The 121,574-nt window shown below is 38.2% G+C and overlaps 1 protein-coding gene across 4 annotated transcripts; it reads left to right on the top strand.

Annotated features, from left to right (window-relative positions):
- Positions 1-17,446: 17,446 nt before the first annotated feature.
- On the top strand, positions 17,447-70,167 carry TRAPPC8 (trafficking protein particle complex subunit 8). Of its 4 annotated transcripts, XM_018909729.3 has the most exons (31): positions 17,447-17,809; positions 23,131-23,325; positions 25,892-25,975; positions 28,694-28,783; positions 30,125-30,299; positions 30,697-30,850; positions 31,983-32,064; positions 33,426-33,673; positions 35,208-35,323; positions 36,613-36,763; positions 38,072-38,172; positions 39,638-39,743; positions 41,274-41,405; positions 43,399-43,623; positions 44,651-44,759; positions 45,477-45,671; positions 45,860-45,990; positions 47,099-47,173; positions 47,868-47,994; positions 49,030-49,187; positions 49,977-50,419; positions 52,772-52,919; positions 54,182-54,278; positions 54,740-54,808; positions 54,925-54,965; positions 56,529-56,714; positions 57,211-57,312; positions 63,956-64,003; positions 65,354-65,499; positions 67,065-67,154; positions 69,118-70,167. In XM_018909729.3, the coding sequence occupies exons 1-31, from the start codon at positions 17,653-17,655 to the stop codon at positions 69,350-69,352; spliced, it is 4,416 nt and encodes a 1,471-aa protein (XP_018765274.2). In that variant the 5' UTR covers positions 17,447-17,652; the 3' UTR covers positions 69,353-70,167. The 4 variants fall into 4 exon arrangements, with proteins under 4 accessions (XP_018765274.2, XP_030084880.1, XP_030084871.1 ...); XM_030229020.2 differs by lacking the exon at positions 25,892-25,975; XM_030229011.2 differs by lacking the exon at positions 63,956-64,003.
- The last annotated feature ends 51,407 nt before the right edge of the window (positions 70,168-121,574 follow it).

Raw genomic sequence — 121,574 nt, 5'->3', positions numbered from 1 at the left:
ACCTGGCTGTAAGTAACTGTGTGTTGTAACCATAAGACTTACTACACATTTTCAGTGGTCCAACGAGCACTCACAATGGTAGGAGTGCTAAAATTTTAAATATTATGTGCATACCTGCTTGTCTAAGGGGGGGGGTTGGATATAGGTACATTTGTCCTCTGCTGTCAAAATCAATTAAACAATTAATACACTTTCTCTATTATTTCCTATCAGCAACGGTTGATAGAATTAATCCGTTTAATATGCAAATTCAGTAAAATAATATACTTATGTACATTACTGACGCTGTCCCTTCTGATCTGTGGCGCATGAGACATGGCTCCTTAGCTCACCCTCATTGACTTTGCATGGGCATTAAGGAAAAGAGGATCTGGGAATAAGAAGTACTATGTTTTTAGTGGATACTGAGTAACTGATACATTTTTGTTACTACAAACTATAAAAGAAGTATAGAAATTTCCTTGGCCAGACATCATAAGGATCCTTCTTTTGCCATGCCAGACTGCAGCATGAGTGTGTAACAGGCACCTGATGTATGTTATGCTGGCAAGAGGTCAGCCTTGCTAATGGATGCTGCACAGTTCTCTGTGCCAGCATGTCAGGATATCGATCCAGAAAAGCACTCAACTTATGTTATGGTTATCCATGACCTTAGAGAAGAACAGATGAAAATACTGATCACTACCACTACAGGCGTTTTCTAAAAGCATAATTTAATTGCTGTGATATTCTTGGAGCAAGCGTGACCAAACTATCAATTCTCAGGAGTGCTCATTGAGTATTGACACCTCTTAGCAGAGGACTCCTACTCATTTTTCAGTACAGAGCATGGTCCTTTTGCATGGTGGAGATGATTTTTCAGGTCAGTGCAATTTTCAAATGTACGTGGACAAATACCAAGTTTTTCTGAACATCAGAATAGTAACTGAAAAGGAGGTAAGTCTGTCTTCAGCAACCTAAATAGCATGTAGTTTAGGAATTTACACAGCAAAGATTATAGGTACTTTAAATTAATAAATAAAAACATTTCAATAATTATACCAAAATTGCTTCTTATCATTAACGAACAAAACTAAAGGCCGTTGAATTTCAAGACCTGAGTAATTTTAGAATGGCTACACACTTGATCAAATTCTCTAACATGTCCTTCTCTGAAAGAGAATTAAAGGAACATAGAATTTGAACTTTTGACATACAACATGCATATATTTTTAATATATATATATTCTTTCTATATACTATGTATTAATAGGAAGAGCTGCCAATCTTCATAATTCAAAACTATTTCTGAAGAACAAAATCTTAGGAGACGGTCAATTACATTCAGATTATGATCAGTCTTAATCAACATTTTCAAGGAGTTTTATTTGAAAGTAAACACAATTCTCCCCCAAGAAAAACAGCAAAAACTGCTGACTTTTCAAAGTATGGCTGTTTCTAGAGAGCAGGTCATGTGGAGCTAAAGTCTACCAAACTACTAAATGCCAGTAAAATGTATTCTTTTGTAGTAGTACACAAAAAATAGCATCCATCTTAAGTACTATTCCAGTATTATAATTGAAAAATATTAGTAAAGGATTAATGTTGAACAACATGAAACAGAAAAAAGTCCAATTAAAACTAAAAAAAACAGAACAAAATCAACAAAGAGTTCTTCTATGAAATTGAATTCAATATGTTGAGATAACAAATTTAAAAGTGCTTTTAAAAAGTCTTCAACACTGAGGTCTACCTTATTACAAGTCCAAACTTCTGTATAGGTCTGTATTTTCCTACATATTTTTTCCTAAGTTCTTAAATGAGGTTTTATTTTACTCATAACATACCCAAGCAGTGAGAAGCAGCAGCTTGTTCTGTTTTATACCATGACCCATTCATGCTAAATCATTACTTAATATATTATAGTTCAAACCTTATTACAACATTGTGGCTATAGCTGGGGAAGACTCTCCTTTGACTACAGGCTCAGTTCCTTGAGCATTTTATTACTGGGTCAGTATTGCACTAATATGTTATATAATAATAACAAGATTCAGCTTATAAAAGTAAAATTCATTTAAGTGAAATAGTTATTAGTTTGTGATGAATTTATTTGTCCATTATATTGGCTCTTAATATTTTTGAATTAAATCTGGAAGTCAAAAGGGAAAATAATTTAGTTTGGGGAGGGGGTACCCTCCCAGATCACATCTGGATTGTTTTTGTGATGAAAATCTAGACCAACTGTACTAAAAGCAAAAAATATTCCAATGTGAGGGCCTGATTCTGACCTCTGTAGACTGTCGTCTTCAGCCAAACTTTCTTGCAGATTCATTAAGGATAATCAGGGTTTGATATTGCTGCTGCTACTGACTGTCTGATTTCCATGAACTCAGAACCTCCATATAACAGTGAAGTCTATACTTCTGATGAAGCACAATCATGAGGTATTTTTTGTGCCCTTTATCTGGTCAAAGTCAATGTAGTGGCTCAAGAAGATTCAGCTCCTGTAGGTTTAGGTCTGAGATTAAGATTTACAATGGCACTGGCAGAATGTTTTAGAGCTCTTTTAGATATCAGCTTGATGAATTCCAAAAACTTATTCTTCCATCATTATGCTGGTGGAATTTCTGTTTATACCTGTCATTAAAAAGGGATCTTAATAGTGTTAGTTCTCATGCATGGATACATCTCTGGAATTATTTAGCAGTTAGTGTTCAAGGCTGCAAACCCATATTTTGCATTCTGTTCAGTTTCAGTGTGTACTTTCTGTCTTGGCCATATCAGCGGCTGGAATTCCTGCAGAAGGAAGATAAGTGCAACAGTAAGGACACATCCATGTCGTGTTATTTAAACCTGCAGAAATACAGAAATTACAGAATCTATACATAGAAAGAAACAAAACCAAATGCTTTAAAATAGCTTTCAATAAGGCAGTGTACAAAAAAGAATAAACATTTTGCACCACATAGCATCCCTGGTGTAACATGCAGGATATTTTCTCTTCTTAGAATATGTTGTTAAGATTGTGTAATTGGTCCTGCAGCCCTGCTTGCATTAAGCAGAGAGCTGAAAAGACAAGCTGAGCCTCCTGGTAGCACCAAAATGCACAATGAGTGTGAGGATTCACTGAGAGCAGAAGTGAGGAGCTCATTCCCCATGGACCAAGCAAAGCCTACAGTCAGTGACTTGAAAACCTGACATTACAGGAAAGAGTATTTCATTTTAGTAGTATTGCTGCTGGACAATGTCACAAATATGCACATTAACAGCTTACTTAAAGTCTTCCTGAGCCCAGAAGCAGCAGAATACTTCATGTTGCTCCTATAAGAGACAACCATTTTGGGGCTGTCCTGTGCAGAGCCAGGAGCTGGACTCCATTATCCTGTGGGTCCCTTTAAACTCAGGATGTTCTATGATATAAGCTATAAACTATCCAGGCTGTAGAGACAAGGCAATTTCTCCAGCACATGATGAAGTCAGGAGATGGAGAGTTACATCCGGGGTTTTAGGCAGCAGTTGAAGGGGAAGCTTCGGGCTGTTGTGTGGCAAGTGGTTCCTTGATTTAACCATCTCGGAGTCTGGCTTGGGGAAAGGCATACCTACCTTTGGCACTATTTTAGCCACGTCTCTGGTTTTAGGAATAACAACAGATTGAATTAGTGGTCACTGCAGCTGCTTTTGAAAGCTTTTTTCAGCTTTTGTCAAATTTGTCAAATATGACGGATGAGCTTTCGTGAATTTTCTTGCAGAGATGTAGAAAAAAACATTGCTGTTATGTGCACTATTGAAAACTCCTGGTGCTAATGGGAGAGGAAAAGGCCTTCCTTTACACTTGTTTACTGCTTTCTATCATGTCGAGATAGGGATCTGAAGCTCAAAATAACAGCCTGGGGCTGCGTGGAAGGACAAAAGAAAGGATGCACATTGACTGACTCACTGACAGCCCCTCCGGCTTTGGAGGAGCTAGAAGAAGCTGTTGTACCAGACTGCACCCTTCAGTCTATCACAGACTTTTCCTCAGAGTTGCTAAGGCAAGAGTCCACCTTGCTCCCACCCGCTCTGCTATGTAGAAGGCAGCTTCGGCAGGGAGTGGGGTTGGATACTGAGGCAAAACCTCAAACCACTGGAAAACAACCTGCCAAGCTTGCCAGAGCACTCTGCAACAGCATTTCTAACATACTTAACATAAGCCTGTGATCGATCTACAGGAGGATTTCAGATGTAATCTCTTCTTTGGAAGCCACCATCATCTATAGCTCCACGGAGCCTTATAAAATACAATCAAAGCCTAAGTCAGACAAAAGGCGGTATTTCGCAGTTATTTCACAGAAGTATAAATGATTACACAAGGTGCAAGTAGGGTACAGGAGAGACCCGACATGCTCCCTGTCCAAGGATAAACTCTGAATTGTTACACACTGTTTGCCCGCAGGCAGGTTTTAACTTAGATCATTCCTGTACTTTAGACAGGGTTGAAAAGGTTTCTTTGTTTCCCCGAGGAACAGATGAATCTTCTATAAATAACCCTGTACAAGGTTCACAAATGCTGTCTGAGAGCTTTCCCCTTTTAATGTAACAGAATATAAAATCAGATTACCCTTTGCCAGTTTGTTCACCCTCCCTCTAAAACTGCCAGTAGCAGAAAAAAAAAGCTGATATAAAGGATATAAGGATTGGTGAAGAACAACTGCACTCATGCATTATATGCAAATGGTCTTATGCTGTTAGCCGGTTATTTTTTCACTTGACTATAAAAACAATTTGAAAAAAATTCAGGTTCAGCCGCAAAAACCCCTCCACCCTTAACCCAATTTATCACTTTGTTTGCTCAGACTGCACCTAAACACATAAAAAAAAACAAACAAGCAAACAAAACTTAACACAGTGCAGATAGATTAAATAAAACCTAGGTATCTCAAGATATTGACTCTGAACACTGCTAAAGCCCTACAAATTTTCCCTTCCTGCCTAGCCTCCAAACAATTGCCTTGAGTCTCCTGCCAGAGGCTGCCTAACACCTCCCAAATCCCACAAAAGCTCATACATTAATTCATCTAGGAGATATTGAGGCTGCTCTAAACAGTTGCACTTTTACACATGCATGCATATAGTGGTGTGTCTCAGCTCAGGAGCACCTAATTTTCCATAATCTGTGACCTGGCATAAATAGTGAAAACAAGCCCTGCCGGATGAATAGAGGAAAAGGCTCAACTGCTTAGCCGGATCACTGTTCGGAAAGAACACTGCAAAGCTGACTTAGCTTCTGAGGCCAACGAGTGATCCTGGAAACAAGGGAGCTCAGAAACATGCAAGGAAACTTTTCATCTTTTTTTCTCATTTTTCTCCCCCTGGAATAACTCCTGAACACTCACTTAAGTGACACTTCTGCCTGCCATGAGCTGCAGAAGGAGGCCTGTGCCAAGTGCCAGGCTGGGAAAGGGAGCAACTGTTGAGCACAGATGTAACTGACAAGGCATTTAAATAGTGGTAGGCAGAGGTAGGTTATCTCAAAGCTGATGATTCATTCATCGATTACTTTTAAAAACACATTTCCATTACCACTGGAGAAGGCGTTTCCTGGAGTGTGGGCAGCTGTGGCCCACATTCCTTGTGCCAGCATGATGGACCATCAACTACCTCTGTCAAAGAAAATAGGGAAAGGCTTAATGGCTAAATGTTAAAATCAATGACCACAGATATTTCAGAGAAATTTATTTTGCTCTATTTATAAAGGTTATGAAGGATTCTAATTTTTATCTGTTTTCAGCCTGTTCTTTCTTTACCCAGTACTCTTATGATAGCTATGATGGGGATGTCTGTGGCAAATGACAAGAGAGGGTAACAAAAGATATGAGACATGTCCTTGTGCTGGTGAACAGACACAAATGTAGGTTAATTTTAGCAGGAAGTTAAGGTGCTCAAGGAGTGCTGGGCTGTGGAAACAAAGCTGTGATTTTTCTTGCCATATTCTCTCACATCATTCATTCCTGTGCATGAAACTTCTCTGCCAACAGTGGAAATGAGTGCTGAAGCCAAGTGAAAATTATAGAAGGACTTGAACAAGACAAACATCACACAGTGACCTTAATGCAGTTGTCAAACCAATCTACCAAAGCAACTGTTGGGTTGGTTTTGCCTGTAATAAAGAAAAAAAAAAGGCATATTCCTTCTAGGTGTTCTCAGGCATGTGAACACTCAAAGAACAAAGTGGTGTGCTACTTATTTCTGCAGGTACTGGGAAATATATGATACATTCAGTAATGCATATAAGTATTTTGGGATCTGTCTAGGTTCTCCTCATTCGGCTAAAAGTTGCATCTTTTAATTGGGCAGTTGCATCTGCCCAAAATATATTACAACCTTTTCCAACTGTATTAAATACAGTTGGAAAAGGTTGTAATATATTTTGGGCAGTGTCTTTTTGGTGATGACAGAATATTATTTTTTCTTTATTACTGAGAAAATTTGAATATAGAATCATAAAAAACTAATATCTGGCAATTAATGAATATATTTTCCAGTATCCAATATATTTTCCACAGCTTGATATTTTTACAGAAGCAAAGTCAAGTATGACCCACTTTTGAGTAGAAAATAAAATGGGAAATGCAGTAGGCTTGGCACCTCCAAGATGAAAGCATCAACACATTCAGTTATCTTTCAGTTTGCATCTGGCCTGCATTAAAGCTAGTAATCTCCTGTCAAAGTGATTTTCTTGGAAATTTCCATCACAGATTTTGTTTTGGAGAAGTTATCAGCATTTTCTGGGCCCAAACTCTGCAGTGATTATTATCTCATATAAACAACATTTACAGTCATGTTATTAACTTGCTAAATCAAACATGTAATGACAGCAGAAGGACAGGAAATCCTGTCCTTGCTATTTACTCCTATGCTATCCCCTGATGAATAATAAAAGCAGATCTAAGAATTGTGTGTCATCTTAGGTAAAACCCACAAAAACCAGGATAGCAGCATTCATCGTTATAGAAACTGCAACAAAGTATGTTCCAGCACATGTGCAATCTTGTCAGTCAGAATCAAGTCAATGAATTTCCTCTGACAGCTACTGGTTTCTTTTAGCATCCAATAAATCAGGAGGAAAACAGTAATACCATGCCACTGGCTAGACTCTAATTTTGTCTATTAGTGCATTACATTTGGTGTCACTTGGTTAAGATTTAGATCTGAATTAGACCCAAATTCAATTTCTTTGCATATGACGGCATTAATAATCTAATGTAATAAAAGGTCATTAGCCACTCTAAGATAATTAAGTGCTAGGATTATTAAAAAAATCAATCAGGGACTAAATCTGTAGGGTGTTTCTTCTGGTAAATCACAAATGCATTTAAAATCTGACTTAATGTAAGAATGAATAATATATGGAAAGCATTAAATCAGGAAGGTTAAAAGAAAAGAGCTTTTTTTAAAAAAATAGGAGACCAACAAACCAACATTAAAATACCCAGCAAATAAGCCCTTAAGTGCCTGTCAAAAATATTTGAAAACAGAAATGGCATTGTCATTGTTGACGTGAAGAATGGAAGTCTCATGAAGACAGTGGTAAAACTGCGTTAGAGATTTCAGGGATTGCTGATGATATTTTTCCAGTACTCAATTTTAGCACACATGGAAACCTGATTGTGGTGGGAAGGGCTGGAATAAGCACCAGGCTGGAAGGTTGTGGTGGCCTGAAGAGAGACACAATGCTCACAACCAATTACATCAAATGAGGTCACAAGGAGAACAGGCACAGCCAAGCTCTGTTACATGTGCACGTGTTTAGGGCTGAGTAGGCATTTACAGAATGTTTGCATTTAATGTGGATACACATATACAAATAAACTCTACATATGCCTGGTTTTATGTTTCCTAGAAAAAATTAGTTTAGAAATAAGGAAAACAGAGAATGTATTAGATGAGAAAATTAACAGTATCGATGAAAATTACGATGTGTATCAGAAGACTTCATTATATGGTGTTAAGTAGTATTTGAAATATTAAAATGAGCAATTTTATTTAAAACCTTTTCTGGAAAAGGAAAGAAGACAATAGTTAGAAGTAGATAGCAAACATAAATATGTCAATAAAAATTACCACAAAAATCCAAAGAAAATTCAAGCCTAGTAAAATGAGGGACAACAGAAGGAAATCTATTGTAGAAACAAGAGAAGGTAAAGCTGCAGGTAAGATTTGGTGCTAGATTAATAGGAGAGTGCTCATGTTAGCTACAGTATTTGGTAAGGAGCAAAAGGATGTATTTACATCTGATCAGGATTGTGGATAATTTGCTAGGCCAAAATGCAAATGTAAGTTTTAAACTGCATTAATAAAAATTATTTTTAAAAATAAATATTTTAAAAGGAAGGAAGAGAAAACTTCCATACAATAACCCCATATGAACTGGCTGAAGAATTTTCTATCTTGCTGTTAATAATTGTTAATAATCCTGAGCATGCAGTGGAAGTCCTCCAATGCTGGACTCAACATGTTTGACCCCATCAGTTATAAAATGCAAAATATGAAGCACCATCAATAGAAATATACTGATGCTTACTAATTTGTTTTAGAAACAGGACTTGGCAACCTCAGTTCAGACTGTACTCTGATGAACTTCAATTATAATTGGGTTTTGTAACTGTGCTGATGTAATACACTTCTATAGGGTATTTAACTTAGTCTTTCATGGCCTTCAAACTAATATAAAATAACATTATATAATATAAATGAGATACTTGGGAAACAATAAATGCTGTATGGCAGATCTTACAAAGTAGCATGAGAAACACACATACTTGACCTTACCATAGGTAGTATTTTTATGGGCATTGTGGAAACAAATACACAATCACCAAGTGACTGTATTTGCAGATGCTGGAGGCAGAGATGAAGAGATAAATCATGATGGCAATGTAGATTGCACAGCACAATCTGCATTTCAGGATAAATTGGACCCATTCAGAGAAAGCAGATCCTAAAATGTCAAGAGCAATCTCATATATCCAGGGGAAAAAAAAAAGTGTGCTATATTTCTGGAAGATTAACTGGTGGCTGAACACAATCTGGCAGCAGGTTGGAGAAGCAGCTTGCACTTCCCTGGTAGCTCTGCTATCAAAGAAGCCAAATGACTCTTGATGAGAAAAACAACAGTATAAACTGAAAAACAGGATATTTATTGCATTGGATTCGCTGTTCTTAAATGCAGAGCAAGTGAAAGAAACTCTGCTAGTGCAACTTGACTATTTTTTTTTTCTTATACAAGGCATAGCATACATCAGATAACCTGTGCCCACAAATAATCTGCACAATGACAAGGGGATAATGGAAGGGAATGAGAAACAGGGCAATGTTTCCCAAGCACAGGATCAGGGGTACATTCTTCTGGTGTAACCTGAGCATGCATATAATGAACAATGTTAAACCACAGGGCATTTTCCCACCCACACAGAAGCTGTGGTTTTACAGTTGAGGATACATGTTGAAGCACAACAAGGGATGTTGACCCTTGTTGAAAAGAGCACACCAAGTCGCCTTTCCTCTTTGTTCCCTTGTCCTAGTTGAAAATGCTAAGATTGTAGAGGATTTCCTCATATGAGTTTCCTGTCATTTATGCAAGTCAGAAAGAGGCAAGGATTTCCTACTCCCAAAAAGGAGACATTACACCATGCTCGTATGTCAGGCAGCAGTACTGTTGGCTTGAAATGTGAATTTTAATTTCAGTGAGCTTATTTACATCATGACCCTTCATCTATTTACCTGATTTTAATGACACTATTATATGAGAAAGTAATCTAAGACATTTAAGTTATTTGGTGTAACTTTCTAAAACCTTAATGTCTTAACCTTTGTTAGAGTGAGTCACACAATTAAGTAATTGCGTAAGGTTAATTGAAGTAGACACATGGTGCCTGGTGAAAGCATGTGTTGACATGAAGCTGGTTTTATAAAATCATGGTGTAATTTCTAGCTTCTGCTTGTACCTTGAGAAACTATAGTTCCCCCAGGGAATACCCTTGTGAATAACAATAGATGGCTGAAAAGATAAGCCACGTATGTACTGATATCTTTAATGGCTAGGATTTTCAGAGGTTTTAAATCCTTTTGTTAATTTATGAAATCACTTCTTTCATGGCAAAGTGGCAATACAGTGCCCAAAATATACTTTTTGGTATCAACATTTAGGAAAACTTTCGAAACCTCCTTTGCTATTTTGATTTCCCCATTCTTCATATTTGCCTCAAGCTCTGATCCTATCTGTTGTCTGGGGCTTCCACACAGATGCATTGATCACTCCACTTCAGACCTGCCTGTCTATCACTTACCCCCAGAGTATTGCCCTGTCATCCTCATCTAACTGAGATTTGAGTCCAATGCCTTTACCTTGCAGTAGTGTCCTTCCCAGTCCAGCTTTCTTTCCTGACATCCATGTGATTTTTTCTCCCACCTGTGTTTCTATACAAGTCAGTAACCCATGTCTGATGGCTTACCTTTCTAGATTTGTCTATTGTTTTGCCCTGCAGTACTTATTGCCTGACCAGTGAGTGAAAGCACTCACTGCTTTCCTGATCAATTTGAAATAGAAATTATTTGCAATGAGTAAATTATTTTCCTCCATGCGAGAATGCATGCTTGTCTGAATGTTCAATTTTTCTGTGTATCTTCCCTGCAATTTCCTCTGAAGAAACTTTTCCTGGGAAGGAACCAGCAGGCCTGAGGTGGTGCCTAGCTGAGGAATACAGACAGTTTGATTGATCCACCAGGCTGGACTTTTGTGAGTGGAAAGAGGCCCTGGGGAATCATGAATAGGAGGAAAAGGGGAAGCAAGCTATCATAAAAACTTCAAATTACCTTAGAAGGGCATAGCCGCAGTGACCACACTCAGATTAGTGACATTACACCTCTTTGCCAGGCTCAGCTCAGGAGCATAAGATGATTTGATGAAGTATAGTAGGTGTAGAACTAACAGTTAATTCCCATTCCTCAAGAAATGACCTAATTAAATTTTTTTCCCTTAAACTAGAACAAAAATTGAAATTTTGAAATCTCCTACCAGCTGGCATTCTGGGGGTAGAAAAAGTCAGGAATGTGAAATACCTTTCTGATTGCAAATGCAAAAATTTAGGCAGGCTGTTTAGAAGTGGTTGGAAAGTTTGCATTTCATCTTGCAATGTCTAGTACAGGACACAAGACATGGAAGAAAAAGTGATTATGTCCCCTGGTCAGGGCTTTCTAATTTGGGAACCAGTATTGTCATGCTGAATCTATTGCACTCCTTTCCTTCCTTTATTTCCCTTCCTTCCCAAACAGAAAAAAAAAAAAATTATGCATTCAATTCTAGTTCTCAGGAGGGAGGATGGTTCTCTCATGTGTTTGCATTATGCTGTCTGGAAGCTGCTGGAGTGGACTGCTCTGATTTTTTATCCAATTCGACCCCCATCTTTTCCCAAGCTGAGGCCTATAGCCTTACAAAAATATAGGAGCAATCATGTCTTGCACAATAGATCCAGTGGCTTCTGATATAATTCAGAACAGAATTCATTCCTTTGTGCTTCAAATTATAATGCAGCAATTAAGATGTTGAATAATATCATAGATTAAAATATGCATGATGGCTCCTAAGATAAATAGTATTTATTTTTAATGCTGATCTTATTCAACAAGCACTATGGTTGACAGATATATTAAAAGGAGAAAACCTTATAGATTTTAGAGGCTATTTGGACAGTTTGATATTTTCCTAAGCTTTCCAGGCACAGAGAATAAAAGGAATATGTAACTTTAACATTTCCCAAGAGCATTTTTGATAATGCCATTAGTAAAAAAATAATAAATCTCTTAAGTAGAATTTCTCATTTGCTTTTCTCTTCCTCTTCAATGACTTTTTTTTGGTCAAAAATAATAATTTACAGTGGAGAGTCTAAACAAGGCACTTTCTAGGAATACAGCGGATTCTATTAACTAGAACTCAAATAATAATTTGTTTGGAAACACTACTTCTCACACCTTAAAGGATACAATAAAGAGAGTTTTTAAAAATTCTGTCTATTTGATCCCCCTGTGATGGGATAGATGAATTGCATCTACTTGACTGGTGCAACTGGTAAACTCTGTCAAGCTCAAAATGGTAAACTCTGTCAAGCTCTAGACCTATCTATTGTTTCCAATGCACTGAAATACATTTTGCAGTGAAAATCTGAACTACTGATTCAAAGATGAAATTTCTTTAAATGATAAGCAAAAGTTTGTTTAGACTTTTTCATTTGTTGATCTCTTAAACACAGTAAAAGAAGTATGTTTGTGTAAGGACAGAGAGGTGATTCTAATAATAGCAAAGACAGGAAATCTCAAATTGATTGTATCCCCTGGAGTAATATCTGGTGAACAATGGAAAACTGATATTATCATCTCACAGCATTTTATTATTATTTTATGACTTTGCACTACTTAGTACTGTATTTATGTATCAAAAAACCTCAGAAAAAAAAATCTTTGTGAACCAGGAAAATACTGATTTCTAGCTGAGAATCTACTATTTGGTTCATTTTCATCTTCTGTCTCCAAGAATAATTACTTAAATATGTTGAACATAGAAGAGAAAATCCAGTTGGATACAACAATAATGTGCCATGACTCTCTTTTAAGGAAAAAAGATGAGAAAAAAACGTAGTATTAATATGCCTTGGTAAATTCCTCTGTGTAAAGCACATTGCCATTTGACTTAAAAAAAAAAAAAAAAAGGATTCACCTCAGGTGAACAGATGTAGTTTCTTCATGAAATCACATATCCACTTGCATTTCCACATTCCCAGCTGTCATTTCTCTAATTATTGCTCTGGTGATGGTTTTTTGCCCTTATCTTTATATTGCTTAAATTTAACATCACTCTGATAGCTAAGCTCAGTGAAAGCAGAGTGGAATCTGAGGAACCAGATTTAATTAATCAGTTTTAATTCATACTTTCAGTTATTTGTTTACATTTATGTAAACATTTATGTATGCACACTGTAACCAGTGCTTGCCTCCCATCCACTAAAATACACCTGCTTGCTTTGGATCACCTAAAATCAAAGCTTCACACTATACACACACACTAAGTCATAAATACTGCAGTAGACACCTTTTACAGGGACACACTACATGTAGGGCTTTTGCATGTGACTAGGACTGCAAAGATGGAGCAGCTTTGGAGAAATCAGTACAAATGTTGCCTACAAATGAAGAACCAGTTTGTTAGTCCTTTGTTAGTTTAGTGACTCAGTTTCAGGAAGTGGCGGGCAACAACCCCAGGAATTTCCCTGACAAAGGGACCCCCAGAAGAGCATCTGACTACAGATCTGACTAGTATAAAAGAAATGAGCAGCAAGGATGACAGACTTTAGGTAGAAATATCTGGATAATTAGGAAAAAGGAAGTATGAGAGTGTGTGAGAGAGTGCACGCGAGAACTTCATGTTTTCTTACAAGGAGAGCGGTAATATTTATAAATGTCCAAAGTCTTGTGGTGAATGGATCCAAAGACTGTGTTGCTGAGTTTTGATTCAGTTGTTTTACTTAATTTCTTCTTCTTTTCTACTTGTCTCTCTCTTTTGTTACCAGCAAAGACTAGAAGATTACTGCTAATCCTGGGCTGATTCAGGGGGGTGGTACATGGCTGGTTCTGGGGAACAAAAGAGAGGTTATGGAGAACGACTACTTTGGAATTCCCAGCCAGAGCAGGATCACCAGGAGCTACTCCTAGCTCTCTCTGAGTACCTGGAGCTGTTCACTGTATTATCAAGAGCTGTATTATCATGCCTGGAGGGAGAACTGCGTGATCACCCATTCCCATCCTGTGCCCATCAAGGGCACTGGGATCCCAAATAGTCAGGGAGAGTGTACCATTGATTTAGGAGAACAGGGGATTGATCCCTGCCACCACCTTGAAGCATGTCTGGGCAAACTCTTCCCATTAATCCTTGTGGCTTCAGATCTGACCTTCTGCTTCAGCCAGCAGACTCTGTCCAGAGAATCACCTGGACCATGTCCCCGGCACCCTGCCCTTGATACACACTTGAGGCCCCTGGAGCAGATCTTACTGCCTTGATGTCCAAAATCTTCCTTCAGAACTGGGTTTTTTCCTTGTCTTTTGGAAAGGACAAGCTGTGTTGATTCAGCTTTGAAGGAGTTCCTCTTTCTTCTGTACATGTGTTGTTTTTCCTTTGTCTTGCAAGCTGCAGAAGGGCATTTCATGAGCTTTTCCTGATTTGTGGAAGGCAGTGAAACTCAGAGGGCTGCTGATGCATGGCAGACTGCAGGAATCACAGCTTCGCTCTGGCAGCAATTCATCTTCCATACCAGTGTCTGCTGACACAGATGACCTCATTGCTCAGGTTTGTGAAGGTCATAACCAAATCCAAAAGCTGAAAAATCAGGGTCCCAGATTAACCTTGAGGAGTTACCACACAACAGCTAACTGGTTGTAAATCTACATTGGTACTGAATCTGAAATTATTTGAATTGCTAGTTTATTGAAAAAAACCTCAACCAACCAACTCCACCCCTCCAATAGATAGCTTCTTGTGTGATTTCAGCTAAATCTTAAAATTTTCATTTCAAGTTATGTTGCAGAGGATTGCTGTGAAAAACATTAATTCTGTAACTCAGAAATTTGAACTGATCATAAACTCAAATGTGCAGTTGGAGTTTGCAAGGCTGGGAATCTATGTTGTAAACTTTCAAGGACATAGTTTAACCTGTAACTACCACAGGGAAACAGCTACATCCCATATTTAAATGACTACAAATGAAAGTATTGGATTCAACCTGAGATTGCAGCCCTTGCAATTTTATATTCTTTTTCCTCTGTTTTAAACCTAAACAGTAATACAAATATTTTATTAACAGATGCAAAAACCCCTCCAAATGAACTTCCTCAGCAGTAGCTGAGTTCAGCAGAAAGATCTAACTTGGTTATCTGCATATAAGAATTGCAAAACTTACAAGTTCAGTAAGCTTCCAGCCCAAAGGAGTACAAAAGCACAACTGGCAGCAGGAAAGAAACAGCAAAGAGTAGAGGCTAAGCAGTTTCAGCTCCAAGTTTTACAGTCATGTTCTGGTTATTCTTACAATTGAAGCAGTGGATGTATTTTTGTGTCACAGTGATGTTTATGCTCTGATCTATTAATGACACTTTCTTACTAGTTGTTCTCTTTTTCTACTCCCTGATTAGGCCTCCCCTGTCACTTTCCATCCTATACTCTCTTGACTTCTGTTCAGATACCATTCCCTTTGATCCACTGCTTTCTCTGTAATAGCCAGTATTTTCAGTTAAATAATTCAGATGGTTAAAACATGGATTTGTGATATTGTATTATCCCTTTGTATTTCTGTCCACTGTCTGTCCTATATATTTGTAGATTGTCAGAATCTGAAAGCAAAATGTTGTGCACACATTGCCAGACTTAGGGTGCTCAAAGTCATTTATCATATTCCTTCTAATGAATCTTCTGCCTTGTAAATTAAGGTATTTGAATCCTAATTGACTGCCCCATTTTTTAGTAACAGATCTGGGATATAACACCCTGAGCTGCTGTGTTCATTGAAGAAGGGGTTGTTCATCCCTCCTCAGTGCTCCAGGCAAGTCCAAGGCTGCATGGAAAGGTTCCCAGTCACCTTAGAAATGACTGGACATGGCACTTGGTGCTGTCTGTCAAAGACTGAACTTGATGATCTCAGAGGTCTTTTCCAACCTAATTGATTCTGTGATTCTGTTACCTTGTCTTAGGAGAGCAGTCCATGAGATGGCAGAACAGTATTAAACTAGCGTGACAAAACTGGTCCTGTAGACAGTGTCCTACTGGGAGAGATCATCCAAAGACAGAGACATTCTAAGCACAAAATTTTTAATAGTGGGTAAAAAGAAAATTTGTACAACATGTTTGCAATCACAGAGAATAAATTCTGAGTGCACAAACATAAGTTTAAAGATATAATAAAAGAATATAATAAAAGAACCCCTGCTATAATAAAAGAACCCCTCTGACACAATTACAATTAAAATGAATGATTTGTCATTCTGTAGTGGCTACTGAAGACTGATAAAAGCCACATGAAATTTGAATCTCTGCCAGAAATTTAAATGAAAAATTGAATTTCTGCCAGAAGGACGTGATGATGGTCAGAATTTTAAGATAATTTTTAACCTCAAGTCATGTGTGTACAGGATTGGGAGTTCTGATCCACTTCACTCTACTGGATATAACTCATGTAGTGTTCAGAAGTAATGGATCAAGAAGGATGGGAAACAAGCACCATTTTTCCAAATTGTCTGTGTGGAGGTCCTAGTTTAATGTATCTGTGAAAACATGATTTTGTAATAGCTCTTGGGAATTTCCAAATGTGGATAAGCCATAAATATTGTGGAAGTAGGCTTTCCTCTTGTTCTAATAATCTATCAAAGCAAAACCCCCTTTTTTCTGCAATAACTAGTAGCTTTTAGATAACATTCCCAGGAACCAGTCCTGAACATCAGCAACTTGTATGGCCTATTATTTTTTTTTCTTACTGTCTACATTAAAAACTATTTTTTCATTCATAGAGGAGGGGCTTTTTTGTGATGCTTACGAGCTCTGTCCCAAGGACTGTCCCTGGCAGTCTATTAAAAATCAGCCCTACTACAGTACTCCTTTTCTGTAAATAACATGTTCAAATCACTTATTTCACCATGGATAATCACTGTTGTCTTCCGAATGACTTCCTTACATAGGTGACAAATGCAAAAGGACTTTGGGTGATAATCCTGCTTTAACATGCAAATCTCAAAAAAAAAAAAAAAAAAAGAAAAGGAGCTATTTCATCCCATAAGAATTTCATGCAAACAACTGAGCAGTGACAGGTCTGCCAGAGAACACCCAAAAACTCCTTAATGTTTAACAGGGTCACAGAGTAGCTCAGGTTGGAAGGGACCACAGTGGCCGTCTGGTCCAACACCACTGCTCAAGCAGGGTCAACCCGGAGCAAATGGCATGGGATTGCATGCACACAGTTCTTCAGTATCTCCAGTGAAGGAGACTGCCAACCTCTCTAGAAAATCACACCAGATTCACCCACACTGTAAAGAAGTTCTTCCTCATGTTCAAGTGGAGCTTCCTGTGCATGAGTTAACTGTTCTGGGGCGTTTTGTGTGGTTTTATCCGGGATATTTTTTTCTGCTTTTATTATTGTTGTTTTGTTGGCGTGGTTGTTATTTTTGTGGGGTTTTGTTTCTTTCCTTTTCCTTTTTTTAATTTTTTTTTTAAATAAACTGACAGAACTGCTTTCCTTAGGGGGAGGTTTTTGGGGCCACCGGCCCGGACCGCACCAACTGCCCTCTCCGGGGGGGGACGGCTGTGCTCCTTCTCCCCCCTCCGGCCGGCCACCGTCGCCTCCCCCTCCCGGCCCGGCACCGCCCCTTTGGCCAATCACATGAGCGGGCGCGGGGGCCGCCGGGAGCGGGCGCTCCCCGAGGGGCTCGGCTGAGGCGCAATATGGCGGCGCTCGGCGGGCGCTGAGCGGGGCCCGGGTGGGACCTGTGGACAGGCAGCGTCTAGGGAAGGAAGGAAGGAAGGAAGGAAGGAAGGAGGGAGGGAATAATCCAGGGAGTTGCAGAGGAAGGTGGCGGGGCCGTCTCGGGCGGCCCCGAGCGGCGGCCATGGCCCAGTGCGTACAGTCGGTGCAGGAGTTCATCCAGGACTCGTTCGTGCCCTTGGTGGCCGCGCTGTGCAGCGAGGAGGCGGAGCGGCTCACCCGCAGGAACAACCTCAGCTTCGCCGAGCTCGTCAGGCCCTTCTGCCGCCTCACCTCGGAAGGTCGGTGCCGGGAGCGGAGCGCGTTGTTTACACGGGGCGGGGGAGGCGGCGCCGCCGCTCCCTTCCGCCCGCGGCCTCCGGGGGTCCCGCACGGCTGTGCCTGCCGGGGCTGCGCCCGCGGGACGGGCCCGACGCCCCTTCCCGGCGCCGTGGCGGCGGCCGCCCGGGTGGGTGTCCCGGGTGTCGTGACAGGCTTGGCGGAGACACGCGTTTGCCGGGGTTGTCGCAGGTGACAGCTGTTAAGTCAGCTTAGTTTTATTCGGTCTGCGGAACCGGGGAAGTTTGGATTCTCCTGTAGACATCCCACGGCTGAAGAGGATGGTGTCTGTAAATTCATCTCTTCCAGACGGACTTTTGTCTTCCATTAAAACCACTTTGCTGTTACCTCCCTAGTACTCGTACCTGACTCTTGCTGGAGACTCTGCTGGATTTGACACTTGCCGTAGCCAGGCGTTGAAAGTACGGCCAGTCTTCTTTCAGAAACATTAATCGTGATTTGAGTTGCCAGGCTTTTCTTTCTCTTGCCTTTAGCTTTTTGGTTGACGCTTCTGTGAGTAAGACCTGTGCAAAGAAGGAATGGGAATCGAGCTGCTTATGTGGCAAAATGACCACGTGAAGCAGCAGGAAAACTGGAGATTGACCACTTAAGAGAAACAACAGAGTTTTTTAGCTGTGATGCTTTAACCTACTATCTGGAGTTTGTTTGTTTTTAATTTAGGTAAGCTATGCATTTCAGGCTGATGCTCATTACAGTAGTGTGCACGACAACAGTTTGCAGAGAACTGCTTGCCAGAATAGTGATGCAATGACATTTGTCAGATTTGGTTTCTGACAGACATGTAGCTCAGACTGCAGCCTCTGCATGTCATGTGCTGAGAAAAGAGTGCAAGAAAATGAAGCTTGTACTGTCATTCTTGTTAGATTTTTGCATTTCTCTCTTAAAAATGGCAGCAGCTTAAAAGCTACTTAGTGTTAAAAATCTGCCTTAATTTTCAGGTGAGTTTTAGTAACTTATCAACTGTAACTTGTCCATAAATGTTTTTCATTTTGTTTAACAATGCTTATGAACTATATGAGAATACAGCAGAGATGAAAATAATACGTGCAGATGCTCACATCTTTAGAGTTCTGAAGTGAATTATCGTTTTCTTTTAGTGAAAGGCTCTCAAAATGCATCTAGTAAACAAAACCAGGCAGACTACTGGAAATGAAGCATTCACTTGAAAGGTTAATTAATTCACTTAGTTGCATCTGTTTTGGTCTAGTTATTGTGACAGTTAAGGAACTTACAAACCTGAATTATCTTCAGTGTTCCCTGGGTGAAAGTTGGCTCAGTGAGTTTTGTTGCTGCACTACTTTGTGTATTCTGATCCAGCAGGCCACAAGCTTGATTCCAGTTCCTCACTCCAGGAGTGAATCCTCTTCCTACTGCCTGGAAAAAATGTTAACTGCATGCTGACTGTAAGTTCTTGTGTTAGAAGCAGCATGTGTGAGGGTAAGGACAGAGAGGAAGAAAAGCATGATTAAATGATCTGATTGTGATACAGCAGAACGCATGTACATGACATACTCTCTGTTTTACTGCTTCTGGTTGTATTATTACTATTATTCTCATATTATGTCTGGTTATGATATTGTGGTGATAACTGTTCTGGGATTCTGTGAGGAACAGTGGCTGTAAGCCAAAATACAGGAAGTTCTGCTTCAACATGAGGCAAAAGTTCTTTCCATTGTGGGTGGCAGAGCACTGGAACAGGATGCCTAGGGAGGTTGTGGAGTTTCCCTCTCTGGAGACATTCCAAACACACCCAGGCAGTTCCTGTTACCTGCTCGAGGTGATCCTGGCTTAGCAGGGAGGTTGGATTAGATGATCTCCAGTGGTCCTTTCCAACTATAACAGTGATTCTGTGCTTCTTTAATTCTGTTTTGATGTCTTCCTTTCTAAGCACAATTTTTCTTAGGGGGTGTGAAATGCTGTCAATTTTAAATCAATCCGTCTCTCTTTCCTTAGTGGCTATTCCATTGAGTTTGTAACAGAAAATTGGATTGATTAGTATTTCATCCCTTTAGAAATAAGCTGTCCCTTGTTTATGCAGAAGTTTAAAGTACATGAGTAGCTTTCTTGAATTCTTCTATAACTTGAAAAGCTCAGTCATGGATTTGCTACTGCATTTTTAGAGGCCTGTTACAATACATATTTTTGTCTGAAATGAGGAGTTATGTAGTTTATGAACCAGCTGGAGGCTGTGTGTTCGTCAGCCTTCTTGCTTAGAGAAGCAGTGCAGGTAGGAAATTAATTACTGATATATGTGCGAAACAATTCTGGTAAACAGTAACTAAGCTGAGCTCTGTACTGTGCTTGTATCAATCATCCTTCATGTGCTAACAGAGATGTGAAGGACCAGCATAATCCTTAAGGTAGTGTAAAACCACACACTGTTGAGGTTGCTCAATTTAAGGAGGCCAGATTCTATCTAATTTCAAGTAGAACCCCACAAAGATATGTAATGTGGATGCAGTGGGAGCACCCTTTGCGCAAATCAGTATTTAATCTACTCATCAACTTTGGCCTATCAGTGACTTGCTAATATTGGTGTAGCCAAAAATACCCTTGCAGTACTCAGCACACTGTGATGGTAGAGTGTCCCAAGCACAAATTCAGGGTACTTTCTCCTGTAATTTTTAGCCTGTTGGCTTCTGTAAGTAAGTCACCTCCTGTTAGTGAAGGAGAAATGTTTAAAAAAGTGAAAGGACAGCTTCCCCAAATTTTCAAGTTCCTTTAATAAAGGAGACAAAAAGTATGCTGAGGATTTTTTACCTTCATATTTATTCTCAAAGTGGCGTCTTTTTTAACTGTTTTGTTTGTTAGTAACAACTGATGCCTGATTTAACAAGTGTATGCATTGTATAGATTGGTAGGCATATATTGTGTATATAGGTAGGTTTTCTTTAAAATAGGATCCTGTTTTTAAGACTCTTTAAAAATATTCTATGAACTCATACTGTCTTTGTGGGAGGGAGGATTACAGTACACATGTCAATTAGCAAGTATCACTTTAAGATAGCATTGGTTACTCTTCAATCAAAGTGTTTGACCTTTACAAAAAAAAAAAAATAAAGCTTCTGATAACTTTATCTGATTCTAAGCCTTAAATATGCACAAGATGTAAGGAAGTACAATGGGAACACTGTGCTTATTTGAGCTTAGTGTGATGTTAGGTATTCCTTTTTCATGCGTATCTTAGCATCTTCAACTTCTAATTAGAAAGATACTGTTCTAATACATTATACTGCTGCCAGTTTTGGCAAAGTGCTTTTTGAAATGATCTTATAAATATTTGAAGAAAATGTATAACACTAGACATGACTTTTTTTTTGTATTAAAACTTTTGGGGGTTCCAAGTATGTCTGTTATTTCAGTCCTTATCATTAAACATATGCCAGAGATGTCATCTTTGTTTTGTATGGAAATGTGGTTGCTCTTCATTATTATGTTTGTTGATATTTAGGACATACAGCAAGGATGAGTTGTGTTGTTACAGCTGTGCTGGTGAAGGCAAACTGGTTTCCTAGTTGTTCCTGCCACTTCCTTTGCTAATTTGATAATTTCAAAATAGGGTTGATAATTGACCTATGTGATAAGGTGAAAAAAGCCCCATGCAAAACAACTGCTTCAGCTTTCTGCTAGACATGCTGAACTGAAATAAGTAAAGTTTAGCCAGCACAACTGCCTTTTCTGGTGTTAGTAAAGCCTTACGATGTACGCGTTCAACCTGAAACTTACAGCTGAAAAAACCCACACAATTTCAGGTTGTTTTTGTCAGGATGCGTTTTCTAACCTGCTTTACTATGTTTTCCCATGAGCTTGAGTGTTGGTGAAGCTTGGGAGTGAATATGTGATTGAGGGAGGTAGAACTACACCAGTCAAGATTTGAACGACATTAGAAATCTGTTTTAACATTTAGGATGGATTGTGAACACATCTAGTGTGATCTGACTTTAGCTATGTACTTGTTACTTCTGAAGAGGCTTGTGGAGAAGGTGTGGAGTACTTTCCAGGTTGGAGCAGATTGAATACTCAGTTTCAGACCTTTATGATGTGAATCCTGTGGTTGAAAGATGAAGAAAACACTAAGAATTTTCCTTTGTGCTGCCTTTTACGTGCTATACATGAATTTGTGAAAATAACATGCAGAGGAGTCAGGCTGTGCTGTGTGGCACATGGTAGCACCAGGTGGCTTAGGCAGCCGTAGTCAGTGTGTCCTGCCTGCACTCACAGTCTGGCTTGCTTGATGGTGGTTGTAGCAAATTTGAAATAGGGTGAAATTACATGAAAAATCACAGCAGGCCCAGAATTGGAAGGAGTGTTGAAAATGTTGTGAACAGTTTTTTAAAAACAGATGGCTTTAGGGAGCAATTTTCACCAAGATTCTACAAAGGAAGCTATAGTGTTAAAAATTATGAGTGGTTTAGGTTTAAAGGGACCTTTAAGATTATCTAGTTCTAAGTTTACCCTGCTGTGAGTTACTTTCCATTAGACCAGGTTGCTCACGTCCCTATCTAGCCAGGCCTTGAACTGTTCGAGTGTTAGGGCATCACAGCTTTTTTGGGCAACCTGTTCCAATGTCTCACCATCCTCACGGTAAAGAATTTCTTCCCAATATCTGATCTAAATCTGCCTTCTTGCAGTTTTTAACCATTCCCTCTTGTCTTGTCACTGCATGCCCTTGAACCTCTCCAGCTCTCTTGAAAGCTCCCTGCAGGTACTGGAAGGCTGCTCTAAGGTCTTCCCCCTTCTTCAGGATGAGCAACCCCAACTCTCTCAGCTTGTCCTTTAGGATATGTTAATTTTGTTTGAATGAATACTATGTTATCCCTGTCAAGTTTCTTAAATGCTATTTATTTGTGTGTGAGGGATTTCTTGGAAACTGATGATTGAAACATGATCTGTTGTGTGAAATCCATACATGGTTCCTGTGGTTTTTCCATGAAAGTTGATATGTTCTACAAGGGAGTGGTATCAGTGTAGGAAGTGCACATACTATGTTAGATGGAGTGGATATTCTTACCAGCTAAGATCCTATGTTCTTTAATCAGTCTGCCTAGATGAGCCTAATGTTGAACATGAAGTAATTTTTTGTTACCACCTTCCCCCCCTCCATTTTTGGTAGTCAAGCATTATGGACTGTGATCTATAATTGATGATGGAGAAGTTTAGTGGAGCAATTTTTAAAGAGAAAATGTGTTGGAAAAGACTTTATGATAACTCTTTTAACTGTCTGTTATGCTTCTCAACAAATCCTCTTCTTTTTCCTTTTTAGTTCACATGAGAGATCCTAATAATCAGCTTCACATCATTAAAAACTTGAAGATTGCTGTCAACAACATCATTACTCACCCACCTCAGCCCGGTGCTATTCGGAAACTTTTGCATGATGTTGTGTCTGTCAGTCAGCCTGCGGAAGGACTGGTAGCTAATGTGATCACAGCTGGAGATTATGATCTCAACATCAGTGGTATGTAATGGTATTGTATTTTTCATAATGTAAACTGGAATTGGCTGAGAGGTTTCCAGCCTTTATTTCAGCTTCATGGCATGTACTGAAATTACTCAGAGTTTCAGTTTTGAGACATTGCTTTTACTGAAGCCCTGGATTTATTGAATAATTTTGGCTTTATATAATGCTGAAAGAGTGGTTGATCTGAATTAATGATTTTAATTTTCCTGGTGTTATAGTTCTTCTCAACTTCTGTTGGTTGTGTAGTTTTCTTGTTACAAAACTGATACAATGACTTGTTGCACTTGGCTGAATAAATGTCAGAACTTATAGTGTTGGCAGTAGTGTACAGCTTTATCTTGAAGTTAGTTATCCTAGCTTCTTTTATTTTTTATGATAAAGTCATAAAAAGTTTAAAGAAAAATGGCTGTGAGGAAAGGTGTTTGACTGTGTCTCCTTTGATTCATTTTTTTTTTCTTCTGTGGAACTTGTGCTTCATATTTCACTGTCAAAATGACTAGAGTATTCTAAAAATGTTTTTTCTCAAATCTCCAAGGGGTGAGGTGTTGTGAATAATGCTAAATGAGACCTGATCTTAGGAGCTGAGGAGATTGAACTCCTCCCAATTAAGACCCTAATCCATTAAAGCCTCTGAGCATGTACTTAGTTCAAAGCATGTATGCACTGCCCTAATTGATTACGTGTGTAATTGATTGTATTTAAAGTTCAGCCTGCAGTGAAGAGTTTGGCTCTTCTATAGCAATAGACTGATAAAACTTCATGAGGATTAGTGACTGATGCTGCTGTAGTAATTTTTTTTAAATGTTGATAATGGAAAAATGGCATAATGCTTAAGTCTTGGCTACCTAATTTACAAGGTACATCTTCAACTTGATGTCCTGTGTTGGTTATAAAGCAAAAGACCCAAGCCTGGAAACCTCTTGATTTGGAGGTTTGTTTAAAATCCCATGTTTTTACATTTCTGTGCCTTTGTTTGTAGATCACACTGGTGAATTGCCATTTTGCTATGAATTTTTTTTTAATGGAAAGTTTATTTCAGTTCTAGAGATGGAAAGACCCTAAGAAAGCAGAATGATTTCAGTGAGGAGACTTTTCCATGAGGTTTTTAATGACCTTAGTTTAGAAGTGAGGTGTTGAAAGGAGGGAAGAAAAATAGTGGGTATATTAAGCAATGCTTTTTAGTTACAGAAGCAAATATCTCTCCTTTTGTTTTCCATATTTGCTGCTGGAGCTTCAGATGTACAAATTACCATGTTTGACTATCTTTTATCTCTCAGTGATTAGGTTCTTATTTCCATTCACACTGGCTATATGCTTATTTGACAGGAGGAGATGTGTATAAGGTGTTTAAGATCATAAAGAAGGACAAATTAATGTAGTAGCTTTGTCATTCAGTGGAACCCTGTTTCACAAAACACTGAGTGCTGTTGATAGAGGAGTTTCTATCCCATTACAGTGTAAGAGAATATGAAGAAGTACCAAGTAGGGTTTCTTTATGCTTAGATTAATATGAGTATTTACTAAGACATTTAGGGTATTTTTTTCAACTTTCTTAGAGCATTTAATTCAAACCAAGGGATGCATTCATTTCTGACAGCAGAACATAATCATTTGGCATTGCAAATGGGAAACACTCTCATCAGTTCTTAAGTTGTTCTTTTTTGGGAGTGAATTAGTTTTCTAGGATAATGATATTAAAAGATACTTCCTTAATTTTAATGGTAATCAAGTGCAGTCTCTTTTGAAGAAAGATGAACACTGTTTAGAAAGCTGAGTTATGATGTTTCTGGCACTGGGGTCATAATCCTCCTCTTTTTCTGATAAAAGTTTTGGAACTGCTGTGTTGTATTGATTTAATTATTTGTAATCCTTCTTCCTTACAGTTTTGTTTAATATTCTTATAGTTCCATAAGCTAGTTCTGGGAGACTCATTTGGTTGCTGAAAAGTTGCTCGTGTTCAGCCATGCCTGCTTCTCCCATGTACTGGTGCATGTAGGAAGTGAAGAAAAATGATCCCATTAAAGAACTAAATTATTTGAGAGAAGGATAGACTTTTTTCTACTAGATCAGTTCCCTGGCTATGTTTGTTCAGGGCTGCATGATATAAAAGCTGCCATGAGGCACTGGAGGAATATGTTTGACATGAAAGAGAATTTTGGGTCAACCACTTTAAGCAGCTAATGTATTCAGATACTTTTAGCTAGTACTATAGGCTTGGAAATCTCACAAGTTAGTGCCTTAGAGTATCTTCCATCTAGTAAAATAGAAATAAAGAGTAGATACAACTTAAATCTTTGCTACTTGATAGAATTTCCATTTTTGTTCAAGCCTAGAATGGGGCTGAACTAGAAATTAATATTGATTTCCATTAAAGTACACTGTCAAATGTTGAGAAGCTTGAAATATTAATGATTAGGGTTAGCTGGAGTCAAATATTCTCAATGCCCCTCATGGGCCTGCATGGTGTAGATTTTTTCTACTTCACGCTACCAGAGTGTAAAAGCCGAGAGTGTGTTTGCATCTGACCCTTTTTAGTGTAATAATACCATGTTTTTTCTATCAGATCGCTCAGTTAAAGCTAGTGTTCCTTGGTACAGTAATTGGAAAGAGACACTGATGGAACTGAACAATTCCACGTTTTATTCAGGTATTTTTTTGTGGTTGGTGCTGATTTGCCAAATTGCCCTTTACTCCTTTTCCATGTGCCCCATCCACCTTTCCTTACCATCTGCTACAACTGTTCAGCACTTTTCCAGACGTAGATGTGTGTTCCTCCATTTTTTCCCCCTAACTGAAAAATCGTTGGTGGTGGTTGTTTTAATTTTTCTTTTAATCACATTTCTACTCTTGTTAATCAAAATCATTTGGTCTTTCCATATAATCAATAAGGGTGGCGGTGGTAAATTACCTGATGCTGTTAAAAACACTGGATTGTTGGATCCTCTGGAACTGTAAACTGTCACTGTGCTGTATTTCAAATGTACTTTCTGCTTTTCTGGGGAATGTCTTTCTCAGGGGATAGTGACACTTTTTAAGTTGAAGCTCAACTGCTGACTGTATTAGAGCACATATGTCTCTGTTATATTGACATTCTTTCTGGAATATGATCCTTAAAATAGAAAAAGCTTTGTAATACATTTTTATGTAGTTAATGAGACTTATTGCTACCAAACCACATTGGTTATTGACCTCTCAAGGCTCTGCATTGTGATCTGTAAGAGCCAGGTTTTGATGTTTTTCATTTTTGTATCTTAATATAGTTTATGCCTTTGGTTAATAATAGCTATCCTTTCAGTAGTATCTGTTCAGATCCTGCTAAATGCCTAAAGGGTACAAAACTTCACTAAGTAGACTTTCCATTCTTAAGCTGTTATGTAGAAATACTATTTTTTTTTTCTTAGTAAGTTCTGAACATGTTAACAAGTTTGCCAAAACTTCAGTTCTTTCCAGCATACTGGAAAAATGCAGGGTGTATGGATCTGGGTACCTGAATGGCAGTGCTGGTCTACACTGCTGTAACGTGTTATGAGGTGTTAGAGCTGGGAAATTTTTTTCAAATACTGCTTTTGTTTTAAGTATGGTGCGTGTTTATCAAGTATCTAGGATAAGTGATTACAGCCCTGTGAAATGCTCAACTGAATCCGGTTGATGTTGCTGTGTAGAGGGAATTCAGTTCCTTTGAGGCTGCTTCCAAGGTTTTTAAATAGGCCTAATGGAAAAAGAGGGCAGGGGAAGCAATCTACAAAACAAAGTAGTACTTTCCTGTTTGTAACTGTCAGATTTTAAAAAACACGTGATTTTTTTATTTTGGTGTGATTCAGCTGTAAAGCAGAAGTGAAATTTTTTTTGCCTTAGGTTGTTTAACAGTGTTTACTTTGAATCAGAGTTACTGCATGGCTTGTGAAAAATGCGTCTGAGTCACTTTCTTAAGGCTTACTTTTAATAATAACAAGCTGTGTTTTCCTTAATTTAAATAGTTGGCATGTTTGCATGTAGGACTCAGTAAAGCCAAGAGCTTTTTATATCCTAGATGAGTACTCAGAGAGCAGTTTCTGAAAAGGCTGTAACCAAAAGTTGGAAGTTTGTCTCCTATTAGGCTTTTTTTTTAATTGACATGTGCTGATTGCTAGACTGAATTCAAGTGTGGCTGTATCTGACTTCTATGAGACTGAAGCCAATCTAAGATGGCTTGACAGTGTAGGATTAAACAAAATACATTAAATGAGTGCCATACAAGATTATTCCAACATAAAAGTGAACCTGTTTCCAAAATTAGCTTAAGAAAGCTGTCGTTTGGCTTGGTTTTTATGAGGGGGTGCATGAGAGCTTTACAAAGCATTAGAAATTTTTATTTACCTTTATTTTATTTTTATTTACTAAAGTCTAGCAATGTGGGTTTTTAAGGGTCATATAAAGAAAATACCATCAGATTTTCTTGACAATTTTTTTCTCTACTAGTTACTGTTTTCTAGTTTGCAGGTGAGATAACACTGGATTCCAGTTACTTCATTGTGAAATCAGGGTATTGAACGTGGATTGATTTTGCTCTGGAGTCTGTTTCCCACTCAAGGGAAAGGAGTTGGAGAATAAAGATATAATAGAACAGGCTTAAAAGAAGAAATAATAGTTCATTGTTTGACCTGTAGCTGGAGTGGAAATAAATGGACAATATTTGGTTCACATTTTTTTTGATGTTCCAGACATCCTTGGTTTCCTTTGACTTGTTACTCTTAGGAAAATGAAATTCCTATTGTAAAAAGGCATTGAACATGGCAGGTTAAAATTATCAAGCATTAATGGCACAACTTGGATCTGAGGTTTTATCTTCTTGGATCTTTGCCAGCTGAACTGTTTGTTTTAGCAAGGCATGGGACTGCTGTCAATCCAAGTCAGCATTTGTAGAAAACAGGCAGCATAGGGTTTTGGTAATCCTTAGCTCCTCTACATACTCAAAAATGGATTTTGTTTCTTGGTCAATTCTTACATCCATAACCCAGAAATTCAGTGACTGTTAGAAGAATTTATTTCTTTCTTTGCCAAGTGTTTGGATGTTTAAAGGGATGGCAAAGAGCTGTCCTTTTAACAAGGACTCAATACATGTGAGCCTGCAGTGGTGAGGAATGTGGTGCTTAAGGTGCTATTCAGTTTCACAGGATTTGATTCAAGTGTTACTGTTTCTCCTACTTGTGTTGCATCTAAAATACTTTCTCCTTGGACTGTTCCCCCTTCTTTCCCCTGCCATGCAAACCTTGTCAGAGTTTGCAGGCTTCACTTTCAGGTGTAGTCTTTCATACTTCCTTTTCATTAATGGGTAAACAAATTTCACTGAATAGTCTAATTAGTCCTGTTTTATTGTGTATTTCAGCTACTACTCCTTGGTTTGAGTCTTACAGAGAATGCTTTCTTCAGTCCATGCCTGCATCTGATCATGAATTCTTAAACCACTATGTTGCATGTATCCTTTGAATATTATAGACTGCTCCAGGGAAGACTGTTACAGAATGTAATGCAGGAGACACTGAACACTTTGCAGTAACTCTTTCACAATTATGATTTGAAGCCTATATATTTTTCCACTATGTTTGACTACACAGACTGATTTCATAAGGGCGTCAGGGTTTTCTTTGTGACTGTTTGGCCTGGGTTTTTTTGTAGTGTTCTTATTGGGTTTTTTACGCCTTCTCCACACACTCTTTTTGTGTCAAAGTGAGCTCAAAGACAACACCTGTAAATGAAACTCCATCATCCTCAGACACTTTCTGCTGTAGCTCTTTAAGTATCTCTTGGATGTCCCTTATCTACAACAGAGGAATGTGTTTGGGATGCATCTGCTGCTTTTTAATAGCTTTTTGTAAGCAGATGGAATGGTGGAGGTTGGGGAGATAATGTTTTGGAAATTTGGTGAACTTTGAGCTATGCTGGATAAAAAGAAGTCTGGAAAGACTGGAATGATACCCGAATGCTTTCACTTTTTTTTTTTTTTTTTTTTTTTTAACCAAAACTTGGGCCCAATTTGCTTGTCTACAGGGAAATTGAGAATAATCACTTTTTCATGATGTAGCTGGTGTTAAGCTTTACAGTAATTATGATACTGCAGGTTTTATGACACTCTGTTCCTAATTCTATACTGAACATTATAATTTCAGTATAGTGGAAAGGTATTATAATGGCCACACCTGTGCAGGATTAACTTTGCAAAATACTGATTCTGGCTTCTGAATTTCAATAACATTTAAATTAGAACTTTGCTTTCTGGCTTCTATGAAGTAATGTCTTTTTATTTGGTGAGTAGATGTAGCAGAGCAGGATATTCCTTATAAATGATTGTGTAGTTGCATTGAGGTAAAAATCTGAACATTTCTGCTTTATACCCAGGTGGTGTTGCTGTGTTTATAAATGCCGGTCATCACTGTTGTTCAGGTGATAACTTAAAGGCCCAACTCTCCTTGGAAGTTGAAAGCTAAAATACAGTGGGGATGAATTTCAGCTACATGTCTGCTCTGTGAACATCTGGTCTCTATCTAAAATCTTAAATTGGCTATCGTGTAGTAGCTTAAACTTAGATTCACCGTCAGAATTGGAGCAAACTCCTGTTGCATCTCATTTTACAGATATTACTTAACTGATTGTTATTTATTGAGAGTAAGGTCGAATTTTGATTGCACATACTTTTGTGGCAGCATGTTTTACATGCCTAAGTATTGTACTCATATGTTCTATTTTATACACTTCCTGTTTTATTCTATGATCAGTGGTGTCCTTGTGTTCTTTGGGTATATGTCCTTAATGAATTCAGGTATGCTGGTAGTTTCTTCTAGTGAACCTGACCCTGTGGAGCAGTTCCTGAAGCTGTCCCAAGAGCAACATCGGATTCAGCACAGTAGTGAATACTCATATCCCAAGTGGTTTATACCAAATACGCTCAAATATTATGTGCTACTGCATGATGTAAGCACAGGAGAAGAACAAAGGTGGGTCATCTGCCTTCAGTGAGCTTACAGATGAGCTCTTTGACTAAAATGTTTGTGTTGATAAATTCTGTTGAGACTAGACATGCAACAGGATCCATTAGTCAGCATGCTATTATCAAGACAGATATTTGAAAGTATTATTTTTAGATCTTCTTGTGTTCATGTAAAATGAAATTAATCAGTCCCAGCTTTTGAGGTAGGTGCATTCTTTGGTAGCTTTCTTAACTAATTCTCAAAGATTTTCAGTTTTACTGTTGCATTACTTTAAAATTGTTTTAAAAATAGGAGAGTGTTCCTTTTAAGCACTATGGATAATAGTCTAAAATAGTTTGTTGCTGTACATGCTCTAAAGTTAGTTTGATATCAAGACAGGATAAATGTTGTTTTACTGTTTCAGAGCTGACTCCATTTATGAAGAGATGAAGCAGAGATATGGAACTCAGGGTTGTTATTTGCTGAAAATAAATTCTCGGGTGTCTAACAGAGGAGCAGATGAACAGATACCAGATCCTTGGAGTCAGTACCTTCAGAAAAACACTATCCAGAACCAGGTATTACAGTATTCTAAAAACAGATTTTACTGTGCTTATGAAAGACCATTTTAGTTGCATTAAGTTTCACCTTAGTGTTATGTATGTGTTTCTACAGAATGAGTAGCAGTCCAGACACTTCTGACACAGCTGTGGCTTTTTGTGGGGGCATAAGATGACAGCTCCTCAGTAGGAGCTGTCCTCTATGCTACTTAAGTTGACAGTAAGGATCACTGAAATTCTGGACCGTCTGAGATAAACTGTCAGGAGCACAGAAATCGTAGACAATAAATAAGAAATAATAAGAGCTCTAAGAGGAAGTAATCTCAGAAGTGTCCTGTTCATAGTAACTTTCTACCTTCATTTTTATTTGTCTTCCTTAGTCTTAAATTTTTTTTCTTTTTGCTGGGTTTTCTGTACTTCACTAAGTAGTCTGGGTGTGTTGTTACATGGGAGTATGTGTGGTTTTTGTGATAACTTCTTGTGGGTCTAGTCTGGTCTGTCATCTGCTAAGATTGCAAGGGATAGTGTGTTTTGAGTTTGTCAGAAATATCTGTACTTTTGGCTTTAGAACCAAAAATACTCTTTTTTGAGTTTGCTTTTGACTGACTTGCAGTTAGAAGTCTTACGATTAAAAGGTTTCTGGAATCATATTTCTTTACCAAATGTAGCTGTCTGTTATAGGTAGCTGTTCTTGGCATCAGCTGCTACTGCAAAGTCAAAACATTCTATAAGCTAAGAGGACCAGTGAGTCCACCATAAACTAATCAGATATTTTTCTTTTTTTCTGTCCCATGTCAACTGTGCAATATAGATCTTTGTGTGTGTGAGCTTATTCAAGAACTGCTTTAGAGAATATATTTTTGCTGCTGTAGGCATTGCTGTGCAAGTGTTGGAGTTACTTTTGTTGACAGGGAAGCCAGTTAAGCAAGTTAGAAGGTGCTTGCTTCATTTGGTGAATATAACTTTCATCTTTAAAATAAGACAGTTTCTTAAAGCCTCAGAAACTACTTAGAGAAGTTAATACATATGAACAAAGATGCTGCTGTAATAATTCAGTCAACTTATTGGCGTTGACTACTACTGTTTAATGACTTCTGTATGTGGTAGGGTAGTCTTAAAGTTCTGACTTTTTCTTCCTTTTTTCCGGCAGGATTCCTATGAAGATTATACTGTTGTTTCAAACAAGAATACTGATCACTTGATATCAGATGGCATAGACAGCGAAATTAAAGGTATTTTTGTAACTTTATGAAAATCTTGATCTTATAGCATTTAGACAACTGTCTTTTGTCTTGGACAGTATTTAATTAGATGGTTTGTTAGGCAGCTCAGAGTAATGTTTTTTAAATGCTCCAAGTGTCCTCAAAGAAAAATGCTGTGGTACTGACTTACTGGACTGGTGACTTCTCTTTTAATGAGATGGTTAATGATTTATTGGGCTCATATTTTGTAAGTCTAAGCATATTGTCTGCAAACTCTGGTCATTAGTGAAAACAGCATAGAATTAAATTGTCAATTTTCATAATAATGAAAGTTTTGGTTTGTGTGCTTTGCTCTAACTTAGAAGCTGAGGGTTTGGAGTTTTTTTGTCCTTGGTTTTGATATTAAATCTGTAAATGTTAGGGAAGTGCTTAGTTTGTAAGTTGTGTGGAAGCCCTTGCTTTGGAAGTCAGTTTGTGGATGGGAGAGGATAGTAAATGAAACTGAGTACAAATTATTGCACCCTTAAAAACAATTAAGATAACTTTGTAGGATTCAGGTGAGAGGCATCACCAAATAGGGAAAAAGTGAGGTACCCTTCATTGCCTGGCCTGCCTCAGCCCAGATCCTTCATATCTCACCTGAAAGGCTTGTAGCAGACCCTACAGTTGCCATCTCTGAAGGCCTTGCACCCCAGATGTAGTCTGCGAACTACCAATTGAACTTTACAAACTCAGGATTAGATTTAATGAGTAATATCCATTGAGGATTTGCTTTCACAGCTCAGCTTTTCTTGGTGCCAGATAGAGCAAGCTGATTTTCTTATAAATAAGAGAACTGCTTAAGTCTTAGAGCAAAGCAGTGTCTCAGTCTTTGGAGGAAATTGTTTTAGATCGTGATTGCTTGGAACAACATGGAAAATTAGGTTTGTTTTGTTGGTTTTTTTTTTTTTTAACCTTAAAACATAAGCAGAAAAAAAGAGAATGAACCCAATGAAGCCATTGTAGTAATTGCTGCAATCCCAACTTTGATGAATGCTTTATTTTGATTTTAATGTTTCCATAGTTTTCCTTCAAAGTTGTTAATACTACTCAGCATACGGGAAGATTTTTTTGCACTGTAGTTGAGAACCAAAACCATACATATTTAGTCATGTTGAAATTCTTGAGATTGCCTGAACTTTCTGAGAATTGCAGGAATGATGCAATACTCAGTGCTCAGCTGCTGCCTGCTTAGCATTGATCTGTAGTGCAGAACAGCTGGTGAATTGCTTTGCTTTCCAGAGTTCTGAGTAAGGGAAGCTTGGAATTAGGTTAGTAAAAATGACCTTTAAAACCCAAAATATTTAAGTAGCTTTATACTTACTGGAGCTTTTATTTCAATCTTTCAACAGACAGCTTGTCAAATAACTTTAAGACTCACCCCCTTCAACTGGATCATCCCAGTGGCAGTTTGGATAGCACTGATTACATGAAGGCTTCTACATCACTTCAAGACTCAAAGAAGTCAAATTCTGGGACACCTCATGGTGCTTGTTTAACTCTCACAGATCACGATCGAATTAGGCAGTTCATACAGGAATTCACATTTCGGGGACTTTTGCCACACATAGAGAAAACAATTCGACAGCTCAATGATCAGGTCAGTCTACCCTTAAAAACACTTTGTGCTATTATAAGGAAAAATGGTTAGGGTATAAGTCCAGTTACCCAGAAATCTGTTTTGACAGTATTACTTCCTTCTTCATCTAAGGATTCAACAGTCTTCCTGAAAACTGGTAGTAGATTTAAGCGAAATAACTGAAGTTTTCTCATTATTACTTAATTTGTCTTTTAAAAAAACAAGAACTAATTTGTATCAACAGCTCCAGTGTGAGGTGATTTCTTGGTGAAAACCTGCGTGACTTGTTTCCAGGGAAATCTGTTGTATCTTAATATTCTATGCTTTTGGATGAATCTGGCATGGGGAACAAAATAGACTTGGTGTTTCAACATCAGAATACACAACTAAATTTAAGAAATTTATTTAAACAATAGTCATCTGCAAAAAAAGCTGTCCCCCTCAGTTGCTGCTTGACACGGAGGAAATGCAGGGACACCGTGAATTGTGTAATTCTGTTGATTTCAGCAGTTTTTGCAGCTGAATATGCTTCTCTCAAACTAGCAGTTTTGGAAGTGGGATTAATATCATGTCCATGGTCAGTCAAGGTCATGCATTGAAGTAATTTGCATGATGGTGAAGTCCTTTATTTTACAAGCGTTTCACTCTTACATGGGCTTAAGCAGCTGAAGAGATGTATTGACTTACGTTAGTACAATCAAATTACTGTATTTACATTAAATTTTGGACCCAAATATCAGTCTGTTGTCTGAGCTCTGATTTTATTTTGATTGGATTGTCTAGTTTTAAGTATGAAGGGTCATGTCCTGTTAGGAATGCTCACTCCCTGAATTGACTTTTGGGAGTTGGTACATGCTGACCATGTTTACATTTAGTAAGTTTTATGGAGAAGCATTAAAAAGAAGTGGTTACATAATGCGTAGCAAACAGGAATGCAGTGATATATTCCTAGTCCTCATAAGAGAAGAGAGATGTTCTGCTTTTTAAAATTTAAAGAGTGATTATCGATTGCCTTATAGGACAGGAGTGGTAATTCCCTGCAGAAGTTTCCTTCTGAGTGGAAATTATCTAAGAATGAAGTTGTGTAGTGTTGCTTGCCTCATACTTTTGACACGTGAGATTGATGTTCGTGGTGTGATAATGCTTTATGTGGATGAGAGAGAAGGTTCTTTCTTGTAGTATGCACTTAGTCTAGATTTTAGGTTGGACTACTACCCAAAATTAGATATTCTAATTATTTAGAATTTAGTTTTCAAGCAGATGTAGCAAATGTTCAAGTTCTTAAGATGTCAGTTTTACAGAAAGAATGAAAAAACCTCAACTGTCTGAGATAAACATATGAACTATGAATATATAAAAATAAATATAAGGACTTCTGTCTCAATGTCAGATTAATTCTAAGAAAGAGTGTTCTTAGTCATTTTTACTTCTTTTATTTATTTCTGTTTAATGGAAGAAAAATCAATTTACAAAGCCATAATGAAGCTTGGCTTTTTATATTAGTTTAACTTACCTCTCTTGCAATATAGTGCTCTAATTCAATGTCTTCCCCCAGTTAATATCCAGGAAAGGCTTGAGCCGATCACTGTTCTCTGCTACTAAAAAATGGTTTAGTGGCAGCAAGGTTCCAGAGAAAAGTATAAATGAGCTCAAGAATACTTCTGGTTTGCTGTAAGTAATCTCAATCTTTATTTTTAGTTCTAAACTGCCTTTAGTTCTAAACTCCCTCCCACCCCTAAAATGTAGCCTTTTTAGGGGTGGGAGGGAAAGCATGTGTTGGTTTGATGGTGTTCTGCAAAGTGAACTAAACCAGCAATGTTGTGAATTAATTCAGTTAGAAAATCATGAAAAGTATTCTGCCTAAATATGTACAATAAAGGAGCAGCAGAACTTAAAGAAGAAGGGGATAAAATAGACTGTTTGCAGAGTCATCTGCCTGCTCTATTTACAAGGAAGCTTTCTAAGTTAATAGGAACACATGATTTTAAGAGTAATAGTCATAAAAAGAAGCTGTGGTTTGTCATGAGGGATTTTTTTAAGCATTTGTACAAGCTTTTCCACCTGTCATTACAGCCAAACCCCATGTATAGGTGTTTTTGCTTATGCAAAACTATGCAGTTTGTTCCAACCGAGTATTGAATGTATTGCTTTTACAATGTGTTCAAGAGCTAAACTAAAGGGAATTTCCTACTTAGTGCACCTTTGTCTTAGTATACACTAAAACCAGGTTATAAGTGTTACCAAGATACTAATTCTGTATTATTTGGTAAATCCCTCTGTGAATTAGGATGTATAATCTTGAAAAACACTCTCCAACTGTCTTTACCACAGAAATCTAAATAATTTTTGTCATTGTCTAGTCAAGGTTAATGTCCTACGCACATACAGCTTCAAATGTCTGTGTTGCGTGTCTTTGGATTCGTAATCAAAATGTTGCTAATTCCAGCCTTCTGTTTTGAACTTTTAAGTGTAGTTCACTTCTACAGCATTTGACATGCAAGTGTTTGTGAAAATGTGTTTGATTATCACTGAAGTAAATCATATATATTGGATTAACCAAAAATTAGATTGATGCTTGCAGAGGGCAGGAACTTGCAGTGTTTTGGCATAAAGCATAGTTTTTAGTGGACTTACTTCAAGAGGAATGTGGAGAAATAACAACTTGAAGCCAAGTGAACAGTCAAAGTCTTATTTTTTTTTCCTTCTCATACAGTTCTTATTAGCTCTAATGGTTAATCTGACTGAGCAGTTTCAGTGGTATTTATGAGCTCCATTCAATATTTCTTGGCTAAGAGGAGTGTGTGCTTTCAATGTTACTGGAACAGTGAATCTTGCTAGTCAGAAAGTAGGATGTGAAACCAAGTTATGTGTGGCATCAAGGAAGCAGATTCACTTTTTTTGGCTGTTTTGGGGCAAGGCTGAGAGAGGATGACTTTGAATTTAAATATTTGTGTTTATAGGTATCCACCAGAAGCGCCAGAGCTTCAAATCCGAAAGATGGCAGACTTGTGCTTTTTGGTGCAACACTATGAACTTGCATATAGCTGTTATCATACAGCAAAGAAGGACTTCTTAAATGATCAGGCAATGCTTTATGCAGCTGGAGCACTGGTTGGTACTTCACATAACATGAACATTCTGTGAACTTTTTCTAATAATCTCTAATATTTGTCTGAAGGTAAAAAAATGCAGTCTCTCTCCTCCACCTCCAGATTTGTAAGGGTCTCCCCAAATCTGCTGCCTATCTTTAGGAAACCCTAAGGTGTTGTAAAATCTGTTTTCTGCTATTATATGAAGGGAATAAAGGTTTGAATAAAAACTGGAGAGTTAATTCTTAAAATGTGGGAAGGAGAAAACCTAGAATGCAACCTCCAGAAAAATTGATCCTTAAACTGATACCTCAAAGCCAGATGTAAAATAGCTTTATAGTATCTCTTTTAGACTTAGGCAAAATAGTTATTTGCCAGAAATTCAAGACTCTGTCACTATAAATATGGTATTGTACGTGTTTTCGGGGGGCTTAAAACTTGAAGGCTGTACTTTGAGTATGTCACTACTGAATTTCACTCTAAACACATACTCATTCATAATTTCCTCCTAAGAATGAAGGTGTTTATGATGAAAGTAATTTTCAACAAGATAAATGGGAGTACTGGGGGAAAATGAGTAATTTTATAAATTTTTAGAAGATACACATTGTAAACTTTAGTCTGGTTAACTTGCTAAAATTTGAAACTTTGCTTCATAGAGGTATGGAAGCATTGTTGTATACCTTTGCATCTTGATTAAAACTTTTACTTAAATGTCAATTTTTACAGTTCAGAAAGTTGCTCTGCATTTAGATAATCTGAATAAGCAGAATAATATTAGGAAATCTTAATTTCCAAATGGATGGAAGAAGTCTTAATGACAAATTTGTTGCAATTTATTAGTCTTAATGTTTACTTTCTGCAGAAAATCTTTGCTACAATATTTTCAATACATGAGAAAATAAGTAAAATTTCAGACTCCATGTTTACTAGAGTTTCCTTGGAAGCTGATAATGTAATTTAATTTAAGCAAAACTCAAAAGACAGGCCTCATCTTAAAATACATGGTAGTGCTACTTTGCAGGAATAATCTTCCTGATAATAGGAAGTTCTTTTGGATTTTTAAAACTGCACTGAATCAATGCTTCTGCACAATGTTGGGGGTACTGTCAACTGCAAACACTTATCTGTGTAATTCTCTGGCTAATTATAAGCAGAGCCATAAATAGACTGTTGTGTTACAGTTACAGTGTATTGGATACTTTTATATGCCAGTAACTGATTAGATGAACATCTTGAATGCAATAGCTATTGAAGCATGTTCCTCAGTATTTTGAGGTTTATGATTTGTTGAAAAACCTACATTGACTCTACGGAATTTCTCTTGTAGGAAATGGCAGCAGTATCAGCTTTTCTTCAGCCTGGAGCTCCTAGGCCATATCCTGCTCATTACATGGAGACAGCAATTCAGACCTATCGAGATATCTGCAAGTATGTTGTTCACTTTTGTAATGCTCTTTGTATGGTGAAAGTTGAAAGATCTGGTGGCTTAACTTTCTTGCCCTGCACAGTAATAGTGCTAGATGATCACAGAGTGATAGTAACATTTTAAGGAGTAAGATAAACAAACATATCTAGGATAGCATGAAAGGAGATCTGGGCTCATCTTAACAAAGTGCTTATTGAACTTGTGTATTGAATTCACATGGTGGATTTTTAGGTAGTGGGGTGGCTGCAAGCAAGGTTTCTGTGTGAAGACAGCAGGAGCTCCCTGTGGCAGAATCAGTTTTCACTCATCTCCAAGATGAAGCTGTTGCTGCCCAAGCTGGCAGTGCTGCTGTTACCTCTGTGATAACACATTTAAGAAAGGGTAAAAATAGCTGTACAGCAGCTGTGAGAAAGGAGTGAGAAAATGAGAGAAACAGCCCTGCTGATACCAAGGTCAGGAGAAGGCAGGACTTCCCTGCAGCCTGGTATGAGGACCATGCAGATTTTCCGTTGCAGCCCACGGAGGTGCATGGGCAAGGAGGTCTACCCTGTAGCCTGTCCCAATGCCAGAGCAGGTGGATGTACCTTGAAGGTGGCTGTAGTCTGTACAGAGCCTGTGCCACAGCAGGTGGTGTCAGGAGCTGTGACCAGTGGGGAAACCACACTGAAACAGTTCCTGAAGGACTGCTGGAGCAATTCTTGAAGAACTGCATCTGTGGGAGGGACCCCACACTGATACAGGGGAGGAGGATTTGGAGGAAGAAACAGCAGAGGAGAAATGCTATAAGTTAATGTTAAAAGACCACGGCTCCTTTTCCCTGTTCCCCTGCCTTGTTTGTGGGGAGGAGGAGGTAGAAGAAATTGGAGTGAACTTTAGCCTGGGAAGGAGGATTTGTCAGGAGAACGTGTTTTATTTCTGCTTTTATTTATCACTGTGCTATTCCGGTATTAATTGCCAATAAATTAATTTAATCTTCCTCAAAACAAGTCTGTTTTACCCATGACTAAACGGTGAGTGGTCTCATTGTCCCTTTCTCGGCACATGAGGTTTTTAGTCTTTTGATCTCCTTCCCCTATGTTGCTGAGCAGGGAGTGTGACAGAGCAGCTTGGTGGGCACCTGGTACATGAGTAGAACTTGCCAGTACAACCTGCTTCTAGCTGTTGGACTTCTTGTTTATCAGATCATTTTATTTGGTACTCTTACAAATACAATACCATTCTAAAAAATGCTCTCCAGCTTTGACTTTCATAAAGCTTCTGTTATAGTAGGATTGGACACTTAATGTATCAATCTGTATGTGGTTGTTTTGTGGGGAGTGAACTTTGATATATTTTGCTTTAAGAAGAATAAGCAACAGAACCTCAGTCTGATGCCATCTGTAGAAAATTAGTAAGATTTGAGAGAAAAAGTTCTCTGAGGTTTATTTTGATTAAATATTTATTAATATATGCATGTTTTTACTTTAGGAACATGGTTCTGGCTGAACGCTGTGTACTGCTTAGTGCTGAAATCTTAAAAAGTCAAAGCAAATATTCAGAGGCAGCTGCTCTTCTGATTCGTTTGACCAGTGAGGTAAAACTTAGTAGCTTTTTCTGTTTCTGCCCTCTCACTATTTGTTTTCTTACCCAAACACTTCTAGGTTACCTTCTGATTCTTGTGCTACAGTATTTTCTAGCCAAAAGTAGCAAATGAACAGGTATAGAGCATGAAGTGAAGAAAACAGTGTACACTGTAAGTGAAGGAACTAGTACAGTTACTTTTTTTCTAGTCAAATGACTTGCTTGACTTCCTTAACCATGCTAAATATGTTGTCTTTGGCTTTGTAACTAATTTTCTTTGACATCTGCATAGCTCTTGGATGTTGTAGCTTACCAACTCATGTGTTAAAAGTATTAGCATGGCTTGCTAGAGCCATAATGGACGCTGTCCCATGTATAATCAGAAGTTCTCTATAGTTTAAGCAACTAAGAGATTACTGTAGCTCAGCTGGTATGAATCATTAGAACCTTGCTGTGTAAGTGAAACCCTACACTTCTGTGATATTAATTGGTGGAAATTAAGCATGGATTAGCTTCTAACCCAGGAATTGTATTGCTTTAAAAGGAGTGAAGAAAAATGTATTTCCGGTAATAGTGTAGCATCTCCTTTAAAGCTTGGCGGAAAGTTTAACTGGTAGTTTAGATTTCACGGCCAGCTGCGCCAAATGTGATGCTTCTGAGACCTTCCTTGGACTGCTTAAGCACTGAATAAATCTGTTTAGTTCTGTAATTTTCTTTCTCAAGTGTCTCCACAGCTTCATTCTTTATTTCAACTTAAGCTTGCTACCAGTGTTTACAAGAACAGACTAAGATATTTAAGCAAGGAATTTAAATCCTATTAGCTCTGCACAGTCATTTTGCATCTTAAAATTGCGCGTAGTGTGCCTGTGGAGCATTTTGGTAGTTGCAGGGAAAATCTTCACAGGATGCTATATTGGTGTCCCAGAGTATATTTGTAGGCAAGATACGTGAGCATCACTGATAGTGTGGAGTTCAGCTGTGGTAAAATCAAGTAGATTCAGTTCCAATTGGTTAATGTAATATAGCTGTGTCTTGGCAGAAGAGAAGGATATAATAGTAAGAAATTATACATTAAGAAAGCAATAGGTTTGAAAGGTTCATGTGATAAAAATTCACCAAGTTTCATCGCTCCCTGTATTGTTCAGTCATCCTGGTAGAAGTCTTGTTTTTTGGTTATAGCCTTAATATCTACGAGGGGAGGGGAAAAGATGGGAAAATGTTTCAGAGATAATGGTAATTGTTTGAAACTGTAGCCTGAGTAACTGAAAAAGCAGAAAATACTTATTTTGTTACTCATACTGAAACAGGTTCATATATGCTTCACTAGAACAAATAAGAATATGATGGCATTGAACACTATTGTAAAATACTTTTAGTCTTATTTTATATGCTTGCATATGTATAGAATGTTTGCATATAAAAGAATCTTCAGCTTCACAGAACTCTTACAACTTAGTATCCCTCTTAGCATTAAAACAAGGCCACTGTTACCTGTATGGTTTTATTCAACTCAGCCTAATTCTTCTTTTTTCCTTTTAAACAGGATTCAGATCTTCGCAGTGCACTCCTGTTGGAGCAGGCAGCCCATTGTTTTATAAACATGAAAAGTCCCATGGTTAGAAAGTTTGCATTTCATATGATATTGGCTGGCCACAGATTTAGTAAAGCAGGCCAGGTAAGTATTATCTTTCCACATGGAAAATATGCCTGGTATTAGACACTTCGTAAGTTTGTCATTAGTCTGGAAAAAGATGCTTGGCTTCTGACACTTCTCTGTTAGTCTGCAGTATTCTGTAATCTTCTGAAAATGATTTTTGGATTGATCACCCTAGCCTTTTACATCTGTTTTTGAAGGAATGTTGAAGATCGCTGACTTGAAACTTAAGTGATGTGTGTTTTCATTTCTGAGTCTCATTTTATACACAGTAATTTGCTTTTTTGGGCAAAGGAATATTTTTAGTCTTAAGATTGAATTGCGAGAGATGATTATTTGTTAAACTCAGCTTATTAGAATAATAGCAAAATTTAGATATTTCTTTTTCCTGGTGACTTGAATCCATGTTCTTTATTCGAGGTGCAGGTGCATGAACAGTTACTGCACAACAAACCAAAGCATCTCTGTGGCTGTTAGACTTAAGTGGCAGTTAAAGCAATACAGATCAGGTTGTTTTTACTCCCATTCACATTCCTTTGCAGGCAGCTCTAACAGTGGTAGATAAACTTTTTTGAATAAAACTTCTGTGCTTAGTTTCTGCATTAGTTGTGGGATACATTCTATAAAGATAGCTTGTGCTTGTTTCCTGCTTGGAGTTGTTATTGCAAGGCAATAATGCAGGAGAACCAAAGTGTCAAATTTCTCTTTTGAACAAACCCCTGTGGTCTTGGCTGGGGATTTTCTTCCACCCTACCCAATCTCAGTCTCACTGTCCTGGTAAGGACCAGAAAAAGTATTTTTGCATTGTTGGCTTCTGTGATGTGAGGAATAGTAGGAGTACTTCACCTCTCCTTGGTTTTCTTCATGCAATAGTTATCCTGTCTGTAGTTATGACAGAACAGTAATGACAGGAAGCTATTGATCAGTTTTTCATATTTTCATTCTTTTATGTCCTGTTCCTTTATCTGGAAAAGTGAATGCATTTTGTAAAGTTTTGACTTTGTGTAATGGCCCTTTGTTGTTTGTGTCTAATACAGGTAGGGATTCTGGTTTCCAAGAAGTACTTTTTCAGTGTTACAGGAAATCTAGCTGTTTTGTTTTGTTTTGCTTAGTTTTATTTTTTTATTATTTTTTTCTTAGAGGTACAAAAATATGAAATGGTACTCAAGAGAAATCAGCCAGGCTGTTTAGCTGCAGACCATAATACCATATTTTAAAATGTCACTAGTACGTGCTGATGTTAAGGATTTACTGCTTGTACTCTGCTGTCATCACTATACCACTGTGAATGTATATTAGATTTTTTTTCCTATTAGTGCTGTAAGTAAGGGAATCCTGTTGCCATTTTTTAGAAGCTGAGACTGAGCTGTACAGTGAATGTCTATACAGCTGTTCAATACCTAGACTTGGGATTGAGTGCCTGGGTCCTGAGGTGTGTGCAGGAAAGGAACTATGTAGCTGACTGGGATCAGTCCATCTATCTCCCAGTGGCTGATATGATGATTGGTAATTTTTCTTCTATGTAGGACTGTGTTTTGTTGGTTTTCTTGGCATGGATTTTTGTCCCAGATACGTATATTAAACAACAGTTGGCTGAAACTATCACACTGAAAGTTCAGTCTGGGTGGAATGAAATGTATTAAATGTAGCTTATGTCCTGAGGCTTGGCAGCAGAGCTCTGCAGACTTTAGCGGTCAGTCCTAAAGGAACTTCGAACACTCTTTTAAACAAAATCTTTTCTTATTTGCTTTTCTAACTTACTGCCTTTTACTATGGTCTTTGAAAATGTGAACTTAATCTGGAGGCCAGGCTCTGTACTGTAGGAACAAGCACTTCTGTGCTTCGATTAGTATTGACCAGATTCTATGAGGCAGAGTTCTGAAACATTACACTTCGCTTAGTGGCAGGGATGTGGTAAAAAATACTTTGCTGATTTACTGTTCAGTCTTCATAATGTTATAATTGCAGTCAGTGGATAACAGGATGATTTGGCAAATTACCTTTTTTCTTGCAGAAGAAACATGCCTTACGTTGCTACTGTCAAGCCATGCAGGTTTACAAAGGGAAGGGCTGGTCTCTTGCAGAAGACCACATTAACTTCACCATTGGTCGTCAGTCCTTTACGCTTCGTCAGCTGGACAACGCTGTGTCTGCCTTCAGGCATATTTTGATCAATGACAGTAAACAACCTCCAGCTCAACAAGGAGCTTTTTTAAGAGAATATCTTTATGTCTATAAGGTAAATGATTTCCTTGTCTCTGTTTCTTGAGTAATAAGTAATTTTATTGCCACCGATTTGCTATTAAAATCATTAAATGATTTTCTGTTTTATGTGCTTTGTTCCAGAGTTGTTTTTTTTTCTTTTAATCTAGTTGATGTGGTCCATTTTTTACTTCAGACTTAAAAAAATCCGCACATGCTGCATTTCATGTGTGTAGTACTTTCACAGACAGGTATAAGTATGGTTTATTATCACAGTAATGTATGTGTTTTTATTACAATAAAGTCTTCTTTTTGAGGGTCATAGCTGGATTGTAGCTCTGGTAAGTTTCATAGTTTTTTAGAGGAACTGGATCTGTTCTGTTTTGATCAATTTATAATGATTTTGAGGGCTTTTGATAATACATGTTTAATAAAGACAAGGTAACTCTGTCATCATCCATATAGTGAATTGCATTCTTTAATAAGGATAGAATTTGATGGATCAAGTGACTCATTGAGTTGAGTTTATGTTCAGGGGTGATTCTGGATTGCAGTATACCATATACATCATGGGATGTTTAGTGCTGATATTGCCACACACTATGCAGCCATGTAGCTACTGTCTTTTATAGCTTATGAACAGAATTTCTGTGGTGTTTAAATTATGGCAGACCTTACTCAAAGGCTGGTGGTTGAATCCACAGCTCAACTTGGTGAGAGTCTTGTTTAATGGTGGTGGGACAGTGAATGTAGGTTATCAAAATCTGAGTTAGAGAGTCAAGCCTTGCAACAAATAAAGCTCATAACAGCAATGCAACCACGGTAGTGATTAGATTTCAGGGTTAAAATAATTATTGTCCTTTTCCCATAAGGATTTCACAAACTTGAAACACCTATTATAGAAAAAAAAAACCCAAAAAACTACGTCAAACAGTTAATTGAAATTATTTATTCCATCTTAAAAGTATTCCCTGTTCAAACATTGAGTGTTTTTAACTTGGCTTCCTTATCATTCAACCATTGGTAATGTACATGACACTCTGTTTCTTGCTCCTTTGCTCCAGAATGCAACCCAGCTGTCACCTGATGGTCCCTTACCACAGCTTCCTTTACCGTATATTAACAGCTCAGCAACTCGTGTTTTCTTTGGCCACGATCGACGACCAGCAGAAGGTTAGAAAATATTAAGTAAACAGGAGTTGGTGCAGGAGTTGGTGCAATTTAAAATAAGTCTGTCATTATGTAAAACTAAAGTAACTGGGTAACTTAAAAATATTTCGAAAGAAAAGCTTGAGCTTAATATCTACTGGCTGGATGTTTTCAGACTTTGTTTGTAAATATGAAGTCTATGTATGTGGTTGTGCAGATTGTCACTGTTTTTCACTCATGGGAAGCTTCAATGTAAATCTGTAATGAACTTCATGTAAGGGATTATTATTACTGTAGCAAATACTGGACGCTAGTGGCGATGGTACAAATTAGCTTTACAGTTAAATTCCTCTAGGATGAAATATTTGAAACACTCTGATTCCTGAGTGTAAAGAAAGCTGAGTGGAAATTCTTATATAATCCAAGGCTGTACTGTGGCGTTGTAGTCAGTTATAAAGTAAAAATGATCTGTAGCCTGTGTATACTCTGTAGCATGCTAAAATATTGGAATGTTGTGGTATCCAAATTGAACTATATGCAAATTAATCTCAGTGTTGTCTTCCATGTGTGCATTTCAAAATGCCTTGCAATTCACTTTTAAAAATCAATTGTAGTATAAGAATTATAGTGACCTAGAACTTTAAATATTTTAAGAATAGTTACCAAACTGCCAGTGCTGCCCTCTGATGCAGCTGTTGAACATCGCTGTTCTCACCTTTAAGACCGCCTTTCTCTCTGCAGGTGAGAAGCAGGCAGCTACGCATGTAAGCCTGGATCAGGAGTATGACTCAGAATCATCCCAGCAGTGGAAGGAGCTCGAGGAGCAGGTTGTGTCTGTGATAAATAAAGGAACAATACCATCAAACTTTCAACCAACGCAGTTCTGTTTAAATCGCTACTCAGATAACTCCAAATTTCCGCTTGCTGTGGTAGAAGGTAAAGTTAAGATTTTTGCACCTCACAAATAAACTGGGTTAGATAAATTTGTATTGATATTTCCCGTCGTATTAGAGATTTGAGCCAACATTCGTGTGCAAGTTGTTTGTATGTGAATACTCTGAGATAGCCTTCAGCTTGTGATGGGGAAAGCCCGTTGTCATTATTTTCTTGCACTTTTTTGATAGAACCAATAACTGTAGAAGTGTCCTTCCGAAACCCTCTGAAAGTTCCGCTTCTTTTGACTGACCTTTCATTGCTGTGGAAGTTTCAACCTAAAGACTTCAGTGCAAAGCAGGATGGAGAAACAAAAGATCAGGTAAAGAAAGCTTCATCCTTTTCCAACCCAAACAGCTGCAGGTATGGAGTATATATTGAGTATTCAAAATTCTGTAATATGAAAATATTAAAGCATAAACATTAAGCATAAAGGTTTAAGTGTAAACTAAAAAAAAAAGGCAAGAAGAATAGTAGCTACTGAAATAATTTTTATATTATCAAGATTTTTCTAGATCTGTAGGGCACAAAGCAGCCACGTTAGCAAAATATTCTAATGTGTATTGTAAAGCTGAATGCAAAACAAAATACTTCCAAGATTTCACTATATATGTACCTCATCTATTTTGAGTCACACTAGCCTTGACTTGCAAATATGAGTGTCGGTAGGTAGATTATCAAATACTTTTTCTTATTTGAGCTACTGTACATAGTGAAATGTGTGTTCTGAAAAACTGTGCTCATATAACATAGAAACATCTTAGTATCTTTATTAGAAGAGAAATGAAAACTTATTGTATTAAAAATTAATACAATAAGTTAATTAGTTAGTTTTGAATACTTTAGATGAGCTGTTGTGCTACTGATTGACTTAATACTTCAACTAATGCTTCCAAAAGCTCTGGACTGTTGTCATATTCAGGTTTTAAAGGTTTTGATATATTCTAATACTGAATAGTTCAGTAAATTCCTAAATAATTCGTTTTCCTGGCCAAAACTTTGGGAACACAGTGATCTCTAAAGGTTCTGTAAGTATTTACCGGAGTTATAAACATGATTCTACACAGTTTAAGTCTCAAGGCTTACCATACACTTTCCCTTCTGTTCTGATCTGAACTGCTACTTTAATGGTGTGATAAATACTTCTGTGAATATCTGTGAAACAGACTGGGAATGGTTCCAATTCATAGTGCTAAATCTTAAATTTCTCTTAAAAAAATGTTTACTGAGCTCTCAAGCTGCTTTTTTAATTTGTAAAGGCTGAGAAGCTGAGCATGCAGCACTTGCTTTTCCAAACTGTTTGGAAATTTGTGTGATTTTTTTTTTTTTTTTTTCCCTTGAGCACTTTAGGAAGGGTATTGGAAATATTATTTATAGCACTTTCTCTGCCTAGGAGTAATAGTGTCTAAAGAGCTGTTTCTTCTTTTCAGGGTATGTGTGATGAAGATATGGTAGGAACTGAAGCAATAGCAGAATTTTTAATTAATAGTGAGGAGACAAAAGTGGTAAGTACTGTACTTTGTTTTAAAAAGTCTTTTCAGTGTTGAACTTTAGTGTGCATTTCAGACTTGTTATGATCTGAACTTAACATTAAACAGACAGAACACATGACTGAATCAGAAATTCCAGTACCTCATGTATCTTATCACTTTGTATAAAGGTGACAGGATCAGAGACAGTGGGCACAAGAGGCTCCTCCTGATCATCAGGAAATGTTTATAACTTCATTTATAACACTTACTTATTTTGTAAATGTGATGGTGCTTGAGCACTTGGCACAGGCAGCCCAGAGAGACTGTGGAGTATCCATCTTTGGAGATGTTCATGGCCCTTTGGATGTGGTCCTTGGCAGCTGGCTCTAGATGGCCCTGCTTGAGCAGGGAAGTTGGGCACGATGACCTCCAGAAGTCCATTCCAGCTTCAGCCATTCTGTGATTCTGCCCCTGTTAATTACAGTGAAGGTTAACTTTTAGGAATTTTTTTAATGTGGTGAGCGTTTCTCAGCTGTGAACTGGTTTGGTAAATTCTGTGTATATGAAATTTTCAATCTAGTAATGGATCTATATTTACTGTTGCAGTTATAGCTGACACAGCTATAAAGTAAATGTAGCCATGAGTGTGTTTAGCAATTGGACATTTAACTGTAATAATACTTCTTTCTAGTAGCAACAACAACAAAAATTTAACGTATCTCCACAGGCAAGACTAAAGCTCTTTCCCCATCAAACAGGGGAGCTACATATTCTGGGAGTCGTTTATAATCTTGGCAGTGTTCAAGGTGCTGTGTCATTAGATGGGATAGATCCTTCTGTTGGATTACAGACAGGTAAGTGTATTATTACCTTAAATTGTCTGTTTCTGGAAGGAGGAGACATGGGTTCTGCAGAGTAGAACTAAATTCTAGTGTCTAGTGTTTGACTACCATGAAACAAGGCCTTCCATCAGGTAGGGATGTAGAAATAAGAGAAACAACTGAAGTGGGAAAAGAACAAATTGGCTCTTGTAGGAATCCCACAAGGAAGGATCCATATTTCATTACTTCTTTTAAATCTGCAGAATTTTTGACACAGTAAAAAAATCAAAATTTAAATATTCCATCTAAGCCATGTTGAATCTATAACAACTTCCACTGACTCTCTTGCTGCTAATTTTTCTTCTGCATCTTTTTGCATTGTTAACTTTCAACTTTTTGTCTAAATGTTTCACTGAAATAGTTTTTATAGATTCCTAAATTTAAATTTGGCTGACAGCTGTTTTTTTAGCATCTTGAATTCTCTTTCCTTTACATTGCTGTATAAATTGACAATTAATTGCATGCTACCTGATCTGTTTTGTTGAATCATTCATCTGAAATTGTCTCTCACATGGTGAATTTAGTTGTTAGATGAAATGGAGGTTAAAACGTGTGCAAGTGTCTGAAAGAAATAGAAGCTTGTTTAGAGGGTGGAAACCTTTTGAATAAAAATCATTTGGAGATTGGTAGCTGTCTTTAAAGGAAATAATCCTCTAAGTGACTTTTCCAGCCTGGCAGAAATTGGGAAAGGAAATAAATGCCATCAGCTTCATGCATTATGTCAGCTGCTTCCCTTCCAGTTGTAGTCAAACTATTGAAGGGCAGAGAAAGTCCACAGTAATGGATAACAGACTCTTGGAACTTGAGCCAGCCATGTATTACGTGACTGTAAGCTCTGAATAGTTCTTTGTTGGTGATGCTGCTTAATCAATGAACACCTCACAGGCCAAATAACAAAAATTAACTTTTGAAATTTGATTGGGAGCTTTGGATCATTTCTTACAGACAAAGTCAGGAATTAACTTAAAAAACCCCTACTAAACAAAAGTTTAAAAAACTGTTTTTCAGGAAAGTTTGTTTCCAATGGGTTGTCTGTACGAGGAAGACAAGATTTAGAAATCCAAGGACCTCGACTTAATAACACAAAAGAGGAAAAAACATCAATTAAATATGGACCCGATCGACGTTTAGATCCCATTATTACAGAAGAAATGCCTTTGTTAGAGGTATGTAGCTACTTCCTTTTGGCAGTTTTGAGAAAATAGCTAAATGCAATTTATAAATATAATTCTAACAATGCCGGCTTGGCTTTTCTTAATGCCTAAATCTTCCCAGGTAATTTCTGATCTGTTAGTGACAAACTTGTATGGGTTTTTTTAAATTGAAACTTGAAGCTTAAAATTAGTATCCTTCTGAAATTGCTGTATTCCCTTTAGAATTTTGGTACTCAGATTTTAAGATAAATGAGGAACAGGCAAATAAGCTTTTTTCTGTTTGCTTGCCATTCGTCTAGAAAAGTTATTCCAGCTGCTTAATTAAAATACAGTGCTTTTCCTTTCTAGGGTTATTTAAATGGTCTGGGTAACTGGTTAATGGTAGGGGCCTATAGAGTAGAATGGATCAGCTAGAAGGGACTACAGTGATCATCCGGTCCAGCTGCCTGACCAAGTTACAGTATGTTAATGGCTTTGTCTAAATGCCTCTTGAACAGAGTGGTCGATGCTTGGGTCATCGGCCACCCCCCTGGAAAGCTATTCCACTCTTTGACCGCCCTCTCCATAGGGAAATGCATCTTAATGTCCAGTCTAAACATCCATCCCCTGGTGCAGCTTTGAGCCATTCCCACATGTCTGATCACTGGATTTTAGGATGAAGAGGTCTGCACCTCCCTCTTCACTTCCCCTCAGGAAGCTCTAGGCAGCAGTAGAGTTTGTGTTAACGGTTGTTTTCAGTTGGGGCGTTCCTAACTTGGCTCAGTGTTCAGGTTTTTATTTTCTCCTTTTCTTCCCATACAGGTGTTCTTTATAAATTTTCCTACAGGGCTTCTCTGTGGAGAAATCAGAAAAGCGTATGTAGAATTTATGAACGTGAGCAAGTGTCCTCTTACTGCACTGAAGGTTGTGTCCAAGCATCCAGAATTTTTCACTTTTGGTGGAAATACTGCTGTTTTAACACCACTAAGTCCTTCAGCCTCTGAGAACTGTAGTGCTTACAAGACTGTTGTGACAGATCCTACCTCTGTGCGAACAGCACTGCTGTCTTCAGCTTCTTCTGCAGACTTTGGGGTTGGCACGGGAGGTTCACCTGAAGTAATACAGGTCCCACTTCCTGATGCTGTTCTTCTTCCTGGGGCTTCAGTGCAGCTGCCAATGTGGTTACGGGGACCAGATGAAGAAGGTGTTCATGAAATTAACTTCTTGTTTTACTATGAAAGTATTAAAAAGCACTCAAAAATGTGGTAAGTTCTTCTAATCTACCTTCTCTCTCATAGTTATTAGCCACATTAGATTCTGTGATTGTAATGGTAAATGTAAATATTACAGAATTTTTCTCAGTTGCTGTGATGATGTGAAAATGGCCTGTTATCTGCTATTAATGCAATATTTTTTCTACTATATGCTCTGATTTCCATAGGAAATTGTGTAGCCTACACTGCTTTTATTGAAGTAGTAAATACTAAATTATTAAATTAATAGAAGGAGGGTTAATGGAATTCTGTTAAAACAACCTTTGTTTATATTTAGTTCCTCTGGAACCACATTCTTCTGAGGTGTTGGGTTAAAAATCGTAACCTAATTTGTTTCTTCATTTTATAAAACAAAATCTTGTCTGCCTTGAAGGAAAGATTTTATTGTTAGTTAAAATTTGGTTAGTAATTGTGTTGTGATGAAGGATATTCTCTTTCCAGGGGTTTTAAATACCAAGTTTGACTTCTTCACTGTTGTATAGCTCCTTCTTGGACCATTTTGAGAGAGTCCACAGTAAAGTTTGACACAACAAGCTAAAACAGCCCCAAGAAATTAATTTGCCACTTCCTGTGGGCAGGTTTTCAGAAAAGGGGGGTTCCATCATGTTTAACAATTACTTGAGAAGACATGTCATCAGGCCCTGCTTTCTCCTTTTCCCTGTTTTTGTTGCTGAGCATAACACCATATGGTATGGAATATGCTGTTGGTCAGTTGGGGGTCAGCCATCCCAGTGTGTCCCCTCCCACCCTGTTGTGCAGCCCCAGCCTGCTTGCTGGTGGGGTGGGGTGACGAGCAGAAAAGGCCTTGATCCTGTGTAAGCCCTTCTCAACAATAACAAAAGCATTCCTGTGTCAACACTTTCTAGCACAAATCCAGAACATGGCCACTTACTAACTACTATGAAGAAAATTAACTATCCCAGCCTAAACCTGCACACTTGGTGTCTCTACCAGGGTTACTTCAGATAAACTCTAGTAAGATGGACTGAATGGCTGAAGCTTGCTTTCTAGGCTAGTTCTGAGAGAGAAACAAAGTTTGTGTACTCTAAGGCTGGTTTGGGGTGTAAACCAAAGCAGAGTAAGTTGAAGATGGTTGAGAGAGTGGATCAGTAGCATATTCTCAAAAGTGAAGTCATGCAAATGCGCCCTTGGTTTTGATTCTTCTGTAGCTTCTGAAATATCAGAGTTAGTATTTCATTTGGCTCTAAGCTAGTCTGTAGGAATAGGGAATTTGTCCCCTTAGAACTCATAGTATTCAGGAAGGGAGGTGCTTGAGAGATGGAAGAGCGTTGTTTGAGTAATGTACTTGTTCCTTACTGTACTGAAGTTTTGAGGGGAACTTAAGGCAACTGCTCTGGTTTAAGAGTGCTCCTTGTAGATGGAGCATAGCTTTTAAGTGTTGAAAAAATTATGTAATTTATACCACTCAAAAGCTATACAGGTATCTGTATATCTGAACCTTAACTGCAAAGCTTAAAAGTTTCTTCTGTAATTGTGACATTGTGTAGTAGAGTTTAGGAAGCCACTGATTTTTCCCTCCCAAAACCAAGTGTCACACTATGTTTCAACATATTCAGTAGGTAATGCATATCAAACTTTTAAATGCCTCTAAAATATTTCCAAGTGCAAGTTATGGTAACTAAAAGCTTCTACATTGGAAAAGCTCAAGTGTTTTGATGGTGTCTATGAATGGAATTGTAAAGATTAATTCATCCTTGAAAAAGCAGGAAGATAATTTTCACAAAGGGGCTGCTGTCCTGGAGGTTGAGCATACCTCGAAATAGGCAGGGTAGCTGTGGTTTGATTCTCTTTTTTTTTTAATTCTCTTTTCAGGAGAATTTATTGAATGCAGTGGTATTCTCAGTGCTTTTTAGTAAATATTTATGGCAAGAGATGTGACTAAGTAGTGGTCTTTCTTTCACTTATTTACTCAGAAACTGTTTTCCAGAGCACTTAGTGGCATTAAATAGCTTAATATCTGTGTGCCAATACATGTCTGTTTGCTTTCACTCTGCCAGTTGTCTTACATCTGAAACATTTCTGAAGTGTTTTTCCTCATGGAACCTGAACCTTTTTGTCCAATGTTTCACACTGGCTTAGACTGCATTTTTAAGGAGCACCTACACATGCAGCAAGATGGTTAAAAATAAAAATAAAGTAGGTTTGATAGGGTGTCTTCAGTGAAAAGAAGTATCTTTGGTGGTTGGAATGAACAAATTGTCTATTGGCCTTAATATTGACAAACATAAAAGCTAAATTTCTTGATGTCATGTTCTGGGCAGTCCTGGTTGTTCAAAATGTTGTCTTTTTTTTTTCTTTTCTTTTCTCTCCTCCCTTTCCTAGTCACAGAGTATTAAGGCACACTGCAGTTATTTGTACCAGTCGGTCTCTGCACATTCGGGCTACTGTCTGCAGAAGTAATGCACTTGGGGATGAAGAAGGCAGAGGGGACAACATGTTGCTCTTTGTGGATGTAGAAAATATCAATACTGTAAGTTCTTATTTGTATTTATAATAATAGTACTGTCCTGAAGCTCAGCAGATATGAACCAAGACTCAAGTTTTTCTACAGTAACTTTGCAAACAACAACAACAAAAAAAACCCTTGTGTATTTGATCATTCAGTTACTGCTGGAAAGAGTATTAATGTGAAGTTATCCTAACTCTCTGGAATATCCTAACTCTCTGGAAGTCTCCTATACTAATCATATTGTAAGACTATAGTTCATAGTGTTTTTAGGAAGATTTATTCCAAACTGATGAATGTTCTTGATCTCAGCTTCCAAGGTTATCTTATTCAGAACTTTGTCCCCTTTCAGTGGAAACACTGGTAGAATTAGTGGTAATGTTGAAGTCAGAATTTAAGCTCCAATTTGAAGGAAGTTTTTCTGTTTACATTTATCACCAAACTATAAAGACATTTTTACTATTATAATCCAAATACAGATATGTCTGTTGACTTACTAAAGCAGATGAAAATACTCAGTTTTTGAAACCATGCTAATTTAAATTTACTCATTTTTTTGGCAAAGCTGCTCCCATTTTTTCAATCACAAAGCAAGGTAACTGAATTGTCTGTTCATAGAATTCATAGACACTTAGTTGGTAATGGAACCACTGAGCTGATTTGTCGTTTTCTTTTAAAGGTGTGTACACTCTGGTTTTTTTCTTCATTTACTGAATATTGTCCACTCCTTCAAGGAGGGCAGAATGTTTTTATAAAGGACTTACCAAGTTAACAATGTGAGGCTTATTTTTCTACTACCACCTCACTCTTTACAAGAAAGGAAGCCAATTCCCAAAGCTACATTTGATTGTATATATATGTAAACCCAAAATAGATCTTGAGTTTCTAGGATTTATGATACAGCAATGCTCCTAAAGTAATCCTAGAAACTAAGCAGCCTTGTGGACAGTGTTCTGCATTGGAGTTAAAAAGCCTAGTTTTTGTTAAAGTTGTTCTTAATCTAAAGTACTAGCTTGTGGGTCTTTTTCTGGGGGATCCTTATTTCCTCTTTGTGTGGCTTTGTTTACTGGAATTGGAAGTTGCTGTGATCTGGGACTTTGTTTACTTTACAGCAGGTCTTAAATCTCTCTTTGTCTCTAAGTACTACTGTGTGTTATGAGTGGTGTGAATAATGAGTTAAATTAAGATTCTGACAGTGCCTCTTTGCAGTGAACACTTACTGTGCAATGTAGCACATCACAGTTGTGATTGGTTTTTTTTTGACATAACTTTTGTCTGTTCCGTAGAGTGAGACGGGTGTCAAGGAATTTCATATAGTGCAAGTTTCAAGCAATAGCAAGCACTGGAAGCTTCAAAAATCTGTTAACATCTCTGGAGACAAAGGTGTGTATCTTTATCACCGAAATGATGGCAAGTCTAGCTTCTGGCTGATAAAAACAGTTAAAAGAATTTTACAAGGAATTGAATTTAGCTTTTATAATAATTAGTTTCTAATAACTTTGTCCATTCCAAAATACTAAAGCCCCTCTTTTGTTATGTTTCATGAAATATGTATTTACAGATAACTTATTCAGACTTAATTAATTTTAAAAACAAGCTTAATTTACAGGTAAATTATTTCTGTGATGTAGAGAAATCCATGTGTGGGGTAGCTTATAACTTTCCTCACAAGGAATATGGTTGTGTTGTATGCCATTGCTATGCCTGATTAGCTGTGCTTGTTGGCTGTCATCAGTGTGTTGTGTGTTTCCTGTTTGTGAATGTTCAAGACTTTTGACGTTTGTCTAATGGACTCTGATTATGCTGAGAGCGAATAAAAAAATTTTGCTTCTTTTTTCTTTCAGATACTAAACTGGCTAGCAGAGAACGAGCAAAGTTGTGTTTTAAAGCAGTGAGATGCAAAAACTCAGAAGGTAGGTTTTTTCTTGAATGTGGTAACTTTTTTAAAAAAATACTTTTTTGCATACTGTATGCTGAAGTTGTGACTTCCCATGATGCTAAAACAGTGCTTTCTCTTTTTATCCCTTAGAAAATTACACATTTGCAGATATTGTCTTTGGAAATGAACAGGTAGGTGGATGGGTACAACTGCATATTTTGTCTTGTGTAAGGTGTCCCTGTCATGTGCAAGGACAAAGAGAGGTGGTAAGGTAACTTAGGCTAGCTTGTAGTCAGGAATATTAGGATCCCAGCTCCACAGCTGAGCTACTTTGGAATCATATTACAATGCTGGCTTTTTTGCTAATGCTTTTCCTTCCTTTTCAGCTCTTTGGAGTACTTATTTTAAATATGTCCCAGACCTCTAGTTTTCTAGTAGAGGCCTGCAGATATTAGATTCTTGTTCTTAATTATCCTTTTGCTAACACAGGCTAAAAATTCTAATTACGGCTTATTTGAAAAACTGGGAAATTAATGGATGTTGGTGCCCGAATTTCAAAACTACTACAGGAGGTTGCAGTGAATTCAAGGAGTCTGTTTGATTTTTGTAGAAGTTTAGGATTCTAGATTACCATGTTCTTCTAATCTTTTTTAAACACACAGATACTGAATAATCCTCTCAGTAAATGATCTTGGTACTACAAACACTTTCCCAAAACCAGAGGAAAGTAGGCCTCTTGCATTAGGTCAGAAATCTGCATAGTGGATTTAGTCAGTTGAATGACAGATTGCTTATTTTATGCTGAGCATATATTTTTCCTGTATTTATTCAGCTTTTAAAGCCAAAGAAAACCTATTCACTGCCATTTCATTCCATAGGCGTATATATTGAAGTCAGGACTAAAAATCTGAGGTAGATGATACTTCTGTGCATTTTTAGAGTTGGAATCTGAGCTACAGGAACTTTAGCTTTCCTTGAGAACATTTTATTACAGTGGAAAGACGGGGAGGGAGTCCTCCTCTCTGAGCAGTGGCTCCAAAGGTGGATTTTCTCCCTGGGTATCAGCATTCTGCTAGTGCAATAATTAGCAGTTTTGCAACAGCATATTCTGGAAAAGCTAGCATATTTGAAAGGGAGGGGCTGCAAAGCTAAAGTTCCTTGCTTATCTTGTTGCCTCCAACTGGACACAGTATCATTGCTCTTAGAAACCAGTTTCTTTGCCAGGCTTTTGGTTTTTGAAGAGCTTGGTACGCATGACAGCACAGTGTTTCTGTTTGTGCCATGTATCTGTGGAGATGTGCTGTGCACATCTGTTATCTCTGCTATTGCTAGCAAAGTGTATGTTTCTAACTTTGGTAAATAATTCTAGCTAAGCTGAGGAAAATATTAGTAAACAAAAATGACTTTTGTGTGACTTAGTTGGATGTTTCAGCTCTCTTTAATAGATTTGATATATCACATAGGCTGTTTTGTGATGATAATCAAAGCTCCTATTTCCAAGTTTGGCATTTGTTCTAACCTAGCAAGTTATAGCGCTGTGTGCCCTATATTTACATTTAGCAGCCCTTTAGCTATTCTGATCTCTAACAGGTCAGGCACAGAAACCAAGCTGTCTGGCATCCTGTAGCTTTGCAGAGGGAAGCCCACTGGGATAATGGAACTGAAATGCTATAATGATGAGCTAGCTCTGTTAGAGTAACTTGAGTCAGCTCACATCATGTTCTGAACACTTTCTTCCTTTTTTTCTCTTGTAGATAATAAGTTCAGCCAGTCCTTGTGCAGACTTTTTTTTCCAAAGCTTATCCTCTGAATTTAAAAGAACACATTTGCAATCTCATACTCATGCATCTCAAAGGGCAGTGAAACAATCATTTGATGAAACAGTCAGATTGATACAAAGATGCAGTGAAGTTGACTTGAACATTGTGGTACTGTGGAAGGTATGTATGGTTGTGGCCTTTGTGGTAATTTGGATATGAAACATTATAGCTAGAAAATAATTTTATGTAGTATCCTGAACTTTCAGACATATACATATGGAACTTACAGGTGATTTTTTTTCCCTGAAAACAGTCAAACTATGATGATACCAACAGCAAAGATAGTCTTAGTATCTATTACTGTAATAAGTATCCCTACATTACTCTGGATGCACCCAGTTCTTCTAATCTCTCTTTTAAAAGAGAAAATTATGAAATCTTAAACTAAGAGACTTGTTAATGCTTGATCTTACAGGACTGTAAGAGTGACCCAGGCTGTTTTGAAGAAAAAAGTCTCATTTGGAGCAATGGAAATTGGCAGAAATATGTCACGCTAGTCTCTAAGTTTTGATCAGTACAGCATTTTCCACCTAAGTTAGGGAGCAGTCAGTAATTCTCTGTTATGAATCTTATGATAGTTTCTGGTCTGCAAATGTCTTTGTATTATGTTCTGTAGGCATATGTTGTGGAAGACAGCAAGCAGCTTATTTTGGAGGGCCAGCATCATGTTGCCCTTAACACAGTTGGGAAGGAGGCCTTTTCATTTCCTCAGAAGCAGGTAATCTACTGTGAAGTTTTCCTTTACAATTGCTTCTTTCTGTAAAGACTTAATGAATTCCCTAGTATGTAAGTGGAAGCTTTTGTAGAATCTTAACATCAGATATGTGTTATTACTAAATAATTCAGGCTGACTCCAGGTTTGCTTAGTCTTCTGTATTGAACTAGCCAGGCCCAGTTGAAACATGAGAAAAGCAATATGCAGGTAAGCATATTAATGAGCTCTTGTTGAGGTAAACTCTTTGGTGTTTCAGGTAGAACTAGAAACTTGTTAATGGCATGAAAGGTGGTGATTATTTCATAACAAAGTTAATAGTAAAATGGTAAAGTTTATAGTTATTTTCCTTGTTGAAAGAAAACAGCATCTGTAAGAAACTGGTGGCTGTCTTCTGGTACATGAATTGATAACAACTATGGAAGATACAGACAAGGTTCTGTAAAAATGTCTGTACTAAATTCAGTTTGTGGATGAAGAAGACTAATGTTTAGAATAAGAGGAAATAAATCTTGTGCTTGTTTAGACTTCTCCTGAGCAGCATATTGCTGTTCCCTCTTGTTTTGGTGCCATGCTTAATGTTTTTACCAATATTGCAAACGTAATATATAGCTTTTAGTGAGCTCTTTAAAGTTGCAACAAAGAGTACTATCTACTTATTTTGTCAAGAAAACAGTACAGGACAAATGTCTTCCATAAATACCGTGCTATAATGCAAGTAGTGAATTACTCTGAAGCTGTGCATTTGGCTTTGGTTCATCAGCCTTTAAGTATTTGTACATGGCTAAGATATTTTTTTCCACTTAGTGATTTGTGCAATGAAATAAATGGGAATTGGCACACATGTGCTCTAGCTATGCTGAGGAGTACAAGAGGCTGTATTAATCTAATGACAGCTATCCCCTCAGGTATTACTTTCCCTGTCTTAATGTATATGTAGAACATTAGATCACACTGTAGACATCTAAGGTTAAGAGACACAATACTGTGAGCTTCTGATCTCATCAAGTTCTGATTCTAAAATGAATAGGAAGAGAAAATAGAAATTAATCATATCTACATCCTAAAATAAAGAAATGACTGATTAGGGTATGGGTAGAAATTCCCATTTCTTGTTGACTGGAACTCGGTATCACAATCAATTTCAAATTAAAGAAATTGATCCTGCCCTAGCAACAAGAAGGAACTGTATGTACTCTCAATGTTTTTTTGAGGAATGTATGCTACTATATTAGCATTCTCTGTCTAAAAATCTATTTCTCATCAGGTTTTATTACAACTATCTTCATATAGATTGTACATTGATTATTGTATTCACTTCCTTGAGCATGTGGAGCACACTTCCTTTGAAGCATTCTGTAATTTGGTTGAGAGCAAGAAAGCATCTGGATTGTGATGCAGTTGAAATCTGCTATGAGTAATTGGTTGTTGAAGTTTTTTAATAAACATGTAAATTCTGTGTCCTCATGGTAACCAAAGCCCACAGTTAGCATAAATTTCAAGAACCTGTGATCTCGAGACTGCTAAGAATTGAGAAATTGCATATCCTCACATACTACTTTTTTTAATTGGCTCATAATACTGTGGGGAGAGCAGATAGACTGCTCTGAGGTAGGAGGTGAGGTGTAACTAATTAATTGATTTGAGACTTTGCAGCAGTTTACTTCATTCAGTCCACATTTCAGAATTAAAAGACTCCCCAAAATAGAATTCAATTATGCTAGATATAGAAAATAATGTACTTAATCTCTTAAGAGTTGCATATTGTCTTTGAATTATTTTGCTCTTTTAAAGTAACACAAAACATTGAAAAGCTGGGGGGAGCCGTGGTAGAAAATTTACCTCTAAGTGGTAGAAACTTTACCTCTAAATACCTCTAGTATTTTCAGTGTATAATTTTGTCTTATAAGTCTGTATTTATTCTCTTAAGTCATTAACAAGGTTGGAAACTACTCTAGACTGTTTCTGATTTGCCTTGTGCTGACAGTATTGAAGTTGGTTGTTTTCTGAGGACTGGACAGCAGAGGGAGATGGAGGTGCATGCTTTTTACCAACACATGTGGGTTACTGGTTCATAAATGATAGAGGGCTGCTCTGATCTGGGGGAAAAAAAATATAAATTCCAGACTCTGAACAGGGTGTCACCTAGGATGCAAGAGTCCACTGTCTGCATTTATTGCTGAGTTTTGTTTGTTGCTTCTGTATAGTGACTTTGTTCTTGACTTTTTAGCTTCATGCTGTTGTATCCAGCAAAGGAATTGTTGTCTGTCTGGCAGACACAGACAATTATCCTCAGCCCAAGAACAGTCTTACAGTGGACATTGAGGAAACATGAACAAAATTCCTCTCTGCCTTCCCCCCCCCCACTTTTTTTCTTTTAGTCCTCCGAGAAATGGCTCAGATCTTAGCCAAATTAATCAAACAACTCTGTTGAACAAAATGAAATCACTTCCTTTATATTTTGGTCAAATTCTCTGTACGGGTTGGCTTCTGCTACATTGTCAATTGTGATGTATCTCAGATAAACTCTTTGCCAGCTTCCAGATATGTAGTTTGGATTCACAGAGGCTTCTACTACTGTTCAGGGAAACAAAGCTTCAGTAAAGCACTGTAGTGAACAACAGGAGATTGATATTTTTCAGCACTGTCATGTTTAAGTTGTTCCAGCAATTGCTGGTAGATTGGTATTTGGGTGAACTGGCATAAATTCATCCTGCTATGTCTGTAAGATGTTAGACTGCTGATGGAGCCATGGTGATGGGTGGTTACTTCTGCTTGGGTCCTTGTGGGACGTTTAATGGACAACAGGGATGTGGAACAGACAGCAGGGTGCAATTATTCCTGTACCACAGTAGCACAACTTGCTATAGGATTTGATAAAATCAAGATAGAACTTCTGGTTACAGTGGAACTTGGGGAAAGGCTAAAAATTTTTTTGGGGTAAAATTTCTGTATGTAGAAATTTATAAACATATAAAAAAGGTAAGCAGCAGTAAAATTCTATACAAGTTTTTTGATGCTCAAATTCATGTGCTCTTTTCTTCCCATGTTTTTTCAAAATAGAATTAGAGATACTAATCCATTTTCATTCCAACCACTACAATAACTATGACTTTAAAGCTGGTTTTCTGTCACTGAATACAGATGTTTTTTGTTGCGGTTTACACTAGAGGTTTTTTAATATAACAAAATAGCACTACTTTTGAGCATGGGCTGCTGGACACAGTAGGCCTACCTGGAGATGTGATGAGCTACTTACACTTTTATGTTCTAGAAGTTTGGAACCATAACATGTAGTGTGCTGAAGGAACACTTAGAGAATATTGACTTTGTTAAAGCGTTCATGTGTTTCATATAGAAATCTCTCTGGATTATATGGAAAACATTTATCTTCTTATCCTTCCTGTCATGTGTATCTTTGAAAACATGTCCATTGGCTGAAGGTAGGGGAAAAAATGCTAAATATAGTTTGTTACCTTGAATCAGAAGGTGCCACAAAGTGATAGGTTAATAGTTTATATGAAGAAAAAAAATCACGTAAGGTGTAAGTAAAGTGAATTGCTTTGAATAGATCCATTTCAGGCCAAGAAATAAAAGCTTCACTTACAAATTCAGCTGAGTATTTGTAAATCATGGCTGGTTTTTTTGACTATGGTAATGCTGTAGGTTCTATTTCTCTTCTCACACACGCTTTTTGGAATCAAGTAGTTTTAACAAAAGGTTAACCTAAGATTGCACCTGAAACACAGCTACTCTGTCTCTTCTTCTTGACCTCTCTGCCTTAAATTAGTGAAAGCACAAAGACTTCAAATGCATTAAACATCCAGTCACAGTTAGGGCTGTTAATATTATTACTTACTGCTCTCTTCCCTGTTTTTCTAATCTGGTAAATTCAATCCAAAAGATTCTGAAAGAAAAGTGCAGTGTAATATGGTGGGATAGAAGTAATAGTGGAAGTAATAGGACATTTGACACACTTCTGGTTTGCAAAGACTTCACACTAATGGAAGGTGAGAAGCAGCCTAGAGATTTGTCATTTGAATGTTGGCATGTTGGGAATAGCATCTGTCCTTTCCAGGTGTGCTTCAGGATTTCACATGATGTTCTTCTGGGCTGCACATTTAGTCCTGTGAATTAGACCAGTGCTAGCCCAAAGTAAAATCCATAAAATGTGTCTAGAATAGATGCAGGCAGAGAGGATAATTTTAGGTAAGACAGCTTCTTAAAATGTATGCAGCTTAGTGAGTCAGCAAGAGTTTGGTTGGAAGCAGGAATTCTTGAAATGTAGGAGAGGGTAGGGTTTAAGTAACTATTTTTTTTCCTATTACTGGAAGTGACATCTTTTGCTAGTTCAGGACTTTTTTTACAGAATATGTGGGAGGAGATGCTTGAATAAAACAAGATTGTTGGAAGGATTTAAGACTTTCCTTAAACCACCTCAGTAGGGGGAAAGCAAAGTTCTTAAGGGTAAATCAACATCAAGAGCTGAAATACACATTTTTCACTCTGTTTTATCAATTAATGGAGCAGATACAGTACCAGTTTGGGAGATCTGGCTTATATTATTGTCATGAATGAAATATTACAAATAGTTGCAGCATTTGATCTGCTGTTTTACCCATTTTGGACTGCAGAGCTGAAGGTATCTGTTTTCAAATGCATTATTCTTGATATCAGTAAAATACTGTTCCTGGAGCTGTCATTTCTGTAAGTTGAGAGCTAGAGTGAATATAGATGAGTCACGTGTTGAAGAAAGCAACTTAAAACTGTGGTTTTAAAATGGAAATTCTCAGATCTAAAATGGGAAAGGGGAAAAAAACACATCATTTAGTCTCACTCTTACTCTACTGCTTTCATATATTCTACTTTTACTTAGGCTTAGTTCCCTTTAAGATTTTCCTATTTAGGTTTTCTTCTGTGCATACTGTCCCCTATAATTGACCTGCCCTTTAACAGAGCACGCCAGTCCTTTTGGCTATGTGTGACTTGTGGTTTTGGGCCGAATATGCTGATTTTCTGTACAACTTGGAAATCAAATTACAGTGCTTACCTTTTTCTGGTGTGCTTAAGGGCACATTGACCCAGTCTCTAAGAATACTGTTTATGAAACTGAAAGCTTTAATTTGTGTAATATTTGGTATAAAAATACTTTAAAGTGACTGTATGTGAAGATACCATCACTTCTGTCTATCTGATGGAAAGGAGGAACTTCTCAATTTGGAAATGCATTCTAAGATGTTAAGAAATTTATTATGGGTAGATCTGTCTGTTATATCTATTAAGAGATGCTTTGAATTGTTAAAATGTTGTTTTTTCAACTTTTAGCTAAGAATAATTGCAGGAGAGATCTGAAACTGGTGTGAATGACTAAAGCACCATTTCAGAAGTGTATACAGAGATGATTTATAGTTATTTCAAACTAGCAAAATACCAGATTCTAATGGTCGGGACTTTTTTGTAACACAAATAAGTGAAGATGTTGAGATTATTCTACTTGAATTAGAAATCTTCTGTTTAGATTTGAGTGGATTTGTTTGAAGCTGGCCTTTGTAAATGGCTTTGGCAACAAGAAGAGTTCTAAAAATAGAAAACAACTTTCCAAGCACCAGTTGTGCAATTTGTAGCTCTTGGGACATACCTGAGAGAACACTTTTTCTGGTGCTAATGCTTGTTGTGTGTTTTTAGGCAAAACCAAAAAAGCTTTAAAATGCAGCTATAAAATGTAAAACAATAACAAAAACACACACTCCTCCTCCAACCTCTTCCTGTCAAGCCTCTCTACCCCTACCAGCTTGTATAGATGAGTCACTCAAATTACACCATAACTGTTTTTTGAAAGGGACAATCCTAACTGTTGATGTGGCTTTCCTGTATGCAGTTTATGCTGGTTACTGGAGCTTGTGATACTTCTGGAGGCTTTGCAAAGAACCACACTGGGTCAGCAAGCAGATTTTAGGGGTCAGAATTTTTTTTCCCCTTCCTTTTAAAAGGCAATACTTCATTTGGGCTGAAAATCAAGGAGTTCAGCAACAAAATATCACCTGTTCAGTTCTTGATTTTTCTTTTGCTTTGTTTGTGAGTATAAGGCTGTTACTGCTTGGTGTATCTTCTTGAAGGGAAGGTAAGGGTGCCAAGTAGATGTGGGCTTTTGGTTTGGTTTTTTTAAGCCTTGATCCAATTTCACAAGCTTCAGAGTAGGTCAGGAGTTTAATGCATCCTTGAATTTAGCATGTATTAGCAGTCTCTAGATAGCTTTCTCATCTGTATGCACATGTTCTTGGTTGTTGTTTGGAAGTCCTTAATTCTTTTCTGAACCATTCACTAGGTAAGAGAAAAATGGTCTAAATGTCATATCTTAGCCTTTGTTCTAGTACACCATCACAAAAAGCCTAGAGTCTGAGCAGCTAAACTTGGAGAGACAGATAACTTTTCTGATTCTGACACCCAGAAGGTGGCTGGAATTAAGGTTTAGCTCTGCTGGAAAATAATTAATTTTGCTCTTTCCAGTCCTTTGTCAGAGGTGTAATATTAGAACTAAAGGTTTGAAGTATAAACAGCACTCTGCACTTTCACCAGTAAATGTTTCTGCTGCATTTAATGATGTTCTTGTCTACTTGTAGAGGTAAATATTCGTATTTGTCTTTTGTAGGGTTTTAAAAAAATACTCGGGAATTCTGATTGGGAGGACTTGGAACAGGTAATTGACTCTAGGGCAAACTACAGCATGTAGAATATTGCTGTGTGGTTGAAGACAGCCTTGAAAATTGGTTGGACTATTAGTTGAGGGGAGAGAATAATTTAAATGAGAACCTATAATCTCTGCTGTGTTTCTTGCTGTCAGTTTGTATTGTTATATAGGGTAGGATGGAAACACCCAATTCATTCAACACTTAAAATATATTGTATTGTTACTATGGAATATCTTTTTTTCTTCTCAAATTATTTTTAAAAAAACTTCTTTTCCTTTCAAAGAGAAGACTTACAAGCCTATGAAAACATTTGGTGTCTTCCTGGTATTGTCATCATGGTGACTAAGGTGTTCACACACGTTTCCAGATGCCCAGTGTGTTTGGTTTTTAAATCAGGTTTCATTGCCTGTACTGTTTCTTTTCAACTTAAAAGGTGATACAATCTATCACCTTTTAATGAAAAGTATTAACTTTATTATACTGTATCAACTTACTGGTGGCTTTTTAAAAATCTTGTTCCTCGTGTTTTTAGTAGGCAGTGACATTTACTGCTGCAAATTCTTTTTTTCCTTTCAAGATGGATTTTCTTCAGAATAGGTTCATAAGGAAGTACTAAAGGGCAGCCCCTTCCTAAATAAATCCTGCTCACAAACCAGATTAGATGATGTTGGACAGAAATGCTGCACCAAACGCAGGCTGGTTGCAGCTTTCTGTATCACTTAATTTCTTCTGCTTCAGAGACTCATTCCATCCAAAGGATTAGGGGGAATCCCAAGTAGTGTGTTAGAGCTTGTCTTGGGCTTTCAGCTGGGGACAAAAGGTAACTTTCATATCTGCCACTGCTTGTTATGCAATTTCAAAGAAACTCTGTTATTCAATCCTTCTGTCAGTGTTCAAACTTTCCTGTAAATTTGTTTGCTTTACTTTGGATCTGTTCTGGGAAACTTGTGCATTGGCTTTACTGTTTTGAACTTCCTAGGGCAGGTGATGATTTTTTTTGTTGTTAGGTACAGCTGCTGAACAGGGAACAGTGTAAATGCTGTCCCTATTCCTTAGAAACAAAACCTAAGCACTAGCAAACCACTGCAACAATACCATGCTTTTATGAAACTTCCACAGATAGTGTTTTCATAAGCAACTGTGAAATCTGTCTCAAAAAAGGGTAATAGATAAATCATACCAGTTCCTCATCCAGCATGCTTAAATACAAACCACCTTGGAAAAAAATGTGAGCTTCATGATGCTGCAAACTTGTTTCCCTTATGAGTTATAGTTCATAATGGAGAATTGTAACTTCTGTGGCTGGATTTCTTGTACCTTATGTTACTATTTTCAGTGTAACTCCAAATTTGTTTCAGGAACTACCAGAAACAGTTCTCTTAAAGTTTTTTCGACCAGAAAACACACCAGTACCTGCAAGACCAACACCAGAGCAACTTTCTAATCTTATTAAGACAAGTCTTCATTATCCAGAGTCTTTTAATCATTCTTTTCATCAAAAAAGGTTAGTGAAACATTACCTTTAGAAACCTAAAAAATATTGTTAATTGGATATAAATCCTTTTGAGAGATGCTGTGTGCGTTATGACATTAAAGTCTGGTATGCAAGTGCAAAATCTTGTTCAGTTTTTAAACTCACTGCTTCAGAAGTTTATAGGTAAAATGAAAGTTTGATGTAAAAAAGAATGGACTGTAACACCATAGCTCACAGTTTTAATAAGTTAACAAATAATGTTATCAAACGTACTGAAAAAAAATAGTTTGCTCCCTTTGTGCTTATTTTTGTTGTCAGAATAAACAGTGTGATTTCTTTGAGAAGCCAGACAGAAGGAAAGATGTACTTTTTTAGCTCTAAGGAGCTGTTATGTCTGCAACATCTCATTTGCCAAGATTAGCTGCACATGGTTCTAACTTACGTCAGAAGGAAAGGTGTTAACAGTTCAGATCTCTGGGGCTTTTCTCCTGGAAGAATATCAGTATTAACCTTTGTCAAAAAGCCTGCTGCTACAGTGAATTGGTTGGAGCCTGTAAAATCCATGAGTCTTTCAAAATTGCAATGATATGAACAAACCCCCTGGCTTAAGTTCTGAACATTAAATGGGTTGTACTTGAAACATGTACCTGTTTAGGCTTGAGTTGTTTATCTGAAAGCTCTACTGTGTTACAGTTTTTTATAACTATGTAAGTTGTCAAAAGAAAGGGATTTGTTTCTAAAATCTAACATTTAAATGTTCTATAAGGTGCTATATTTTAATGACAATGATAAAGAATGCATTAGCCCTGTAAGACATTCACCTCTTATTGGTTACAGTCTCAAATTGTTCTTTTCTTACAATTCAGGTTTAGGATATTTAAGCTCTTTAGGCAATGGCAAGGAATTCTATGTATTCAGCAAGTGACACAAATCACTTGCTGAATACATAGAGTTGTTTTAGCTGCAGTAGTTTGTGTTCCTGCCTGTTGATATCTTGGGGTCTTTCTGGTTGCAGCATTATTTATAGAAATGATAATAGTAATTGTGAACAAGCAGAATATCAATGAACTGTATTAGTTTTATCTAGTATAAAGGCCTGCATTAAATCCAGGTATACATGTGCTATCTGTTCTGGTTGGGCACTGTTCAGGTTATAACTTAAGGCCTAGTGTCAGCAATTCATCTGTGGGAGGCAGTGCAGAAGAAAAGTATCCAGTCAAAGTATGCCAACCAGAAATGCAGAAAATAGTGTACTGGACCATGTTATCCCATTCTGGAATGTCTCATGTCATACAAGCAGATTTCCTGTAAATTGAGATGGTATTTATGCTTTTTGTCTCCTTTCTCAGCTGGATGAAGGGAGGTGGTAACTTCATTTGGCCCAAATGAGCCAATGCAGTTTGACTTAATTGACAACTTTTATTATAAGTAGCTCTAGTCAGTGTAAGTGATTTCATTTCTACCTACATTGGCATAATTAACAACTATATATAAATTCCCTGTTACTGGAATTCATTTTAATTGTTTTAGATATAATTAAGATTATCCAAAATAGCTTTTTTTTTTCTTTAATGTGAAACTGTTTCTCTTTGCAGCCTCTGTCTGGTACCTGTCACTCTCCTACTTTCCAATTGTTCCCAGGCTGTTGTAGATGTGATGATTGATTTGCGGCATAAACCAACAAGGTAATGTGCAGATGTTAATAAACCAGTATTTTTTAAGAACCCTTCCTAGCTTGGGGAGTCTTGTAATATTTTAACTATATTGAATATCTAGAATAGGATTTTTTGTACAGTGGCTTCTTTGAAAGAATTGAAGTTGATAAAGGGCTCATGCAATTAACTGTGAATCTTCAGTCTCTGCTAATACAGGGCCTTTCATTGTGACTCTTGAGTAGTTAAAACTCAGCAGATCTTTCCTAGACAAAGGGAAATGCTTTTCCACTAGTGAAATAGGGGCTTCACCAGCCTTTATTAAACATAAGTTGTTAGGTTTTCATTTTTAAAATTCTGAGTAATTTGTAGCAACTTCCTCTCACACTTTGGCTTTGTGTAAAATTTTGGAGAACCTTGGATATTTTTAAGACTTCCTCTAGGTTTAGCAGCTAATTCTTATGACTGCCTTTGTGCTTAGTACTGTAGTATTATGTGGGAAAATATTATCATTGAGGAAATGTTCATGAGTTGCTTCTAAAAGTTTTACTGAAGATTTTTTGTGGGATAGAGAATTCAGTACCATGATATCTATACCACTGTAATTCTGCCACTTCTGTTTAAACAAGGCAACTTCAACTCATGAGTAATGCAGGTGACAGCTCCCCTTCTGCCCTCTTAGATACAATACTACCTAGTCTGTTTGCCATAAGGGAAGGGAGAAAGATTGTGAAGACATGCAGGGGCTTAGTTACAGGGGAACAGTGGCTTCTTGCCAACAGTCCTTGGAGCCAAGTAAGATTTTAATAGCCCAGAGCCCAATACACATGTTCATTAAATGGAAGACAGAAAATTTGTGTGGTTCACTTTTCAGGTATAGTTAGGGAGCCATTCACTGATCTTTTTTTTGACAAGATGGTCATGTTGTGTTACATTGGAAGACATGTCTTTGGAAAGATAGTGTACTCCTCATGTACCTTGGAACTGCTTAAAAAGAAAGCCCCTCACATGCCTTCCTAATGTATCAGTGCAGTGTCTCTAAAGCAGTGTATGCCCATGTTGATTATTCCTGTGTGACATGCAGTCTGATTGAACTCTAGCTCATGGGACAGACCTAAGAATGACTGAAATGGGAATTCCTTAAACTGTGACAATTTGAAAATTGTTACTACATTTAGTGTTAGTGTTATGTGCCAGTTTTGTAGAGAGCTGGGAATACACTGAGTTCTTCATTATACATCTTAGTGGAATTAATGTCCTGTGTATAGCGTACAGTACATTAGGAACCAAAGAAACGCATTAAAGGTTTGTAATGATTCATCTGAGCTAAGGGGAGAGCCACTGTAAGGGTTTTTAAATGAGACAGAGAACATTAAAAAATATTTGGTAAGACCCAGAGTTAAATTGAGCTGATGGATGGACAAAAGCATCCCTAAATTTACCCAAGGGTACCCTAGATACTCTGAGTCTGTGTGTATTTATGTATTTTTGGGAACGGGTGTGAGTGGATAGGGATGTAGTAGGAAAGAATACAGACACAGGTTATCTGTTTTTTGAAGTTGCATTACAGTATCTCAATTAAATTTAAGTGGAGTTCTGTCTGAAGCTGTGATGGCAGCTGTTAATCCTTGCAAAGTCCAGCTTTGTCTTACTATAAAACTTACTCTTAAAGATAAGGAGGGTTTGCAGAACAAAGAAAGCAGTATGCATTTGGGGAAAGCAGTGATTTAAGGGTAGTGATTATAGGCAAGCAGTCAAAAAGACTTAGCAGCATCAAAGACAAATGGCAGTTGGCACTCATCCAAGGAGAGCCAGCATAGTAACATAAGTTCCCCACTGACTTCTGAAAAGTTTTTAGAAAGTGTCAGTCTTTGTAAGGGCCTGGTGAGGAGGACACAGTGCTGAAATCTTGGGAAAATTTGGAGGGAGTCCTGTAAATTAGTAATACATACTTCAAGTGCAGAGAGTTAACATTTTTTATCCTTTTTGTTTTCAGCTCTGAAGCACTAGAAATACATGGATCTTTTACATGGCTTGGGCAAACACAGTACAAGCTTCAACTTAAAGGCCAGGAGGTCTATAGCTTGCAGCTCAAAGCTTGCTTCGTACATACAGGTGTCTATAACCTTGGAACTCCCAGAGTATTTGCCAAGCTCGTGGACCAAGTTACTTTGTTTGAAACAAGTCAGCAGAACTCCATGCCTGCACTGATTATTATCAATAATATCTGACCACTTCCTAAAAAAACCCAAAACAACAAAAGCACTAAAAGAAAAAATAAATGGGATTCTTTTCTTACATTGCTGGTTGACATTTTGCTGCAGTTTTTTTGAAATAGCACCTCCAACATCTAACTTGTTACTAAAGATCGTGTAGAAAAGGAAATAGCAAAATATTCAGATGACTTGTCAGTTTGTTTCTTGATGCAATGCACGTTGGACTGAACATACGTTTATCCTTTTATAATGTATTTCTTCTCTGGTAATTAAGATACTCATAACATAAAATACTCTAACTGCAGGTCTGAACATACTTGTATGTCCTATGCCCTGTCAAAAATGCAGCTTGACTGCTGTTCAACTTCCAGCATGGTGTGTTTAATATTTGTGGCTGCATTAGGATATGATTCAGGAAGAAAACCTCATTGGCTTTTTCCTGTCTAAAGCCATTAGTCATGATAAATCCCAACCTTACTGTGAAGTTCAATAAGATCTCTCAAATCCATTTCTGGTTCTCGGTTCTTTAGTTTAAGATTTTGGTTTCATATTTATGGAAACTGGTGACTTCTCAAGGTTTACATAAAAGTCCACCTAGGGTATTTAAAAAAAAAATTTTGAACCGGTTTGAGTATTTTCTCATTCATCTCAAAACAGAATGCACTATTTCACAACCATGAGATTGTCATTTAAATTGTCACTTACTTTATTATGTAACTATAACAACTGATCTGTTTAAAAAAAATCTCTACTCAAGATTTTCAAGAAATGTATTATATTTATAACAAATGTACTGTAAATAGAATAAAGCATACACCATATTCACTGTATGGACTGGTGGCCTTTTTGCTTCCCTTTGCATGCAGTTGTAGCAATCCACAGGTGCTGCTGCTATCACAGGACAGTGCTGGTGTATGAGACAGTGCATCTACCTTCTGATGCATTTTATTCTTATTAGGTAAGATTTCCAGTTTTACTCGTGTTTGGTACTACTGCATGACTGTCTCCAGGACTCTAGACTTCCTGAAAGTCTTGGAACCCATTCACAGCACATAACCTTTCATAGTCAAACTTAATAGGACTATGGATCATGTTGCTAAATCAATAGAATACTGAAATATTCTCTGTCAATGAATTTGTTACTTCAGGCCTCAGGTCCTTTTCTGCTGATGTTCAGCATGAAAGAATAATCAGAAGGTTTCTCAGCATTGTAGCTTTAAGCTGTGCCATCATTGCTTTTCCTGTCTTACACCCATTTAGGGAAAGAATAATTATTATTGATGACATTCAGCTGTGCTCTGTAGGCCACAGTGTTTCAAGTCACAGTGTATATTTTAAGACAGCCTGTCCAAAGTGGATTATCAAGAGCATCATGTTTAGAAACTGGATGAAAAGAAGAGACACCCTATAGAGGGAATTGGGCTTCTCTGATGGAGGCTGGAGATGGTACAAATGGCAACTCACAGTGAGATCCAGCCTTTGAACACTGGCTGGCAGGTAAACAGGTAAGAATTTGGGAATCTCTGAATGACAGAGCAGTGAGATGAGATGATGCAGGGCAAAGCAGCTCGTGGAGCTTCTCAGCACTGCAGACCCAAATGCGTAAGCTCTGACGTTCACCTGCATGTCTGAGCTGTCTGTGATTCATCAGTCTGAGAGACAGCAGGAGCTGTGGGTGTCTGGGAGAGGAGGGTCCTTGGTAACCTGCTTTTCTGGATTTCAAATACAACGGTGGAGCTTTTCCTTTCTTGGAACTGCAGTAGCAATGGTTAGCTGGAGGCATGGTCTTTGTCTCTCCTGGTGTGTCATTAGAAATTCTAAGTGTGTCTTTGGGAGCTGTAAAAATCAGTATGATTGCTTAGGAGAGGAACTATCATGGAAGTAGAGCTAAGCATGCCTCCTTAGTGGATTCTCACATGGGAAACTCTGTCCACATTGTGGACTCCCAGTGAGGATGGGAAACACTTCTATTGAAATGAAAATTAATCTTGTCTTGCTATTGAGTAAATAAGTAATCTGCAAATGCATGCTTGTGCTTCTGTTGCAGCAATGTTGTGGCTCACAACAGATCATAATATTACATCTTACTTTTGAGATAGCTAGAAAAAGCTCTCAAAGACTGTGAGATCAAGGGTTCTTTTTTGTACTAGGAATCTACTGAATTTTTCTTTCTTGCTACCTTTGTAACATAAAACCATGAAACTTGCCAAGCTGGGGGTTTTGGTGAAAAATAAAATGCCCTGTTTCCATCTGGGGAATACAGGAGCAATTCTATCTTGTATTACTTAAAATACAAAAAATAATGCCATATACTAATATACATAAAATTGGGATTTTCTTTTGAGCTGAGTAACCAACAAACCTGTTCCTGAGATGAGGTGAATTCTGCCATCCCTTCCATACTTCATGGAATGTGTTGCTCCATCCTTTGCTAGGGGAATTCAGGTGGTTGTAAGCTGCTTTGCAAAAAATTGCTGAAATGCTGCACTGACAAGTTACTATTTTGTGGAATGCAAATCTGGAGCGACAGGGTTTTACAGAGTCAGTCAGAGTCTGTGAATCCTGTAGGAGATGACTATGCTAACATAGCAAGGTCTTGTGCTTTTACTTGTCTCAAACAGCAGTTTGCTGTTTGAGACAAGTAAAAGCACAAGACCTTGTGCTTCCTCAAAAATAGTAGAAATCATTCTAAATGGAGTATTCCTCTTATATTATTAATATTGTGTACTTGTCTTGGCTGAAACTAGGACAGTATTCTATTCTAAAATTTTTCTTAAGGGATAGTTATGCTGATAAATCTGTGGAGTTTTCTGAATTTGTTGCCTTGTCCTGTAACTTAAACTTTTCTATACTTCAAAACAGGAAAACTATAATAACTTTAATACTTAAATTACTTATGGACAGAAACTCACTTTGTCTCTATCTGAAATGAGATTTTTAAAATCCTGTCTAAATATTGAGTAATGGAATAATGACTTAACTAGCAATAAATATCTAAAAGTTTTGTAGCAAAAGCAGTATTGATTGCTTACCTTGTGAACAAAATGGCCATTTACTTACTCTTGTGGTTGGTGTAGTTTTACTTTATTGCTGTGTTACTGGAAAAGTGTCTGGCAAATTACATAAGTCATTTTGTACCATGGTTTAGGACAGGTATTCTCCTGATACTCAGCATGTGTGAGAACCCGTGCTCCCTAAGAGCTGGTTACAATTCCAGGTCTGGATGTTTGAAAATAACTGGTCTTTGCCACACAGCCTGACTTGATACCAATTAATACAAAATCCACTGAAGTCCCCTTAATTTAAATACATTTTTGTGAAATTTAAAATCTGCCAGATTTCTGAAATCCTTCACTTCTCCTGGAAAGACTGTCTGTACAGTGAAACAAGTAGACACATAGGGTCAGTGAAAAATTTATAATGAAAGATGAGGGGGAAAAATAAGCACAATTATTTTTTTTTTATTTCAAACTAATAAAACATTATCTTTCTAAGTAGAAAAAGGGCACTGAACCAATTTATCCATCACATTTTTATAACATGTTTTTCCTAAATAAAAGGAAATTTCTCTTAATAGATTTCCCAGAGACTTCTAAAAATTCCACTCAAAATAACTTTTTCATCCTGGTTTTTTACAGTGATAAATGAGATAGAAAGTATGTAAAAAATCAAAAGCAAAATCAGAAACACTGACTGTGATGCCCAAAAATGTTGGTAGTTTTTGGCAAAAGCACCTTAGATGTGCACTGGGAAGGTTATAGATAAATTGCAATAACTAAGATGTACCCACTACAATGGCTTTGAAGGTATGACCATTATAGGCAGGGAAAATAAACTTCTTATTCTCTCTATCAAGAACTTTATGCTTGAGTGAGGACAGATTCAGCAACTCATAACAACCTCATGATATCATTCAAAGATTCAGGTAAAAATAGCAGGAGGGAAAAATAATGTAAGGCGAGCTCAGTTCTGTGTTTAGAAACTTCTCAATAGAAGATTGAAGAGCTGTTTCTCTCTCACACAGAAAACCAAATAGTACTCCTTATTATCCCTCCTGTCATAGGTCATTGGTAATTACTTTTGTCTCTCAGGATCCAAGATTTGAAGCTAACAAAGGAAATGAGCACCAATTCATTTTCAGCTTTGATAGTAACTAGTTTTTGCTCAGGTACAAATGCTCTAGTACCTTGACCTGTGCCTTGAAACATCACCTTTCCCCCAAAAAAAGCTAAATAATTTCATGATGTTTTTGAAAAAGTTCTAAGTATTAGGAAATTCTGCTCTTTCTGGAAGAGTAGAACTTATCTGCACTTTAATTTCATTTTTGTGATACAATTTTGCCAAGCCCAGTAGCAGAATAGAGAGGTTCAAAGTAACTGTTCTTTGACAGTCATTCAAATTGTCTGCTGCTCCAGAAGAAATGCTCAAGATTCCAAGATGAAAACAGAAGAATTTCAAGTTTGGATTCACTGAGTAAAAGCTAGGCTGGAACAGAAGATTATTTTTTCAACATTCCTGTTTTTAAAACCATGAATACAGATTAAACACTGAGTGTTTCCTGATCCTATTTTACTCAAGATTTATTTACTACACATTTCTAGTTTACAGGAGTAAATAATTAATTTGTAAAATGTCACTTGGTTAATGAGTTTTGCTAATTGCTTAGTGGTAGCTGAAGAAGTGGAAAAATGAACACAGTTTAAAAATTGTTGCTTATAGACTAGCAGTGTCAATTCAGCTGATGCTTGCAAATGTTATTCCTGTGGATTTTCCTCTTTGAAAGTTAGAATGAATGAATTGTTCTCCTCCTGATTATTGTGGAATTGTTCCTTACCCTGTTTCCTCCAGGGTGATGAAAATTCTGCTTAAAGAAAAAAAAAAGAAACAAGAAAGACTGTTCCTATAGATTTTTACTTACTGAGGGAAATAACTTAGTGATCATTAAACAGCTGCCCCGTGATCCCCAGCCCTAGGATGAGAGAGGTATTTCTGTATATTGAGGAGTCTGTAGAGGAAGAACCCCTTCTGACCAAAACCAGAAATACTTCCTGAAATTCACAGGCAACATATTTCTTGCTATCCTCATGAAGAAAGCATCAGTGATAGACCCAGCTTTCCCCATTTGTCAGTGTAGCTGCTGTTGTTTGGGGCATGCCAGAGGGAGGGACAAAAGTGTACTCAGGACATGGGCTCCACTTATAGTTGCTGACACCAGGGTTGTTTTAGGTGCATTTAGTTTTAGTAGCAATTAACCTGAAGCTCTTGAACCCAGAAGATGCTTTGAAAACAGCAGGTTTTTGTAATCTGCACTGGTAGCTCTCACAATGTCAGGGAAATACTTGAAAATATGATTTGCTCCTACCAAGAAGCATGGCTGTTCTGCAGCCTTGAGACAAGTTTAAAAAATGGACCAACAAACAAACCTCCCCAAAAAAACCCTAAAAACCCTCTATAAAAATCTATCCCAATTGTAATGCCATGGGCAGCTGGAGGGAGCTGCCAGAGAGAGGAAAGGGCAGTGGCAGTTCAAAGCACTTCTGGCTCTGCTTGGGAGGAGCAGTGAGAGGCCTGCGAGAGAAGACTATCCCAGAAAGTTTTCCTGCTCTGACAGAACTGATTGAATGTGTCAGTCAGGTTAAGAGAACAAGACTCAGGAATCACAGTAATAATGTTTTTCATTTTAACATCTGTCCTCAAGGATCACAGCTTTTATTTTCCAGATCACAGAGGGGAGATGTCACTGCCTTAGAGGTTCATGTTCTCTTTCTGTCTGCTTTTCAAATCCACTCTCTTCATCTGTAGGTCACATGGGTGCTAAGCATTCTAGATGAATTGTATCCTCAGAGCTACTAAAAACACTATTAAATTTATTTGTTCTGTTATCAATGCAAATTAGAGTATCTTGTTAACTTACTGAAATTCCACTTAGAAATACATATATTTTTAGAGTAATATCTAGAACTTTTTCAATAATGGATCTGTAAGAGATTGCAAGGAGATAGGGAATAATTTATTGTTGCTTGTCACCACATTTTTTCCTACCAGATAAGACTTTTTTTTTACTCTGAAAGCCAGAGTTCAGCAAATATGTGTGGGTGTTGAACATACTCCTGAGAAAAGTTTACTTTTGTTTAGTCTTTTATGTAACTGGCTATGGGCTAGAATTTCTTAGAAGTCTTGGTAGGTATTTTCAGCGTTTTACAATAAAATTTCTGAGAGTGTGAAACTTGACATTGAGGAAGGTTGTCATGAAAACTCATTCATTTCCTTAGCATGGAGAAATGCCAATTAAAACCAGGATGTTTAAATCCCTTTCAGTGAAGGTCTTTGCACAGTGTTGTGTCTCTGTTACACAAGACTAACAAGAAAGAATATGTGTGTTGGGATGACACTGGAAGGGCAGATATGTAGTGGAAACCTTCACTGTGCTACCATCCTCTTCCTCACTTGGGCTTCATTAAGTATTGGTGGAAATGAGAAGCAGTAGTGAAGGAGCAGCTTTGTGGCTTCCCAGCCCCAAACAGAACCTTCACAGTGAAAACTTGTGCATTTAGGTGTGTTGGTTCAAAACTAGTATGCTTTCTGTGAGTTGATGCTCTGCCTGTGCTGTCAGTGCTCTGTATCTCAGTGAGAGTGAGGAGGGCAAGACAGGAAGGTTCCAGTCTTGTGGAATCCCTGCAGGACCAAGCAGCTCTGGAGAAAGAGTATGGAACAAGAGCTCAAGCACCTGCTCTTTGGCTGATTACATGAGCAATCCCAGAGTGAGCTGTGAGACCAACACACCTGCACTGGCACCCTCAGGGCAGATGAGACAGCAGTCCAGAAACTCCTGCTTGCAAAACTAGTTTAGAAGGAACTTAGCAACTAAAAGCAAGTTGCTAAATCCCAACACTTTGATGGTCAGTGAAATGAGGACTGTGTTACCCACATCCTTGATCAGGGCAGTTTGCCAAATAGAATTGTCTCCTGTGAGTACAGTTGGTCCTGCTCATTAAGAATGCTCTGCATCAGCTATCTTAGTAAAAATCCTCTATGCTGCCACAGACAGGTAAGTTTGTTAAACAGTTCTGGGGTGTTCAGTCCTGTGTGGCTGCTTATCATTGTACAGTCAGGTCTGGTGTTCCTTATACAGCACCTGTATGAGGCATGAATTGATCAATGGAGCGTTTCCAAAGACACAGAGATGACAAATGACAGCACTGACAGCACTGGCACCTGAGTGCAGAGAAAAAAAGGCAGTGTCTCCATTTCAAAATTCTGCTTTTACACATTAATAGTGCAAAACCAACTGTTTGACACACTACTGTTGTTTGACATTGGAAATAATTGATTAATAGAGTGTCTGTGTCTATGAAACTAATTTAAGATTGCTATATTTCTTTAGGAGCAGGAACAAAAATGCCTAAGTCCATATTTTCATTCTACTAAGAAAAAATGAACTCTACCCCATCTGCAAGTAGGACAGTCACTATGCAACTAAAAAGGGACAGAGGGGGAAAAATCCAAATAAATATTTAATCCAAATTAAATTTATTCTGTCCTGATACTGGACCTAAGACAAAGTCATAGCGTAAATGAGAACTCTGAGCAGTTGCTGCACCTGTGGTCAAGAGAAAGAAGAGGGTGGAAAATGGTATCTGAAAAGTTTTATAAGTTTACTATTTGAGATTTCCTTTTCTAAGTTCATTAGCAGAATGGAAGAAGGAGAGATATAATCATCATTCCTCACCTTTGGATGGGAAAAGGAGATAGGCATAAAAGCCTTAGCCTCCTTCTTCCTCAGATTCCTGTAGAAATATCAGGAAACATCAGAAGGGGCAGATATGCTTTGGTGGGTATTTCTGGCAAACCCAGAGAATATGCTGATAGAGCTTTTCATTTTTCACATGAGACTTGTGTCCTATAATAGAGAGCTTCTCTAAAGTGTTCTTTTTTGAGATTAAATCTGTATTATCCTTTATACTGCTTTAAAGAATACTAGGCTGGAGGTCAGTGGGCTTCAATGGATAATCATGGACCTCTCTAAAATTGCTGTTCATGACAACTGTCTTCTGCAAAAGCAAAATGAAACTGGCAAAACAAACCTAAAAATTACAGAAGGAGAAGCATTTGTATTGTGGTCCAGGCAGAAATCCAAGGCAGGAAGTTTTTGGGCAGAGCTTTAAAATGCAAAGGAACAATTTAAGAATCAGGGAAGGTAGGGACTTTCAGGATTCCTGATATTCTCTCTTTGCACTCCATCGAAGTATTGCTTCACTTTAGTAATCAGTGCAAACCAATTCAAATTTGCTACTATTGAAATTGGCTACAATTCAAATTGGCTACTATTGAAATCAATTCCTTGGCTACTAATTTTTCAGGTCAAAAATGACCATAAGGTTATACTACTTCCTAAGAAAGCCACTTTCTTTAAAAGTGTTACTTTTTGGGATGGAAGAGAATATTTCAGTAAATGTTGTTACTTTGCCTCCTATCCTATGAATTCAGAGACTGGTGATATTTTGTAGGCTTTTTGTTGAAGTCAGAACAGTTTCCAGGTGGGCACTTGCTTTGAAAACAAGATTTAAGTTTTCTGGGAGATGTGCTTATGTTGGGAATTGCATACTATGCCATAATTTTGCTTGTAACATCGACAGTCTATGGGACTTCTTGATTTGCAGAATTGGAATAAATCAAAATAAAGGCATATTTCAATGGAGGGAAAATAAAAATGGCAAGAAGGCTTTGATTTGCATTCTCCTCTGTTTCATTATCATATTTTGATAGGAATGAAATGTGAACTTTAAGGAAAATATTTTTTTTTTGTACAAAAATCAGTAGTTTTAAGTAGAGGTGCTTTTTTATTGGAGTTTTTTCCTTTATCATTTTTGGAAAATGATAAAATATGACTATTTAGGAGCAAAAATTTCAACTCAGCGCCTGTGTGTCATGGCTTAGAGGACACTCAGAAATGGTGCTGCATGGTTGGTGCTGTTGCTGACATGCCACCCTTCACCCTCAGCACCACATGCTGCTCTTTTGGGGGCAGTTTCTATTTTCAGAGACATTTTGGGTTCAGCTTGGGCTGAAAGTGTGACAAATAGATCTGTGTTTCACACCAGGTGTGGGTGTGGATGTGTGTGTGCTGCTTTTATGGCTCTCTTGTGTTTGACCCAGTGGCCTCCTGTGGTACCAGAAGAGGTTGGCTCCAGTGGCTCCTGCAGGGACCGTGGAGCAGCCCTGGTTCCTCTGCACTGGCCTGGATGTGACACGGCCTTCAGAGCCCAGTGGGGCAGCAGGGACAACCCGAATCAGGTTTGCTCTAGAGCTGCTTTGGTTAATCAGGCTGCCCCTTTGCCTCTCTGTATGCAGCAGTAGATTTTGAGCAGTGGTGAGAACACGCCACATTTTATGGTGGAGATAAAAGGTTTGGTTTGGGTTTTGGTTCGGGTTTTTTTTTTTTTTTACTCCGGTGCTGTGGAGTCTGGGCTGGAGATTTTCCCCGGCGACACAGGAACAGCTGCAGCTCTGTGCAGTGTGTGTCACATCGTGTGTCACATCTAGGTGACCCGGGGTTCGCGGTGGGAGCGGCTGCCGGCTCTCGGGCGGAGGCTTCGGGACGCTCCGGCGCCGGCCGGGGCAGCGCGGCCGGGGCGAGCAGCGCGTCGGGCTCGGGCGCTTGGAGCGGCTGCAGGGCGCAGGGACCGCTCTCCGTAAGGCTCCATCCCTTCCTCAGCTCCTCCCTGAACGCCTCGCAAACCTGAGGATGGATGGCAGCTGCACAGCAGGAGCAGCGCGTCCTTCCACCGGCGCTTTGGAGGGATGGGATGTTCGCACTGGGACAGCTCCAGGCCGGGCTCCGGCTGGCAGAGCGCCTCTCGGAGCGCACGCCAGGGTTGCGGAGGAGTGGAGTCCCGAGCTGCGCCGTGTCCCCGGCCCGGAGCGCTCCTACTCAGCCGCCCTTGTCCTCTGTCGCCTCCCTGCTGGCCGCTCCGGTGGCGTTCCTGCTGTGGAGCTGTCCCGGGACATTCGCTGATGCACCATGAGGGGTGTTGTGTCTGTGATGCAGTTATGGAATCTATACTGAGCAGATATTCATCCTGCCAATCTTCTCCATCTGTGAATTGCTAGTTCCATGTTGCCTCATTGTCATGTCTGGAATATAGGGAATTACAGGAAAACTGTGGAGCCACAGTAGGCTACTATCCACTGAGCTGAAAGCTTGAAGGCTTTACTTCTCAGTCCCTCAAAACATTAGAATGGAAATTTGGAATTTACTCTCTTGAGATCCCATGATCCATAAAAAACTTAAATGATTCTCTGGAGCCACACTGCATGAGTTTAATGCTCCTGAGGTTAGTAGAAGGAACAAAATAATTTATTATTCTTACAGTGCTTTTGCATAGAGATATTTTAAATGTATCATTGCCTGGGACAACTTAGATAATTATTTCTCTGGGTCTTTGAATATTTGTTTGAGAAGTTGAAGTGTGATTAGTGAAGGTACAGGAGATGGATTTGTTCCTCATTTTTTTTAGCACCTCATAAACTGGTTGTACTTTGACCTGAAACAAAAAATGCTTCTTAGGTATTAAACACATCTCAGCCAGGTTCCTACTGGCTTTTTGTGAATGGTAAATAGAAATTCAGTTCAGACAAGTTCATATGAAGAGAAATTTAAACACCAGGAAGTGTGGTTTTATTCCTATGTGGTAATATAAAACTAGATTTGACATTTTTCTGCAGTGCATCTTCAGTTTTTCACTAATAGTCAGATGGTAAAAGGATAATGCCACTTTTTAGTGGCACTATTCCTACACAGGGAGGCAAGATCTGTTGTGTGACAGCAGGAAATGTGAGCAGCTGTGTCCAAACACTTGCACACTTGGGCAGGCTTTCTCAGAGCTCCAAACCAGGTGATGGGGAGTCAACTGAAAGTGTCTAACCACCATCAGAGGGATTCAAAGACTTTCAGTACCACATGTAGGGTGTGCATGGCCTCAGACAGGTTCAGGATGCTGCAAGGATGTTCTATAAACAGTATTTTTCCTTTAGATTAGGGAGTTGCAAATTATTTATTCTGGGAGAGAAACCAGAATGAATGGAAACCACTTAACAAAGTTAGCAGAAGTGGCTGAAGATGTGAGCTGAGGAGACAAAACTCAAAGTTAAGCTATTTCCTTCTTTGCCTCACCATCCTCCTCTTCCCCCACACCTGAGGAGGTAATTCTTCAGGGAATGGATATCACAGAATATTTTGAGATGGAAGGGATCCACAAGGATCATCAAAGTGCAACTCCTGGCCCTGCACAGGACAGCCCTAAGAATCACACCCTGTGCCTGAGAGCATCATGTGGGAATTCCTGAGAGGAGATACAATTCAGGTGGCATGAATTTTGTTGCAAATGTTTTACATGCTTTCATCTAGGTCTGTGCTGGGTTTCTTTAGCACCCTGTGATGTTTCTGCACCTGCATGTTTTCGACACCATAACTAGAATCACTGAAGTTTCCCAAGCCCCAGAACTCCAGAAACTCTCACTTATGAGAAAAACCTTGAAGCAGCTTTCCAAGCATCCTGCAAGACCACAGGCTTACAGAAATATCATATGAGACATAAGAAATGTTCCTTTAAGTCACAGGGAATTACACTCCATACAGAAAGGATTCTTCAGGCAGGGAATGACTAAGCCTGATGCCATGAAGATGATCTGGGGGCTCTGTCACAGCTGTCCTGGTGGAGGTCATGGAAGGAGAGTTCTTTATAATTTTTTCCTATGACATGATGGAAGTTCTATAATATCAAGATACTACGGCCAATAAAAATGTTTACAAAGGAATACAAGGAGAAAGGCTAAAAAGATGTGTAATCTTCAAACTTGGCTTTGAAGTACAAAAGGGGGCCAATTGGGAAAAAAAAAAGCAAAATAAATTTGGTGTGAAAGAAGGTGGAGTAAGGGACAGCTAAGAGAAACAGGCAAGGAGAAGGACAAATACAGAAATGATTCAGTTAAGTGAAAGTATTGTACCTCTCCTTTTGAGAGACTGGACAAAGTAATTCTGGAATTCCTAAATAAAGGGCTTGAGGTAGAGAACAGAATGTTTGAAGCATTTGGTATAAAGCAAAGTCATTTGAAGGGCTGATGGACTTTGTGTGAGAGCAGTTGTTACTCAGTTACAGGTGGGGAGTTCCACAATATACTGGTATTATCTGTGGCTGTAGCCTCTGCATCCCCAGAACTATGTAGCAGGATAAGAAAAGGCACAGTGAATATCAAAGGTCTAGAAAAGAATTCCTGCAAAAAGAAGGAATTTGCTCCTAGATGCACTCCCCTATTTTATGTCTACCATTACTTTTTGTAGGCAAAATGCCTAAAAATGAGGTTTTAAAGAGAATCATCCTTTATGATCTGCTGGTTTGAGGCTGTGGACCACTGAGCTGGGCCAGTGAGTTAATTTCCCTTTTAAAACAAACCAAGTCCAAAACCCAAAGCCTTGCTGTTCAGGGAAAAAGGGCTTGTTTGGTGGAGCCTTAGGCATCTGTTCTGTCTGTTCCCTGAGTTCTGTGGAGTGTTTGTCTGTCAGCAGAGTAACTGCTGGGAGGGATGGCAATGTGATCAGGGCATGAGGTACTAACATCTATAACCCACTGTGTTTCTAATGATCTCTGTTAAACACAGAGGAAAAAAAAAAAACTTCTGATGGAAGAATGGAAAATCTATAAAGCTATCCATTTCCAAAGCCACCAGTGACTGCTGAGTATTCCAGATTTTATAAACAGAATAAAAACCCAAGCAGAACTTAGTTCAAATTTATGCTTGGTTAAGGAGCCACAGATATGTGCCTATGGGCTGTGGAGGTCATGGCAACAAATTTGAGGCTGTAAACTGAAGGATGAAGTCTGGAGTGCAGAAAAACAATGGGTTGGAAGCCTAAAGAAAATACTGCATAAGGGAAAGCATGAAAAATACTGGAAAAGGAGTTTAGCTCAGAGGAGGAAGAAATGGGAGGGGAATATAACAGCATTTTGTCTATTACTCAAGGCTGTTGCAAAGAGGAAGGGGATTAATTTATTTTGGGTAGCCATCCTGGAAGATGGATTAATGTATTCCGGTAGCCATAGGTCAGGAAGAATTAGAGAATTGCTATTGAAAATGAAGGTAATGTGACATGAGCTGTAGAAATATGGGAAACAAAGCTGCAAAATGCCTTTTTGAGGAGATAGAAGATAAGGGCAGTGCTGTGGGGAGGTGTTCTCAAGGTACCGAATTCCCCTTCCAGTACTTCACTTCCCTTTCTGTCAGCACTGCTGTCAGAGCAAGCGTGGTACCCCTTTGGAATGTCTGAAAGCAAAGTTTGAAATTTAATTCAGCACATTTTTTAGAACCTTTTATACCTTCTTAAAAGCAGATATAGAATTGTAGAATTCTTATGTGATAAGAAACTTTACATTCATTTTTCTTTGTTTGTTTTTAAACCTTTTTTATGCAATCCACTCAGAGATGTTGACTTCTAATGTGCAAAATTAATCACTGCACTTAGCTCTTAAACTATTACAAATATCTGCAAAAGGGGAGGTTCTTGGAGACTGGTTAGGTGACAGGTTTCTGGAGATTTAGCAGCTTGGGCATTCAAGATTAAAATGGCTTCACTTGTCCTAAGAAAGTGAAATTTTAGATAAAAATTTACTGTAAAAGAATAAGAAGAAATATTTAAGTGCTCAGAATAATGTGGATTTCCAAACACTTCAAATAAGAACAATTGGAAACGACACTCAGGTGATTCTCAAAATGTTGTTTAATGGACATTTCCTGAGTTTATTTTTATCAACAAGGATGTGGTTTTATTTACTTGATCTTTAAGATTCCTGTATCTGTTTTTATTTTCTTATTTTGATGTCACACAGAAGGCTGTGTGACATCAAAATAAGAAATGTGTGCATATCCTACCCATTTTTACAAAAGATCTGGTGCTGGAAATATGACAGAGGGAGATGAGTCGGAATAGAGTTTCCATAACAGAGAGAATTAAATAAGTTACAACAACCTTGAAGTGATTTTCATTTAGAGTGGCAAGTGAAAACTGGGAAAAAGCAGATCAATGTCCTGTCACCACCTTTGTTACTGTCTCTTGAAGGAAGTCACATGCTGCAGCACTGGCCACCAGGAAACTGCTGGAGCTGAGGCTTTTGATGTAAATTTCTGCTGCATTTGCTTAATGAATGGAACAAATAATGGTAAAATTAAAATGTCATTAATATTTTTCGTCTTATGCACGAGGCTTAAAATTCTCCCTGAATGAGTTCCTGGTGAAGGGACACACAGCCTCTTTGGTTTCATTGGAGGTGTCCTGGATTACACAAACTGAGAAGACTTTATGTAGAACCAAGTGATGGGCTACAGTGAGAGTAAGCAGCTTAAAGGAAGATGTAGGGAAGATGGCAAGCTGAATTTAGATACTTTCTCTTATTACACTGAAAGAAAGAAATGCAGCTACAAGGTCACTATTTGGTGTTGGTACCCAGCAGTGAGTTCAAAGGCAGTGGATTTAAGTGCTTCAGCACTTAAGTGTGAGCTTTAGCTGTTTGCTGGGATGTCTTAAATTCTCCAGGTGCCTTTTTTCTTTCACATATCCCATGTTTCCCTCAAGTCAAACATGTAAAGCTATGCTGCCATTCGTTGTGAGCTGCTGTCAGTGGAGCAAGAGCCAGCTGCAGTTCACAGTGATCAAGCAGGAAACAAGAGATTTCCCTTTGCAAAAAAAGAAAACCTCAATGGAAGTAAAGAGAAAGTGGGAAATGACCAACAATAGAAATGTATTATCTCAAACAAGGGCCTGAGAATATATCTGGAGGATTTTCCGGAACTTTCCTCATCATATTTTTGTGGTAACTTCCATTTGCCAAGAACAGCTTCAGATGATCTCTCTAATACTGGTTAAGACAATACACCTGTGAGAGGAGAAAAAGCAAAATAAATAAAAGGTTTGGCCTTTTCTAGACTTTTTTCCTTTTTGTCTGACTGTGGTAGGAGAAAGTTGGACCTGAGGTCGTTGCCCTTGAATTGTGTGACGCGTCAAACCTTGTCTGTGGGAGATTTTACATATCTGCTCTAGCAGCTATATTGACATTTTCCACATGTCAGTGTCCTCATTTTGCTCCTGCTCTCACATGCATGGCAGTGAGGTCTCAGGGGGTTGTCATGATCTGGCCCCATGGCAGGACAGCAAGAGGTAACACTGACATTTTTTGGAGTTGTGCCACCATAGATTTCAGACCAACATGAACACAGCTGACAGAAGCTCTTTTTCATTTCTTTAGCTCCATTCACAATAGATTTTTCTAGGAAAAGCTGAGCAATATCCATCTTGCCTTGACTTTATAGTAGCACTGTAGTTATGTTCAAAGCTGACACATAGGGCACCTGAGATACACACTCTCCTAAATTTAATAATCTCCTTCCTGAAATTTGAGAGAATTCAACCTGTTGTAGTTTAAGGGGACAGTAAGTAATGTCCAAGCTTTATATTCTTAGATAAAGTCAGAAAATTACCTGGGCACTTAAAATGGGACTTTTACAATTCTGACTAAGCCCAGAACTCTGACTGTGGAAGCTCTTGCTTGGAGGCTATGCTTAGAGGCCCCATGAAAATGCATCTGTAAGCATAGAGGTTTACCAAGGTCCTGCAGTTTTCCTTAATCTGTCTTGGCCAGTACATTAAGTGGCTACCACTTTCCTAAAACATATTAACATCACTACACCATAGCATTCAATTTAAACCCCCTTGAATCTATTTGCTTATTAGCAACTGAATATTTTTACTAAAAAAGAACAATAAAGCACAGGTAGCATTATGATTAATCTGCTTCCCACGTTAGAAAATCTGTCTGCAGTGGTTTTTTTTCTGTGCTGTTTTAGCATGACATTTGCAAGACCTTTAAAAAATTTAATGGGAGCAGTGTAGTGCTGTTGGTGCTTGTGAATTTGCAAGGCTGGATAACTGACATTGCTTTTATTATTATATAGTTCCATAAAAATCAATTATAATACATACAGAGGACATGATTGTTCTCATGTGACCTCTTCACTGACGCATGGGTTTGACAGCTTCTGGAGAAAACATGCTCTGAGCATAATAGATAATACAGAAAAATATTATGAATGTGAGCATAGATGTAGAAAATTGCCTCTTCCCCAGGAGTTCCTTGGGATTCAGCTGTTTCAGAAACAGAGCTTGGTTCTCCCTAGACATTTCAAGATATCTTATCAAACATAAGATATCTTATAAGATATCTTATCTCTAAACATAAGATGGTCCAAGTACCATCTCTGAATTGTCTACAGTACATACAATTTAAATCATGAGGGCTCTGCTCTGGGAGATTGTATTCAGTTCTTGTTCTAATTCAGACTTTGAGTATGACCTTGAACAAAACTCCTGGTATCCAACTTGTATTTCTTTGTGCATATAGTCTGAGATACCTCTGAAGTACCTGATTTAAAATGCTGATGAATCATTTGGCTGAAAATGTTGAATAATTCACAACTCTCTCATAATATTGTTTATTGGAGATACTGATTTTCTTAAATTTTGGAATGCAACGATTTCCAGAGAAAAATCCCTGACCTGCACACCATGGAGGTTAATTTGTCTTAAATTATTTTTTTGCAATGCATGGACATAGTGATTGTGACTTTTCAATCCTTGTTATATATATTTTTTTAAATTACTAGAAATTTTACTAAGAACACTAATGGAAAGTGTCACACTGCTCTGAAACTGGAAGTATTGTACATGCACTGGTACAGGCAGTCTTGAAATCTGTGGCTAATTACAGGTGGGAAAATCTGTAAGCATAGAAGGAAATATAACGTAAATCAAACTGGATAAAGGCCACTCTTCACAGAAGACCCTCAACTTAGGATACAAATGCTAAATTTCAGTAATTCATTACAATGTGTAAATCTACACTTGATGTGAAAGAAGAATTACACCAGTTTAATACCTCTTTTTTTGTTTTGTCCACTTCAAACAGAAGCTTTATTTGTAAAGCTAAGCAGTGCTGAGATTTGCTGCCAGCATTCCTTTGGAGATTAGTGGTCAGTGTTTCTAACTCGTGAAGGGCAAGAATCTGCATGAAGACACAAGCAGTCTTATTGCCAAACTTGCACTGTTGACCTAATAATATTTTTTGATTAGAGGTGGAGTCAGTAAGGTTTTTGGCAAGGGTATGAGAGGGCTGATAAAGAACATGATGAATGTGTGTTGCTGCCAAGACTTGTTAAGGAAGAACACATTTGTTTCATCTGGGCAGAATATGAAATTGTGATCCCTTACTTTAGGGTGCTCACATTTATGACTGACTTTTATTTTTGAGTAGCAGAAATATTTATAACTGTGAATCTTGAAAGAAGTGCTTTCAGATCCCCATTTGAGCATTGTCCAGATGAAAAAACCTCTTCCATTATGCTTCACACCTTTCAGGAAAGCTGCCTTCATTTTTATGTGTTCTCATTTGACAAGTTCATGTATAGTGATCACTGCTGCATGTATAAAAACCCAGGGTTTTCCAGGTGTTCAGGTCCTACAAAGCTGCCAGGCTTTGTAGGAAAGAAGTACACTTTAAGGTTTTATCTTGGGAAGAAGTACGCTTTAAGGTTTTTTCTTAAACCTGGAGAAGGATTACAGAGGTAAAGGAGGACAGATCAAGGGTATGACACAGCCTCTAGTCATCCCAATTTCATCAGACTTCTGTTACAGCCTGATGAATGCCATTTTCATCCCCTTCATCCCAGCGTAGGAATTATGCTATCAGTTGTTCTTATCTGTTGCTTTTCAGACTTTGCCATAATTGCTTTGGAATATTTTACAAGACAAAATTGCAATATGCCTTAGCTTTACAGGCCAGCAAACTACAGTTCTGTGGAATGTTTAGCTGGCTATTTTCATGATTTCTTTGCACAATGAAACTGTTCAATATGGGAAATCATGGCAAATATCTCTCTTACTGATGAAAATTTGAGCAACGTCAAACTACCGAGCCCAGACCACCAGTGTAGCCATAATCAAATTTGGAAATCATTCTTGCTTTGCCTGGTGCTTAGCCTGTTGGCTTCTCCCTGTTGCATATTTCTGCCCCCAGGCTTTGGTATGGTGGTCATGGTGAGGGAATTCTCAGCAAAATTTGCACAGAGAGAGCCTGCACTTCTCTGGTAGAGACTGTGGGATCAAACTATGGGATAGTGCTATACTTATGTTCTCCTATTTCATCTGTGATCTGGGTCAGTGGGAAGCTTTGTTCTTGGCTTTCATAATTGCACTGGGTGCTCCTTGATTTCTGAAAGTGGAAAGACCAGAAAAAACAGCTTTGGACACACTCCATAGGTGTACGAGTCCATGAAGAAATTTGGCCCTAAAACTACCACTGGAATTCCTCTCCTGAGGGAATTTAGATCTTCTTCACCCAAATAGGTGGCCCTAGGGAAGGACAAGTGGAGTTGAAGTATTCAATCCATTGGGATGTATGTAATGATCTGATCTGCATGACAGCCAAGGCAGTCTGTGATGCAGGGAGGATGGATTACCCTGAAGATACATAGCTGACATAAACATTTTCAGGGAAAGGCTCATGCTGCACTAGAGCATTGTTTCTAGTTAGATCTGTATTGGTTCCTGGCACCATTAGAAGTCATGCCCACTAATGTCTACTTTTTAGAAGATATGCATTATCATAGGTCTCACTTAAAAAACAATCGACAGCTACCAAAATATTTGGGGCAGTAACAATTAGATAGCATTAAAAATATTTTGCCATATTTAAGCAAGAGAGTTGAAGAGGAATTGTCTTCACCTTGTACAAGTCAGCACCACTAAACTGAGCTGATACAGTGAGCTCTAAGTATGTATACAAGAATAAATGAACAAAATAATGCCATGTTGTTTAAAAAAAATTGCTTCCAAAGGTCTGCTCTAAGGTTTTAAGGGAGGAGAAATTATTGGAAAGTGGCTCATTGAATTGCTTTGGAGTAGACACCAACATGAATCAAGGGGTTTTTTTCTGAACCATAGTATTGTAATGGTATTTTACTGTTTTCACTCTTTTTACTATATTGTGCTTTCTTGAATAAAGGGAGGAGTAAAATCCATTACATAAACTCTCAAAGCTTAGCCTGTGATTTTCTAATTTATTTCACTTCTTCCTCTATTATAGCAATGCATTGACTCACTAGTTTGTTATTTTGCAGAAGAAAACAAAGTAGAGGTTGCAATAGTCCCTTGAGGCATAAAAAAATCAGTGGAATTAATTTGCTGCTTCTAAGCATTCATTTGGACTAAGTCTTACAGAATTTGAAAATAGATGCACTTAGCCTGTCAGAAACAATTTGCAGGAAAAACTTTCTATTCTCAGCAGAAAAATCTCACCCACAGCAATTCCTTTAGAAATAAAATGAAAGACAAAAGTATAGTATTATTGGCTTTGTCATACCCTTATCTAATTACTTTCTGAGAGCATATTTCCCCTTCTTTGTAATCTCCAGGAACTCAGAATCTTTTAAGGCTCTGCTGCAGTAAGCATATCACATAAGTAAATTGAGAATAGTTAAGCACCCCCTGCAAATATTGTTTCTGCTACAGACAAGAATTACTTTGGCTGCCAAGAGGTTCTACAAAAGGCTCTACAGAAGAGACAAATGATGGACAATATATAATTCACAGGAAGGACAGCACATGATCCCCTTGATGCAGATTACACAATCTTAGGAAGGCCTGATTCTTCCAACTCATTTATGCTCAAGGCTTCTTATTCAACAGCTCTTGGCAATTTATTTCTTACCAAGCAGAAAATTTACTTTTAACTTTCTGTTGCAAACTTTCTTTATTATTATAGTGAATGATCCCATACTGACTTTTTTTTTACTGCAAGCATCTGCATGCTGACAAGGTTCTCTGTTGTATGTTGAGATACTCTGAGCCAAGGCATGAAAGATGCTAAGTTCTACTTCCCTGCCTATTCCTGGTGCTGGCCTCAGGTGTGTGGGATGGACTGCCTCTGACAGCATGCAGGTTTACCTCATCCATGCCTACAGACTCCAATCATTCTGCACTTCCTAAAAGATCAGTGGGTGCTCAGGGTTTTACTACTCCATGACCTAATTTTAAAGTGTCTTCCTTGAACTTGACCAAAACTTCTCCTTTCTTTGTCTTCTGTAAGTTGCTCATTCTTCTGATATTCCTGATAATCCTGCCAATCTTAAGCAATGAAGTCAGAGTCTCCATAAACTCAATAGAACAATCAGTTGAAAGTGAAGGTTTCTAAAAGGCTTATGATTTAGATGATTCATGTATCTTCTTTTGGATAACCAAACAGTTTTCCAAGTCCTAAGAGAGTCATTATAGTAAAGGTGGAGAGTACTGAAAATATACAACCCTTACAATATATTCTCAAAATTTGTGCATATTTCTGGACAATATAATTCTTTTGCAAATGAAATTTTTTAACATAGAAGTTGGCTGTTCTGTTCTGTTCTAGGCACTTGAAGACCTAATGTTCTTCAGGCTGATTGAAGATCTACAGCTTGTACTAATTTAGTGGAATTTGCAGCTAATTGACACACATGAAGCTGTCAAGTCTGAAATCGTAGGCAGGTGCTAAAATAGTGACATATGTGCTGAGATGTAGGTACCAAGGACGGAGTGATCTCAAGCATCTACATGGTTTCCATTAAAACTTGCTGAAATTAAATGCTACATGAGAGATGTATAGTTAATTCAGTGTTTATAGATGTAATAATTAAAAAGCAAGCCTGCTATGTAATTATTGTGCTGGTAACTAAACATGACATCTAATAGAAGCTTTCAGTTTTAGCTCCGTGGTGGGCTGTGACAAGGTAAGAAAGTGACATCTAATGTTTCAATATTCATAATTTGTAACTCTATTGAATCCCCATTTGCTATTTGAAATAGTGGTGATATAAACCAGTCTGAAATCCTTGGGCCAGCCTAGCATCACGGGTATAAGATACACACCTATTTCTTTGAGTTTTAAAGTAAATGGAATGTATTTTATTGAGGAAATAAATGTCGCTGGAATGCAAAGGAGCTTGTGCTCTTAATTGCTTTAGAGGTACAGACACAGAAAACTGGGGATGCAAATGTCTAGGAAGCTAATGGCAGCAGATAAAAGAGGATAAATCTGAGGATCTGTAGCTGGAAATGATGGTAATTTCTGCTCTAGCCCCTTTTCTAATATGGCTCTAGCCCCTTTTCTAATATGGCAGTTTGTCAGCTGCTCCTGGCTACGTAGCACATTCAGGAGAAAGCTTTATGTCTTCATAATTTAGTCAGGAAAATGAGTGGTAGCACCACTGTTTTTCTGGTAAGGGAACTGCCAGTGCCAGGCAGCCTAGTTATCTGTTCCCACCTCTTTTGTGACAGTGTCCTGTGCTGTCTCCAGACCTGCAGTGCCCATCTGGTCTGGGCTGGTACTAAAAAAAGGGTGATGAAAGATTAAACTGACTGCACGTGCTGGTGCTTTTACACTACACTTAACAGAATCTTAACAGTGTTAATTCCTCTACTCAGTCTCTGAGATGCCAAATCTGTTTGCTTTGCTAAGGACAATATTTTGCCCAGCCAGACCTCTGGCTTCTGATTAAATTTGGAGTGGTGGGCTGCAGTTTGGGCTGAAATTATTATTTTGAAAGGTCCTATGATTTGCTTGCGGCCCGGGATGCATCCTGGGCTGCACCAGAAGCAGTGTGGCCAACAAGTGAAGAGAGGTGATCTTCCCCCTCTGCTGCACTCTCTTGAGACCCTACCTTGAGTCCTGCATGCAGCAGTTCTGGATTTCATGTTAGGTAATGCAAACAGTTCATCCTGCCAAGATAATTCCTGAACATACCAAAATGCATGAGGCTAGGAGTGAGTGGCACTCACTGATGTCACCTTTGCAGGAAGCATGCTAGGCATTGTTTATAATGGCCAGAACAAACTGGACCCAGTCTGTGGGGTCTGTTCTGGGAAAAATTAGGGCACAATGACCATTTCATAGTAGGACTACCTAGAAGGCTTATTTAAAACTTCCTTCAGCCAAAATGAGTTGTTAAAACCTGTCTGGAACATAACTTTGAAATCATGCTTTGCACCAGTTATTAAATGTTTAGTCAAATAGACCTTTTGTAATGCATGTGTTCTCTTTCTTCATGTTATTTCTCTTAATTATAATGAGTAATGGTTTCCAATGGATAGTTTAATGCAAATTACCTATTGAGTGTATTAAGGGAAAGATGGGAGCTAAAAATGAGGAAAATGGTGGGTGCATCGTGTGCTGATTCCTGTACAGCAGAAGTGAAAATCTGGAAATCTGTTTGAAGGTGTTGGTAGTTCTCCTTAGGACAGGAGATTTTGTTATTTGGAAACAGACTGGATGCAAAAAATACTTTATCTGATGGATCATGGAAAAACATGGGTAGTTTCAGAATCTGAATTGTTGAATGCATCAAGCATGGTTGATGTGGTGTATTTCTAGTTCTAATTTTTATAAGCTTGATGGACAGATTGAAAAATCTGGACTGGACAAGCAAAAATAAACACATGCATGATGAAAGATGTGTGAAAAAAAGGCTTTCTTTTTTTCTTTTTTAAATAAGTTCAGATACATTTAGGAGCCTAAAAGATAAGGTGCTAATGTATGTCTCAAACATGAATAGTTGGATGGTCGTGAAGCCAACCAAAGTTTGTTGGAAAGAACATACTGTGAAAAAAAACAGGATGATGCTGGAACTGGGACTGGTAATTCATTCATTGTCTCTCTCCCAGATAAAATTTTTCAGTTTTCGCAGACCCTTTTGCAGATCCTTTTGCCTTTTGTTTTTCCTTTTCAATGATGGGCATCTATGGATCTCGGGAGTTCTTTTCCTCTTAAGGATAGGATGTCACAATACTCAGAGGATGTTGCATGTACAATCACAAGATTTATAGGGATAGTTTGAGAGTACATGTACACAATGGCATATATGCATTTTTCATGGGGAAATTCATAATTTTCCTTTGAAAACATATGAAACTCTACAAGTCAGACATTTAAAAGTTAGAAATAGAAACCAGACAATGATATTCCTGTTCTAATAATTTTTTAAATAAACAATGTAATTATCAAGTGTTTCATGTTTTTCAGTTTGTTTTCAAAATGTATCATTTGATAAAATCTGTCTTCCACTAGAAGTCAGTACCTTTTCCTTTTTTTTTTGGGGTTTTTAGAATGGGGGTTCAGGGGGCAAGATGGAGGGATCTGGGCATGTCCTGCCTTTCTCCTTCTTCTTCTTGGCCTCCATCTTCTGCTGTGATGCTGGCACTTTTAGATTGGTTTAGAGTAGAAGCTCACTGTCTAACATGGGTGATAGGTATTGGAAAGTAATTGTAAACATTGTAAACTACATTGTACATGTAGTTTTTAGTATAAAGACATAATACCACTGCGGGGGCAGGCAGAGTGCCTCTGACTGTCCTGCTGAGAGGAGCTCAGCAGGACAGGAGAAAGAATTTTATAGACAAGATACAATAAACAACCTTGAGACCGAGAACTGAAGAGCTCAGACTCTTTCTTCAAGCACCGGGCTGGGAAAAGAGAGTTTTTAACATTTCTCGGGGTCACTCTGAGCAGCGAGAGACCCCAAGACAGCCTCTTTGTGCCTGGGTGACTGGCTGAGTGTCACTGCACCAGGGATGCTCTTACCAGTGGTTCTGTCCTGTAAAGCCTCATTTACTCAAATGTGACAACAAGCTGAATTCACCCTGTCTTATTCAAAACATACTCCAAGGAATGTCTGGTTTGAAGCAGCTGAATCAACCTGTGCCAACAGCCAGGGTTTGTTCCAGTCTGCAGGAGCAAACTGACATTCCCCAGCTGAAGATCTAACTACAAAGATGACTTAATGCTGCAAGTGTAGAACATGTATTTTCTTTTTCTATTTACCTATAATGTAAAAATATCCTCTGTAACTTGTGATTTTTGTTGTGAAGCTTTTCTTATAAACTACAAAGTTTTCCCCAAATTCCAGCTCAATTATAGTTCCCTAAGAGAGATTTTTGCCTGTAAATTTCTGAGTGGTGTCATCTACCATTATATTTGGTGTGTGGATCCCTTGTGCTTGTTTTACAGACACAAAGAATTTTTTTTTCACTTGTAATTGTGTTGCTTCCCCATGAGATATTTTGAAGAAGGTTTTTGTATAGATTTGCCTTCATGAGAAGGATAAGTTTAAAAGTTTTTTGGAAACTCCTCTCAGCCAAACCATACTGTTCACAAGGAGTACTGCCCAGGCTAAGAGGCAGGGTGAGGGTGACTCCTTGCCTTACTTTAGGAAATTGTTATATGGCTATGTGGCTACATTTATATGAATTCTAAGATTTTATGTAATGATTTATACTTAGCAAACTCTATAAGTTATGTCAAGCTTCCCAATCCAAACAGTTACTGGGTGCGTAGGGGATGCAATGTGTACTGTGATAACATTTTTCTTTTATCTCTACATGGCAAACAGGACCACAGGGATTCTTCTGATCAGTGAGATATGTGAGTGGAAATACAAATAATTAAAATGAAAATCTGGCTGGATTGCAAGATATAGGAAGAAGGAATTGCTTTTTTATTCATACTGCTGAGTAATGGCAGGATGCTTGATGGCCCCTTTGCTAAGAAAGCATGTTAGAAATTTCCATGATGATGTCTAATTATGAATAGGTAACTCACAGAAGTTACCTATTGAAGTTGTTTTTCTCTCTATTTCTATGATAAAGACATAACAGAGAGTCCATTATAGTTTATTTAAATCATCTTCTTACTAAGGGATTTTGGATTTGAAACCTTTTTTTTTTGTACCTGCTACAAACTGTAAATAGTTAATTAGCTTCTTCTACTAGTTTCCATAACAACTAAGTTTTTAATGCCTTTATGTGAGTCCTACACATATTTTTCTAAGTCACATCATCACATTGTCCCTTAACCAGCCACCCAATCTTGTGCCAGATTTCTTTGTGTTCTGATAAGTCTCAGGTCACTGTTCTTGAAGTCTTAACACCTGTGTATTATAGGTTGTGCCTATAACTGTGTATTATAGGTTGTGCCTAAAATTAGGCAATATGTCTCTTCTTTGTTTCAATGAGAGGCTAAATGATGAGAACACTTGGATGTGATCCAGCATGCCTGTTGTCCTCCCTGTGTCTCATTGTGTAGTGATGCACAGGGAATTGCTGCCTCAGGTGGTATCACCTCCACAGAAGGAAATCAAAGGCTAGAACTGACACCTGTCAAGTGCAGCACAGATTTTGCACCATGCTTTATGTGGACAGATAGTGATAGGAAAATGCTTATAAACAAAAAGAGGAGAGATTTAGATTCGATGTTAGGAAGAAATAATTTACTCAGAAGGTAGTAAGACCTTCTGAGTAAATTATATTTTACCTTCTGAGTAAATTATAAGTAAGAGGTTGCCCAGAGAAGTTGTGGATGCCCTGTCCCTGGAAGTGCTCAAGACAGATTGGATGGGGCTCTAGGTAACCTGTTCCAGAGGATGCCATGGTGGGAGGTTTAATGTGGATGATCTTTAGGGTCCATTCCAAGCCTAGTCATTCTCTGATTCAATGATTCTGTGATGATTGAACCAATCACACACTGATGTAAGGAAATGGGGTAGCAGACCTATCTGGCAGTGTGAAAGTCACATTCACTTATGAACAATTCTCCTTGTGTACATAGTTGATATGGCTTTTGTGAGTTAATGTAATTAAATAAACTGTTCATGTAAACATCAGCTGTTCTCAACAATAGTTTTTGGGGTAAAATGAACTCATAATTGGAAACAACCTTCCTGAGACAGAAGTAGATTTTTTTTCCTGGCATATTCATAGAATTCTAGTTGGTTATTGGGGCTTGAATTACAGAATTTTTGAATAGTTCAAATTATGCAAGATGAATCCTCTCCTTGCTCTAGAAACTGCATTGATGCAGTTCAAGAAGTTGACTGAGAGCTCCTTGAAAATATGTGGGCCAAGTGTCTTTTCATGGCAAGAATTAAAGGTATGTCAATCCCAAAGATAAATTGCAAGTCAGCTCCCTACTCAGATCATGTCCAGAGGAGGTCTGCAAAGCTGGTGCAGTAAGCCTTCTGTGAAAAGCAACAATTGATTATAAAGTGCATTTCTTATTAATGTGATTCTAAAGGGCCACAGACTGGTTTAAATTCCACTCTTGAATACTGGCCACAGACATTTGAGGAAAAAACCTGGAGATGTAGAGGAGATGCCTCTCTGCTGAGCAGTTGCTCTGCCCCCATGGCAGCCTCGAGGAGAAGCAGGCGGCTGCCCCAGCCAGCAAAGTGGAAGAGCCAGCTGGTGATCTGGACTTCTCCCTGTCCATGGTGCCAGTGCAAGTGATGGATTTTGTTACAGGTGTAAAATATCTGGGCCCAGTCCCACCCTTCTTGCACTGAAGTGATTGCATCATTATTGCCAATTACACTTTGCAGTTACTCATGGATTTTCATCTCATTGTTTTATGAACTGCAACTAATTAATCCTCTCATTCCTCTCAGCTCAACAGACGCTATTGAGAATTATCTGCATTTTTGTTTCAGATGAAGAACCACAGCAGAGATTTCAGGAGGCTTGTCAGTGTAATTAGAGGAGTCAAGGTGGTGGAAATTGGTCTCCCTTCACTTGCAATCTGGGCACAGCTCTGGCTATGCATCTGTTATTTGGAGGAGTCACACCGTAAAATTAATAGCTGTGAGATGAAATGAGGATGAGTCTTGTTGTCTTTTGTTTAATGTGTCTCAATTTCTGAAGAGGGTCAGGGCCAACCTATTCCATTGACAGAGAGACACTGGCAGACACTGTCTGCCAGTCAGTTGTTGAGATTTAGCTCAGAGAGAGTGGCAGAAGTCATCCTGAGTGCTGAAACATTTTCCTTTTCAGTTATTTTATTTCTCTGCTTCCTATCAGGCTTCATGCTGAGACAAGGCTGTTGCTGAATGCTGATTACCTGCTGCTCCAGGAAAATGATACTTTTTTCTACAGGCAATTTTTCCAGTTCTACATGCATGAACACAGACAGCTTCTCCATGGACTGTGATCACAGTCAGTGTATTCTCTGATGTACAGAGGTGTACAAAGAAATGGTTACACTGTTTTAAAATACTAAGTCCACAGCTTGAAAATACTTTTCATTCACTGTCCAACCCACGGTTCCCCCATTTCAAATAATCACATTTGTCTTTTAAACAGCTTTTTTTGTCTGGCCAGCCCTAAACAGTCTCAATACTTGGGGACGAGGTTCCTCCAGTGTGTCCTGGCTGCAATTCCAGTAGAGAGGCAGGGCCAGAGAGCTGAAGGACCCAAGTGCTGCCTGCTCAGCAGGTGAAATAAACAGCACTCCCAGCTAAACCCAATTTGACCAGCCCAATGAAACCAAATTACTAAACAAACCTTAAGGCAGAGTGATTTCTCAGGAGGTACACTATTAGGCCCTTCCTATTTTTCACTCTTGACCCTGCCCAGTTCAGCTGAAAGGGAGCTGATTTTGTTTTGCTTGTCTCAGCTATCAGCTGCTTTCTTAGACCATGACCAGAGAAGGTCAGCAAAGCTGGAGAAGGGTCTGGAGCACAAGTCTTATGAGGAGCAGCTGAAGGAGCTGGGATTGTCTAGCCTGGAGAAAAGGAGGCTTAGGGGAAACCTTATTGCTCTCAAAAATACCTGAAAGGATGCAGTAGTGAAGTGGGGGTTGATCTCTCAGAGAACAAGTTACAGGATGAGACAAAATGGCCTTAAGTTTCATAGGAGGGGATTAGATGGGGTATTATGAAATTTTTTTTCACTGAAAGAGTGATCAAGTACTGGAACAGGCTACCCAAATTAGTGAAGTCACCATCCCTAGAGGCATTCAAAAGATGTGCAGATGAGGTGTTTGGGGACACGGTATAGTGGTGGGCTTGGCAGTGCTGAGTTAATGGCTGGGCTCATTGATCTTAAAGCTCTTTTCTAACCAAACTGATTCCATGATTTTCTCTCTCATGCTCTCGCTGCACAGGTTTGCACTGGCAGGTTGGTCCAAATGCATTCATTGGTGCCAGCTTTCTGGTGTCAGAATTTGTTAGATCCAGCTGAAAAAGTTAAAACCAGAACTGAAATAAGGGAAAGACGTTCTTACTGCACAGACTGTACTGCCTGACACAGATGGACTCATTATAGCATATGTTACAAAACTGCAGTTTCCTTTTGTTGTAACATTGTGCATCTTTTAAATGTTTCCATAGTGAACAAAATTACCACCTCATTTTAAACAGCTGTGTAGGCTACTATGTATGAGGCTGGTGACAGCTGTTTAGAAAGGTGATGCAAAATGTAGAGCAGCTGAGTGCAGCTAAACTCCACCCACACTAAAAACTTCAACAAGACTGAAAAAAGGAAAACAATGTTAGTTGTGTACTCACAATTTACCTAGTCTTAAAAGGAAGAAAAACACGTTTTCCTCCAGGGAACCCTTTTGAAAATACAACTCACTATTCAGGGTTTGTTAGACATGTGAAGACAATGTATTTTTTTCAGCATGGATAGAGGATTTAAGACCTCCATTCTGTTTGGTGGTTGATATGTAAAAAGAAGGAATACATAAGATCTGCAAGGAGATCAACAGGAATTTTGTCTTGGCAAGGACAGCACACTTTGCCCTAGATGAGGATGAAATCTTTCTGCCCTCATGATCTGCTGCAAAAGCCAGATTCAGCCCTTCTTGCTTGACCATTTTCCTTTCCTTGTCCTCCTAAAGGAGGAGAGAAGAAAGACTAACAGCGTGAAAAGCGCAAAAGGAAATTGGTAATCCAATCCTTAAGAATTTTTTGAAAATACAATTTCATAAAAAGCTGTGTACATATTGTTGCCAAAAGAAGAAAACTCAATTTTTAAAATTTAAGGTTTTTCAGAAGTTAGGAGATTTTTCCTGTGATATTTTTTGCAGTTTTACAAAGAAATCTTGCATAAATGAACTCTGGAGATATATTCTTCTGTGGTTCTGTAAGCACAACCCATGAGCCTGATGCCAGAGAGGAGCTATGGTAACTCCATACATAGTATGGCCTGCATGATGCAGGGCTGAAAAATTCTCCAGTTATTTCTGCAGTGTGGGAGTGTGTTTGCACCAGGTGGGCTCTTTTTCTGAGTGGGGCAGCTGGAACCCAGCTGCTCTGAGAAGGCATTTTTTTTCATACATCAGTCTTTGGGAAAGCTGATGGGCTCCCTCTGCCACTGCAGGGTGCCCTGGGACTGATTAAAAAGAAAAGAACAGGTAAGAGGTGAAGCAAAGATTGTTAAAGGATTCAATTATTTTGTTCAATCTTCACAAGAATTTAAGACAATTGGATAATTTTAATTAAGTAGTTACAGAAGGGAGAGAAGTTCACAAGAGGCTAAAGAGCAGACTGAAGCATTTTTAGCTAATGGAGATCTGCTACAATTCCTTGGCAAAGCAATATTAAAAAACATTTTATAAGGGAATTTAAAGAAACAGCCAATGTAGTCTGTAAAACACCAGCATTTATCCCCTCTTGTGGCAATTTAATGGAGGACTGGGAAGGTCTTGGAAGACTGGAAAAGAATCAGCATTATGCATTTTTAAAAGGCAGATGGTCCATAATGTTCTATTTTTTTTTTAAGTTTTTTCCTGAACTTTGATAACTGAAAGGATTCTGCTCAAGTTATTAATTTTGATTTGTAAGATTATAAAATGGGTTTATTAAGAACAGAGCATAATAGTCTGAATTCCTGACAAGCTGTCTGGCCTGGTGAATTAGAAAAATGTGACTGATGAATCAAGACCTAAGTTAGTAGAATTTTTGGCAGTGTCTCTCAGGATATTCTCAAAAGAGGCATCCTTAAAAGCAGCAACACAAATGAAAAATGTGACCACCAAAACTAACTTATGAAAGAGTACAGCTTTCAAAGAGAAATAGTGAATTTTTAGGCAATCTAGGAAGGTATTTCAAATATGGAAAGACCTGTCAGAATATTTTGACCTTTTGAATATATCCAGGTTGTATAAGCATTACAGGCAACAAGATATTGGGAAAGCTATTGGCCCTGCACTGAGTTTGTGATTGCACTGAACTCTGAAAAAAAAAGTAAATTTATACCATGCCATCAGCAGGAGATATTCTTTCCTGGTTAAATTGCCTTATTATCTTTATGAAATATGTGCATTACAGTTATAAAATACCACAGTTGAATCCAGAGGCCACTGATTAATTTCTCTGGTAAAACTTGTACTTCCCTCCAGTCCTGCCCAAGAAAGAAACACAGATTCTTTCATATCCTCTAAAACTTAATGCATCCAAGGGTCAGTGCCCATGAATATAATTTCCAGTCCAGGACATTTGCATAACAATTAGTCTGAACTGAGTTTTGATCTAATTGCTTTTGGCTAATTATGCTTTTTCCTTATGGTTAATGATCCCTTATAGCATGGTTTTATAGCATGGACTGCTCATCAAATAAGGATCTTTTTCTCATGGGTTTTCTGTTGTGGTTTTTTTTTAATCCAATTGCTTTTAAATTTTTTTTTACATTATGAAAACAGCCTTTCTACCTCATTAGCATTCTGTTGGGCAGTTGGAAAAAGCTCATAGCTTGATCCTTAACATTAAAATGTAAAAGGATGTGGTGAGTTAGCCCTGCTTGGATGCCAGGTGCCCACCAAAGCCTTTCTATCACTCCCCTCCTCAGCTGGGCAGGGGAGAGAAAATATAATGAAAGGCTCATGGGAGGACATAAGGACAGGGAGAGATAACTCAGCAGTTACTGACACAGGACACAGACTTATCTTGGGGAAACTGACTTAATTTATTATCAATCAAATCCGAGTATGATAATGAGAAATAAAACCAAATCTTAAAACACCTTCCCACCATCCCTCCCTCCTTCCCAGGCTTAACTTCACTCTAGATATTTTTACCTCTCTTCCAGCAGCACAGGGGGAACAGGGAATGGGGGATAGAGTCCGTTCATCACACGCTGTCTCTGCCACTCCTCCCCCCCAGGGGGAGGAGTCCTCACCCTCTTCTGCTCCAGCTTGGGATTCCTCCCACGGGGCTCAGTTCTCTGTGAACTTCTACAGTGTGGATCCTTCCCACTGCAGTCCTTCAAGGGCTGCTGCAGTGCAGATCCCTTTCACAGGGTGCACTATTTCAGGAGCAGACTGCTCCAAGAGTGGATCCCTCATGGGGTCACAAGTCCTGACAGCAATCCTGCTCCAGCCTGGGCTCTTCTCTCCATGGATCCACAGGTCCTGCCAAGAGCCTGCTCCAGCATAGGTTTCCCATGGGATCACAGTCTCCACAGGGCATCCATCTGCTCTGGCATGGGTCTCTTCCATGGGCTGCAGGTGGATCTCTGCATCCCTGTGATCCTCCATGGGCTGTGCAGGGACACAGCTGCCTCACCATGATCTGCACCACGGGCTGCAGGGGAATCTCTCTCTGGTGTCTGGAGCAGCTCATCCCCCTTCTTCTGCACTGACCTTGGTGTCTGCAGAGCAGACACCACATATTCTCACATATTCTCACATATTCTCACTCTTTTCTCCAGCTGAAATTACACAGTTTATTTCCTCCTCTTCCTAACTCTCCTGTCTCCTAGGAGATACCATCTACCTGCTACCGCCACTGCTGGTCGGCTCAGTCTTTTCCAGCAGTGGGTTGGTTTTGGAGCCAGTTGGTGCTGGCAATGTTGGAAAAGGGAAAAGCTTCTAGCTGTGTCTCACAGTATCTACTCCCTCTCTTCCAAAACCTGTCCATACAAACCCAAAGCACAGGCCTGCAGATGGCTTATTCAAGAACAGAAACTCATACTGAAAATGAGATGTGGTGCAAGTGGGATGTTCATCACCCTTCATGACGGTTTTCCAGAATGCATTCCCAATCACTGTAATTCTAAGCAAAATAGAATTGCTCATATTTCCTGGAGCTGGGAACTAGAAAATGATGATGGCTTTAGGTCCAAGGCAGTTCATTGATTGGTTTACCTGGAAATAAAAGATCAGAAAGCTTTCAGCTTCAGCAGTTCATTACCCTGCCAAGTACATTGGCAGGAAAGAAGGTGAAGTACGATGTCTGGAAAATACTTTTTTGCTAGTAACCTGCCTGACTTCTAACCTTGAAGTTAATAAAAGTTTATAGTATTTCATAAGGTACTTTGATTTAAGAAATATACAACTGTAGAATATCTAATTGGAATTCCTCAAAACAGTGGCAACTGCCAAAGAACATAGAAAATATTTTCATCTCCATTTGATTTGTTGCACTATGCCTTTGTCTGAGACTTCAGATGCACAGAAGCTGGAGTGAATATTCAGTTCATCTTAAGGATCCATTACACTTTTCCAGGAGTGAGAAATTCTAGGAGTCAGAGTCTCCTGAAAGCATAGTTAGCAGACACAGTACACAGATACTTTTAAAATTCTAAAAATCAGGTGTAAAAGAAAGCCTTTCATGGGCAAGAGAATTATCAAACTAAATATGGGTGCATTATTTTCCTTTACCATGTCCCATGTACATTTTAGAGAATTTTTAAAAATGTGTGGCTGGGTCCTGCTTCCATACTAGAACTTTTAAAGTGAGAAGAACAGCATGGTCTACAGTGCCTGGTGTAAGGAAATAGGAGAGGTAAGTTCTATGGGGCAAAGCAGACTTTTTTATATGTGGTGCCCATGGATTAGCAAAGTCAACACATCATGACTGCTGAGGAGGAAAGGAGTTGTCCAGGTTGATTTAAGGCTATTTATTTTGTGAGAAAAGATAATTTACTAAGCTGTCTTGAAACGCTCCTACAGTGAGGTTGAGTGACTTAGCAGAAACACATTTGAGGAAAAAATGGCAGCTCATTGCCTGAATCTTTCCCAACTAATCAGAGTGCTTGCAAGTGAGCTGGAAGCTTGGCTAGAAAGGATTTTATTTTATTAATAGCAAGCTGAAAAAGACAAGAAAAGAGCAACCAACTCTCTTCCCCCTGCCTTTCAACTCAGATTTTTTGTGAGGCTGAAGGGTCAGAGCAAAGCCAGTTTGGCACAGTAAAATTTTCCAAACTTCATTTTTTCTGGTTTAGCTAATAGATTAAAAAGAATGGTGGTGTTTAGTGTCAAAACTTATTTTCCTCCTGTTTTGTCCTTTGTCTTTTTTTTTTCCCATCAGATTCCCTAAGTGATCAAAGAAAAAACCAGTCCCTACTAAACCACCCCTCAAGATCTATTCTATTTATTCTGCATAACAGACTCTGCATGTTAGCTCAGGCTAAAATAAAACCTTGATTATACATGTGGAATATTTGTCAAGCTTACACAAACTCACTTTTGCTTTAATGAATGGTACTTTTCAGTTTTAATGTGTGATTATTCTGTTATGGGACTAAACTTTGCATGGCCAGAGGCACCCAGTGATTTCAATCTTCACAATTTCCTCACAAACTTTATTCCCTTTTCTTATTAGATTTGAGGTAGCAATTTCCCAGACTGTCTTTCCTATGATTCTTTGAGGAGTGAGTTTTTATTTGTTGCCCCATAATAAATATATTCCTGATCTGAAATAACAGACCACTTTCCTTAATATCAACAAATGTCTATTTGTAAATCAGGTCAAATTACTTCCATCAGCTATATTTGTACAGCTCTTTCACTTCTCAATATTTCAATATAAAGTCTACAAAAACTGCCTCAATTTAAACATTCTTTAGTGGGTATTGGTAACATAATAGCTGGGCTACAATCTCAAACCCAAGAAGATATCAAAGCTAATTCATTAATAACCTGAAAATTACCTAGTCACAAGGACAAGCCTGCAGGAAGTTATCCATTCACAGGCAAGTGTTGTGATGGAGAACATGTGCTTGGGAGCAAGGGATGTACTCCGATTTTACTGCCACAGCATTTCTCATGCTGTGTGTCATACAGAAGGGCACTGAGTTCTCAGAGTTATAGCAAAACACTGCTCTCCCTCCATCACTTGTCAGTGTTGTCTGTCATTTATACTGAAGGCAAAGAAGGTCTTCTTAAAATTCTCTTTAAAACTTGAAATTACTCAAAAAAATTCAATGTAATTTTTAGGACAGAGCCTGCTGGGGAAGTGCTTGGCAGACATCAGTCTCTAATCAAGCATAAGGCTTCACAGAAACTCTGGAATGTGATTCCATAGTAATATGAAATAAACTGTCAATATTTGCAAAATGCAGTTCTTAGGACTGAAGTGTTCTGTAGCCCATAAACACAGTAACACATTTTGAGCAGATTAAAAAAGGAATAAAGATTTAAGTCTGAGGTTTGCCTCTGGAGGCAGGGACAATGACTAATATAACACCAATCTCTCTGAGGGTCTTGGGGGCTTCTCTAGGCTGCAGGAAATGAGAGAGGAGAGGAATGGTTGCAGGCATGTAAATGAGGTGTTGGTATCTGAAACAGGGTGGGGGTGTCCTCTCACCAAACAGGAATCCAACATCTCAGTAGTCTTTTGGATGTTCAGTGCATCAGAAAAGTGGGGCAATAAGGTGCTTTCCTTGTAGTACCAGTAGCAGAGCCTGTAGGTTCTGATGCACTGAGTGCTGTCAGCTTTCACTGTGCTGCTCTGAGATGCTGCTCTTCCTGTCTGGAGGAAATTCTGGTGAAAGTGTGGGGAAGGTGCACTGAAATTTGTTCCAGGAGGAAAGAAGTCAGTGGTTATGGTGAACACTCTTTCTGTCTCTGCAGAAGAAATAAATAAAATCCTTTTGTCTTAAATATTTGGCTGCATCTCTTAGTAATTACTAAAAATTTGATCCAATCTGGCTACTTTGCCTGGGGAATATTTAGGTAATAGTAGTTGCATTACTGTCCCAAGTGTTTCTTTCCTTCTAGTTTTACATGCAAATGGATGCCACTTTTGCAGACAACACTGTCAGGAAGAGGACAACCATTGAAGAATGGCTATTTACTATTTTGGGGCAGTGAACCTGAGAAAATTTCATATCTGCAGGTGTGGTTCATCTGCCTGAAGCCTGAGGTGTGAGCAGTCAGAAGTGAACTCCAGCTGACTACTGCATGCACTGTTCTGCTGAAAGAGGATGGCAACCAGCATGCCAACTTTACAAAGTGATGTTTTCTCAAAGAAATCTGGGCAGTGAAACCCTGAGCCCAGCTCAGGTGCAATAGTGTGGTAATGATACAATAAATAGGAAAATAATATAGAAACCCCAGAGCTGGGAAAGATAAGATTTTTTGCATGTATGCATAGATGTATTTCTGAGAAATAAAATTCTTATGGGTGTTCAGATACCTGAAAGCATGATGGAAATACTTTTGGACTTGTATTCACTATTGGCTCTATGCATTTACATTTGAAATTATCAAGTCAGATTTTAACTCCAGCATTTTTACAGTAAAATTAACTTACTGATTCAGATCACCAAGGAGGAGAAGGGAAAGGATCAGTGAGAGAAGGTTCACAGGATGGAGGTGCTGCTTGGTCCACACCTTCATGTGAAGTGATTTTGATGATCTGCAGTTAAAGAGTGGATGAAGCATTTGAGTATTTGTGACTATTATGTGACACTAGGTGTGACACAGCTGCTTCATGGTTTTGTCACTGTATTATACAAGGAAGACAATTCTTAAGATGTGTTGGTGTTAATGATCATGCCTTCCAGAATTAACACACTGTGACTAAGCCAACCAAACTCCTAGAGCAAGCACCCATGCATGTAATGACTTCCTGTGCTGTCACTCATCCTGAAACACCGAGTCTATCCCACCATCATTCAAGTGGAAGCTGGCAGAGATGATGGGCTGAGATGCTCTCTTTATACTTGCAGAGACAAAACTGCAGTCTTTGTTTCAGCTATAGCTGAGAGAATGACCTAATAGGGATTTGCTGCCAACCAAAAGTGCTAATATGTGCCCAAGCACACTTCAGGCAGGTTGAGTTGGTCCTGTCAGAGTGCCCCAGTGTTGCTGCTGTAGTTACACAGAGCTCTTCCTGGCCTACACTTGACCAACAGAAAATCTTGTAAGATTTTCTATTTTCTCTGAGAGGTGCTGTGCTATCTTAGGCAGCAAACTGCCTGGCACATCCATCAAATATATCCATAGTGACTGATTCAGAAAGAGGCAGGTGAAGAAACTGTGCTGCCTTACTTTGTTTTACTACATGAAACTCAGATCAGAAAAATAATAGTGAGTATTTTTCCTCACCAGTGCATGCTCTCTTCCACAGTTTCGTGGAAAATGTTAGCTACAAAAGACAACAGTCTAGTGCATCTTCCTACCTCCATTCCTCAGAATTTGATTCCACCTTGAATACCACAAAAGTTTTAGAAAACTAACAAGTCTGACGTTCCCAAAACTCTGTCAAGAATACGAGAGCACAGCAGGGAAGTATTTCCACTGAGCAAAGTAATTTGACATAAAATGTGTGATCAGAATCATACCTAGCACCTCCAATACCCAGAAAATCCTCCAGATGTGATTAAAGATGTGACAGAAAAATCAAGAGACGCAATTTGTTGCTACTGAAGTTTTAAGATTAGATGGAATCTAATTAGTCTGTCATTAAATAAAAGGTGATGAATGACATATTCTGCCTAGCTGTTGTGTTAGAAACAATTATAAGTTGGGAAGGACACTTTCAGCTTTGTCCTGCAGCAGTTATAACCTTTTTTGTTATCAATAACAGTACCTAATTCATCTCTTTGGTAACCATAACTTGTTTTGCAATGGTGTCAGGTGCTTTTGGCACATCTGTTTCAATATTTTATAATGTGTTGAACTCTCTCTTCAAGGAATTTGAATTCTTATATTTTGTTCTCAGTTACAGCAATGTCTTTTTAGAATATACAGTAATTGCAAGGTGTTTGACAAGGGATGAACCTTTTGTTCTGTGCTCTCTTGGTCTTCACTTAAGATGGGGGGATCCAACTGCTACAGGAATACAGATCCGTGATAATAATGGATTCTTTGTCCTCTCCGGTGTCACGAAGATTCATGGCAGATCCTTTTAAACTGAAGCTGTGTTACTGGAGTTGAGTGTCTGGGCTCAGTTCCAGCAGCTTAGACTCTAACTCCCTGCTCATGCTGCTCAGCAGATAAAGCTGGTTATTACTGTGCTCTGTTCTAGTGACTGCCACCAGATTAAATACTCGGGAGAAGCTCAGTAGCATCCTTACAGCTTTGCCTGAGACCTGAGAGGCTGCAGGCTGCTCTAAACCTGCTCTGCCTGCAGACTGCACCACGAGCAGCTCTAAGCTGTAATGCCACTGCTTGTGACACCCCGGTGCTGAGCTTGAGCTGCTAACTCCAGGCAAGGTTTATGATCTCAAGATGTGCTGTGCTATGCTATCACCACAGGGTTGCTCATCCTAGAAAAAAGAAGGTTAAGGAAGGCAGCCATCACTGCTCTAGGGAGGGATTTGAGGGAAGACAAGCTCCTCTTGAAAGTGTACACTGAAAGGACAAAGATCAATGAGCACACATTGCAGCAAGGAACAAGAGTAATTTCTGGTGGACCTAAGGAAAAAAATTACTCACTCTGAAAGAGGCTCAGCACTGACAGAGGTTGAGCAGAAGGTCCCTGGAATCTCTGCCTTTAAACATTAAACGCTGGATGGGATGAGGTGTGAGCTCACAATCTGCTCACACCTTAGAAATTGGTCCTGTTTGAAAGAAGATTGGGCCCTAGGACCTCAGAGGGGCCTTCCAGTCTAAAGAGTTCAGTGGAAAGGGGGCATATCCTACATGAGTCTTCTTCCTTCTCCTTCTGGCAAACAGATTTCTATGTAAAAATACCTTTTCCAGTACAGCAGGATTTAATTTAGAGATTGTTTTGTAATGGTAACTTCTTGTCTGTTGTTACAGTATGAATGCAAAATACCATTGTAATCCTCAGGAAAACAAATTTGTGAGGAAAAATGTTCTTGACCCTCCTGTCATGCCACAGAATTTCCGCTGAACCGCAAAATAGTCTGTCTTTGGTTGCCACATAACCTGAGCAGACAGAGGCATGTCCAGCCCTCTGGCTCCTCCACTTCAAGCTAGAGTTGTAGCACAGACAGTATATTGTAGAGCTCAGCCCACTCTTCCAGCGTACCAATGTACACATCCTGGCCTCCTGCTCTGGCTTGGGAGCAGAGGAAGTATCCACACACAGGAAGAACACTATCATTCTTCCATCTGTATTTCATAAACCTGTGAAGATCTCAAATTCCCTCTTCACACTCAAGATACACATCGACATCAAGTCAGAGCAGGAAGGCACTTCTAACTTCACTTCAGCCATCACCTCAATTCTTGTGTGATGGTGCTTCCCCACTCTCCCCCTCCCCTTTGCTGACTGCACTGGGATCTAGAATTAACCAGAGAAAAACCAGAGAGCCTAATTGAGGCAAAAAGCACCAGGACTGCAGGGAGTCGCTCTATTCCCTTGCCAAAGGGTAGAGTTCTTTGGCGCAACTCAGATGCAACTCCTGACCCAAGTACCATGGTATTGACAGTGTTCAGGAGAAGATACTTTGAAAAAAAACATGGCAAGGCATATCTATATATCTCTATCTCTAGATCCATCTATCTATCTATCTATCCATCCATCCATCCATCCATCCATCCATCCATCCATCCATCCATCCATCCACACACACTTCTGCTTTTTTAGTCTGTTTCCATTTCTCTGTCTCTAAGGCACTTTGTAAGACAGAGGATTATATCATACATTTATATCAAACTTTCACAGCTCTTGATGGACTCTTCTTCCATGAATTTGTCCAGTCCCTCTGGGACACTGCATCAGCAGAAGCAACATGTTGTAGTAGGGAATCCTGTATGAAAACATAATTTTCTTTGTTTGTTTCAAACAAACACACTTTTGTCTGTTACCTAATAAAATAAGCTCCTGTGATGAACTCATGTTTCAAAGAATTGACTTAGTTGCAAACCACCTTCTGTGTCTCCCCTGCAGGGAGAGGTTTTGGTTTTCCTGAATGGAAATGGACTTATTTAGGAAGAACAGCCCTAAGCTCCTTATTGAAATGCAAAAAAACACAAAATATTTTTAGGGCTCCTAATCAGCTGTTCAATGGCAGAGTATATGCAATGTATTTTCTTAACATGCTAAGATTTTTCACTGTTTCTTGTTAGTCCACAGTGGTTTCTGGGATGAGTAGGACAATTATGACAGTCCCAAAACACTTATACACATGAGAAATACTTGAATCCAGCAGTGACTGACTGATAGTCTTAACTGAATTTCCATTGACAGAAGGTGGTATAAATTCTTTATACTTTCCATCCTTTCAACAAAAGAGGCACCAAAATTCAGTTGGTTCTTTTCATTTTGATTCTGTCTAGCTCAAGAATGACTGTCTTCTAGGAAAAGTGCCAGAGAAATAATTCAATTTTTTTTCCAACTTTCATGTCACAGTAGGAAAAAAATGACTGGGGAAAAGATCCTGTACATATCCTCTTATCCAAGAAGTGCAGTTCTTGGTTCTCCAGAGCTGAATACCTACTCTAACAGACTGAAATTACTACCATAACTCTTTAAAAAATTCCACTGAGCTTTTCATGGGATCATGAAACAAATACTTGTTTTCTTGTCTCTGCCTCCTTGTAGGGCTGCAATTCATTAATGAATCAAGGGCCAATATGGATCTACTTCCTTGCCAAAGGGTAAGTCCTTCAGTGTAACTCAGATGAAACTCCTGACCTAAGTGCCATGTTATTGACAGTGAATGTGGAGACAACTTATGGCTGGCTATTATGAGAACAAGGCTTGTACACACTGTTTTCCTTCTGACTTTCAAGCTTAATAAGAATGCTCACATTATAACTCATCTCAGTGAAGTAATTATGTGTAATTGCATAATTACCCGTTACAGCTGTTTGACTTACTGGCACTTAAATTAATTAAACTAATGTGATGCACAGCCACAAGTTAATTTAAAACAAGGAAACCTTAGAATGATCCCCCTTGAGGGTGTCTATGCAGGCATTGATACTGTGGTTGAACAAAAAGTGAAATGTGGATCCTACATATTTTCTCTTACCTAGAGCTCCTACACAGTTTACTTTTAACTGGTGATGGGACATGGAATTAAATTATAAACTCTGTAATAATCCTAAACAAAACAAAATACAAGGCTCTGAAATGAAAATAATCTCTTGCTCAAGAATACTTGCCATGCTCCAAGTAGTAGGAAATAAAAGTTCTTGCAGGCAAATAATCATACATTTGTTTATGATAAATATTTCTCAGTGGTGGCCAAAGCTAAACTTGGATTTAGCTCAGTACCTGCTGGTATATTTTATTTTCTTCTAGTTTAAAATTCAGTGTTTGAGTCTTGTGCTCAGTCAACTATTCTGATATGCAAATGACTTTAATGGATTGACTTTTTCGTCCTACAGTGAACTCCCAAATAATATGAAAAGGCATAAGATTCAGAATATGAACTTCAATAAAGAAAACTGAAGGATTAACATAATAAATAGCAAACAGAATTCTGTCTTTAAATCTATAGGTTTGGGGACATTCATAATCCCACAATTACTTTACTGTAAAGAATGTGCTACTTAATTTTGACTCAGAAAAGCACTATTTATGTACTTACTGTCTTTATTTGAAATTTGGTCCATCAATTTCTTCAAAAAAAATGTCAAAATCCACTCTTGCTGCAACATATGAACAAAGCCTTCATTCTGTTTCCCCCAGTCTTTGCATGCCATTGAACTTTATTGCTATAAATAGAGGGTCTGGTTATTGTGATGTGTTTCACTTGTAATAGGGGAAAGCAGAAAAGTTCATGTCTGCTCTGTGTTCTGAAAATCTGAAAGCAGCTCCTGTAGTGAGCAATGTTGGAAGCCTAAATACTTTTCCATGAAGGAGAAAGTTTTCTGAGTTCCTACAGACTTCTGCCTCCAGAAGCTGAGCCTGGGGTGTGTTGGCACTTCATACATTGAGGAAACAGCTTGCCTGGGTAGAAGACTCTCCTTTTTAGAAAACTGGAAGAGAAACAGAAGCACTTGACTTCCTCAGGGGAGAAACTCTATGACCTCTGGCAATGTTTTCCACTCTTGACAAGCAGCAGCTCAAACAGTTCACTTAGAAAGTAGGAAAAGACAGAGATGTCCTTGAGACTGAAGCTGCTTGTGCAAATTGAGAGTTGCTTGGAGAAGATGCCAGCCACAAAAAAAAAGAGGCACCTACTATTTTATTATGTCTTATTTCATATTAATTTTAATTACATCATATTATCACATTAATGGTTTTTTATAACTGAAAACATCTTTTCATGGAATTAACTGATAACCACAAGAGGGTCCATTAATCTAATAAGGTTGTACAGTGTGTAATACTACATGCAGTGCTTTTCTCCCAATTTACCTATTCTCCCCATTTTCTTTCACTCTCCTGAGGGAGTAATTTGAGGCATTCTGCTACACTTCTGTGCCTCAGATGATGATGAGGTTTTAATGTTTCTTTTGGTGACACAAACCAGCTGTTTTAATAGAGCACTTCATTCTGCTGTTCAACGCCGAGACATTGTAGGGTACCTGTCAATGTCTTTTGTCAGTTACCTGGCCAATGGTAGAAATTTTAGAAATAGAAAGGAAATTTTTTATTAGCTATGTGCTCATAGTGAAATTTGAGGGTGTTTTTCAGTGTGTTTGAAAAATTTACAGAAATAGTTCTGAAAGCATCACAATTTAAGGCTGTTAAGATAGCAAAATGAGGCAGGACCCCTGACCTCTGAAAAAGAGATCATTGGCAAATGAGAATAGAAAAATCCTTCTACATTGTGTAGCAAAAGAAACTGGAGGAACAGAAATAAGTGTTTCAATGAAGCTGGATGAGTGCATTTTTTTATGATGAGGCATTTAGATATTGCATGTGCTGTGTAAGAGTTGCTCCATTAACTCATCTCTCTGATGATAATTTATATATATATATATATTTGTTACACTGAGTTTCCACCAACTGTTTGGTAAGTTAACCAGAAATTTAACTTTTACTTACCAGTAACATAGAGGCTCCTGTTGCACTGTGCGGAGAAGATTGTTCTAGTTTAGTGCATGAAAATAAAAACAACCAAACCACCTAGAGATCAGTATTTTTCTTCTCACATCCAGGTTTTCCCATTGTCAAAATAATTGAATTGACTACAGATGTCTCTGTAAAATTTTAAAATTTGTAAATAAACTACTATGCATGCCTGGATTCAAATATCTTGAAGATGGATAACATCATAAAGGTTTTTTTCAAAAAAAATGTTACAGCTGGGACTCAGTGAGATGCGTATCAATGGCACCTCCTACTTGAAGTATTTCTGCAGAAATAAAAAAAATCTCAAACAAAACTGGTGGTATGACACATCAAATATATTTTATATCTTTTTTTTTATAACAGTGCTGACTTTTTCAACTCATGAAAGATAGGTGTGAAGTCTTTCAATAGAAAACTAGTAAAATTGATACTCTGAGAAAATGTAATGATCAACTTTAAAGAAATGTACACAATTTTGACTATGTTACAACTTTTTGGTTTTTCATTTGGTCTTTATAAATTAGTCAGCTTTTGTTAGACCCCCTCATAATGAACACATGGGAGGCTGTTCATGTGTTTTTAAAATCAAATATGTGAGCCTCCAGATACAGAACCTAAACTGTTTGGCTTCTTTGCACTGGATGACTGCTGTCATACCGACTGAGCTCACCCCAGTTTATGGTATATGTGGGCTATTAGAGATACTTGAATGCCTTCTAGTCTAGCTTAGAAAGTGGAGTATCTATATTAACCCTTTGTGGCCTGCTGGGTCCTGTTATGTGATTGCTGGGGCATCTAACCACAGCAATAGTACCTTGCAGTAAGGACTGCACAGGTCCACTCTGGACTGCACTGCACTGCTCTGTGTGTTCTCATAGCTGAAGGCTGGATCTGTGAATCAGCTGACAAAGACTATCTTAAAATTCTCCCCAAGAGCATGATTTTGGCTGCTTCCATGCTGGGAACTTGTCTCTAACTAGAGCTTGAAGAGCCTCCTTCTTTTGTGCAGATGAGCTCTTTATCTTGATACTGAGCAGACAGCTCAGAAAGTTCACAAAGGGAATCATGGTCTTGTTCTTCTCATCCATGATAGAACACAGGAAAGAACTACTTTAAACACAGAAACTGCTTGAGGATAAAAGAAGAGCTGCACACAAAGGATGAAAGAGTTTCTTTGGTCAAAGGATTTATTTTTTTGCAAAGCTTCTCCTACACATACAAGGTGCCAGCCTGCTTCGGTACTGATAACAGTGGTGCACGTTATTGCTTGAATATGTGACCATCATAAGTGTGGGAGAAAAACTTCCATCAACTTTGAGAAATTAGCTCTTCTGAAACAGCCCAGTGCTTGCTTCACCCTGTTACCAGCATGGATTCACCTCAGCTTGACCACACATGACGCAGTTGCTGCTCCCTTGGCCAGCCTCCAGTCTCACCTTTAATCCAGGGAATTTTACCTGCGTGCACTTTCTGCATTAGGAAGACCTTAGTAAATGTCAAAAGATAGAACACATTGAAGAGTCCCAATTGCATATATTTGTCCAAAATTATCACCCTCTTGCTGTGTGGTTATTGCAAGCTAATTCATGCTAATTCATAAAAATTAATGTTCTGGGAAAATACTGGCACCCTAAACCACTGGGCTTTTTTTGCAAAGCTCTCACAGCAGTTTTTTTTTTACAAAGCTCTCACAGCAGGTTTTGCATCAGGAATTTCCAGAGCTGACACACCTACTCTTTATAGCTCCTCTTTTAACACATTCTTGATAAAGAAACCCTTTTCTTGGAGATGTCAGAGATTGATAGGTTGTTACAGTACTCCAGTGCTGCTCAAGAAGCTAAAAACAGAAGATGGATCACCTCTATTGGAAACCCATGGAGGTAACAAGCAGTCAAATATGCTGAAATTGAACTTGGAATATCTTAAAGCCAAGACCAAATGTGTTAGCATCATTAAAATATTTCCTTACACAAATGCTATTGGCAGAGCATCTGCAAATCTAATGCAAACTTCTCTGTAAATATTCAGGGCTGGATTTTTAAAACTTGAGCTTGCTAAAAATTTTTGTGAGTTGTGGGGATAGCAATGGCAAAACAATACAAATAGGATATCAAGCCCTGCTACTTACACTGGTTTTAATAGCGATCCTGCAGTTCAACTCCTGATATGATTACAAAATATTTTTGCACAGTTGTCTCATGATTTTGACTATTGCAGTGCATTTTCCAGACTGCTAGGCAAAGGCCAGTACATTTTAAGTTATAGCTGCTCCTTTACATGTAGTTAAGTTTTAACAATGCACGCTGGAATTAATTACCATCAAAGCATCAATTTATTTACATTAAAGCCCTTATTAACAATGCATTCCTATATAAACTAGGAATTTCCTTCTTGCCATTAAATTTCATGTTACTGGTATCCTTTTATATTTTTCCTTAAATGATGCAGAACAAATGGTCTTAATGGAACTAAAGGCAGCCATTGAATTTAGCTGTATATACTAAGAATGTATATTTTGTACCAATCTGTAACCCTCTATAGTTTGACAAACACAGAAATCTTTTTTTCTTGAGAAAATGCAAACAACTGGCTTTTTAAAGGCCCCTTATATGACTTTCTTCAGGTGACAGATTTATACCTTAAAGCACTTCATTATTCATATGACGTTTAAGCATAAGAACCATTCTATCGAAGTAATTACGTAAATTAGCACTTGCTCAAATGTTTGTCTGAATGTAATTTTAATTAGGAGAGCATTGCATACAGGAGATAGGTGACAGACACAGTTTGCCTTGCACCAGCCTCTCATTTTTTCCTCATCTCTGCACCTAAGGGTTGTGCTTTGTGTTGGTCTATGGATGTTTGAAATATCTGACATTGCCTGTGTGTACTAGGTGCCAACACATGGGAAGTGAGGTTGCTCTCCTGGATGGCATCAATTCTATGGGATAGGGAGATGATGTGAATGAGCCTACTTTTTCTTTTTCATGTGTGAAACTCCTTAAGTTTACAAATTCCCTGAAAACAAAATACTGGTATGGGTTCCAGAGTAAATTTCTTTTACAGTTGTCAGCTTTAAGTTTTACATGTACCTGAATTTTCAGAATAATATTCTGGTCTCCTTAGAAATCATAGGAGATAGGCTAATGGGTTCAAAAGGGCAAGGATCTCACCTGTACTATTCCTGTTCAAATAGAAATTCTTCTGTGCTTAAATATTTAATATCTTGAAAATAGGTTTCAGTAATTGCACATTAAAATTAAATTTACTCTAACATTTTTCTCCCTGTAGAAGAAGTTAATTTAAAGAATAATAAAAATGTGAGTTTCCACTTTTTTATACATAATTTTATATCAGTGGGAATATTAAAAATAGCTTTTCTCATATTTGTAGCTGTCCTGTGAGCATGTGCTCTTCATGACAATCTATAGTAGTTATGGATATTTGTGGATACATTTTATCTCTGAGATCCTACTCCTGAACTTTTAATGTATTACCAAAAATACTTTTCCCCTTAAATTTGCCTTCAAGCTCCAGTTGTCATGTGTGCCTATTGGCAAGCATTTCTTTTGTTATGCCCACCAACTGTAACAGGCTTATTTGTGGATTAGCTGTGTCTCAGCTGTAAAATTAATTCAGGAGCACAGCCTGCTGTTCCAAACGAAGCCGTAACAGAAGGAAATGCTGTTTCCACGGGTTTGTCTCTTAAAGATTTGTATAATTGGCTAATGTTGTTTTGTCTTTTTGTTTTTTGGAGACAATTAATCAATACTTTGTCATGTGTAACTTTTATTTTCTATTTTCAGTACATTGCAACATACAAACAGCAAAGTCAGATGATCGTGTCCTCTAGTATGCAAGGCACCAGAGAGCCCTAATTAACTGATCTTATTGTATAGCAGATTTAGCAATTAATTTTGAGTCACACACCCATGAACCGAAGACTTCAGTTTTCAGCTTTCTGGATTTTTAAAAATTTAAATCAGTTTTTGCAGAATAAATGTGTGGTTTTTTGCCACTCTCAGTAGAACAGGAGGCAGATGGCTCAGTGCATAAAGCCCTGCTCTTGCACTCAGGTGCTGTGGGCTCTGTTCTTTGGCCAGCGTTGCTGCCTGAATGTGTGAAGACACCACAAGGTGTAGGGAGAGAATTGAGACTTCTTTATGGATGCTTTCTTTATGCACCAGATACATTTTCCTGGACACACTGAGCCTGTCCTCAGGTATTGCTCTTAGCTGGGAAAAAACCTCCCAGCCAAAAGCAGTGAGGAGCCTTTCAGCTGTAACAAGCTGTGTAGGCAGGCACCCAGAGCCAATTTCAGAGCAAAACCCAAGAGATCAGTCTGAAGTACTTTGGACTTGCAAAATTGAACAATTTGGTGCTCTGTGGACACTACCAAGCTGAAGCAACACAACCTAGTGACAGAGTGCAAATGCTTTCCTCCAGCTGAAGCAGTGGAAAGCCAAGCTTTGAACACAAACAGGACTGACTGTTGCCAGAGCCAAATCAGTGCAGAATTAAAGCAGCTCAAGGCTTTAAATGGCTAAAGATTATCACTGGGTAAATTGTTCCACTCCTTTTCCTTCTACCAGTGCCCAAGCTAGTTCCTCATGCAAGTTTTTAGGAAAATAGAGGGCAAATGCTTTGCAAAGGAATGTAGCTGGGCTGTGAAGGCTCTTTCTATCTATTCATTATGACAGGGAGCATTTTTACACCCACAAAAAGCAGAATAGATGGTACTTGCCTTTAGAGGCACTTCCCCAATTATTAAATAAGTTTTCCTCCTCTGCCTAGCTAAGAAATGCTGCATTTTTTCTTCTGGTTCTTCCTCCATTTATCATATAGCTTGTACTAGGGCAGAAGGCAGGCGGCAGCACACTCCTGGAGTGAACCTCATCATCCAACCACTTTTTTGTTGTGATGTGAAGGTCCTTTTAGTACACTGGGTCTTTGTCTTAAACCCAAAAGCTACAATTCTTGGAAAAGTTGTTCTCACTTTTGACCAATCCAGCCTGATTACCTTTATGTCTGCATAGCCTTGCTCAGTAATCTCCATTAAGAATAGTCCACATTGCTTTTCCTTGCTATTCTGTGAAAAGAAAAAAGCACTGAGTAGCTATTCCATGCCTTCTTTAACTGAGTTGCTGCAAATAATCATGTGAAAGAAAGCAAGTGGACCTATAGATTGCCCTCCAGAACTAGCTCAAATAAAATAGAGAACTGAAGAAAGGTACAGGGAAAGAAGGGAATGTCTAATGTATGTGTAGTGGGGCATTTCCACCTGATGAAGTGTGGGGGATGGACCTTAATTATGTGGAGGGACAAGGGATACTCAAAGCTCTTCATGCTTCCTGAGGCAGGAATTGAGGGAGGAAACAGAGTGGAGTGGAGGAAGGAAGATAAGAGGGACTTCCAGGAGGACACAAAGGAGTGGACTGAACTGCAGTGCTTAGTTTATTATAAAAGGAAAAAAAGGCGAATGGCTGTCCAGGTGATAATTAATGGAAGCTAGCAACTTCATGAAGAAATTTTCATGCTAAAGCCAAAGTATGAGCTAAACTTCCTCCCAGTTGCTATTTTGTGCCATCTTGCAATTTCCTCTTAGCATTTTTTTCAGTCTCCTCATGTTCAGCCAGGCTATATTTAACACTGTGAGTTAATAAAATGAAGACATACTCTTAGTCTAGTTCAGATTCCTGATACTCAAGTAAACCCCAGTCCCTAGGACTGCAACAATTGTATAGTGATCATTGACAACAGGGCTCAAGGTAATTCAAAAACAGCACAGGGTTCTCCGAGGTGAGTTGTTAGAACCAGGCATCTTTTCAGCTGCTCATTAAGTATAAGTAAAAATAATTTTGGCAAGTAAACATGTAGCTCAAGAGACTTGACTGGATCTCACTTGCACAGGAGGAAAAGTCCTAAAGCTTTCACACAAATGCATTCACACACACTTCATGTAAGATAAACCAAGGACAACTGATTTATACTCTGTAGTCTCCCTCAGGCCCTGACCCAAACCTTTAAACCACGTCACAAAAACAAAAGCTTCACTTTATCTGACTAGCATTGACAAAATGGGAAACTTTTGCCTATGATAAAGGCTTGAATTTCTGTTCTCAGTATGAGGACTCTGGTGGCATGGCTATGTCTGCCAGGAGAGGAGAGAAATGCTTCTTCTCTCTACGGTGCTCAGACTGGGAAGTGTTGGACTAAACCCCAGGCTTCTGTCATCTGGCCCTTAAAATCATGTCACTGTCTTTGCACATTGCACAGTACAAGGTGTAGCTGCTTGCAGATCTTCAAGAGATAGAAGAGCTAAATAGGTGAAAAATCTTTCTTTTTCTACAAATATTGCATCTTCCCAACACAACTGTGTGAGTACAGCTAAATCACAAGCATCTCAGTAACAGGGATGTAAAATGGTTCAAATCAGAGAAATCTGAACATGTTGAAGGATTTCATGTATATGTCAGAATTTTATTTGTGGCCTTAGTTTTGACTATATGTAGGTGGAAAGAAAAATGCATTTTTTAGGCTTCTACGTTTATTATTATTTATTAGATCCAACCCTGAATTGCACTATAACAGAGTTCCTCTTCCACAAAAAAATAAAGCCTTTTCTCAGACAATCTGTCATGATTATTTCTTGAAATAATTATTATCTCTATAGTTATGGGTTTTGTAAATTCACTATGCAGCATTTCTGACACACATTCTATAAATTGCTAAGATTGAAGTGTCCAGGGCATAACGATTTTCTGCCAACATTAAATTGACAAAGGGCAACAAATAAAAATGTAAAACTACACAACAATTCTGCAATCTGTCATTGCAAAAACAGGCAATCCATCTCTTTTATTCCTGTTTAACTTCTGATAATTGCTGCTAAGGAGATAATTTAATCCCAGGATTTTTTTTTTCAGTGAGATTATGGAAGGTACATCAAAGAGAAGCTATAACTTTAAAGAGTAATTTAAGACAGGTTGGATGACTTCAAACTGCATTAGGAAGAATCATTCACATTAGGACAAAGGCTCTGTGTTTCCTCATTAAAGACTGGGAAACAAAAGGATTTCTCTGTATCTGAAGAACTCATTTTACTTTTTTGCAGTTCTTGCATTCAGACTTTCTGTTCTTCTGTCCTCTTTGCAAACAGCATGAGAAATACTTTTAGGTAACAGAATCTCATTTTTATAACTCTTCCAGTTACAACCCTTAAATATTTCAGCAGAGCAGCTAAGACAACTTCATGCAGAACTGGGCATGGTCTATTCCTGGCCAGTCTATTTTCTGCATATGCAACAAAAATCATAATGTGGGTTTTAAGGTCAACCCCAGCTCCCCCTTTGACCTGCTCGAAGAACTGTTCCAGAAGGTACAGAGACACCCTCTTCCAGAAGGACTGAGTCACACTTCAAGAAGTAAAAATTAAGAATGTGTCTCCCAGAGGCTCAGCAGGATTAACATTACTGCCATGCTGTTTTAGAAACTGAAGCTCTTACCCCACAGCCATCGAAGGAAATCCACAGAAATGAAGATAAAAGCAAACATCATACTCCATTTTTCAATCACTTGGATTAACTTTTAACACTGTGCAGGTAGTCTGGGAGAACTCTGTGTCCAACAATATTTTAAGTAGAAATTATTGAAATGAAGAATTAGCTGCATGCATGAATTGCATTGCACCTCTCTAGTTTAAAGCAAATCTACTGGTAATATCTACCAGTTAGCTGCTCCCAAAGGTAAATTTGTGCTTATTTCTATTACAAAAATAGTGATTAAACTACAAGTTTTAGTTCCCACATAAAATTGGATTAGATTAGGAGTTCACTCTTCCTTATTGAATAGTATTTGCCCCTTCCCTCTCCTTTATCTTGTGCCAACAATACTTTCCCAACAATATAATTCTCCTGGGAAAGGACTGGTTGCACAAATTAAGAACTGGATAGAAATTCAAAGCTTTCAGTTTGTAGACAGGTTTTCCACTAAAGAAAATGATAAGTAACTTTCAGTGTAAACATTGTTCTGCAGCAAACCAATTTAACGGACCTTCTAGGTGGCTGTGAATCATCAGATGTCACACTGCAGGTGTGCAATGTGCTATGAAACATATCTGCATATATATACAATCTACCTAAATTGTGAATTAAAACATTGCACTGTTCAAAAAGCTCCATATAAACTTAATAAAACTTAATAATAAACTAAATAAAACTTAGTGAAGCATAAGATTCTTTGCCTTTAGGAGATATCATTCATTATCTATTTTAAAATGAATTGCTTTGGTCTTCAATATGTAAAAAACTATGTTCACTTGTAGACCAATATGCAATATAATATCTTAGAAATTAATTGCATAGGAACAATTTTTTATGAGACTCTACCCATAGCTTAACATTTTTCCTACTCTTTTCTCCTACAGTGGTCAATAACTCATCAGAGGGAAGATTTAATCTGACATAGGATTGACCAGGAATAAAATATGAAGTAAGAAATAAGCTCTCAATATGTGAATTTCTTACTGTGTTTAATTTAGTTCATTTTTTGTGCATGTAGCAAGCTGGATTTCTCCGCATTAAATTGAATTCTACAAATATTTTTATATTTAAGTTTTCCCTAAAAGCAGTTTTTTAACTCCACATTTTATGTTGGTGGATGTTCCCTTCTTGATCCATATTACATGAAGCCTTTATTACTCTCAGCTGTTTTTTGCTTTCCTGTGCTACTCCCCACCTCTCTATTGAACAGCTTCTAGGAACCCAGCCTAGGTTACCTTTTAATCAAAACCAGCTGGATTTATAGAAACTTCTTTCACTGATTACTTGATTTAGAGTAACTGACTTTGGTCATCTTGCATTGAGAATTCACACACTTTCTTTTACTGGGTGCAGGAACAAGGGGTAATCTACCATAAAGGGCACTGAACAACTGAAGGTGGAAATTTCTTTAGCTAATACATGAGCTCCTGATTGTAAATCAGAGTATCCAGACACATGCAGGAGCTTACAGTAATGTTTCAACACTGAATCAACATTCAGAATTGATTTAGCTGGATAAAAACCATCTTATACCACTGGGGTTTCTAGTGAAGGAGGAGCGAAAGAAAGAGCAAGAACAGAAGAAAATAAAGATAGAAGATTAGAACAACAGGCTGACCTTGTCCCTGTCTTCATTCCCTTCAGTCTTGGATCTGGGTACACATTGAGCTCCTTCAGTAAGGTTCATGCTTTAGCCACAACACTCACATTGAAGTACCAACAATCAGAGGGATCAAAGAACAAAAGGAGGCAGAAGACAGTGAGTTAAAGCTCCAGAATGCCTTGCTACTATCCCCCTGGCAGTGGCCACTCTTCCTCTACTGCAGAATGATAGCACGACATAAAGATGTTTAATTCCTCTGATAAGCATATTTTGAAAAGAGACTGATTATAGTTTTCATTGAGAAATATTGTGTAAGAACACTGCTTCCTGACTACTCACTGAACGAGAAGAATGGTCACCAAAGCTGCATAATATTGCTCTTTCTTGGGTCAGCTGATATAATGAGATGAAAATGAATAATACACTTTCAATATGAATTTTAGACAACATTCAAAAATACTAGAATAATGAAATCTTTGAAATCTTTTGAACTCAGCAGAGGCTGATTATTTAATAAGTCTCAGAAGACAAATCAATGTAATGCAAGAATTGCTGATATTAATCATTTAACTCCAACAATCCAGCAGATTTTTTTTGTGCTCAGAACGTTGAAACAATTGATGAGTTGAAGCTTCTATGAATAGGGGTTGCGATAAAGTAAGCATTCACCTTTAAATGGAAATTCAAGAGACAGGTAATATTTGTAGTAGAACACTGTCTAATTTCAAAGAAAATATTTGGTGTGTTAGAATGACATCTAGTGACTAGTTCAGGATGGAATGCTGAATTATAAAAATAGAAACAAAGAATTAATTTCATATTCTGATTCTTTATTTGCTGCCCCCTAATGAAAGACATAAATATAATGAACAGTAAATCTATCCAGAGAGAGTAAAACTTGAAAGAAAATCAAATTAAATTATGGTTAAAGGCAAAAAGTGCATTAATGTAAGGGGGAAAAGCAATAAACAGACTTTATATTTCTGAGATCTTGGGAATTCAAAATTATGATTGCATCCCAGTC

Source organism: Serinus canaria, chromosome 2, assembly GCF_022539315.1.
Source record: "Serinus canaria isolate serCan28SL12 chromosome 2, serCan2020, whole genome shotgun sequence".
Classification (NCBI taxonomy): domain Eukaryota; kingdom Metazoa; phylum Chordata; class Aves; order Passeriformes; family Fringillidae; genus Serinus; species Serinus canaria.
Note: the sequence above shows the minus strand (reverse complement) of the source record. Positions and strands in the feature narration are given on the sequence as shown.

What these genes read in the sequence shown, in the direction of transcription:
- TRAPPC8 (XM_018909729.3), top strand. Translation starts at nt 17,653, where the DNA reads ATGGCCCAGTGCGTACAGTCGGTGCAGGAGTTCATCCAGGACTCGTTC. An exon ending in CAATTCCACGTTTTATTCAG is followed by an intron (nt 25,976 to 28,693) that starts GTATTTTTTTGT and finishes TGTGTATTTCAG; the next exon opens with CTACTACTCCTTGGTTTGAG. An exon ending in AAGAAATGCCTTTGTTAGAG is followed by an intron (nt 49,188 to 49,976) that starts GTATGTAGCTAC and finishes CTTCCCATACAG; the next exon opens with GTGTTCTTTATAAATTTTCC.